Consider the following 144,179-nt stretch of genomic DNA (forward strand, 5'->3'; position numbering starts at 1 on the left):
AAGAACATCTATCATCTACAAAAGCCCAGTGAAGATCCAGTTGAAATTAAGGATGATGATAGCAGTGACAGTGATGATTTTGATAGCACTCCACCCATCACATTTATTCCAAGAGAGTTGCATGCACTAATGGAAGAAAAGGAGGAAGAAGACAAGGAGGAAAAAGGACATGAGGAAGATAAAGATGAAGAGGATCCAGTTAAAATTGCAACAGAAATGATTGCATCCCTTCCTCACTCTCCACCAAAAACTATTACATCCACTATGGAGACAACTTTTTCAAGTGAGATTGTGAGCACAACAATCACATCAATTTCTCAATCTTCACCAACCTCCTCCCAGCTCCAAGTATCTGAAACAGAGGTGCCAAGAACTTCATCTACTAAGTTATCTGTCACTTCTTCAACTACCGAGCCAGCCTCCTCAATTCCTTCACCATCAGAGAATGTATCAGTAAGTTCTACAATTTTGTTTTCATCAATTCTAGTAAGTTCTATAGTTTTGTTTCCGCTAGCATCATCTGTATCCACTTCCACTCCGATTAGTTCAGATACTAATATGGGTACTTTACCGAGTATGCTACCATTTTTGGGAATTTTTTTAGTTTTTGATCTGGTTAGTACTCCTATTGGCATTCCATCCTCAAGTCCTATCCCAGTTTTCACTGCTAGCCCTTCTATCTCCACTATTGTGTCTATTCCTAAAGTCAAACCATTCATTATAGAAGTCAAATAAATGCATCCATTAAAACTTCTAATCACTGGAAAGGAAATTGCAGAAGATATTGACTTAGAGATAGAAATAGTGATTCCTAAGATTGACTATGACAATGCTACCATTGAAGAGATGAGGTTAGCCAGTCAACTCATAGAGATGAAAGCTACACAAAAATAGTTAAGATTAGAAAGGGATAAGGAATATCGAATAATTGAAAATGCAAAAAATATAATTACAGATTCCATAGATGTTGAAGTAGATTGTACTCAACACATTTTGATTCAGTTAGAAGAGGTTGTACAAAAATTTAATGAGGATTCTTCCGGTCAAGAGAAACTTTTTGAGAAAGATAAAAAGAAATTTGATAATAAGATGCTAGAGCATATTGCTCAAAAGATAGCAATAAAGCTAGTTGAATTATCAACATTTTTGGGAAATTTTGAAAATTCTTTCAATAATGCAGTATCACTTTTAGCTAAACTTTGTGATGTTTCTAGCTTCACCAAAGAAATAAAGGATAAGTTAAATAAGATTGACATTGATATGAAATCAAGTGCATCCAAGTTGAAGGTGGACTCCTCCACAACCTCCCATCATACCAAGATTTGATATTTGGCAGATGTACAGGCAGAACTATTGAGAGAGGAAGTTAGGATCCGGTCTACACTCATAGACATCCAGAACATGTTCCTTCCTATCATGGAAACAATGCAGAAACATCTTGTTCATTGCAAAACATTGGTCCAAGATCAAAACTTCTCATTGGTTGATCACCTGATCCAATTATCAATAGAAGTTCAAATTTCTCTCTCCACCTATCAAATTTTGTAGTAGACATGGGATAGTACTTTTGCAACCATCCTTAAGGTTCATCAAGAATTTCTATCTCATTTTGGTGTAGCCATATAAATTGTATATATGCATTCCTTTGGCATTATTGTCAAAAAGGGGGAGAGATTCAGAGATTCAGTATAATAAATGAGGAGAGTTATCACTATAAATGATAGGGGGAGTTAGCACTCATTAGAGTTAGCATATGTACATAAGTATCTTTGTATATACATTATTAGTCATCAAGAAGGTATATAGAAATGTATATGCAGCAGTTCTACAAAGATCAATTTTGAAAAACCAAAATTTAGTGAAGTCAGGTTATGTACATATATTTTGGCTTATAAGTATTTTGTCACTAATGCCAAAGGGGGAGATTTTTGGCATTAAGTTATTATTGCCATTAGTGACAACACTTATCTATATCAGTATAGCTACCAAGCTAAACACTCAATTTTCTGCACTCACCGAGCTTTGCAGTTCACACCGAGCATTCCAGTGTTAACCAAGCTTCACAATTTACATCGAGCATTCTAGTGTTAACCGAGCTTCATAGTTCACACTAAGCATTCCAGTGTTAATCGAGCTTTGCAGTTCACACCGAGCATTCTAGTGTTTACCGAGTGATGGAAGCATAGTGTTTAGCAAGTGATGGAAGTGTAACATTTACTGAGTGATGGAAGAGTAACATTTACCGAGTGATGGAAGTGTAACATTTACCGAGTAATGGAAGTGTAGTGTTTATTGAGTGAAATCAAGGTAAACAAAGGATCCAATTTTTATTGAGTGACACTACATCTACCAATTCACCTATGGTTACCAAGTTTAGAACTACATCGAGTGATTAGTATGGGCCGAGCCTTCACTTCTACTGATTGCATGACGATGTTGAGTAATGCAGTGGATGCCAAGTATTTGAAGGTCACCAAGTTAGTTCAGTGAACCTGAGTTATTTACTATTGGGCTGACTCAGTAATATTTTGTTTACTTGTGTTTTGGCTGACCTTGCAATTGTAATTATTGGAATGGTATATATGTGATGTATTATATCATTTGCAAGATGTATGATGAATGAATGATCAAGATAGACATGTAATGTTTTGAGAAGAATGAAAGAAAATAAGTAGAAGAGTAGAGTATTCAGCTAGGTCTACAAGGAATAGTAAAAGATTCATCAGTCACAAGAGGTGATCTATACTTTAAGGATCTAATCAGAAAATCAAGTTTGTAAGTAGATCCACTATTTCATCCTAACAAGTGAATCAGTTTTGTAAATCTTTTAATAGGGTAGACTTAACAGTCTTTGTATAAATCTCCTAATAGAGTGCATACTTCAGTGTATGTTTGTAAATCCTCTAACAAGGTGGACTTGCAGTCCTTTTTGCTCCTAACAGGGCAGATCACTAGAAGTGGTCAATGTAAGCCTTAACAAGCCAACTTCATACTGCAATAATGAAGTTTTGTGGGTATCATCCCAACCCTAGTTTTACTTTCTATTTGGAAGGTTTTTGGGTTACCAAATCTCTGTGTTCATGTGTTATGGATGTTTAATTTCTCATATATGCAGTAGATTAGAAGAATAAATGGTGAATAGTATATATGGTTAAAGTGCTAAATTGTTTAAATTTTTGATGTTACTAATTCACCCCTCCCCTCTCAGTAACATATCATATCTTAAATATTTCCAACAAAAAGGGGTCATAGGATAACCAATGACCCCTTTCAATGCATTTCATGACAACATATGTCCTTAGGCATCTTAGGACCCCTAAGGACATATTTGGTTTGTTCGAATGGGTCAAAAGGGGTCATAGGATAACCTATGACCCTATCGAACTATTTCATGACAACATATGTCCCTAGAGGTCCTAAGACCCCTAGGGACCTATTTGGTTTGTTTGAATGGGTTGAAAGGGGTCATAGGATAAACTATGACCCCTTTCGATGCATTTCATGAGAACATATATCCCTGGGGGTCATAGGACCCCTATGGACCTATTTCATTTATTTGAATGGGTCTTGGGGACCTAATTCATTTTTTCAAATGGGTCAAAAGGGGTCACAGGATAACCTATGACCCCTTTTGATGCATTTTATGAGAAAAAATGTTTAGATTGTTTGATGCATTTCATGGGTACATATGTCCCTAGGAGTCCTAGAACCTCTAGGGACCTATATCATTTGTTCAAATGGCTCCAAAGAGATCCCTTTTGTTAGAAATCTAATTGAAAAGCTCATTATTGTTGAAGATCAAAGAGGGAGATTGTTGCAAAGAAAGAAGGTTTGGTATTTGCAATCATTGTTTTGTCATTGATGTCAAACCTGCTATTTGTAGGAATGACATTTTCTTATAAGATCCAAGTACTATCACTTAGTTGATTGATGAAGAAAATTTGATCAACAAGATTTAACAAGAGAACCTAAGGGAAAGATTGAGTTATGATATTGTAATGAAGTGCAGGGATCAATTAAGACAATGGTTAAATGATGTATTGATAGCATACTCAAAGATACAAAGGTTGGTCACAATTAGAAACATTAGAGGAAGAAGTTGTAACAAGGTTGAATGCAAAGCTTAAACTAAGATCTTTAGTGGATGCCAAGCAAGTTAGTTAAAGCTGAGCAAATTTTTAGTTGGAGCCAAGTAACAGAAATTCTAGTGTGTGCCAAGTGATTTTCAAGTGCTGAGTGAAGATCAGGTGCTGAGCATCATAAAATTCTTAGTTGGTGTTGAGTGATCTTCAGGTGTCGAGCATAAGGAAAAACTTAGTTGATGCCAAGTAACATAGTATGTGTCGAGCACCAGTATTTCAATAGTGTCGAGTTGCTGCATTGTTTCAAATGATAAAGATTCACCAAATCTGAGCCGACATAGTGGTTACGTTGAATTTTGTGAATGAGTTGGTAGATAAGGATGATGAGCTAGTGGCACAAAATCCTATGTAAACTATTTTTGGGTGAATTTTAAAGGATTATTCAAAAAGTTTCTAGAGGAAATAGAATATGAGTTAGATGCAAAGAATCCTACCTAATCCCTACTAATTGAAATTAAAGAATGGAAGAATTGAGTGGGAAAAGGAAATCCAAGACTTCTATTTAAGGAGTCATAGACCAAGAAGCAAAGAGTTGTTGATATTGTTGCTGCTAAAGAGCTAAATCTATGACGTACTTGGAAGGATGTCAAGGAGATGACATCTAGGAGAAGAAAGAGCACTAAGGCTCTACTTCTATGAGTCATCATGAAGAGATGATTGCACTGGTACATTGAGTATGGAGACTCAAGGAGACAAAGCTTGAAACGAGGGCAAGCTGTTAGAGTTGTAAAGATTAAAGGCCAAGCAAGGGTATGAGCTGAGAAGTTATCTAAGATCTACAAGATAAGTTGTATGTTGTAGTCAGGTCATGATTTTCTAATACTCTCTAGCAATTGTATTAGATGGAAAAATCCTATGGACTTAGGTTGGTTTAATAGCCATTTGTAAATCCTTTAACAGGGTGGCATTCCAAGTGAATTTTCTAAAGTCCTTTAACAAGGCCCACTTCTAATATGGTGGATAAATCCTCTAACAAGGTGACATTTAATAGTGCATTGTAAGCCTTTAATAGGGCAGGCCTTTTACAGGGCATCATTTCAGAAGAGTGAAAATTGAGTAGCATATTACTAGTAGATTTTTTCAAATTGGTTTTCCATGTAAATCACTATGTTATGTGTTGATTTCTTATGTGATATGCTTGCATGTTGATTTATAGTAACTTACTAATTAGATAAGTTAAAGCTTGGATGAATGAATGGTTGAATGGGTTCGCTATACTTAATGAAAAGTTTGAATACGACTTTTGGACCTTGAATAACTGACTCACCCCCCATCTCAATTATTCTAAATCATTTCTAACACCTTTCAATGCATTTCATGACAACATATGTATGTAGGGGCCCTAAGACCCCTAGGGATGTATTTTCTTTGTTCGAATGGGTCAAAAGGGGTTATAGGATAACCTATGACCTCTTTCGACGCATTTGATGATAACATATATTATTAGGTGTCCTCGGACCCCTAGGGACCTATTTGGTTTGTTTGAATACATCAAAAGGGGTCTTAGGATAGCCCCTGACCCTTTTCTATGCATTTCATGACAACATATATCCACCTATTTGGTTTTTTGAATGGGTCGAAAGGGGTCATAGAATAACCTATGATCCCTTTCGACACATTTCATGACAACATATGTCCCCTAGGGACCTATTTGATTTGTTTGAATGGGTCAAAAGTGGTCATAGGTTCATTCATGACAACATAGGTCCCTAGGGGTCCTAGGACCCCTAGGGACCTATTTGATTTGTTCAAATAGGTCAAAAGGGGTCATAGGTTATCCTATGACCCCTTTCAATGCATTTCATGAAAGCATATGTCCCTAGGGGTCCTAGGACCCCTAAGGACATATTTGGTTTATTCAAATGGGTTGAAAGATGTCATAGGATAACATATGACCCCTTTTGATGTAGTTCATGACAACATATTTCCTTAGGGGTCCTAGGACACCTAGGGACCTATTTGATTTGTTCGAATGGGTTGAAAGGGGTCATAGGATAAACTATGACCCCTTTTGATGCATTTCATGACAACATATTTCCCTAGGGGTCCTAGGACCCCTCGGGACCTATTCAATTTGTTCGAATGGGTTGAAAAGGGTCATAAGATAACCTATGACCCCTTTTGATTCATTTGATGACAACATATGTCCATAGGGGTAATAGGACCCATAGGGAACTATTTGGTTTTTTTGAATGGGTTGAAAGGTATCATAGGATAACCTATGACCCCTTTCAACAAATTTCACGAAAACATATGTCCCTAGGAACCTATTTAGTTTCTTCAAATGGATCGAAAGGGGTCATAGGATAACCCCTTTTGATACATTTTATGACAACATATTTCCCTAAGGGTCCTAGAACCCCTAGAACTTTTTGGTTTGTTCAAATGTATTGAAAGGGGTCATAGGATAACCTATAACCCATTTCGATGTATTTCAAGACAACATATGTCCCTAGGGGTCCTAAGACACCTAGGAACCTTTATTTTTTGTCGAATGGGTCAAAAGGGGTCACAGGATAACCTATGACCCCTTTTGATGCATTTTATGAAAAATCAAATAGGTTTGTAGGGGTCTTACAACCCCTAGGGACATATGATCTCATAAAATGCATTGAAAGGGGTTATAGGTTATGCTATGATCCATTTTGACCCATTCAAACAAACCAAATAGGTCCCTAGGAGGACCCTAGGGACATATGTTCTCATGAAATGCTTTCAAAGGAGTCATAGGTTATCCTATGACCCCATTCAACTATATTATATTTAATTATAATATATTACTAGATTATAATAGTAATAATATATTATTATATTATATTATAATAATATATTATTATATATTAAATATAATCATAATCATAATCATAATAATATATAATAATAATAATAATCAATAATGATGATAATTGATTGCCCACACTTGCAAATTTTGATTTCCTTCCAAAATTTGGGTGATAATTTTGGGTATTTGATCTTGAATTGGATACCTGATATCGGATTAAGTACCTGAAATATTGGCATACATTTTCCCAAAATATTATGTGTCACTACAGAATTAACAATCATAGTTTTGGGGGTCCATTTTCACGGGTTTGAAGAAAAAAGATTGTTTGGGGCCCATACGATTGAAAAAATTGCTAGAAGATTTTATTAGGTCTCTAGTATTGTTATCTGAATGGGGAGTAGTAGTTGTCAAAATGCTAAATGAAAAAGGAAGGTATTGAATGAAGACATTGCAGCATATAGGGAAAGGTATAAGGTAAATCACCAAAATAAGAAACAAGGTATGTTAAATGTGAATCAATTTGACAATGTATTGATCAAAGGTGAAATCATGGAGTTAGATAATGAATATGTTTAGTTGGGGAATGAAAATGTACCAATTGATAATGATAATGTTAGGATTAAAAATTTGGAGAATGAAAATTTACGAGTTCATAATGTAAAATCCATGATTGAGCATGTCGAAAATGAAAATGCACAAGAACGTTACATATATCCTAATTATAATCGACATGTAGGTCCTAGAACACAAAAATGGATAATTGAATTTGATGAAATGATTATTACCAATTTGGAAGGAAAAAAATCACAAAGAACCATTCAATTAGGGGCTCCAAGACTATATAAGATGTTTTTTGGCAACAAGACATTGGTGAAGCAATGTCAACATTTTATGCACTTATTAAATGTGAAAAAGATGAGACCTATGCTTTTCAAATTGAAGATTCATGTCAATTTAAAAATGGAAAGAAATGCCATTATTATGAAGAATCTTTTCAGTGCTCTCAATAGCATTGGAAAAAATAGAAGGGAGAAGGATAAGAGAATTGTTTGAAGGGTTATTACAACCTCTTTGGTAAGTCATCATTTGAAAAAGGGTATATATATGAGACAAACTTGTATTGACTTGAACCTAAATCATACTACTTTGAGAAGAGCACTTTGTATTTGAGAGAGGATTGATGATCGTCTTCAAAATGAAATATGGGCTTTTGGTTGGAGACTTCCACATTTTGATAAGAAGCCATCCAATGATGTGAAGCAAGAAATTACATAGTTTTGGCACTCTAGCTCAAGAGTATCACCCAATTCTAAAGACGTGTTGAAGTTGAGAATTTGCATCAAAGACCATACACCACATCCTAAACATTATTTGGAGCCAAGTCAAACTATGTTGTTCAAAGAATTTAGCAAGAGTCATCCAAGTTTGCATATATCACAAAGGGCTTTTAAATCGTAGAAGCCATTTTATTGTGTGTGACTTAAATTTTGAAATATGTGTTTTTCAAATATCATGCAAAGTTTTCTATGCACCATTAACTATTACACTCCACCAATTCTACTTTCTATAATAAAGAATTGTTGGAGAATTGTGGTACTCTTGGGCTTTCCAAATCATCAAGAGACTTTCTAGATCAATTTTTATGTCCTAGAGTTGATGGTTGTATCTTTTATAGAAATGCTTGCTTAAATGAGAAGTGTTCAGAATGTGGTGGCTTATCTAGGTTTGACACATGTTTCCATGAGGGGTGCAAACAAGATCTTGGGAGGAAAATAGTAAAAAAATGGTATATGAAAAAATGAAAGACATATTGAAGAGTGGAAGTGAGGGCTCTGGATGTGAATTGGTTGCAAAATAAATCAGTGTGGCTTTTTAATTTCAGATTTCAAGACAAATATTTTCTACAAATATGCAAGGCATAGTCATAGGTCTTGGTAGTTGGATTAGAAACTTAGAATGTATAAGGAGATTTTTCCCATTGACACTATTATATCAGTTGTTGACTTTGTAGAGAAATACACATGCAGCCCCAAAATGAGACACAATCTCAATATTACAACTTAATTTAGATTTCTATTTTTGTCAACATAGCATATAAACATGCCCCTAATAGTGTGGAAGATAATTGAAATATTATTAGAGTACCATTTCTACATGGGTGATGATAGATCTCACTCTCACAAGTTTTTGTAACATTATTTCAAGAATTTATTTTGATTTTTATAGGAGCATCACATTGCTATGGATATACATATTATTTGGTTAGATAATTTCATAGATCAATTCAAGAATGCTCACATATTCTATTGGTTATGTATGATGCACATAGAGAGGGGGTGCCTCATATTTGGAGTTTTTTTTAGTCTGTACATGGGAAAGGGGAACATGATGGAGCAGGGGCATGTGTGAAGAGAGCTCTAGCTAAGGATCAATTGGAGATTTCAGAAGCAGAGCTTCTTGATGCTCATAACATTTTCAATTGGTGTAGTTCAACATTATCATAGGGGGGGGGGGGGACTCTTGATTCAGCAGTATGTAGGTTCTTTTGGCTAGTTAATGAAGGGTCCATAGGTGATAGATCAAATTGTGCTACTGTTAGAGACTCATCAACAATGCATTCATTCTGGAGCTATGATTCTAGTACATAGACCATTTGGACATGACAGCTAGCTTTCTTTTTTACCAGTTGTTTTCAATGTAATTAGGATCACTATGAGTTGAGTGAGTGAGTGGAAACATGAGATCCACATTATCTTACTCCATTGTCTATCATACTCTCTATTAGAAATGATGACATGGAAAGTTCACTTGACCATAACCATCTATCAGATCAGCTTCAGCTAGACATGTATTTGCATTGGTTGCACCATAGGGGAATGATGAGAAATTAGATTATTGGTTAGAACATTGTGTGAGAGATTAAAAAATCGTGCACAACTAATCACAAATGATGATGGATTCACATATCCTACTAGTTTAGTTGTTGTTACTAGAACATGGTTGCAAACATACATGCTTATAAGAAATGGAATTCCTACATTCAAAGACTATCAGAAGCACAAAACAATTCTCAAATATTCACATCTTATTATAGCAACAAATGTGAACTTTTTGAAGCATCAAGGATGACCAAATGTAAGAGAACTTTTCATTATTACTAATGTTGACCATGAAGCCCTATTAAAGACCGTTTAATATAGAGAATGCCCTACAAGAACACTCAACTAGGTATATTTACTTCTTATATTCTTTTTTTCATAATGTTTCGGCAAACCTATGATTATCTTGTTTAATATGAGTATTCGATAATATTTTTTATGATATTGGAATGTAGGCACATCATGAAGAGTAGCCATACATGAAGATAAAAACTAAATAAGGAGAAGAATGAAGAAAAATCTATTCTTTTTTATACTACAATTTTTGGTAGTTGTGTATTGATATAATAATGATGAAAAACTTGAGATATTGTAAATGTAAATTTGTTGATTTAATGTAAGAATAAAAGATGTTTTTACTTAATGTAATTTATGTGGAGGGACCTAAAAAATGATGATCATGGAATCAAATCATCAATGCCATTAGCTCTGGATGGGTGAGTGAACCCTAGTGACACCCATTTTTTGGCTACCAAAGAGTCTCCAAGGTGTTCTAAGTGTGTTTGAAGGTTGATCTTTCGAGGCTCGTAACTCAAAACTCATGGGGGCTATTGATAAAATGTCAAATACTACAAGATTATCATGCCAAGGCCTATAATAATCTATCTCATTTCCAAGAGATCACATTTTGTTTGGATTCAGCACAATGATCTCACTCGATGCCAAAACTTGTAGTGTGCCTCAGTTGATAGGTGCATCACTATGTAACTTTGAAACCTCTTATCCTAGCATAGAATCATCAGTGTCATTAGCTCTAGATGGGTGTGTGAACCCTAGTGACACCCTTCGTTCAACCATGTAGAGCCTCCATCATTCACAGCCACATTGTACTGAAGAGTCTCCAAGGTGCTCTAAGTGTGTTTGGAGGTTGATCTTCTGAGGGTCATAACTTGGAGCTCATGGGGTCTATTGATGAAATGTCTAATGCTATAGGATGTTCATTCCAAGGCCTAAAATAACTTGTCTCATTTCTGAGAGATCACATTCTTCTTGAATTTGGCACAGGGATCGCACTTGATGCCAAAACTTGCAGTGTGCCTCAGTTCATAGGTGCATTACTGTGTAATTTCGAAACCATTGATCTTTGCATAGGGTCATCAGCACCATTAGCTCCAAGTGGGAAAGTGAACCATAGTGGCACCCTTGTTGCATCCATGGAAATCCTCCATCGTTCATGGGCACCTTGTATCAAAGAGTCTCCAAGGTGCTCTAAGTGCATTTGGAGGTCAATCTTCCAAGGGTCATAACTCAGAGCTTGAAAAGGATATCGGTGAAATTTCAAATGATACAAAATGGTCATCCTAAGGCCTACAATAACCTATCTCATTTCAGAGAGATCATATTTTTTTAAATTCGGCACAACAATCTTGCTCAATGCCAAAACTTGTAGTGTGCCTAATTTCATAGGTATATCACTACATAACTTTGAAACTGCTGATATTGGCATCAAATCATCAATTTAATTAGCTCTAGATGGGTAGGTAAACCCTATTGAAACTCTTTTTCTATCCACTGAGAGCCTCCATCATTCACTGTCACCCTGTACTAAAGAGTCTCAAAGGTTCTCTAAGTGCATTTAGAGGTCAATCTTTTGAGGGTCATAACCTAGAGCTCATGGGGGCTATTGATGAAATATAAAATATTATAGGATGGTTATGTTGAGGCCTACAATAACCTATCTCATTTTTAAGAGATCAAATTCTATTTGGATTCAGTATAGCAATCTTGCTTGATGTCAAAACCTATAGTGTGCCTCAGTTCATAGGTGCATCACTGCGAAACTTTGAAACTGTTGATCTTGGCATCAAATATCCAATGCCATTATCTCTAGAAGAGTGGGTGAACTATAGTGACACTCTTTTTTCTAGCCATTGAGAGCATCCAACATTTGCCGCCACCCTATATCGAAGAGTCTCCAAGGTGCTCTAAGTGCATTTAGAGGTCAATCTTCTAAGAGTCATAACTCTAAGCTTGTGGGGGCTATTAGTAAATGTTGAATGATACAATATGGTCATGCTAAGGCATACATTACATTTTTGAGATATTACATTCCATTTGGATTTGGCACAACAATCTTGCTCGATGCCAAAACTTGCAGTGTGCCTTAGTTCATAGGTGCATCACTACATAACTTTAAAACTATTGATCTTGGCATCAAATAGTCATCTTCATTAGCTTTCAATGGGTGGGTGAAACCTATTGACACTCTTATTCTAGCTACAAAGAGCCTTCAATGTTTGCAGCCACCCCATACCAAAGAGTTTCCAAGGTGTTCTAAGTGTGTTTGGAGGTCGATCTTTTGATAGTTGTAACTCAAAGATCATGGGAGCTATCGACGAAAAATCAAACCTAAAATATGGTCATGTTGAGGCCTAAAATAACCTATCTCATTTCTAAGATATCACATTCTCTTTCAATTCAGCGCAGTGATCTCACTCGATGCCAAAACTTGTAGTGTACCTCAGTTCATTGGTGCATCACTGCATTACTTTGAAACTATTGATCTCAGCATCAAATTTTCAGCACCATTAGCTCTATATGGGTGAGTGAACCATAGTGACACCATTTTTCCAACTATGGAGAGCCTCCAACATTCACAGCCACCCTCTACTACGGAGTCTCCAAGGTGTTCTAAGTGTGTTTGGGCGAGTCAACCATAGTGACATCTTAAGGGGTTGCAAAGATCATTTCAAATTAAACATATATGATATAATTTCAAATTAAACATTGCATCAAAATTTGATAATAAAGGTTGCTAAAATGTTCTTCACAAATTATTGCATTTGAATCAAATATAACAAACTTGATCAAAATGAGTGATATTCTATAAACATGAATAATACACATGATCCATAATAAATTGAACAATACTATACTAAATTAATATGTATATCATTGTGCACATAAATGAAAAAAATATATATCAAAATACATGTATCCATAGACAAATTACACAAATATATAAATATAAATATATATATATATATATATATATATATATATCAAAGTTCATGTATCTATAGACAAATTATGCAAATATATATCAAAGTACACAGATCCATATACAGAATGTGACTAATCATGCCATCAAAATGTGTATAATATCAATCTTTTTGTATGAAATGTGTCATAGTATCTCAAAATGTCTCATGATGCATTCTATGATAACTATACTATCCTATGCTACTGGTGGATTATCAAAATGTAGTCTCTTCATTGCATTAAGTGGATCGGATGCCTCCTACATAAACAAAAAAGGAAAACCCAAAGTTAGACTACTAAATTTATATGATTCTATGTATCTAACATTTAATTACTCAAATTCATAATGATCCTTTTTTTAATGAAGATTTATAGTATTAAACTTTCATCATAAATACCTCTCTCGTTGACCTCCTACACCAGTCAGGAGTCCTCTCATATCTCAAGATGCCTAGAACCTAGTTGGTTGTGGCCTATATATGTTCAAGTATGTTTGTTAGATAGATCTAAAACTTAAACTATAACATTATAATTTATAGCATACTAAATTTATAAAATATAATCAAGAATTCAAACTACAACTTACCTATGTCAATGACTCCTCTGGATATAATGACTATGTGAGCAAAGATACAAAACTCTGACGTCCAGCCTCCTATGCACTAGTTATTTCCTATGAGATAAAAAAATCCTAGTTGTTAATATTATGGAAATTAGTTTTGAATTTTTTAATTAAAATAAAGAAAATAAAAAATAAATGATACTTATATATATGATGGTGCTCTCACTATGAATGGAAATGCTAGAGGATCTACATCATTGAATCTACCTGGACTCATCACTAGTAGCCATGCCCTATACAATAAATAATATAATTATATTTTATTACCACAAAAAAATTATAAGAATGCATCGACATTTAATCACTTTAAATGCACCTAATTACCTTTCCCTTGATAAGTATGAGATAATTTCCATAGCAAGTCAATTTGTGATATTGCTATCAGGATTTAACTATGTGATTTTTATTCAAACTCTTTGAACCATGTTTCATGAGTAGTGATTCAACATGAATACATCTCTCATGAGAATAAATGGAACACTTAGCACTCATTGGAGCTAGGTGAGGCTCACAGGCGTGAAGCACCAGGACTTCCTGGGAGGTCACCCATTCTAGTACTACTCTAGCCTGAGTGTGCTTAACTATAGAGTTTCCTCCATTGTTAAACCCAAAGCTTTCAACCCCATTTACAAAACCTTCACCAATTTTTGTGCCTTATGAACCATTCATTAAAAATCCCCTTAATCTCATTAATTGATAAGTAAGAGATAATTTCCACAGCAAGTCAATTTCTGATATTGCTATTAGGATTTAATTATGTGATTTTGAGTCAAACTCTTTGAATCATGTTTCATGAGTAGTGATTCATCATGAATCCATCTCTCATTAGAATAAATGGAACAATTGAGAGATGGATTCATGTTGAATTACTACTCATGAGACATGGGTCAAAGAGTTTGACTCAAAATCACATAGCTAAATCCTGATAGCAATATCACAAATTGACTTGCTATGGAAATTATCTTGTACTTATCAATTGATGAGCTTAAGGTAATTTCTAATGAATGGTTCATAAGGCACAACACTTGGTGAAGGTTTTGCAAATGGGGTTGCAATCTTTTTTTTTAACGATGGAGGAAACTCCGTAGTTAAGCATGCTCGGGCTGGAGTAGTACTAGGATGGGTGACCTCCTAGGAAGTCCTGGTGCTTCACCCCTATGAGCATCACCTAGATCCAATGAGTGCTAAGTGTTCCATTTACTCTCATGAGATATGGATTGATATTGAATCATACTCATGAAACATGGGTCAAATAGTTTGACTCAAAATTACACAATCAAATCTAGATAGCAATATCACAAATTGACTTTATGTGGAAATTATCTCATACTTATCAATTGATGAGCTTAAAGGGCTTTCTAATGAATATTTAATAAGGCACAACACTTGGTGAAGGTTTTTCAAATGGGGTTGCAAGCTTTGGGTTTAACCATGGAGGAAACTCGGTAGTTAAGCATGCTCGAGCTAGAGTAGTACTAGGATGGGTGACCTTCTAGGAAGTCTCAGTGCTTCACCCCTATGAGCATCACCTAGATCCAATGAGAGCTAAGTGTTCCATTTATTCTCATGAGAGATGGATTAATTTTGAATCACTACTCATGAAACATGGGTCAAAGAGTTTGACTCAAAATCACACAGTTAAATCCTAATAGCAATATCACATACCTTTCCCTTGTCAATGGGTTGTGCCTCACCCCTCTACCCCCCATTGATAGGTGATACCTACAAGAGAAAAGAAATATTAGAAACCATATATGCTCCAATATCAAATAGAAAAAAAATGAGAACACAACATAATGTATTGTAGATGTGTCAAGGCCAAATGAAAAAGTTGAGTGTGACATCATTGACCAATATCATCTCCTCCTCGGTCATCAACTAAACATGAATGAAGATTACATACATGTATAAGTCAATATTGGTTTAAAATTACTCTATTATAAAGATTAACTTTATATTATACTGACATAGTAGAATCTCATGCCTTTGCATGCCCCTCCTCTCTAATGTCAGGGTGTGTAGTCTGTGTATGCATGTCTGGTATATCCTTCTCATCAAATAAAAAATAATACTAAAAAAGATCACCTATGGGACCCAAACAAATATTCTTGCACATTATGCAAGTATGGGGCACACAAACATGTGATGAGCTCATCGATGATTAACTTACACCAACATCATCAACATGGGGAAGCAACATTGACCTAGCCTAGGATATCAATAGGCTACTCAATCTATGGATGGCTCTAATATTCTAAGATCTAGCCTCTACAATGATATCAAGATGTTGCACTAGAGGAGGGGGGGAGACATCAGTAGGGGGGACAAAGGTGCCAGCTTTCTTCCACTAGGCAAAGGGTCTATCCTAAGGAGCTCATCTTCCTACACCCATGTTGGGCCTCATACTCTAATAGCTCACCTTGCGGTGCAACACAAATTTGGCATACAAGGGTCAAAGTACAAATTTTTTTCACCTTTTATGATGACTTATCAGAATGACTAAATTTGGGTATTTTTATCTAAAAATCAATTTTGTTCAAACATATGATCTAGATAAATTCATTTTGGATAAGTTGGATATGGTATCACACTTTTCCAATTGGAAATTTCTCTTAAATGTATGTTTTGTACTAGTTTGTATCCAATTACTAAAGAAAAAAATTATTTCAGAAAAATGATGTTTCGATAACTCTTACTATTTTTTTAATAACATATAAACACTATTTTATAGTGCTCAAAGTCAAGAATATTTTCATATAGAGTTTATAGTGTTTTAATTAGATATAGTATATTACAATTAAAAAATTCTATAGGAACTTATTTTAAGAATCAAAAAGATGTCAATTTTGAGAAAGAAAAAAATATTAAATCATATCAAAAAAAATTAAAAATTATATTACATTCTAGAGGAGAGAGTCCTCTTCTAGAATGTATAATTTTTCTTCTAGTTATAATAGATTTGTTTTTAAAAATGTGGTGGGAGATGAAAACTATGGATTTCAAGTGAGTTAAAATTTGAATCATTATAATAGAGAAAATATAGGTCTAAACCTAATTTTTATTTTTTATTGTTCTAGCTATATATGTTTTTAATTAAGGAAAACAAGTTTTACAAGGACCTAAAACCTGAAAGTTTTACAGCATAAAGGATAAGACAATGAAGTCTAGCAAAACATGAAACAGCAACCAACAGCCAAAAAGAAACAAAAGACTAGAGGCCAAGAGGCAAAAGCCAACCACTAGACCGACAAGGAAAACCAATCCTAATGGTTCTCCTTATCTAGATCCTACAGAGTTTCTACAGCTTCATTATCCTTCTGGTTGTCCGCTCCTTCCTGGTTGATGTTCTAGGCTTCCTCCTAGTCCAAATGATCCACCTGGTCCCTACCTACATTCAGATCAGCCTCTTCCTTACCAATGTTCTGGCTAGTCAGCTTCCCCATGTTCCCCTTGATGCCAATTCTCATAAGAGTATCCCCCAGGTTGACAATGTTCTCGTTCAAAGTGTATAGATTGTCCACAATTTGATTAGTTAGAATCTGGATGATGTTTTCTAACCTTTGGACTTTCTATTCAACCTAGGAAAATCTATCCTCCTGATCATTTTTGGAGTCTTGGCCATTGCAGTGCTTCTGGCCGTCATCCTAGTCATTCATCCTTCCAGTGTTCTCCTAGACTCTGCGGGGGCTCTGGCTACTATCCTGGATAATCTTTTCCTTTAGAGCCTCAATTTCTTGAAACAATCATTTGATAGATTAAAAGTTATCTAACAAGTTGTTCTTCATGTCATTCAGAAGGTCAAAGCCAGATTCCCATGTGTTATCAGACAAGACTAGAAGAGTGGGGTCGATGAGCTCATCATAATGGGTTGTGTTTTCGAGGTTCTCCATCACCTAGATGTTCATTGGCTCTCTAACAATTCCCAACCTAGCAGTATCCATGTCAAAATTCCTCCAAGCCCTCCTCCTATCCTTAGTTATCACCTCCCCACTTTTAACCATAGTATTCACCTCAAGCAGGGAAGAGGGCGAGATAAGACCAGGGGTCTCAAAGGTCAGGGTGATGGGGTCTTCCTAAAGTAGGGCTTGATCTGCTTTTCTTTTTTTGGGGTTATCCAAGGGAGAAATGAGGGCATCAAGGGCCTCCTTGTCTCTCTCCCACCCCTTTTCCTCATCCTTCATAGTGTCCTTCCCCTTCACCTTGTCCTCATCCTCAGACTCAATCTCAATCTCGTCTTCTTCTTCACTATCATCTTTCACCTCCTGGGGCTCAGGCTTGGGTTGAATGGGGGGGAGACCTCTAGGGCTCTTTCTATTAGGAAAGTAGGGGTTGAGCGTAGCAAAGATGGCTTTGGTGGAAAAATCCCCATCCTTCGATTTAACAACTTGAACATCCTCAAAGTCTAAACTGGTAGTGTAGGGTCACCAAGGGTTTTTCCCCTAGTTTGAGCTTTCAAAAACTCATAAACCAATAGGAGAAGGCCTTCATGGAGGGTAGGATTACTAATGGGTTTTCTCTTGAAACCCTCAATATTCTTAGACATGGAGGTGAAAATAAAAAAAGGAAAAGAAATTTTAATAGCATGCCTAAAGTGGTTAAGCAACACAAAATGGTGTATTCTTATCCTATCGAACCTAGAGTCAAGAATGATATACTCAATGAGAATCCTGAGAACATACCTCCATAATTTTTTGATGGATTCCATCTCATAGTAAGTGTCTATCTTGATAAGTTTGTTCCTATTAGCATTGTCCTTAACAAATTCACTAACAGCATTGGCCGACATCTTTTTATCCCTGAAGAAGTTTATGCCAACCTGAGGGATTTTCATCACCTCTTCTATCAATACCTCAGTGATTTTGTGGGTGAAACCATCTATTTTAACTTTCCCATTCTTACATGTTTCCACCATCCCCTTGGTAACCCCAGCATCAAAGCCATGAAGCTTCTCCATGAATCTGGTTATACCCCCTTTTTTGAGCTTGTGCCAAACCTTCCCTTTCCCCTTCCACTTCTCCATTTCCCCCCAAGGCTCTCTTCTAATCCTTTCCCCAACCATGGTAGACTTTGGCTCTATAAACCCTATTCCTCTAGCAGAAATGTTGAGCTCAATTTTCCTTGAGATGTTGAAAATAAAAATGTAATTACAATTTTTAGTGGTTATGTTCATGCCAACCCTCAAAGTGTGGCATCTGTATGCATGATTATGACTTGAAAATAGCTCTGCATGACTTGTAATTACTCCCCTTCTGACGTACAATTTGGCATATCTTTCCATAATTAAAAAGGGGTGATATTAGTACCCGAGATTTGATCCTACTGGATTAACTCAATTGCCACTGTTGGGATTTCATCTCCCTTGGTCCATGTCATCATCGAGTTTCTGGTAACAGCATCATTGGTGAACCAGTCAGCAATCGAGTTGGCTTCATGATAAGTGTGGTTGATGAAAGTCCTTTTGAACTTTCCCAAGTTAGATCTAAGGTTCTCAATGATGTTAGCAATCATCCAAGAGGGTGGGGCATGTCCTTTGATACAATTGATAATGTTTAGGGAGTCACCCTCAAGCCATAGGCTCTAAATCCCTAACGCCAGGGCCAGCTTAACAATCTGTCTGGCTGCACTGGCTTTAGCAAAGTGATTGGTCTAGTGACCAAGAGGGAAAGAAATAGCCGTAATTCCTCCTCCCAAATGATTTTTGATGATGCCACCGCTACCGGCCGGTCCAGGATTCCCCTTAGCTGCCCCATCAAAGTTGGCTTTGTGCCAGTCCTCAAGAGGGGAGGACCATCTTGCTTCCTATCTTCTCTTGTCCCTGTCTTTCTTCCTAGCTTTACTATTCCCTCCTTCCTTGATATTTCCTCCCTTTGTGATGCAAAAGTTCTCCATAGTTAGACCTATATATGTTATCTATATGTTATCTATATATGGCAAAGTTCTAGCTACATATGTTATATATAACACAATTTGAGATCAAAGGGAAATAAATTTATTTTCATATAGTTTTGTTGTGGGAACTAGACCCCTAATTTTTATATTTTTCAGCAATTAATAAATTATCTATAAAAATTAGAAAATACATCAATTCTTATTCAAAATAATTATTAAAAAAATTAATCCTAAACTTCTTCCAATACTACACATTTCATTAGTTTACTTCATTTTCAAATTCTAAATAATAATACCAGTTTTATGTTATTAAAGTTGAATAGTTACACTTTTGTTAGCCTTTTCCTTTACAAAAGGGTGACACAAGTTTGTGCTTTTAACCACAATTTTTTAATGAAACAGAATGGCACCTCTAAATTGTTGTGTAGAGGTCTATAAAAAACCATCAACCAACAATCTCAAAAGTTTGCATGCATAGCCTCATTTGTGCACCATTTAATTGATAATTTGGGCTTTGTGCATTCTACTAGTTTATTAGTTTTTGGGTCCACAAAAAGGTTAACTATATCATCTTTATTTATATTAAGGCCACAACCTCATCATAGTCCAACCCATCATCAAACATGGCATGCTTTTGCTTACACTAGTGAAGAGCAGCATTTTGTTCATTGGTAAGTGTTTGAATATTATCCACTATGGTGTTTAACATGGATAATATGGGAGCCAATGCAAGTATATTTTTATATGTGGTTTGCAAAACCCTCAATTCGGTGAGATTTTCAAATATCAAATCTTTAATTTGACATTAGTACATTTCCTGCTAATTTTTTACCTTAATTTTTGACCAAAGGCATTTGAGGTAGTGGTTTGCTTCTTCTTATTTTTTCCCAATTTGGTTTGACCAAATTAGGGTTTCCTAATTTGGTAAAAAAATTGACCAAATTGTGTTTAATAACAAAGAAAGCAAACATCAAAACATTATTCTTTTCACGGGTCATGTTTATTCAATGAGCTTTGTGTGCACACAGGACTAGGGGGCAAACATCAAAAAATTATGCCTTTTCGTCAATCATGTTTGTAAGAGCCAACCATTTTTTGTTTATTGCATATGATGTAGTGTCATTTGCATTTTCCATTGGAGATTTTTCCATTTGAGATAGTATTTCTCATATGGTTGAAGTAAAACATTTTAATAGAATTGTTTTAACCTTGGAAATGAATTGGTAAAATGATTTTCTTGCAACAAGAATCCCATTTTTACACCGCGTAGGAGAGTCACATAATTTTTTCTTTCTCTTTTCATTTTATTGCTTTCTCTTTGATGGGTAGCTTCTATAAATATTTTTACATACACATTGCAACTATGTAGTCATCGTTTGAACAGCTACCAGTTATAGCATGTGATGCATTTTTCTGATGGTGGTGCAAGATATCACTAGAAAAATATTTGTATATTACATCATTCACAAGTTCTTATATTTATTTAGCTAATTTTTCCTAAGCTTTTTTGGACATTCCTTTTAATCAAACGTAACCATTATAGAAAAGCTCTTTTTACCGTATTTTAATGATGTATAAATTTCTTTTGCAGCACTGTCTTGAACATAAAGAAGCTCCACCAAAGCACAGTTGTGGCACTTGATGACCATGATTTATCTATATCTTGCACAAATAATCTCCCCACATGAATTTTTAACTCAGGCGGTAATCTCTGAAATCATGATAATCTCTATAAATAGTTTATGTGGACTAGAATCACTTTATGACAAGCTACACCTATTCTCATTCACATTCACTCATCTCTAATCACAAACTAAAAATATTGATTACATGTTCATTATAGGACTCAATATCCATAAGACCCCATCAATGAGTCTTTACCTTGAACCAATCCTTTAGCCATTTGGATTTATACACCCAATCAGTGATTATATGTTTCAATGTACTTCCATGTTCTTATCTGATTAATTTAAGATTGCTTTGAATCAACTAATTTTAAGAAAATTGTATTAAGATAATACATTCACCCTTCTTTCATTTATCAAAACCATTCAACACATGAATCTTCCAAGAAAGATATGACTTCCATTTGAAAAGAACAAGAATTATGATTGCCCCCTAGTTATGTATGTTGTTAAACAATCGGGTTTGATTTTATTGTGTAACATTGAGCATGCTTTAAGATATTGGTCATGTGTTGATGCTATGAAAGTTCAAAGGATAAAATACAAATAATATTTAACATTTTGAAATAGTCAATGAAGACTGTCATAAGCAATAGTAGTTTTGAGGGTGCATGGTCATGGAAATTATGATTAGAGAGATCTATATTGTAGAGTATTTTGTGAAGGGTGGTGTAAATAGAATTAAGGATCAAGAGATGTCATTTCAAACCATGAGCAATCAAATTATAAAAGATGGACATCATTGTTGATGCAAGGAATAAGGTACAGTAGGAAATTTAGTGCAGTGAGTGTTAACATATAAAAGATAGTCATCTAAATGATATTGCAAGTGAGCATAAAATATGTTCATTTAAGGCTTTGTTATATTTTCTCACTATCATAAGAGCCATTGCTTGTATTGGAGAACTATTGTTATTATTCTTTTTCCTTATTATTATAAAATAATTTTTTTGTTGATTATGAATATATGAGAAAATGGAAAGAATCAATACCAGAGGGACTAGATTTCTAACCAAAACAATAAGTCATTCCAAGCTAAAGGGGAACCATAAGGCACACGCAAAAATTTCATACTAACCATTATGTTAATCCCATAAGTTTTTTGTGCACACTAATAGGCTATGAAAAGATGCCTTAGTTGACTGTACTATCTTCAAGATGTATTGTTCTGTTTTCTTATAGTTGTTTCAAGTGTGTACTACTTGGTTACATTTTCTATCTTTGATATTAAATGTGTATGCAAATAGGAAAAATGATTATGTTTTTGTGTTTATGTGAGCTTGAGTTTTACCAAAAATACCAAGAATTTTTTATACTTTATATCAATTGTCATTATTAGAGAACTATTGCTATGATTCTATTTTCTTTAGCAAGAATTCTTTCTAACTCTTGGTTAAAAGTGAAGTTGGTAAACTAGTGATTCAACTATTTATTTTATTGATCTTGTCTGCTATTTATTATTGTTCTTATCTATTCCTTACAACTCTTAGTGGTTGGAGTGAATCACAATTTTAATGAATTATCTTTGGTGTTTTCTAGGTTATGATTCTATTTTCTTTAGCAACAATTCTTTCTAACTCTTGGTTAAAAGTGAAGTTGGTAAACTAGTGATTCAACTATTTCTTTTATTGATCTTGTCTGGTATTTATTATTGTTCTTATCTATTCCTTACAACTCTTAGTGGTTGGAGTGAATCACAATTTTAATGAATTATCTTTGGTGTTTTCTAGGTTATTGCATATATATATATATATATATATATATATATATATATATATATATATATATATATATATATAACACCTAAATTTTGTTTAGTCATTGACCTCTACATATTAGTAGTATTTTTTTAATATAACTGATTATTGTGAGTTTATTTTAGTGTTTACCACTTTGTTCGGGTAGGAATTTTTAGCAGCTACTATTGTTTTGGAAAGGCTCTTACTTATTGATTCTTTTTTGTTCTTGAAGCTAATAAATAGTTGATCATCAGGATGGATTGATCAGTGAACTAACATGTGACAAGGAATGATTGTATCGAGCATGGGTGCCATTTTAGGTAAGAAGCAACCATTTTCCATCGAGTTGCCTTTCATGCCTTTTTTGTTTATTGTATTTTGAGTTGCCTTAGGTGCCTTTGTTGTTTATGTTTGCATTTCTCATATGGTTTGCAGGTTGATCGAGTTGTCATTGTAGATGTTTGACAAGTTTTAGTTTCCATTATAGACATTTGATAGGTTTCAAGTTGCCATTGCAGACAATTGAAAGGTTTCAAGTTTCCATCGCTAAGTGGTAGAAATCTAAAACTTTTTTTATCACATAATGTATTTGGCAAGGGTTTCATCAAATTGATAAGTATTTTTTTTCAAAGTGTGTTTTTGGTAAGGGTTTCATCAAAATGATATTATGTCATTTATAATTAGTTGTCTTGTTAATAATTGCACAAAATCCAACTAAGTGTAATGTATGAAGCCTTTGTCATATCACTATCCACTCACTTCAAAGATATTCAAGTTACACATTATTGAATGTACTCATTATTGGATGTTCTTTCATCGGTAGTAATATAGTCATGATCAGTTATATATTGTGTATATTCTCTATATAGATAGAGAATACATTTTGGTAGTTGTATAATGTTCTCTTTTTTGTAGTTATTAAAATAATGATCATGATAGAGAATATAGTTTGGTAGTTATATAATGTTCTTTCATCAGTAGTAATATAAATTCATTCAGTTATATATTTGTTTTTGGTGCATATCAGGACATGTGGCATCTATTGTATAGGTGTTCTTAAAGACAGTTTTTTCTAGTTGCCTAGAATAGAGTGTTAGCTCTTCCTGACCTTGACGAGAATCATCCACTAATGCTAGTTTCAAAACATGGATCAACCTTCCATTGTGTCTGTATACACTAACCATAGGGACCTAATAGAGATGCATCTATCTTGAGCAGGGTTAACATTGCACTTGCCTCAGACAACTAATTTATTCCAAGGTGCTAGACTTAGATTTAATACTCAAGTCTAACAAGAGCTCATCATGAGGCATTAAATCTTCATTTCTATCTTTATCTGACATCAAACTAATTCATTCCATGGTTTTAGTCTTAGATTAAACACTCAAGTTTGACAAGAGCTCATCACAAGGCATTAAATCTTCAATTCTATCTTTATCTAACATCTTTCTAAGTGCAAAAAATTCTTTTTCATCTTGATAGTGGACCTTTTCAATTGACTTTGCTTCCTCATAATCAGTATGGTTTTCAACATAGCAACTCATAATTCTTGAGTCCTTATGATCATCTTATATGGGTTTGACCTATTTGTTAAGACAACCATATAAACTATCATCGCAGTCTTAGAAGTTTATATTAAACTTTTCATTTTCTTAGATCATTGGTCACTTTCCTTACTTTACTATCACATGCTATTGAACTAGCCTATTAATAAAATATTGTCATTCTCACTAGTAATTACCTAAGCTTGTGAATCCCTTCTCTACACAAGTTACCAATTTCAAATATCAGAATCACTACCATTGGCTACACACTCTTTATCTTGTTAATCCCTTCTTTTCTATTTGATTCTCATCCTTTAGACTTGCAACCGAGCTCTTTTGTAGAAATAGAAACATTTATTTTCCTAAATATGCCTTTTAAAATTGGTTCCTTCAATTGTTTTTCATCCTTTAGACTAGTAGATAAGCTCTCTTGTAGCAATTGAAACATGTATTTAGGAGCCCAGATGGATATAGTTGGTTGGATGGGTACAACCAATAACATTCTTATCTTTCTTGAAAGATGATAGGTGTGGGTTCTGGTATTTTCTCTATTGTATTCTATATCCATCTAGGCTCCTAAATTTGGTCTACACTATTCTTCGCATCTCTCAGTATTCCTCCTATCCTACTCCATAAGTTCATCCAACTTCCTCATGTTTGCCTCAAGCACTTGTCTTACGCTTCTCAATTCCTCATGCCTCATTTTCTCATCTCTTTACTCTTCATGTTTCCTTCTCTCTTCTTCCTCTCTTTTCTTCTTCCCATTATTCAAGAAGTCTAGCATTTCCCTCTCTGACCTTGTCAAATCCATCTTCACCTTGAAAGGATCTAATCCCTTGCTTTGGTACCACTATGATGCAAAAGATAATGGGGCCAATCAAAAGTCCTATTCATTTAGGACAAATTCTTTAGAGTCTTAGTATGATACAACTTCTCACATTAGTAGTCTTCATCAAAGACATTATCCTAATTCTTGGATCAATGTAACAATTCTCTCAACTGATCACACACTCTCAAGAACTATTAATGGGCAAAGCCTAATCATTGGTTATCTCTCCCTTCCACTATACTCCACATACTAATCACACCCAATCTCTTATCACACACATTTTCTGATCACATCTTATTCACTAAATATATCCTCAACACTTGTTGATTGCCCTCACAACAATTAATGTCTCCATTCATTGTCTTCATGACCATTGATTTCATAACACTTTCCTTGTACCCTATTACTACATCCCATCCTCTTCAACACAACCTAGGATCATATTGCATTCCCAGTGATCCCTTAATAATATCCCACTCGTTTAAAGACTCTTTTCATACCCAAACTCTATTAAAATAGCATTGCCACTATCATATTCCATTAGCCACTACAAATAAGACTTAACTCTGAACCAAATCCCTTAATCCCTTAGGACTCTAGCACTTACAACACATTGGACTTTGCTCACTCTATCCTCAATGTCTACTATCACACTCAATCTCAAATCCCAATCAATAACATTGTTTACATCTTTTATTGTTATTACAGGACAATCACCCATTCCACTAATTTATCATTGAACAGATCATTCCCGAGGTACACAACCACTCTCAACCACTCAAAGATCAATTAGACTCCGCAATCTTCTTACTGCATGGGCATTGTATCCATGGAACATCTTTTTGTATCTGCTATGCTACACTCAATATATTATTCAGTTTGCACACTTATATTTATTGAATATAATTAAAAATTCAAACAAGAGTTTTTCCCAATATTATGAATGGATAGACATTTCTAGTGATTTTTATTGCACCTCAAAATGCACAAACCTACACTTCTAAATACAATTATTAATAGGAAAAAATTAGTTTGTATCAGTTCCCACTTTGTAGGTTTCCATTACCTTGATTGTAACACAAATTTCCACCTTTGTATGCCAAATTATCCCAATATTCACCAATAGAAAAAGCAAGATTTGATACCTCAATGTATTCTTTCAGATAGCCACCCCAAAAACCTCTGTGAAAAATGTGATTTTGTTTTTCATAAGAACTATCTTAGAGACCACTTTATTTTGTTAAAGTACATATAGTAGTATTTAATAAAGAAAATCTTGAAATAAGGACTTGGAAACCAAAAGAATTAGCAATGAAAGGGATTTGACATTTGTGCAATTCTAAGAAAATCTTTAGCTTTAGAAAATATTTCATTTGTAGTGGATGCATCTATTGTAGATAAGTGCACTAAGGTATGTTCTTTGCAAAAAGTATGGTTCCAAGTCAACTATAGTAGAAGGGGAGTAAATCACATCCAGTGATATTCTCTGGGTTCCAGGTAAAATATGTGAAACTTCAAATGAGAAATACCTTGCAAAATCAAGACACCAATCATCAAAACCAATATTAGTGTACAGCCAATTTAACCATTTTTTGACATCTTTTCGTACAAAATCCTAAGAGTGGTCAATATTCAATGTTGCAGGAAAGAAATCACCTATAATAGACATTTAAGACTTTAATTATAGACACTTGATAGACAACTGACAAAAAATTTAAAGGACATGAATTAACAATATGTCATGAAATTTGCCAAGAAGCTACTTAGAACATAAGCTTTTTACTAGTCCATTGAACTAATGCTTTTTGTGGCATCCACAACACATGCCCCATTCCTTAATAGGAATAGGGACCCCCTACTTTTTTTTGACTCCCAGACTCACAGTTTGAGAGTCGGGAGAAGAAATTTTTGTTAGAGTTAGAATTTTAGAGTCAAAATTCAAAAAAATAAAAATAAAAAAATTTGAGAAAACACAAAAAAATAAAAAAAATAAAAAATTTTAAATTTTAAAAAAAAACTAACTCTAGAAAATTCTAAAGTTGCAAAAAAAATCTAACTCTGGAAAATTTTGAAGTTGAAAAAAAACTAAATCTGGAAAATTCTGAAGTTGGAAAAAAATCTAACTCTGGGAAATTCTAAAGTTGGAAAAAAAATCTAACTCTGGAAAATTCTAAAGTTGGAAAAAAATCTAACTCTGGAAAATTCTAAAGTTGGAAAAAAATCTAACTTCGAAAAATTCTAACTCTAGAAAGTTCTGAAGTTGAAAAAAAAAAAAAATCTAACTTTGGAAAATTTTTAAGTTGGGAAAAAAATCTAACTCTGGAAAATTCTGAAGTTGAAAAAAAAAACTAACTCTAGAAGATTCTAAAGTTGAAAAAAAATTCTAACTCTGGAAAATTGTTACTTAGAAGAATTTTTAGATTTTTGGGTGTTGTCACCAAGGTGAAAAAAAGGCATCTTCAACTTGTCGGGGTCATAACTTTTGACCTAGAGCTCGGAATGCAAAATCGGTTACACCGTTGGAAAGAAGAATTGAAGAACTAATTTCAATCCCTTAAATAGAGAGCCTCTGACTACCCAATTTTAGGGATTGACGAAGGTTTCAACTCAAAATTTTGAGCAAAAGACCTCGAAAAAAGCCATTTAGAAATGCCTAGAAAAACTTGTGAAAAAAATATGAAAAAGTTTCAAACATTTGAACATTTAGATCACTTGGTTTCTTGCCAAGAAGGATAGGGCAGTTGGAGAGAAGACAAAGGTTGAAGATACAAAGGTTGGACACATGAAGTGGAACAAGTTCCTGATCTTATGTAGCTATTAATGACAAGATTCAACACAGGTGCCTTGAGATTTTAGATTGAAGAAGCAGAAAGAGTTCAAGTTTATGAAAATGATTGGATATAAAGAGGGTATAAATCATCAAAAAAAGGCAAAGTGTGTACACAAAAAGTGATCTAAAACCACATTTGAGCAAAACCCAGAAATTGTTTTCAAAATTGAGAAGTTTGATTTTTTGGTGAATTGAACTTTTGAGGTGCTCAGGTGCACAGCCCTGTAGGTACGCAAGTCCGCAGGTCTGTAGATTCGTAGCTTTGCAATTTAGAGGTGCATCGGCAGTTAATTGGCAGTTCCAAAAATATCACTTTCCATGCATCGGGAGCACATTTTGACGGCAGTTTAACTCCAACACACACCTAGTGAAGGACCATCTTCTATTTTTTGTGTCTCCATGCACTTTCACTTTGACTGATGCTTGCCTCCTACTTTCTCTCTCATGTTTTTATTTTTTTTGACATGTAAAGGGCTCACACATCCAATTAATGAATAAAATATGGATGGAGTCCCTCTAAGCACCAGTTAGATTTTTAGTTTGTATATATTTAGTTTGTTTTAATGTTTTAAAAGCATTTTATTACATCAAGATATCTCTCACTCTCAACACAAATTGAGGAGATGATTTCTTATAAATACCCCATTGTAAAATGTAACAAAGGCCGTTGTTATTATACAATAAAATTATGCTTTTGGTGCTAGCATTCAGAGTGTAGTTATTCTTGCCTAAATGTGTCATTGTTTTGTGGATTTTATTCATGAGATTGTGATTGAGCCAAAGGTTTATTGCATTGTTTCTAGATGAATGATCTTTTAGTTCTAGTGTTTGATATAGATATATGAATTTCATCAACGTAACAAGCTTGAGAAGAGATCACCCGATTGTGTCTACATAATTTTTTGTCTCGCATGAGCACACTTTTCATGGCCTTGTAATTTGATGAAGAGTGAAATATCATTCGATTTGTTAAATATTTTCATCAATAATTGCATCAGTGGATTCTAGGAAGCATTGCTTTTGTTTTCATTGGTTCCCTACCGATTTTTTTGACGGTTTAACTCGCAACGTGTTGTGTCCTGTAGCTTATGTCCATTTAGGAATTTCAATTTCAAGTCATTTGATTTCATGTTATTTGCTTTTAGTTTCGTTATTTTCTTTGCTAACCCCTTGTTAGAGTAGGACCTCATAGTAGCTACATTGTTAGAGTTGCATGCATTGAAAAACAAAAAAAAATAAAAATATTGTTCTTTTGGTGTGATATTTTGAGACAGCGAATAGATTTTACTTCAATTCCAAGATAAAAGAGTTTTTAGAACCGGCAAAGGCCTCCTTGTGAACACTCACATTTATCTTCTACTGAGCATATTTTGGTACGTCGCAAGACAAATATTGAACCTTGGAGTGGATCCTTACAAAGATTTTCTTTTCAAGAGAGGAATTATGCAATGGATTCATGTCATTAACCTCGTGCAAAATGAATTCCCAACAATGCTTTTGCATTTGTATAACAAATTATTAGAAATTGGGATAAACAGTGATCACAAAAGGAAATTTATATGCTTGACACCTGTCCAACCAGAATTGTTACTATTTGAAGTGGAAAAAAGTGAAAATTGCATTACAACATGTCTTGCAAAATTTGTATATTAGATGATGAAAAGTGAAAATATGTAAATAGAATTCTTTTAATGGAAAGTAATGTTGATATCTACAAAGAAAATGCACCTTTGGGTCAGTAAGACAATGCTAGTCAATCTTAGCCAAAACCTAAAACTAGGAAAATGAAAGATACCTCATAGATTTAGGTTATCCTCTCCACTATTTTCTTGAAGTTAATGCCCTGATCTAGCCAGGTAGGTGCAAATTTAAATTAACAAGCATATCATCTTAAATGACTTCTCCATAGAAGTATAGAATTAAAAGATAACACACAAATGATCTTGACAGATAGTAGGCCTTGTCAAGAGCATTATATATATAAATCAACAAGATGAGCAATGATCTATCCCATCTCTTATACTTGTTCAATGTTTCTATAGTAGACAAGAGATTGTTCAGTAGTGATCTCTCAAGACAATAAATGTTCCAACTATTTCCTTTACATGATGCAACAAGGAGCCATCTCTTTTATTCATTTGTGTCATCAAAACTATGATGGCCTTATTATTTTAGGGTAATGGAGTAAACCCAAAAATAATGGAATAGGAGGAATGTCTTGTAAAGATTTTGGTATGTTCAAGCAAGTTCTAAAGCATTTTTGTTACAGACTACATTCCTTACACCTAGAACACATATTATGGAAAACAACACAAATATAGAAATACACACTTGCATGGACTTAATGTGCAATACATTCTACTCAAGCATTTTCTTAAAGATACACAAAAGGTCCTATACAACACTAGATACAAGGGTTATAGCTTGACCATTGTCATAAAGTGTGTGCCAATTAACACTCATTGACATTATTATCTTGTTGATTAGGATCACTACTTTATGCTTTTAACAAATATCATCATGTCACTACTATCCATAATAATAATAATCTATTTTATAGTTAAGAATGTTCTTTTTTAGAATTAGATATGGGATATCATAACAAACAGTAAGACTAAGAGTTCTCAGTGGATACCAAAAGATAATCACAATTGGAGGCTATAAAGATATTCAAGGCCTAAAAGTAAAAAAAATAGTATTATCTAATCTATATAAGTTCCATTTTTATAGGACTCAGAAAGTCTCAAACCATATAAATCCAAATGAGGCTCGTGGACTCATGACCAAGGTAACTTACAAGTTTGATTGCAATCATCAAATCTGGCAATTTTCATTTATGAAACTTAGCCATCAATTGCATTAAGCTATAAAAATCCAAATTACACCACTTGGCCTTGTACAAGTTTTCTTTTGTACGAAGAAAATTTTGAAGACGAAAAGTAAGTTTTTCTTATGCAATATAGCTATAGATTTGCACTTCCAAACATTTTCAGGATGCATTGAGATTCCATCTTGTAATGTCAACAAAAATTAATTTAGTCTTCATTTTTTGTCAACTTAGGCTTACTTTTACCCTTATTTTATAATAGATGTAAGAAATGTTGCATGGATTTTCACTCCAAATTCAAAAGTTGCACTAGCAGGCCTAAAAGGGGCTCATTCCTAATAGCCCTTTTTTTGCCAAATTTACTCTAAACTTCACAAACTTTCACACAAAAATAAAAAAATTATAAAAAATCTCTTAGTAGGTGTAAAATCATATCTAAATCTCTAACTTTGTTTTAAGATCACAAGTTTTCATCTCTTTTCTACCAAGCCCTAGTTCCTAGGCCTTTTAGGCTTAAAAATGTTGTTTGGCCTTATAGGCTCATTCCCATGAAACCCATGAAGAAAAATCTTCCACAAAAATAATTGGCATGGTATTTCCATCCTTTCCACCAAATATTTTTCCTTCACCAGTCCTAGAGCACCTTATGGGCTATGATTCTTAGCAATCAACATGTTAAACTTGCAGTCATAGTCATGAAATTTAGTGTTGAATCTTCATCTGATGAAAACTCCCAATATCCTCACCCTGCATACAATTGCCACCTTCCAATAAAACTATCCACTAGGTACCAAGAAATTTGGGGTGCAAGAATGAAAGAAAACAAAAATTTACCTCTAAACCCTCAATCTAGACTTAGGGTAAATAGAAAGTATGAACAAATCTTAAACTTAAAAAAGAATATTCCTTATTTGGACCAACATCATATTCCCTCTTGCACTATATATATATATATTCAACTTTCTAAAACATGAAAGAAATTACTTACTAACACAACCCTCCATGTTTAGAAATAATATTGCTGACTATGCACAAAGTTGCTGTAAAAAACATTCCATTTTCCATTCCCAAATCTGTATAGGGTGTCATTAATGTTTTAAGGTGGGAGATAAACAATATTTAAATGCTTCCCCTATCTTTTCAACTTCAGCTACCACAAATCTCTTCAAATAAAGCTTTGACTATTGAGCTTCCATATTTTGCAAGAAAAGTTGCATAACATCTTTTTTTGCAATTTTTTGCAAAAATACATTTTTTCCAAAAACATAACACAAGAACTTTACCAAGTTCATATAACTATACCCAAAATATTAAAAAAGTTTATGCAACATAAAATTGATGATTTTTGGTCAACTCCCATGCTTGACCACCTCTTGACTTTGCTAGAAACCTTAGAAATCATGCAATCCAGATGTCAAAAATGCACAAAAAAAAAAATCTAAACTAACTTGTGTCAACTTGGACACTTATTGACCTTCACACTCTTCTCCTCTGTGTTTAACAACCTTAATTAGGACCAAGGGCCCCTGCACCACACTCCCCTCATTTGAGAAACTTAAGTCCTTTGAGTTGCTAACTACTGAAGATTTGTGCCATGCTTGATGATTTCTTCTTTAGTTATCCATTTTGCTTCTACCTCAGGAAAACCCTTCCATTTCACCAAATACTTTTTGTATGTCTTGTTCCTAGTCTTCTTGACTGTCTTGGTATCTAAAATGCATTCCAACTTTAATAGTTTTTCGGTGGAAGATCCTTTATCCAATCAACCACAGTATCTGCCTTACTATTGTCACAAGAATCTATGTTTTTGTTGTCCCCTTTGTAAATTTCAGATCAGCAACATTGAAAGTGGGTGATATGCCAATCCCTTGTGGTGGATTATCAAATAAAGAGTAACAAAGAAAAGTATGATGTATTGTCTTTATTTGAATCACATGTTTTCTAAACACACATCACTTTATACAAACAACTATTGTGTGAGGAATAGAAGGTAAATCAATCTTCTAGGAATTGCAACAAGGAAAGAGTCCTTTAGGGTGATTAGACCTAACTTCACATTTTGAACCATGTCTTGATAATATATCAAATTTTGAAACATGTAGTGGATTACAAGGAGTTGGGGGAAGATCAGCAAAATTGAGATGCCTTTATCAATAAGGATCTCAATATGGACAATTCATATTTCGAACCAGTTGCATTATCTTTTGTATGATTGGAAATCTAGTCTATTTGTTGTTATAAATTTTTATTTCTCTTGAATAATAGTGGGAAGATAAAGGAAGAATCATAATAATTTTCCATTAGAATTTCTTGCTGAAAATATAGAAAAGACTAACAATGCAGGCACGACCAATATAAATAGGTGGTATAAGAGCACCTAGGTAGGCTATTATGAAACCTTCTTTAGTAGAGGTAAACTTTAATTATTTTAATTGTTCAAATTATATATATATAAATGTCATATTATTATGTTCTTTTCTTTATGGCTTTGGAGTTATTTTGATGTAATTTTACTGATATTGAATTTTGCAAATATACACATTAGTTACACCAAATTTTTCTTTGAAAACCATATGTGCAGATATAAATATTAAGTAAAAAATGTAAAATACTTTTATTTTGCTGCTGATTTCCAAGAATTACTAATCTTTTTCATAGGGTGACATGGGTAGACCACCATGCATAGGTAGGGATGCACCATCTCATACACCTTCAGCAAAGGTAAACCTTAATTATTGTAATTGTTCAAATTATATAGAAAAAAATGTTATGTTATTATGTTCTTTTCTTTATGGATTTGGAGTTATTTTGATGGAATTTTTCTGATATTGATGTCACAAATGATAGGAAAAAGTTAGAATGACAGCATATCAAATGCAATCTAAAATATGGGCATGATTTCTGCATGACATCACCCTTAGTGTTGACCCATACAATGATGAAATTGTTAACATTATCATGGAGTGTGACACAAGTGACAAGAAAGAGGTACTAAAAAAAGAATTGGGTTCTAGGGTCGAATCTTTGAAGTTAACAATAATTAATCTAAAGCAATAATAGAAGTTCTATAGATGTTTATATTTTATAGTATCTTATGGACCACGATCTAAAATATTATGTGTTCTTCTATAGAAATATGTGACAGCTGTGACACCATGTGGTGAACATGGTGAGGGTTGTAGTGCACAACCTTCGTGTAATTAACACTTTCTTTGTTTGTTTTCATCAACATTATAACACTTAACTTTTATTTTTGGATGCTTCTACCTAATATCCAATTTGATCTTTATCCATTGCAAATGTCTTTGCTAACAATATTGTATTCTTTAGCTCATGATGAAGTGCAGACACCTCCTTCAGTTAGTGGTCTGATATTTCCAAGTGCATTGTCGGCAACAAGGAGCATGCAAACATCCTCGTCTATGCCCACTACAACTGGTAAAACATTGCTCTGCTATATTTTGTAATGTGCTAATCATGTTTTTTTTTTTTGGGTGGATTTTGTACTCATGTACCTATTTTGTGCACTAATAGATAGACCTTCAATTGATAGACCAACAGAGACCGGTACTACTGAAGCTGATCCATTTCCTGGAGTAGTCTGTGTGACTAGTACTGGTTCATTTGCAAGGACATTGTTGCTGAACAAGAAAACTATTTTTCTATTAAAATTACAAAAGCTTCTAGGTGCTTTATAATTTTAATTATTTAAAGTGTAATTTTAGTTTACTTATACATAACTCATTTTGGACTTATAATCCCTTTATGTTCTTGTAGGAAATAATGTTTTCTTTGATCATCTTTTTTATATGACATTGAGGCTATTTGGACCCACCCTACATAAAAGGTACATAGTTTCATATCGTTTCTACAAAAAAATTATTTTCTTCCATTTATTATACTATATTAAAGTTATTGATCTGACAATTTAAATTTTTTTTAAAGGTGGAATGAATAGGGTTCTAAATTAAAATATTAGTTGATTACATCTTTTGAGGACCTATTTAGAAAAAAACATTTTTGACACCACCCTACTTTCGAAAACAACATCAAGGCATATAAAGACTATGAGGGATCAATATAGAAGGGGTCTAAAGGAGAACCCAAAGTGCGATCATCCTCCTATGATTCCCTTGATGGAGTGGAATGAAATAATAAAAGATAGAAAGGAGAAAAGGATACATGAAAATAGAGGAAATGAACCAACACAGGGAAAAAGAAGGTATGTCATGATAGTATTAAGTACAATATAATCATGCACTAATTAGTGATCTTTGTAAATATATAATCTATCATGTTTGAAATTTTTTCATAGACTGCAGGACACATCTGTAGCTAGAAAAGCGAGACCAGAAAAGGTTGGCTAACACAAACTTGGCTCTGGTGGCTATATGAATCTTCAGTTTTGACTTGTAAGTAGAAGAAATGAAATTTCATATTATTATTTTTATATAATGTTGCAAATAATTTTGTTTAATGAAACCATACATGCAAAACTCATGATATTAAGCAAAAAATACAAGGCATAGAATTTAATGAGGAGTTCACAGATGAAGATAAAACAATTGCCTTGAAGGAAGGCTATAAAGTCATGGTTGCACACCTACGCCAAGAATCTAAAAGCCTTGCCCAAGAATCTAGTGCACCTAATGAGACATAGCTAAATTGGTCTGATGAAAAGTAAATCAAATTGAATAGTTGAGAAATTCCTTTTTTGGTGTTAGTTTTGAACATAAATTGACTGCATAACAATGCGCATAACATTTCACTACAGCCTTCATATCCTATTATAGAACCTACACATGATGAAGGCAATGATGTGCATTATGGTGGTGGAGGTATTAATTTGCTATTGGAAATTAACTATGTAATTATGAATACAATTTAACATCTTCAATTTCAATTTGACGTGTATCCTTTTTTAAAATATTTTAGAGCATGTTGAACATCATGGTGAAGGAGTGGAGCATGTTCCAAGTGTTCAGCATGTTGATGTAGTGGTGGATCAAAATGTTAATGTACATGATATGACATTGTTAGGTAAGAAAAATGCATGTTATATTGTACTACTTCATTAAATACTTGTAACAGTTAAAAAAAGAAAAAGAGTATGCCAATTTAACCCATTTACTTATTCTTGCAACAGAGCCCCCTTTAGTGCAGCAACCTCTCGCTCCTCCAAATAGGAGGAGGCATCATAATGTGAAATTACATGTGCCACAAGAGGAGGAGAATGAGGAAGATATTAATGCTCCTATCAGCCTTTTTCTTAATAGAGCTAAGAAAAACAAAATGAAGGAATGATGTTTTAAAAATGGTCTTTGATAAACCTTGTTTGACAAACTTTGTTGGACAATGAAAGAACTTTGTTTTAAGTAATTATCTATGAATGTTGTGTATTAATATTTATTTTATTTTATGTTAATGAATATTTTTATGTGTTAACAAAGTCTTTATTAGTATTGTGTATATTAATGAATTCTATATCATATTAATGAATGTTATGTGATTGAATTTATTAAATGTTATAGTTCATAAATGGATGAATGAATGAATGAAGTATGTAATTAGATGATTTTATTTATGTTGAAACCTTGCTATCATGGAAGATCTTCATGTGCATCCTTGCAGTAGTTGATTCTTTGAAGGGCCTCCCTGAGAATATCAAACTTGACGCCCTTAATGGTCCATGGATTTAGACTCTGCTCTTAAGGATTCATCTGTGGTTGATGATGGTGTCAATAGCTCTACTCTATCTAACTAGGCTTGCACAATAAAAGCTCTCCTACTCGCTTGCACAAACATCCCAAGTGCTAGATGCAAGCTTCACCCTTAGCGTCGCTTTCTAGATCACCACAATGACACACTGGAACAACAGCCATTGTCAAACCACACTCCTAAATTTGTGCTAATGGAGTGAGAAAGAAAAGCATCTTTAGGGAATCGTGCATAGCAAACAGGCTACTACTTCATTCCACTCTTATAGATCCAATGTGATTAATTTCATTTGGAATTTGTTACTGCATTCATCCTTTTCTCACTCTTGGAAATGGTTCTATTCAATGGTCACAGGGAGCTTCTAATAAAAAAAGCTCTATCATCACTCATGATAAGCAACCCAACTGCTAGACAACAACTTTCCTTTCAGATCACTTTCCAGGTAACCACAATGACACGTTCGAATAACAATAGCTGCTAAACCATTCATCAAATTGTGCCAATGAAGTTTCATAGAGATGACTTTGGGGAGCCTTTGCATAGCAATCGAGATGCTTTTTTGAACACTAGCACTGATTCTATTGCAAGGTCACTAGGAGCTTTTGTTATCAAATCTTCCATTAGCCACGATAGGTTCATAACAAATTGCTAGAATGCCAAGCAGCCACCTAATGCTAGACGAGGGCTCACCATTAGATCAACTTAAAAATCGTTGAACAGAAACACTATAGAATGGAAACTGCTGCCAAGCCTCTTTGAAAATTGCATTGGTTGAGTGATCGAAGAAGATGATCTAAGAGAGAGTCCACAAGTAGGCATTCATTGGGGGATTCAACCACTGTATTTTTTTTTTTTAACAATTTGGTTTGGTAAAAATTTCAACCAACTCCTCAAATTTTTCCACCAAGAATTGGTTGAAATTTTGACCAACCCTTTGGTCGTGACCATGGCATCCTGGTCATGGGATGGGCCACATTTGGTCAAATTTTTGACCAATTCTTGAAAGTTTTCCACCAAGAATTGGTCAAAATTTTAACCAACCCTTTGGTGGTAACCATGGCATCTTGGTCATGGGATGGACCACATTTGGTCAAAAAATTTACCAATTCTTGAAAGTTTTCCACCAAGAATTGAACAAAATTTTCACCAACTCTTGGAAAGTTTCCACAAATATTTGCTCAAAATTTTGACCAATAATGACAAATTTTGGTCAGTAAAAATATGATATTTTTGAAAAATGTGTTCATCAAACTTTTGACAAACCTACAATTTGGTCAATTTTTTGATGAGAAAAATTGCGACGAACTGCTTGGTCAAAATTTCAACCAACATGGGTCAAAATTTTAACCAAAATTCATCAAAAATTGGGTCCAAATTTACAAGTGTGAGGAGGGTTTTGCAGGGGTAGGGGATCATTTAGTGGATGGTTTTGAGGGGTTACTGGATCATTTGGTGGAGGGTTATGAGGAACATTGTTACCTGGCTCAGTATCATCATTTGGGTCAACCATACCTATTAAATTGCAAAACATAATTTCTATTAAAAAAACCTAGATTTCAACAATTTCTACTAAAAAAACCTAATTTTTAACAAATTCTATTTAAAATAACTACTTTATACTAAAATTCATTCAAATAATTAAATAATACAAAAAAAAGCATTACCTATATATAATATCCATTCCTATATCCAATACCCAAAATGGAGCAGCTCAAACAAACAAACAAACCAAAAATTGAAATGCCAAAAATTGCTCTCGAGTTTTTTTTCTAAATTTTATGTCGCAGGTTTTGGGTATCCGATTTCATATTAGATACCAAATATGATATCAGACACCAGATATGATATCAGACACTAGATATGATATTGGGTACTTGATAACGGATTGGATATCTAAAAAGGCTTGGCCCAAACTTTTTAGCCTTGATATCAGGATGGGTGGAAAAAAGTCAAAGCAAATTTTGAAATGCTTTTAGACATTTTCAAACTCCACTTTTTTCACATTGCTACTTTTTGGCACACCATGATCCTGCACATACCCTAGAGGCTTGTTGAGAAATGTGTTATCTTCTATAGTAACCAATTTTGGTATAGATTCTAACATCTTATTTTGAGCAGATCCATTATTAAAGCAGTCACAATTGTTTAAGATGTTTTTGAAATAATCTACAAATACTTCTGCTATATTTGTGGGATTTTCGATAATGTTACCTTCTGCATTTTTAATCTTTGTGATTTTGTTTCTAGCTCTATTTATAATAGTGGTGTTATGGAAAAATTTTGTATTACGATCCCCTTCTGCTAACCACGTTTCTCTTGATTTTTGTCTCCAAAAGATCTCTTCTTTTGCCAATATTTCCTCCAGTTTTAAAAGTAATTCTTTTTTTTTAAGGTATTTCTCAATATCCATTCCCTTTTTTATCACTTCATTATTTAGTATTTTTAGGTTTTCTTCATTATCTAATTTTTCTTTAAATATATTATTAAAGTGTGTTTTGTTCCATTTGAGTATATGTTCTTTGATCATTTTTATTTTTGACACAAAGCAATACAATTTTAACCCTTTGAAGTTTCCTTGGGACCACTATAGTTTAATGAGTTCCATGAAATTTTTGTCAAGAAACTACATTTTTTCTCATTTAAAAGGATTTCTTAAGTGTTTTTTTGGTTCAATTAATTGCAACCTTACTGGATAATGATTTGATCCTATTATTGGTAAGATTGTTGATTGTAGTTCCATATCTATGTCTCTTAATTCCCCTCTAAAGAAAAATCTATCCAATTTTTCTGCTATGTAGGTAAAAAAATTAGTTCTATTATTCCATGTATAAATTATTCCATTATTAGTTGGGATATCTAATAAGTTATTTTGTTATTTCCACCTCTTGAAGTTTATAGAAGCTTGTGAGATGTGTTACATCCCAACATATTTTTCTTCTAGATTTAAAATAATATTAAATTCCCCTCCTATTAGTATGTATTCATTATGATGATTTCTAATGAACATGCTTATTTCTTCCCATTAGTGCTTCTTTTTTGCAATCTGTGTTGGTCCATATATATTTATTAGGGTAATTTGGTTATTCCTGATACTCTTGATTTTACAGCCCATCTAGTTATGGTTCGAAGTTATCATATCTAAGGTTATCTTCCTAGGATTCCATATCATGCCTAGCCCTCTTGAGGCTCCTCTTGATTCCTGCAGTATTATATTCCAGCTACACATTTTCCTTTCTAATTTAATTCCTTCTTTTTTATTTAGTTTAGTTTCTTGTATTAATATGATATCAGTTTTAAATAGAGATATATTTTAGTTTAATAAGAGTTGTTTGCTAGGTGCATTAAGGCCCCTAGCATTCCAAGTTGTTATCCTCATATTGTTCTAGGAAGGCTCTTCCCCTTCCCTTCTTTTAGGATTTGAACTATCTTTTGCTACTCTTTAGCCTAACCATATGCCTTTCTTAATTCTTTTAATGATTTCCTCCCTCATTTTGACTTTTACTTTCCACATTTTGGCATCTTTGTTCCATCCTAATTTATTGAGATGCCCAGGTTTTCTAGATTCTCCTAAGCATTTTTATGCTTGTTGTTTGGTTTTATCCTTCCTCGTTGTCTTTTTCTCTTTCTAATTCTTTGATAATTTGTTTTGCTAGATCAATCTGTGTTTCATATCGTTTAGTATATTCCTCAATTTGTGTGCTCTCTTCATCTTCTTTTTCACATATATTCCTTTGTTTTATATCCATCAGAATTCCATATTCTTCCCAAATTTTCCATATACCTTTCTCATTGTCTTCTGCTAAATTTTGACAAATGCTCTTCTCTGGAGTTCTTCATATTATAGCTTTTCTTTCAGAGATAATATCTATTGTACTTTTTATGTGTTCTTCTGACTCCCTTGTTTCTATGTTGGTTTGAAATCCAAAAGGGTCTGATACATTTGTTGGAGTTTTCAAGAATTTACAAGTCTCTTTTTTGGCTTTTTTCCTTATGGTGATATTGCTCCATTATGTTGAAGATGCTAGAGGAACTAATCCTTCTGTATTTTTTTCTTCACTAACTGCTATATTTGATTCCCCATTATTATTATTTGTTTTCTTCTGAAGTTTTTATTGTTCTAGATATCCCTTTTTGTTGTATTGGGGTGCTCATGTCTGTATGTTTCAAGTCCTCTTTTTTGAAAAGCCAGGACTTTTCTTTGTCCTCAATATCTTGTATCTTTGTCTGCTCTTGTTCAAGATTCTCTTTATTTTTATTATGAACTGTCTTGATATCATCTTCCTGATTCTGATCCTTTTTCAGCTATTGCTTTTCCTTTTCTATGCTTTTTGTGAAGGCTTTTTTTGATCCTTTGTAATCTCTAAGATTTTTCTTTGCTTCTCTTTTTTTTATCCTCTTTTAGTTTTAGGATCTCTATATGATCTATGGCATCATTGGTTTTGAGTGTGATTTCTTCATTGAGTTGCTTAATACTTCTAATATTCTCCTTCTATTTTTGTCATTTCTAATTTTGGTCGTTTTGAATCTTCTTTTAACCTTGCTACTTTTCCATTTAATGAATTGAGGAGTATGATTCCTTCCCTTTATCTCCTTTGTATTATTTGATTGATGTCTTCTTCTTCTAAATTTTTTGATTTCTTCTCAATGCTTTTGAGTACACTCTATATGATCTTAGGTTCTGTTATCTCACCTTCTTCAAACTCCTTGTTGTTAGTTACTATTAAACTATTTATTTTGTTTTCTTTACTAATATCTCGTCTATTGTTGTCCTTTCTTTTGTGGTCAACTCTGGTTGTTTTTTTTCTCTATTATTATCCAATCTAATTTCTTCAAAGTCTAAGCCATTTGTTTCCCTCCTTCTCCCTTCCTTAAGGTATTTTAGAGATCTGATTTTCGTTAGGTATTTGGTAAAGTTGATATAATATAATGACCTATTTGTGATAACTTTAATTTGATCTTGATTGTGGAGTTCAGGTTCTAGGTTTACTAAGAGTTTTATTGTCATGGATTTAGAGTGATGTTGTTCATAACCTTGGATTCCACCTAGTATCTCTCCTATTTGGATAAAGATATTGATGTCGAATAATTCAGATGGAATATTATTTAAAGATACCCATATAGGTAGATTAAGTGAATTCATTGTTATTTAATTAAAGTTGGGTTTCCATTTCAAAAAAATTAGACTATAACCGTTTATGAGTTTAAGGGCACAAAAAAGACCTAAAATTTAAATCTATGCAATGTTGATACACTAAAGAATTGGAAAGAAAAGAGATACTTACCTATTTAGGATCCATAGATTTGAACCCTTTCACCATTTTGGATCTTTCTAATTTTAGTCATGTCCATACAGCGTACAAACCATTTCTTTCACTCTTGAACCATTTATCGTCACTATTTTTGTTGCTAATAATGATTGTGGTGTCCACCTTTGTTTCTATTTTTTGGTTTGAGTGTGGTTGTAGTAAGTATGGTTTATAATAAAAATTTTCCAAATTGAAAGTGGGGTTGATAAGATGAAGTCGATTTATCTGCAGGGATAAATTTTGATAAGGTTTTTGTATGGATACCCAGGTGAGGATTGATAGGAACACTATTAGCTTCTAAAACTTTAAATGGTTTAGGGTATGTCAATGTGTCAGAGAAATTTAGGGTTTTTTTATCCTTAGATGCGATGTTGGATTTTATGTTGTTCACTTTCTCGGAGGGTGATTTTTTTGTTGAAGTACACTTTGATTGAGAAATCCTTGCATAGTTGGTCTTCTTAAAGAAGATAACTTATTTTCTCTGTCTATCTCCTTCGCCATTATTCTATAAAATTCTTCCTTGATTGCCCTTGTTTGATTTGTTTGTTGAAGTACACTCTAATTGAGAAATCCTTGCGTACCTAGTCTTCTCAAAGAAGATAACTTATTTTCTCTGTTGAAGTACACTTCGATTGAGAATTCTTCCTTGATTGCCCTTGTTTGTATTTTTCTTTAGATTTTTCTTTTTTGAAACTCCCTCCATGGACGAACTTGCTTCCATCCTTCATCTTCAAGAATGTTTCTTTCATTATTTGCAGATTCGAGCATTTGAGGATTAGGGTTCTAAGTTGTTTCCTTGCAAGTCTTTTAGCAGTGTTCTTCTATTTCTCTGATTTGTTCTTCATGTCGCTGGACTAAAATATCAAACTAATTTTTTAGGGGGAGTTGTTCCAGCTTAAATTTCTTTGTAATGTTCGCCGGATTTGCATCATGGCCTGATTTTTTTTGCGCACACGATCTTCAATATTTTAGGATAATATTATTACGATTTCCTAAGAACTTCCTGCTATTCGCTATTTTCGCTTTGTCTATCATATTCACTATCTTCAATAACTCTATATTAAACATCATTATTGTATAACTTTTATTATTAAAAAAAAAAATTATCTCTAACCCTCTAGTGGTAAGTTGAAATCATACATGTAAAACAAAACAAAATGAATTTCTTAAAATCAAATCCAAAACACTTTTCAAACATGTTACAAACTACCTTAAAAAGGTCGATAATTATATAAATATTAGAATCCAATAGCTTAATGACACATTGTAGTTTTCATGCGGAAAGTACAGATAATAGTACCAATTTTGTAAGTGAAAAATCAGGGTTGGTTGCTTTATTAAAATTCTAATCAGAGGAAACACTATTGCATTGCTGTGAAAACCATATATTTGTGCATGGACCACGTGATTTCTCACCGTCCATGTATTAGCTTTATTCTGAGTACAAATTTAAGCTTTTGAAGTTGATTTATAACCGCTCCCAAGGCATGCCTTCAATACAAACAAAAATTTAAAACCTGCTACCAAAAGTGAAAGCTTTTCTTAAATTTAAGCAAATATTTTCTACCAGTGATGTTTCCTTTTGCTTGGATCCAAAAGCTTCATTCTCCAATATAGAAATGAATAGAATAATATCCTTTGGTTTGTTCGTCGCCTTAGGTTATAATATGTATTTCCCGTATCCTAAAATACTATCAAGTATATTGGATAACTCCATTATAATAGTTCCTCAGCTTTTGCTATGCAGAACCAATTTGTTTCCTAGAATCACAAACTTATTTGTACTACTGCATTGTTTTGTAGAGTTTTCTGCATTCTATTGAAGAGTCTTTGTTGCATTGTCAAGCGTAGAGTTTTAAGCATCTTCACTGTAGTGTCAAAAGTTGAAATGTCCAACAGGCTTCAGCCAATTGTTCAAGAAAGCAATGAAACCTCCCATTGCTGTAGAAAACATGCATTTAAGTTCTTGTGGGGCTGTTTTGGATGTTGCAAGAAGAAAAATTTAGTGGGTCGAAGAGAAAATTGGTATCCAAGAAATGCATGGAAGAATGTTGTGAGATTGAAGAATAATTGTCAAAAGAGGAAGAATAATTGTCAAAATAATAGCTTTCAGTATGACCCACTTAGTTATTATCTAAATTTTGATGAAAGTTATAATTATTATCATTCTTATCAAGAGTCTTGCAAAGAGTCTTAAAGCAATGCATGCTTCTGTTGCAACAAAATGCTGCCTGCTTCTGTTGCGATTCGCATGGCATGGAGTTGTATATATATGTTTTTCGTAAGGTGATAAGTGTGCAAGGATATCATCTTCTTTGTTACAATGAGGAGAACTATCAGCTTTCTTCAAGTTGAAAATATGGTTTTAGTAGTGTTCCACAATGTAGTGAATTCTACCTTTAGAGTTGTGATCTCTGACTTATCTTAGATGTAAGAGTTCATAAGGATAATGGTACTTCGTGGTTGATCCTGGGAATAATGGATTTGGTAAGAGAATGTTGTATTTCCAATAGTTTATCTTTCTCTTTGAGATGATCACTAGAATATTAGACGATCATCTTGTGTCTGTATAAATTTTTAAGTTTGAGGATAATCTCAAAACAGCTATGTGAAGCAAGATTTCGGTATTTAATTTTTCTCTTTATCTTCTATGTTAATCTTTATAAGTGCAAAATAATGGTGTCGATAGGAAAAAAATAAAGGTGACAAATTATGTAATGGGTGTCTTGTGAAAATCAAAAATAGAATGGGGCATGTTAAGTATTATATGTACCAGCAGCTTTAAAAATGTAAATTAGTTTTACATTTTGTGGGAAGGATATTATTTCAATTTTTTTTTTATATGTTTGGTATATACAGTGAGAAAGTAAGAAGAAATATGGATGTAAAATTAAAAAATGAAGGCAAAAAGTTTAAGAACATATTGAATGGAAGATAAAATGGTGTGGAAGGAAAGTCCAGAAAATAATTTGGAAGAAAATAAAATATTTAGTTGGTAATCAAAAAAAATTAGTAATGATTATTTTATTTCAATTCTTTACATCTATAGTTAAGATTCTCTATTCTAAATAATTTTACAAGCTCTAAGATTTTAAGACAAGTGTTGATATGTCAAGTGTTTTCCCAAACTCCCTTACTTTTTCATTTCAAAGTAAACTTTATAAGGTCCCTAACTTTACTCACCACTTAATTTCAAAACCTTTGTAGTTGGTAAGTTGAGAAGAAGTTCAAAATTGTTTAAATGTATGTCAAGCTTTGGGTTGATCATCAACTCCCTAAGTATGAATATGCATCACTTCAAAAAAGTTATCTTGACATAAAAGTGATACATGTGGAGAACTTAATGTTTATTGAGATACAAAAAGAACCTAATCAAATCAATGTGAATTTAAATGTGTTCATGATAATTGCTAACTTGAACCAAACTAAGATGCATGTTTTAAAAAGGTGATGTAGGAAGAGAAATCATTCATTATGTGTAACTTGGATGAAACTCATAGCATCTGAGAGTTGGGAGAATAAAAAGGTGCATGCATGGAAGCTATCTAAGTCATATAAAGAAGTCTTTCTCTTTGTTGTAATAGTTTGAGGTGTAATTATAAATTTTCCCAATTTTCTATTTAAGGTAAAAATAGTGAATCCTCCCCCCTATATTTCATCTAGTATTTTTTACGCTCATATCTTCCATTCCTATACATGGCCAAACCAAATATTGGAAAACCACATTATCAATTCCATGTACTTCTTATTTAATGATCTTGCACCCATCATACATATAGTTGTAGATAATGGTTGAGGTAGGATTTTTTATACAAAGGTAAGCCATGAACAGATTCGAGAAATTATTAATAGATTTAGAGAAAGTTTTAGATAACTAATTGAAAAGAAAAAATTTGATAATAAACTTTTATAATCCCCTGGTTTCCCCAAAATATATCCACTATCAAGAATTATTTTCACCCATGTTAGTCATTATCATTTTGAATCACATGTTCAATATGATCTTTTACGCTATGATGTTTATCAAAATTTATTCTAAAATCATAGCTTATCCCCTAAGCTTTCCAAAACAAGAGGTATTTGTGAATGTAACCATTGATAGAGCATTGGAAAATTTCCAAGGAAAAGAAGACTCGTGTTTAATATAATTGTTATGTCCTTGTTCAAAGTTAAGTGCAAGGGATAGTCCAAACTTCCTAAATTATTAAGGATTTTTTTTAATATATTAAGAATTTCATTATTATTTTTGTACGAGATTGTTAGTAAACAAAGAGTTAAAGAATTATGGGGGTGGATGTAAAAATTTATCATAATTATCTAGATAGTGATAATCAATATATTGACTAGGAAAAGATTATCAACCTGTATTGCCTTAAAATGGAAGAACCCATTATTTAAGACCAGTTATCTCCCACTCTTTAGTGACTTTATGGACCATGGGTGATTCATGAACAATCAATTATTTCTACTATTCTAATCTGCTTCTTACATTTTCATTGATGTAATTTTTGAGACCTCAAGGTTAGGTCCTTTTGGGCCAATCCTAGAATAGGTCGACCCAAGTAAACCTATTCCCCAAGGACTTTAGGTCCTATGGTTTTTTTAGTCTTGGGGTTACAAATTCAAAATTTGGTTGACCCGGTACTAGTATAAAAGGAATCCTAGGTACCTCATTTTTCACATCCATATATAGTCCATCATTCATTGCTACAATCCACTATGCATCCAAGCATTTTGAGGCATTGACAAGTACTCAAGAAAGAATATTTTCATCAAGCATTCAAGACATTCAAGATTTAAGGATCCTTTGTGAGAATTTCCTCTTTAAGATATCTATCATTTTTTTGCCATCAAAGGAGGAGATCTAAATTGAGTCTTTCATCATCTTCTTCATTGATGCACATTTACATCCATAGCTCCATGATGTGGTTTTGGTAGATTCATTACATTTGTGGAGATATCATACATGTCCTTAATTAAAAATTTAACATTAACAACACACAAGCATTGCAAAATCATTTTTGGAGAGGATTGTTGAAATTATAATAAGAAAGGTAAACTTCTAGGAGGGGGGTGAATCAGTAGTTTAAACTCCAACCCATAAAACTTTCACCACACCTTCATCTCATGCATTCAATGAATATACTAAAATGACATGTAAAGCATGTACATCTAAAATATATAAAAATATAAGCAATTATACACATATTACACCATATATGATTGCTGAGAAACCCTCCAATGAGAAGGTAAAACTGAGGTGGGGATGACACCCACAAATCTTCACTACTATAGTAATAAAGTGTATCCAATAAAGGTTACAATATTTTGACCATGAAACATGATCTACTCTATGAAAGGTTTGCCTTGTTAAAGGCTTACAAAAACTGTTAGGTCTCACCTTGTTAGAGGATTTCAACACCCTATTAGAAGTGTGCCTTGCTAAAGATCTTTAACTCACAATTAAGTAAGCACCTTGTTAGAGAATTTCATATAGCCTGTTAGGACTACTATGTTAATAGATTTTGACTAAAATCACCTGTTAGAATGGCTTATCTTTAATCCTATGGTTAGCACTTGATTGCTTGATAATAGATCACCTCTAAATTGATGTCTTCTTGATCCTTCTTTATTAGATGTCTCTTTGTTGTATCCTTTTCCTTTCCTCTATTCTACTCTAATTGATTCTGCAATGTAATCTCACTTCATAACTCCTTAGCCACTATGAATACATTGTTTGTGCATGCAAACTTCTCTCTTAGCTCCTTCAATACCTTACTCACTTGCTAGAGAGTTTAGGACTTTTCCTCCTTAAGAAGACTTAGGTGACTTAGGGTTAGGTATGAATCTACAGTTAAGATTCATCCTTTTGCCACTTAATCCTTCCCATTTTCTAATTAGTTGCATGTAATTGCATAGGGAATCCAACTTGAGATTCTTCCTTATCTCCAAAATAAAAAAATATAATCTTAAGTCAGCTGAAAAATGGTTTACATAGTTGTTTGTGCCTTCACAAACAAATATGTCAAAACTATGTCACTCAGCATCTAAAGTCTCTGATGCTTGGCATATATTGTTCTCTATGATGTGACTCAACATCTGTGTTACTCAACATACACTATCTATTTGACACTTGAGTGACTTGACACATGAGTGACTCGACACTCACTATGACATGACATGCTCTATAATATACACGTTGTGCTCGGCATGTACTACTTGTTCAGCATGGGCTAAGTAAATAACTTAAGTGTGTTGATACTCACTTTTCAAAACCAATCTGAGATCAACAATCTCCCCCTTTGACATGAGTGTCAAAAACACTTGAGTATACATTAATATCCTTAATCTCACAAGCATAATATATCTTTAACTCGGCTTATATATATAACTTCAAAATTTCAAAATTTTGTGACAACTTAGATACCTCATAATCTGATATCTCCCCCTAAGTTGATACGTCTATTTTGTATCCAAAATTTTGTACTCCTACTGATTAAATGTGTCTTATCTTACTCTTTGACTTCATGCATTGTTTTGCTAAAACTCTTTCATCTTATACTTCTTGTATGTTGATGCTTCTCCTTCTTTTCTTACTCTCCTTATATCTCCCCAAAATTCTTATTCTTTATCACTCCCAAAAGTAGTATCTCCCCATTTTCTCTATCTCTCCCCCAAAAATATGTCTCCCCCTTTTTGACACTTATGTCAATGGGCTATACACTTAGCGTGTGTTTTTCCAAAAAGGATTAATGGACATCTAATATTATCTTGAGAGTTGCATCCTAGTTCTCACATGCCACATCCAAAGACTTTATTTGGATAGCCAGTACAGTAATAAGGTGAACTAGACCATCTAAGCTTGAAAGATTTGGGTCTTTCTTCATTAGGGTTTTAGCATAGCCTAGCTCCTTGTGCAAAATCTCCATATGAGGGGTTAGAGTGGGTTGGATGCTAATCAGTTTGGCCCTTATGTTGGCCCCATCTATTGATAATATAGCTAGCTGACTATGAGTTTGAAGCAATGTCCTAGAATGCTTATCACTCTGAGCTGGATTCATAGGTAGTTTGGCGCCTGATGAACTTATCTGACTTTCCAAGCTCAAGATGTGACTTTTGGTTTCTTGGGTGAAGAGTGTTGGATTACACAATTTAGTGTACAATGAGAAGATATTCTCAAGTACCTTCTTCACATCCTCAACCTTAGTTGCCAATGCAACTTGTGTCAATGCTATGTCACCTGATATTTTCTCATTGACATTGCTTTGAAACTTCTTTTCTGACCATTCTAATAATTTTGAATTTGTGTCTAGGTCAGCATCACTCATCTTCTCTACTATATTTATCAGTTTTTCTATTAGTGGCTTGGTCTCATCTAGAGCTGACAGATTGAATGCATCTAAAAGATGTCTTTGATGTCCTGCAGTGCATGCTTCTGCCTATGCTCCCTTCAAAGCATTTCTTAATGCTTCTTCCTTGCTAGAGCTTGTTCCAATATGCCCATTTGTTCTATGGTCATTATATCATAGTCATACTTGGGAAAAATGATTCCTTCATCAGGGCTCACATCTCCATATTGGATCACTTCTTCTTCCTTTGATGAACTCGGGCTTGGTACTGAGATCTACAAAGGGGTTGCATCTATGCTCAACTTCTAAGGAGTATGACTTGATGGAGTTCCAAATACTAGTAAGGTTACTAGGGCTTGGATGGTTTTTTTCTCCTTTAATTGAGGTGTCATCTCAGTCTCTTCAGGCTTGTTGTGTTCTACCACAATGACTTGACTTGCACCTTGATCTTGTGTTGTAGGTGCAGATAAGACTATCTAACCTATTCAACTCTGATCTTTTGTAGTGGCGTGTGTTTCCATTGTACTCTTCTCAACTTTATCACCCTTATCTAATGTAGCTTTAGGTTCTTTGACCAAAGGTTGTATGGTAGTAACTTGAGGGATAATAGAAGGTGGTTCTTGTGGATTCACCTTTTCCTTTTTAGTATTAGTCACTAATTTTTGCAATACATCTATACTAACCAAAATTGGATTTTCACAAAGTTTGGCCTACAACATAGACTGATCTAATATCTTCTTCAAATCATCCTCTGTAAGTGTCATGCCCAAACTACAAGGCAAAAACACACTAATTTTTTTTTTAAAATTAATAATTAAAATGCCCTAAGTTTGATAAGGTTGAGATCACATTTCAAGGAAATATTCTCTTCATTACATCATACATTTATAAACTCTTGTGGAGGAAAACATCGTTAAACTGAAGCTCTTGTTATTAAAATAGTATCGGCATTTATTTCGTTTCATATTAATCTTAAAACAATAGATTTAAATTTCCTCTATAACAATATAATTAAAGATAGATTTAACAATTATTACATAGTATGTTTCATCTCATACAAGATTAATATTATAAAAAAATAATTTTAATCAAGTTCAACTAGATCAAGTTCAACTATAAATCTCTTAGACAATTATCGATTGACAATTTAATCGATATTGAAAAGTCACTTTAAGAAAAACAATTAACTAGAATTAAAACCAAATATATATATATATAATTTATTAACTTTAAACATTTTGACTATTTTAACATAATAATTAACTATCAAAATCTTACTAAATTTAAATTTAATCAACTAACGACTAACTAAATTCTAACTAATTGTGGAATTAAAGCTTTCTAAATTAATTAAACAACTAAATTAATTTAAAACTAAACTAACTAATCTAATACCTACTAACTGAAAAAAAAAAAATTTATTAATTTAAAATAACATTACATAATTTTAGCATAAATCTAAACTTATTTAAATTTAGACTAACTAACTAAATCATATTAATAACTAATACCACTAATATATATTAAAAAAATTTAAACAAAAACTTTTATCAAACAACAATAAACCAATCAAAATTAACACTAACTAAAAGATAAACTACCCTACTAACCTAATCATCCAAAAACTAACTTTCCTATATTAAACTAAAATAATTAACAAGAAACTATGCTAACACCCACCTAAAACTAACTACCCCTAATACTAACTCCCCCCCTACATCCTACCTATACCATGGGCAGCACTTCACAAGGAGTGCTTCCCAAGCGCTATCCTTGGGACAACACTTTGCCCCACATAATCCCAAGCGCAGACAAGGACTTGGGTGAGAAACAAGCGACCCAAGGAAGTTAAGAAGTGGGGAGGAAAGCAATAAAATTTGCTTGCTAAACTTTGATAAAGTAAACCACTTAAATGCCTTTCCCTCCAAGCTGAGTGCCCAATTTGGTGAGGGAGATGGGGATGGGACATGATGGCAGGGTGATGTCACCCCCCCATGATGAAAATCTTGACTTGTGAAAACAACTTTTCATAATACCATTTTTTAATGCATTTTCAAAAGTGATGCCCAAGGAAAAGATGGAAAGGAATTTAAGACAAAAAGTTTATTAGGTAACAATATAGATATTTAGGATTTTTTTTAAAATATTAAAAGTCTATTTTGGAATTTTTACACCTATTTATAAATTGATTAAATTATATTAATATTTTTCAAACAAAATATAAAAGGAATCTTTAAAATATTTTCTATTGTAATGAGGGGAATTAAATTGCCTCCTCATACAAAAACCAGAGAGTTTTTTTTATTACTCTCTTGGAATACATTTTTTTTGTCAAAATATTTCTAAGTATAGATTTCAAATAAATGTATATTTATTTTTTAAGGTGTATTTATTTTTATGGATTTAAAACATAGATTTAGTCATTGTGACACAATAACACAAGATTAATTGATATCTTAAACAACTTGAATTGAACTATCAACCATAACCATTTTTCTTTCCTCAACATAGTTTTCATATTTAACATATCAGGAAAACTTAAAAATTTTGCTTAATTAAACCATCATCATATCATCTTATTTTTTATGTGCATCCATCTAATTTAAAATTACGATTGAATCACATGATAAACAATTATACTTAATCACCAAATTTATTGGCAAACCTGATTCAAAGGCTCAACCGAGAAAGAACCAGGAAGAAAACCTAGCTTTTTTGCCATTACAACAAGGTTTTGAAATACAAATTACATAGTATTTCAATCCCAAATTATAACAATTTAATTGAATTTTCTTCATGACCCTCATCAGGGGTTCCATAACAATTTCTACAACACATTTCTAAGAACCGTGGAGGGAACAGAAACTAATCAGGTGACAACAAGCATGACCAAGAAACAATTCAAACATGCATATTCATACAAGGTTATCACAATAGGATTCACAATGAATCAAAACTAGGGAAAGGTGGATTCTTCCAACAAAAGAAGTCAAGCACAACACCAAAATAGATGCCCAATCAGGGCTATAAACCAAGAACTTTTGTTCTTCCATTTTAACATGCCATACTCATACGAGGTTTGTGCTGACAGGTAAGGGCCCATCACACCCTACCCTCTCTCCCTCTTCTCATCCTGAGAAGAGACTCTACACTGGTTGGAGTCCAACTAAAAAGACCTTTCCCAAAATTGGTCACTTCTGCCCTATCCAAGGGTGAGTAATACCAAAACATCCATACAAGAAAGCTTCAAAATGCAAACATAAACATGAAAGGAAATCATTCAAAATAACATGGTTTTCAAATCTTCCCAACATACCCACAAACATACAAACATTCAACAACAACAAGGTAGCATAAGCATGAAACAAACATGAAATCTCAACAAGGGAGATGGAAATTCCTACCTTCACAAAGAGGTAATGGCAAATGAACAAGTTTGAGTAGAGCTTTTCCCTTCCTTGCTTCAATCTTCCATGACTCCTCTCTAAATGTAGAGATTGGGTAAAAACCTAAATTACTCCAAGAAGGGCCTCTAAATAAGCCTCCAACTCAACCACCACAAAGGCAATAACTTCTCCCACCCACCTACAAATCTAGAAGCTCCTAACTCAACCCACACTATGGTTAATCACTAAGTGGAGGTGAGGTGAGGCAACTCATGGTAACCACTCGCAATTTTCGCACAAAGGTAAAATGAGACTTTTTGAGTGATCTCAAAAGTCAGAAAAAGGGGCTTAGGGGTTGGAAAAGACCCCCAACCCATACCCATACCCCTTGGGTATAAATATTTCATGATTTAAAGACTTAGGAATATGTTTAGAGCCAAACAAAAGCTAGGAAATAATTAGGACCAACTAACAACTCTAAAATGCAGATTAAGCACTAATTCGGATTAAGGATGACTAAACTTGATTAAGAACCAAATTAGCAAAAGATACTAACTTAATCTAACTTAGGTCCATGGGTTACACAGCTAACCCTAACTAGCACGTTGAAAATCACAAACAATTCACGAGTGTCAAGCGACACTAAAAGAACATAGTTACGAACATTAACATTTACTAATCACAGAAAGATACATACATACATCTCATAATAAATTTAATTTCGAACAAAAAGGTTTCCACAATAGCACATAGGGATCAGTTATGTTCCTCCATCGGGTTTCTTGGCAAAAATATCTTGCACACTCATTGCACACATCAGTAGTCCCAAAAAAAATTACATGCACATATGTATATACGTATCAGGAAGTCACATAAGTTAAAACATAAATCTTCCAAATCAATTAGGGTTTCTCTCTTCCTACTCATATTCTTAATCATTAAAATCTCTTAATCAAAGTGTTAATCCTGCATTTACTTATTCATCAACATACATGTTCATAAAGAATTAATTGACAAACATTAAATATTTGAAAATAACATCACACAGCATGAAATAATATAATATGCTCTAAGAATCATATAATGTCTTGACATCTCGAGTCATGAGTATCAAAATGATAAAGTAACAACTAAGGCTATGAAGGGGCGAGGTGAGGCCTCACAGTAAGGGGATTGATGTTCTGAGCTGATAGGTCAGAAACATCCTTAACTATTAGTAGTCTCACTTATGACATGTTGAGGACTGACACTCATAAATTGTGTGTCTTGCACACTATGTTCTTCATGTTGCTCTGGCTTAGTTTTGCCTTGTCATCTATTTGCATTGTTGTTCCTTCCTCAACAGTGTTATCTTTTCCATCATCCTCTTCATCGTCCTTTACTTCAATGGGTTTTGATTATCCTTCTTTCACTATAGTTAACCCATAAGTAAGTTTCCACATCTGTGTGGACTTTTTCACTATATCCTCAATGTTGTTTTGTAATATGCTAAAGGCTCTATATTTAGGTGTGAATCTAACTGCATATTTCTTCACAGCCTTAGCAATTTTTTGTTAGTTAGTTCAAGCATCACTTGTGCCATTGAGGTCTCCCTAATTTATCTCTTCAAGTTCAAACAATAGTGCCATTTCTACTCAACTCAATCATATAAACTTTTGGGCATAGAGTTGGCAATCTCTAATGGATTAGTCTTGAATTTTTCCATCATGGCATATATGGCCTCCTCCACTTGGTTCGTCTCTACTTTACCAAGATTTTCAAAATCTACATGTGTAAATCCTAATAAATTTGCACTATTCTTAACATTTTCACATAAATTTTCTAAGTCTAAAAGAGGATTGTGACTCGCCATCTTAAATTGGTTGTTGTCATCTAACTCAATTTTGTCTTCATAAAACTCGGCTTGTGCTACATACTTCCTCCTTGGCCTTTTCTACAATTGATCTCCTTGCTTAGCTTGTTTGGTCTTTTCTTTAGCCTTTAGTGTATTTGCATGTGTACTAGCTCTTATAGTAGGTGCAATAGGTTTAGCTTAGCTTGGTTTTATAGTTTTCTTAGCCCTTGCCACTGGTTGTGCCTTGGCCTTCCTCTTCTTTGTATCAATGGGTGTAGATGGTTCCTCAAATTCTTCTTGCTCAGCACCTTCAGCTACTTCAATCCCCTCCTCTTCTAATTGATCTTCACCCATACCCTAAGTTAATGCAATAGGTGCTTGTGCTTGAATTTCTTCTTCCTCTTCATCCTCTTCTTCCTCTTCTTCCTCTTATTCCTCCTGCTTGGCACCCTTTCAAAACTTAGCTTTCAATTTCTTCACTATCTTCTCCTTTTTCTTCATGGTAGAGGTAGTCTTGAGTTCCATTTTGATTTTGGATTTAGCCATTTCATAATTTCCAAATACCTTTGCACTTTTATCTACCTCTTCTGCAAGTAATGTAGTAATAGCTACAAAGGCTTCATCCACATTGATTTCATAACCTAAGGGTCTCAACCATGTCATCCTTGGTGTAACAACTTGTAAAAAATTGTAGTCAGCATCCACTAGAAAATATAGATCATCATAGTGTTTCTCTACTAGTGACACTAGTATTCTCAACCTCTTCTTCATTGACTATTTGAAATCCTCAAAGTAGCTAGTCATCACAGATTCAAAGTTCTCTCCTAACTGCTCAATGTATTCACCAATCTAAACTGCTACTAACCTATTGGTTTTCTAAGATACTATTCAAATGTTGGAAAGGTCTTTTGCACATAAAAGAATATGCATATCAATATAGAACCAAATTTTCATTATGCACACTTTGTTTTTCTAATGGCTCCAAGGTTCTCAACTAGCTATTGTAGTTGGAGTTCTGCTAGATCATATGTATTATCTTTCTTGACAATTTTGTATCCCACATCCATAGCTATGTAGGGTACATTGTTTAATCTGCTGGATTGGTAAAAAAAAATTGAAATAACCCTGAAAACAAACTCAATCAATGGATCAGTAATTGTATCAATTATCATGCCTCTTTTGTTCTAGATAGCTCTAATGTTCTTCTCAATCACCTCCTTTGAGTCACTTCTTAGTGTCTTAGGCTGATCTAGGTTTGGGTAACTAGTAAACCTATGGATTATCCTCTTGGTAATTTTGATAGGTGGGTAGAAGCAAGGAGTTGGGTCTCAATTTCACAGAAGCTCGCAGATTGAGATCATGCTCTTTAAGAAACGAGTACCCGTTTTTAAAAATTGGGTACCTGTTTTAGGCTCGGGCGCCTAATCTGAAATTTAAAAAATGGGCACCCATTTTTTTTAAATCAGGTACTCGTTTTTAATTTTCAAAAAATGGGTACCCATTTTTGAAAACATAAAAAAAATTGTATTTTTTAGAAACGGGTACCCATTTCTAAAAATTGTATTTTTTAGAAACGAGTACCCATTTCTAAAAATTTAAAATTTTGGTTTTTTTTTTTGGGGGGGGGGGGATTTGGTATGCCGATTTGACTTTTTCAAAATAGGTACCCATTTTTTGAATTTAAATAACAGGTACTTGTTTCTTAAAACATTGGGTGGGATTTTTTTCTCCTACCTCAGATTTTGGTTTGGGATAGGCTTGGTGAGACCAAGCCTATGCCTTGACCTCTCAAGATTTGGCCAAGGCATTGAACTAACAAATTTATGCCTTGCCATAATTTTTAGAGGGTCTTCCCGATCAAATTTTTTTATGAAAAAAAAACTCATTAGAGCTCTCATTGTCCTGATTTCAAAAATATAAATTTTATAGTGCTATGATTTTATTTCCTATTTTTGCATTTTTTTTTAATGAAAGGTGGTACCTAAATGTAAAATAGTGAAGTTAACTAAAACTTTAATAACTTTTTTATTTTATAATTTTTCTTAAATTAATTTATATGTCATCAATCTATATACAATTCTTTTGAGGTTAAAAAAAAGAATTCTTGAAAAAAGTGATATTTTGATCAAATTATGTGGTCCATGCACGAGAGGTTTTAAAATTTACCTTTATAGACAATTAATAATTAATAGAAAAAATTATTCAATAAAAAATTAAGGAAAAATATTATCATCAATCTTAGGTGTATTAGATAACTCCCTTTAAAAAGATTTGTAAAAATTCATTTATTAGTGTCAAATTATGGTGTTCGTACACGAGCATGGTATGGTCTTGAAACAACGATTTTGAAAAAGTGGTTTTTAAAGATCCATACCAAAAAAATAATCTATCATATGGGTACACAAATAAATTACATATTCAAAAACTAGATTTCGAACACTAAAATTTTTATTTTTGAAGTTTTTTTATATTCAATCTCTAAATGCCTCAAATTTTGACATCAATTGACAAAAAATTTCAAATATAGGAAAAACACTTCCACTTTTTGGCCAAAACTACGACCCAACTTCTTGCACTGACCCAAGTCCATTGTCCAATCACAATGAACTATCATGTATTTAGCTAAGCACTATCCTTATCCACTCAGTCTTAAACACATTTCAAAAATCTAGGGCTTGTGTCAATCCCTTTTTCTCTACGATTTTGAATTCTTCCTTCAATACACCATTATCACATTTGGTGGAATCATCGAAAATGCACTAGAAGGGTCTTGCTTGTACGCAATATCAAGAATAGCTCTGAAAATGGATCGCTTAACTTCATTACTCACTAATTCAACATTCAAAACTTCCTTTCCTTTTATATTCTTTGAACTTGATGCCATTCTATGAAACTAGAGTTTACGAGAATGTAAAGTGTGTAGCTCGACTCTTGATAAATACCTTATGAAATCTAAAAAAATATTGTAGAATCATTGCTCAAACCTTTTGCAATCACTTTGAATGGTTTTCTAGATTGCCTTTTGCTCTACTCACTCTTTCCCAAATTTGAAATAATAAGAAATGAGTCAAGAATCAATAAAATACCCTTTGAAACTCTACAATTAATGTTGAGTGCTTAGACAACTATAAGCTTGGCATAAACCAATTTCGGGCTCACTCAGCATCCATTGACATTTTCATGACTCGAAAACCACTACAAGCTCAACATCAACTAGCCAGTTTGTTAGCTCAGCATCTTCTAGCATTCCACTTGGCACATATAAGAAACTTTTCATACTCGGTAGTGACATGAAAAACTTAAAGATTAATCTTGGATTTCTAACAACATCTTGCATCTTTATTCATGCTAATGTAATCTTTTCAGTACTAAAAAAATTTTGGAACTGATGTATGATATAACATTTTTAAATATCAATCCCACATACCTCTTGATTGGCTAGTTTGATGGGGTGTGATCACCTGACCCATTAGGTGAAGTGATCCCTTCTCCATTTGATGTACTGCAATCATCATTTTTCTTCCATGTCTTATTCATTTCATCTTTGATGTGTTTAACATCTACCATGCTTTTTCCTTTATCAAATTCACAACTTGGTGTCGTTGACCTTGTTGGACAATATCTACTAATGTGACCAGTCGTCAAATAGTTGAAATGTGTGGTTTAACTCAACCACCTTTGGTAGTTACCTTCAAAGTGTGTCCTAATACAATTCTCAAGAGCATGTCCATATTCTTGACAATGATGATAGCTATATCTTGTATTATAATCCCAATTATGAGTTGTCATTGTTCCTTACCTATGTTTTCTTGTTTTATGATCACATGGGTTTGGATCTACATTCAAAATCTCTATGTCCATACTTTTGACAATTGTAGTAATATCCTACAAATCTTTGTGCATTCAGGGTCTTGGTTTTACATTCATGTGCCTAATGAATTTTTTTTTTACACTTATGGTAGTGAACCATGTGCTTAGGCTTGATATTCTATTTGTAGTCTTTTTCCTACACATATTAGTAGTATGTCCTTTCTTACCACAATTATGACAAGTAGGTTTGGATTTCTTAGCTTTTTTGTTCCTTTCTTTAGCTCTTTTGGATGACTCTCCTTCTTCAATGCTTGTATATCCCAGTCCAAATGTATCATTATTAGATCTAGGGGATCTCAATAATTGCTCAAAGTATTTGATGGCTTCATTTGGCTTGTTGAAACTTTAAGAAAATTCATTTTCCCTCTTTAGATCACTCTACAGTTGCCCATTCAACAATTTCAATGTAATTATCTCAATGTCCTTGACATTCAGTTCATAGTTGGCATTTATCATTTGACTTAGAGTATCCAATTGCATGTTGAAAATCGTGGTTAGCTCTATTTAATTCTCTTCTAGTCTATTGGCCAAAATCCTTTTATCATCTTCAATCTTGGCTTTGTCTTCTATGGCTTTCTTCTTTTGTTTAGTCACCTCACATAGCAGTATGGCTTGTGATTCTTGCTCTAACTTGAGATTTCTAATTTTCTCAGCTTGGGCTCTATTCTTTTCTATTAGATCTATAACTATTTTGTCAAATTCATTAGATTCACCATTAGCAAATAGCTTAGTAGTGTCTATCTCTTTGTATTGTGTGGCATTCTCTGCAATAGTAATTTCTTCTCTTCTCTTCAAATATTTCTTTAGTTCTTCTCTTACTTCATCCAATTGATATAGAATGAGTTGTATTTCAATTCCCTGGTTTTCAATAATCTTTCCCAATTTGTAGACTTCCATTTGAGGATCTTTCCTCAAAGCTGCAAAGCTTCTCTTTCAGAGAACAAGGCTCTGATACCAATTGTTGGAATTACAATAGGAAAGGAAAACTTCGGTGGGGGGGGGTGAATTAGTAGTTTAAACTTGGACCCATAAAAATTTCACCACACCTTCATCTTATGTATTCAATAAATAAACTAAAATAACATGTAAGGTATGTACATCTAAAATATGTAAAAATATATGCAATTATACACATATGACACTAGATATGATTACATAGAAACCTCCAATGAGAAGGTAAAACTAGGGTGGGGATGACACCCACAAATCTTCACTTCTGCAATAATAAAGTGTATCCAATGAAGGTTACAATGTTTTAACCATAAAAAATAATCTACCCTATGAAAGGTCTACCATGTTAAAGGCTTACAAAGACTGTTAGGTCTCACCTTGTTAGAGGATTTCAACACCCTGTTAGAAGTGTGCCTTGCTAAAGAACTTTAACTCACAATTTAGTAAGCACCTTGTTAGAGGATTTCATACAACCTATTAGGACTACTCTATTAAGAGATTCTGACTGAAATCACCTGTTAAAATGTCACAACTTTGATCCTTCAATTACCAATTGATTGCTTGATAATAAATCACCTCTAAACTAATGTCTTCTTGATCCTCCTTGATCATATGTCTCTTTTTTGTATCCTTTTCTTTTTCTTTGTTCTGCTCTAACTAATTATATAATGTAATCTCACTTCATAACTCCTTAGCCACTATGAATTTACTGTTTGTGCATGCAAACTTCTATCTTAGCTCCTTCAATACCTTACTCACTCACTATAGAGTTTAGGGTTTTTCCTCCTTAAGAAGACTTAAGTGACTTAGGGTTAGGTATGAATCTATGGCTGAGATTCATCTATTTTGCTACTTAATCCTTCCCATTTTCTGATTGGTTGCATGTAATTGCATAGGAAATCTAACTTGAGATTTTTCCTTATCTCCAAAATATCAAAATATAATCTTAATTTGGCTGAAAAATGGTTTAAATAGTTGTTTATCCCTTTACAAATAAATATGTCAAAACTGTGCCACTCGACATTTGAAGTCTCTGATGCTTGTCATATACTATTCTCTATGTTGTGACTCGGCATCTATGTTACTTAGCATACACTATTGGTTTGGCACTTGAGTGACTCAACACTCATTGTGACTCACCATATATATGTTGTGCTCGACATGTACTACTTGTTCCAGATGAACTAAGTAAATAACTTAAGTGTGTTGATACTCACTTGTGAAAACCAATCTAAGATCAACAAGGGTTTCTTTAAGAAAGGTGAATATTTACATTAGTCTTTTTTCTTTCATGTTTTACATCTCAATTACAAGATTGATTCCTAAATTTAGGTCTTGAATAAGGAAAACCCCCATCAAACCTAAATAAAAACCAAGTTTTATTGTGTGTATGATTAGGATGTCCAAATTGTGTTGCAAATCTTAAAACTACTCACTAAGACCAATACAAAGAAGTTATGTTGACTTTACTATTGTTTCTTGAGAACATGTCCATCTTCCCATAAAGTATTCAGATACTTTCCACCAAGTCAACTTATTCCTAATAGTTTGAGAAAAATAGTGGGTATGTGCAAGATCACGGTGTGCCAAAAAGTAGTGATGTGAAAAATATGTAGTTTTGAAACATCTAAAAGCATTTCAAAATCCACTTTGGCATTTTTCCTACCCATCATGATACCAAACCAAACATGTAATACCTTGCCTTATCGGGAACTCAATTTGAGAGTGAGTATCCAATTTGAGAATGGGTACCCAATTTGAGAACAAATATCTGATTTGAAAATGGGTACCTAATTTATGTTCCCAAATCATGGCACCAAATTCAAATATAAAAGGAGTGGGGACCAATTTTTAAGACAAATATTGATTTTTATTTGCCAAACTCAAAAGGGGGGACCAATTTTTAAGTTATATTGTCCTAGTATAATATAGTTATAACATAATTTTGGTTTGGGGGGGGGTCACAATTATTATAAATAGTTACTAAAACTTATTATATAGTATTAAATAATTTTAATTATTATTTATTATATAATTATTTATATATAGTTAGTACTTATTATATTATTCTATTATTATATATCATATATATTATAATTATATATTTTATATATTAGTAACCAAAGTTAATAAACTATATGACAATGTATATTCCTAGGGGTCCCCCTAAGGACATACATGTTGTGTTCCAATGATTTCAAAGCAGTCATGGGATACCCTATGACCCTTTTCAGCCTATTATATGAGAGCATATGTTCCTAGAGATCATAGGATGCCTAGGGACATACATCTTGTGTTTCAATGGGTAGAAAGGGGTTATAGAGTATTATATGAACCCTTTTAACCTATTACAAGATAACATATGTCCCTAGGGGTCCTAGGAGCCCTATAGAAATACATGTTGTCTTCCAATGGGTTGAAAGGGGTCATAGAGTATCTTATGACCCTTTCGACCCATTACATGATAACATATGTTCTTAGGGTCATAGGACCCTAGGAACATATGTTGTCATGTAATGGGCCAAAAGGGATCATAAGTATCTGATGACCCCGTTTGACCCATTGGACAACAACATATATGGCCCTAGGGGTCACAAGTCCTAAGACCCCTAGGAACATATGTTATCATGTAATGGGTTGAAAGGGTTCATAGAATTTTGACCCATTGGAACACAATATACATGATGATAATGGTCTTAGGACCCCTAGGAACATATGTTCTCATGTAATGGATCAAAAGGGGTGATAGGGTAACCTATGACCCCTTTCTACCTATTGGAATATAAGAGATGTGTCCCAAGGGATCCTAGGAACCCTAGGAACATATGTTTTCATGTAATAGGTCCAAAGGGGTCATAAGATACCTTATGACCCCTTTCTACCATTGGAACATGACATGTATGTCCCTAGGGATCCTAGGACCCCTAGGAACATATGTTGTCATGTTTTGATTGAAATGGGTCATAGGTTATGCTATGACCCCTTTCAACCCATTTGAACACAACATATTTGTCCCTAGTGGTCCTAGAAACCACAAGAACATATTCTATCATGTAATGGATCGAAAGGGGTCATAAGATATCCTTTAACCCCATTCAACTGATTAGAACACAACATCTATGTCCCTAGAGGTCCTATGAACCCTATGAACATATTTGGTTATGTAATGGGTCAAAATGTGTCATGGCATTCCCTATGACCCTCTTCTACCAATTCGAACACAATATGTATGTCCCCTAGGAACATATGTTGTCATGTAATGGGTTGAAAGGGGTCATAGAGTATCCTATGACCCCTTTTGACCCATTACAACACATCATGTATGTCCCTAAGGGTCCTAGTACATCATGTGTTTGAATGGGTTGAAAGGGGTCATAGGGTTCCTTATGACCCCTTTTGACCCATTTTGACCCATTAAATGATTAAATATGTTCATATGGAACCTAGGACCCCTAGTAAAATATATCATGTTTTCGAATGAGTCGAAAGGGGTCATATAGTACCCCATGACTCCTTTCAACAGATTATATGACAACATATGTTCCTAGGGGTCATAGGACCCCTAGAGACATAAATCATGTGTTTGAATGGGTCAAAAGGAGTCATAGGGTGACCTATGACCACTTTTGACTCATTTAATCATAACATGTGTTCTAAGGGTCCAAGGACCCCTAGGAACATATATCATGTATTCAAATGAGTCGAAAGGGGTCATAGAGTACCTTATGACCCTTTTCAACATATTTCATGAGAACATATGTTTTTAGGGGTCCTAGGACCCATAGGGACCTATTTTCTTTGTTGAAATGGGTCAAAAGGGGTCATAAGATAATCTATGATCCCTTTCGATGTATTTCATGATAACATATCTCCATAGGGGTCTTAGGATCGCTAGAGTGATTTTCATTTGTTTGAATGGGTCGAAAGGGGTAATAGGATAACTTATGAACCCTTTTAATGCATTTCATTACAACATATATTCCTAAAGGTCCTAGGTCCCCTAGGGACCTATTTCATTTGTTCCAATGGGTCAAAAGGGGTCATTGGATAACCTATGATCACTTCCAACATATTTAATGACAACATATGTCCCCAGGTAAGTGCAAGAAGTTGGGTCTCACTTTTGGGCAAAAAGTGGAAGTGTTTTTCCTATTTTTGAAATTTTTTGTTACTTGATGTCAAAATTTTAGGCATTTAGATATTGAATATAAAAAAATTTCTAAAATAAAAATTATAGTGTTCAAAATCTAGTTTTTGAATATGTAATTTGTTTGTGTACCCATATGATAGATTTTGTTTTTGGTATGGATCTTTAAAAAATACTTTTTCAAAATGCCTATTTCAGGATCATACCACACTTGTGTACGGACACCATAATTTGACACCAAGAAATGAATTTTTGTAAATCCTTTTAAAGGGAATTACCTAATACACCTAAGATTGATTACAATATTTTTTCTTAATTTTTTATTGAATAATTTATTTTTTATTAATTTATAATTTGGATATAGAGGTAAATTTTTAAACCTCTCATGTATGGACACCATAATTTTATCAAAATTTCACTTTTTTCAAAAATTATTTTTTTAACCTCAAAAGAATTGTATGTAGATTGATGATATATAAATTAATTTAAGAAAAAATTAAAAATTAAAAAGTTATTAAAGTTTTAGTGAACTTCACTATTTTACATTTAGGTACCACCTTTCATTAAAAAATAATGCAAAAATTGTGAATAAAATCAGAGCACTATAAAAAAATTATATTTCTGAAATCAAGACAGTGAGAGCTCTAATGGGTTTTTGTTTCATAAAAAAAAATTATTGGGAAGACCCTCTAAAAATAATGGCAAGGCAAGAATTTTCCAATTTAATGCCTTAGCCAAATCTTGAGAGGTCAAGGCATAGGCTTGGTCTCGTCAAGCCTATCTCGAACCAAAATCTAAGGTGGGAGAAAAAAATCCACACCCAATGTTGTAAGAAACGGGCACCCATTATTTAAAATTCAAAAAATGGGTATTCGTTTTGAAAATGTCAAATCGGCATACAAAATCCCCCAAAAAAAACAAAATTTTAAATTTTTAGAAATGGGTACCCATTTTTTACTTTTTAAAAAATGGGTACCCATTTATAAAAAATATAATTTTTTTATGTTTTCAAAAATAGGTACCCATTTTTTGAAAATAAAAAGCAAGTACTCGATTTTTTTTTAAAAACGGGTGCCCGTTTTTTAAATTTAGAATCGAGTACCCAAGCCTAAAATGGGTACCCATTTTTCAAAAATAGGTACCTATTTCTAAAGGAATGCAATCTCAATCCATGAACTTCTACAAAATTGAGACCCAACTCCTTGCTTCTACCCCCCTAGGGGTCCTAGGACCCCTTAGGTCCTAATTCATTTGTTCAAATGGGTTGAAAGGGGTGATAGGATAACCTATGATCCCTTTCGACACATTTCATGATAAAATATGTCCCTAGGGGTCTATTTTATTTGTTCTAGTGGGTTGAAAGGGGTTATAGGATAACATATGATCCTTTTTGACACATTTCATGATAACATATGATGGGCATAATCTAATTCGTCATATGACTTGAAAGGGTTCCTAGGATAACCTATGACCCCTTTCAACACATTTCATGACAAAATATGTCCCTAAGGGTACTAGGACCCCTAGAAACTTTTTTAATTTGTATGAATGGTTTGAAAGGGGTCATAGGATAACCTATGATTCTTTGCAACTTATTTCATTACAACATATGTACCTAAAGGTCCTAGGACATATATCATGTGTTCAAATGAGTTGAAAGGGGTCATAGAGTACTCTAGGACCCCTTTCAATCCATCATATGACAAAATATGTTCTTAGGGGTCCTAGGACCCATAGGGACATACATCATGTGTTTGAATGGGTCAAATGGGGTAAGATTTTAATATTACTATCTTATGAACATAGTATGACAAGATGCCTCATAAACTTGAAGTCTCATGGATGCATATGTAGAAAATATTCATATATGAATGGATGATATTTTTTAATATTAGTTTCCAAAATCTTTGCAATTTTTATTCCATTGTTAATTGATTTACATAACAAAATTAGTTTTTATATACTTACAATTATATTCAAGAGACTATCATTACAAATTTGAGAACTAGGTGAATATTTTTATATCATATTTAACAGTTTTTTATTATTTGTCATTATTATTAAATTACTTATTGTAATATGTAGATTTTTTATTTGTAATCTATTACTATTAGACAAAATATATGAACAAGTCAGAACATGTTATAGAATATTCTTTGAACCCTTTTGACTCATTCAAATAGATGATATATGTTCCAAGGGGTCCCAGGACCCCTAGGAACACATGTTCTCATTTAATGGGTCAAATAAAGGGTTCAAAGAGTATTGTATAACATGTTCTGATCGATTATATGATAACATATGTTCCTAGGACTCCTAGGACCCCTAGGGACATACATCTTATGCTTGAATGGGTTGAATCAAGTTATAGGTACCCTATGACCCCTTTTGACTCATTAAATGAGAACATATGTTCCTAAGGGTCCTAGGAACATATATATCATGTGTTCAAATGAGTTGAAAAGGGTCACAGAATACCCTAGGACCCCTTTCGACCCATTATATGACAACACATGTTCCTAGGGGTCCTAGAACCCCTAGGGACATACATCATGTGTTTGAATGGATCCAAAGGGGTCATATGGTATGCTTTGACCCCTCTCGACTCATTATATGACAACGGATCTTCCTAGGGGTCATAGGGACCCTAGGAACATATATCATGTGTTTGAATGGGTAAAATGGGATCATAGCATGCCTTATGACCTCTTTTGACCCATTAAATAAAACATATATCCCCTAGGGACATACATTATGTGTTTTAATGGGTCAAAATGGGTCATATGGTACCCTATGACCCCTTTTGACCCATTAAATGATACATATGTTTCTTGGGGTCCTTAGACATCGAGGAACATATATCATGTGTTCAAATGAGTCAAAAGGGGTCAAAGAGTACCCTATGACCCCTTTCAACCCATTAAATGAAAAATTATGATCATAGGTGTACTAGGACCCCTAGGGACATACATCGTGTGTTTGAATGAATTAAAAAGGGTCATAAGGTACCCCATGATCCCTTTCGACCCATTATTTGACAATGTATGCTCCTATGGGTACTAGGACCCCTAGGGATATACATTATGTGTTTGAAAGGATCAAAAAGGTCCATAGGGTACATCGTAACCTCTCTCAATCTATTATATGACAACGTGTGCTTCTAGGGATCGTAGGATCCCTACAGAGATATATCATGTGTTTGAATGGGTTGAATGCAGTCATAGGGTGCCCTATGACCCCTTTTGACCCATGCATTAAATGATATCATATGTTTCTAAGGGTCCTAGGACCCCTAGGAACATATATCATGTGTTTGAATGAGTCAAAAGGGGGCATAGAATACCCTATGACCCTTTTTGATGCATTAGGTGTCAACATATATTCTTAGGGGTACTAAGACCTCTAGTGACATATATTATGTGTTTGAATTGGTTGAATGGGATCATTGGATGCCCTATGACCCCTTCTAACCCATTAAATGAGAATATATGCTACTAGGGGTCCTTGAACCCCTCTGAACATATATCATGTGTTTTAATGACTCAAAAGGGGTTACAGAGTACCCTACAATCCCTTTCAACACATTATATGACAACATATGTTCCTAGGGGTCCTAAGACCCCTAAGGACATACATTTTGTGTTTGAATAGTTCAAATGGGGTCATAAAGTTTTCTATGACCCCTTCTGACCCATTAAACAAGAAAATACATACCTAGGGATCCTAGAAACATATATCATGTATTCAAATGAGTCAAAAAGGGTAATAAAGTACCCTATGACCCCTAAGCACACTTAATGTCATCAAATGGGTCAAAAGGGGTCATAGGGTATTCTAGTACCTCCTTTGAGCCATTTGATCACAAATTTATGTGGTTATGGGTCATAGGACCCATAAGCACACATATTATGACCAAATGGGTCAAAAAAGTGTCAAAGAGTACCTTATGACCCCTTTTGATCCTTTAGAACCATTATATGTATGGTTAAGGGTCGTAAAGCCTTTAAAAAACATACTAAGGATCCTAAAAAGAGGTCATACTATTATAATATAAATTGAAAACAATTAATTTTATTTTTTATATTTATTTATTTATTTAAAATTTAAAAAATTTAGTAAAAAAATTTTAATTTTAATTTTTTTTAAATGGAAATCAAGTATCTAATTTGGGAAAACCTAATATTATCTTGTACCTGATTAGGCTTGGTTTTTCTTTGGATACCAATCCTCCATGGTCCACCAAAAATTATTTTTTGGCTTGTTACTGTGTGTTTCTGACTTCAACCATGTAGCTTATGACTTTTTTTCATCCAAATTTGATGAAGCAAAAAGGGTTTCTTGAGAATGTTCTCAGTTTTCCATCGATATAATGTATGTTAAATTATGAGTTTAGTAAGTAATTATTAATTATTTTCTAATAGAGTTAGCTACAAAGTAATGATGGACATTCAAATTGAAAAATAGCTATAACTTTCAAATAGTATAAGATTTTTCAAATCCAAAAGATGTGTCACATTCTATGCTTTGACCAATATAAGGAACAAAAAAAACTATTGAATTTTTTTGAATTAGTTAAGGTGGTTAGACATAGGATTTTTTTTAATTCTAAAAATATATAGTAGAAAATACATAATTATTTATTTATTTGGAATAAAAATTCCCAAAATTATGTGTCACATCTGGACATGAGTTTACTTTTTATTCCTATAATCTTATTAAAAAATATTATCATTTTAATTTGATTAAGGTGGTCAGACATGCACCTACTTCTTATTTTTATCTTGAAACTTTTGTACCACTGCATTAAAATCCAAATTTTTGACCAATGAATTTTTTTTTCTTCATATAAGGTTTTGTAGTTTATAAACTACATTAAATTTCCTATAGATTCTTTTCTTACAAAATTTTGATATAAAGTCCTTAACTACTTTAAAATTATGAGTCAAGTTGACATAACCCTGATTTGTTGGTTTTTCACTGCCACATAAGGACATAGTTTGGTTAACCATGATCATGCACTTACCCTAATATATTCTAGGTTTCTTGTCATTATCAAAGATTCATAGTCAACCATTCAGTCACAAGTTTAGAGCCACCAGTTTTAGAGAGAAAAGGCATATTCCAAGATAAGTAGTTTTCATTTATTAAACCTTTTAACATAGACCTATTTTCATATCTTAATTTGGTTGTTTCATATATTTGGCATCTAGATCTAGCTTACACTTTTCATTAAATCAATTTGTTTAATTTTACATATACATTTTATATACTTGATCAATTTTCATTGCATGAAAAAGGACTTACTTGCATACTTCCTTGATAATTTGGGTTTAGCATTAGCATCCCTTCATCTATTTGGCTTGTTCTAATCTAACTTGGGTTATATTGAGAGTTATTTTTGGAAGCCCATGTTTCTCTTGTATTTAGTATTTAATGCATGAAAAGTGTTTGGATAATGAATTTACCTCTTATAGCTCATATTATTAACATTAACCACCATTAACATTTTTCACCAAAATACAACCATAAATTTTGAATGACCAATTTTCATTTTTAAGGAAAACGTCTTCAACATGCTCTCTTTGTTGGAATATGTAATGCTAGTGACTCACTTTCTACCTGACCCTAAGGTCTAAAAACCTATAATATCTAGCTCAAAACTTGTCATTCTTCATGGATTTTCCTTAGCTACAAAAACATACTAGAATGGTAAAGTCATATGATGTTAATGATTCCTTCATGTTTATTGGAGTTATTTTTGACAAGGAACACACTAGGCCAATCTAGGCATAATACTAGGAAGCATAAGATAGGGACAAGCCTAAGGATCAGCTAAATCCTATACTCAATAGGGTTAAATCTCAATTCTAGGCCAACTTCAACATAGTTATTAGGACTCCCTTCACTTTAGGCTCTACAGGGCCAAGGTGGCCAAATCACAGGGATTGATATGACTACTTCTATGATATTCTTCTCTTCAAAGCTATCCCTTATAGAAAAAGTGGTCAATGTTCTTCTATGATTCACCAATAACTTCCTTACCACAATAGCTAACTATAACTAAGAAGATATTGCATACAAGTACTGACCAAAAATTTTAGTTCTCATTACATAAAAAGGTAAATTGATTGTTTGTTTTTTATATGTGCTCTGCAACTATATGAATCATCATCTTGCAACTAAAATTAAGTGGCCAGTGTCTTATCCATTGTTATATAGAGTCAAAATCAGCAACTCGGACCTATTTAATCAACTTGTAATTAAATTTTTTAGTAGTGAGCTCTGAATTTCATTCTTAACATATCCTTCTCATAAACCCTAAACCCTATCAAATACATAAAGTAATTACTTAATTCTTTGAATTAACAGCAATCAGTAAGAGATACACAATTCATCTGAATTGAATTAAATTAAAAGAAAATTGTTCATTTTAATCTCAAGATCACAAATATATAAGGAAAGAGACAAAACTCAAAGACATGGATATGCAAGATTTCCCTTTTGTATTGATTTCCTCTTTAAATGAATACAATGCTAATAAAACTCAAAGTATAGCTCAAAACTTGACAACTGATACTTGGTATTCATTTTATTCTCAAGTATACAAGATTGGTTACATTCATATCATTACAAAAACTTGGACAAATTGTAAAAAGGACATAAAATAGGAAAATTCTACAGACTACTAACCTCTACTCCTCATCATGAAAATCCTTATATAGGATTGCAACAAGCTACAGATGGGAGGATGACACATGTCAACACCTTAATGGAAGAGAAAAAAAACTAGACATAAACAAAAAAAGATATGCAAAACATTATCCTAGGCTAGATCCAAAATCAAGAAGGTACTTGAAAATTCACTAGGTGGAACTATATTGCAGCAACTTTAATTTTAATCCACTTTGTCTTCTTCTGCTCTCTGTTTCCTCAAAAGTATCAAAAATTGAAAGGAGTATTTATGAGAGATTTATCCTTATGATGAATTGTTCAATGTATCTAGTCCTATCCTTAATCTCTTGTTTCCTTTAATCTCAATTATTTCTCAGTTGTTTCTTGTTGGTGAAGCCTTTATTTCTCCCACCCTTTCCCAAACATAGATCTCTCACTTGGTGGTCCATTCTATGGTTTTAACCTCTTCTAGGTCCTTCATGGCTTTTTTCCACCTGACATTCATAATGGCTTTAGACTTCACTATGAATTTATTCAAGTCTCTTTCAGCTCTAAACATGGAGTCAATCAAACTATTGAAATGGGCATCATTGTTGTCTTCAAAGATTACCATTGTCATCTCTTGAGTCAATATCACAATAAATGCATTAGACCATTCTTGTCATTCCTTCAATATGTTGCTATTATCCAAAATTGGTGTTATACAGGGTCAATTTTATAAGATGGTACTTTAATCTTTCCTTGTATAATTTGCAATTTTTTAGTGAAGAAACCAATTAAATCCTTAACTATCTCCAAGCTCTCCTTAATTGTGATTATCTTATTAGGAAAATCAAGCTTCTTAGCCATCAACATATAAGTCTTTCTAAGAACTGAATATATGGCCCCCATAGATTGAATGTGGGTGATAGCCATGAAAGTGTTGAGATAATGAGTGTAGCACACATTGCATAATATTGCTTGTATTTTATTATTTTATTTTATTATGTAATGTTGCACCTAGATAGATGTGCAACATGTAAAGCTTTCTATGAGATATACTTGATGAGTTGTATTGTAGCATTTTAATAATATTTGATGTAATTATTTAATATTGGGGAAAAGAATTAAATGCTCAATATTAAATGTGGGGTCAATGGGATAGGTAGCACATGGTTTATGTAATACCACTTGGTGGTTTTGTGAGACTTGCTACTATATAAGCAACCACAAGGGTAGTTGTTGGTGACTGAAGAAGAAGGGAAAAAATCAAGAGGCGAGCAGGACAAGGCTTGATATGTTAGCCAAGGGAACATTTGTGAAGGTTGGAAGCATGGCATGTGATGTGTGGATTCATGCTTGTTCACATGGATTGCTTGGTTGTGGGTATGGCTTTGAAGGATTCCATGGTTGTATTGCAATGGTATTTTTTCTGAATAATACATGGTGATGGATGCTTTTGGAAGCTGGGTTTTTTTCCCTTAATGAGGTTTTTCTAGGGTATATCTTGTGTCACATTTTTTGTGGGTATGTTATTTTTTTCTTGCATGCGGACTTTGATTACATATATATTTCAGATCTATTATGAGTTATGTGGAAATGATTATATATTCTTTGTTGCAAGTTTCCTTACAAATGGTATCAGAGTTGTGGTTTTATTATTGTAACCGTAGATTGAATCCATGGGAATGCATGAGAGGATAAAAGAGAGGGAAAGATATATGAGTTTTTTATTATAGATCTATAATGGGATATTGGTAGATTTTGGACATGTGAAATTGTTGGACAAAAGGTTTTTTGGATGTTTCATTTAAATAAGGGTTTTAGGGGGAGCTTGTAGAAATGACCTCTTAGGTTAAAAAAAACCTCACCATTGGATCTCGGTCAATGTTTCCATAAATTTTGATATATAATATGCCCTAGTTTGGCCATTTTCGTAAGAAATGAAAGAGTTTCTAGTTTCAGCCCATAATGGCCATCAAATTTAATCTCATCAAAATTTTCATCACAAAAAAAAAAAAATGGCAATGAAAATGGTACAAAGATTGTCTTAGTACAATGGCCATAACGTTCTCTAATGATATAGGATTTCAGACTTCTCATAGGTGTTGGAAAGCTAATTTAAAGCACTACAACTTGGTGTAGGTTTGGTTTTGTGATTTTGAATTTTTTCAAGTTTTAAGAGCCCAAAAGTTAGATGTTTTTTATTTTGAGCACAAATTTGGGAATAACTTGGGTATACAAAGTCAGATTTTGGACTTCAAGTAGTCAATGAAAAGCTCTTAGAGAGCTCAACACATTGGTTCAGATTTGGTATAGGTTTGGCATGATTTATTTTGTGATATATTGATTTGAATAGTTTAAGATATATATTGACTATGGTAGCATTGTGAGTTTATGACATTGTATGCTTAGAGATTTGGATTTGATGTCATTGTATACTCAGTTCATATTTTAGATTGGTCTCATGATGATATGGTTATCATTATTTGGATTTGGATATGTATGATGACTTGTTGGGTCTACAAGTTATGTAGTGTTGTAAGCGGTCTATATTTACATATTGCATTTATAGCTTGGTTATGGGTTGTCTTTTCCCACTAATCTTTCATTATTGATGCATATTTAGATTGGTGTCTTGGATTTGGGTTGTTTATGCCCTAAGTCACATGATTTGCTAATTTTTTTCTTCATGTAGAAGGGATGAGATGTTGTTACCAGGTATAGTCATGGTGGAGGAATATGGTTGATTATTTTATGTTGGTAGGTTGGACATATTGAGAGTCAGATGCTCGGTTCATGGATGTGATCATGGTGTCATTGAATTTGGCATGACATGATTGGATATATAGGAACATCCTTGATGTTCATTGGTTTGGATTCTTGATTTGGTTATGGTGGTATATCTTCATGGTTGAGGGTCATGGTTATTTGGTTTCTTTTGAGGAGCTCATGATGTGCACTTTGAGTTATTTGATGGTTATATGCCTTGGTTGATTCTCATGGTTAGAGAATGGTTTTTTCATCATGATGTCATGAATAGCTTGGATACATAGTTTAGTGGGAGCTTATGATAGTGATGAGGTGACAGTGCAGGATTTGTTCCTAGTTTTGTTTATATCTTCTTGGTTTGGAGATCTTGGTTTCACTTGGTATTGACACTTTGGTTGTGTGAGTGTAGACTTGGAGGATCTTCATATAGGATATGGATTTTATGATGCCATGGGTGACTCAGTACCACAATTGAGTGGGAGTTCTTGGCATTGATATATTTATTGAGTCAAAGCAAACAGATTTCCACAATCCATGAATATTGAATTAATCTCTGGGGAAGATTGTGTGAGAGTTTTTTCATCAACATTTCGGATCATACTGTATGATCCATCATCAGGATGCCACTGAGTCACTGAGAGCAAAAAATGGAGTGCAGATCTAAGAGAGGGGATAAAAAGAGGATGGAGAGGAGGGAAGGGGCACAGAGACTGAGGAGGCATGGAGGACAGAGAGGGAGAGAAGTCAAAAGAAGAAAATGCGAGGAAGAAAGGATAAGAAATGAAAATGATAAGGAAAACAAGAATAAAATAAAAAAGTATAAAAACAAGAACAAACAATCAATAAAGTAATAAATAACAAAAAATAAATACCTAAGCCAGCAATCAGGCAAAAACCAAGAAACAAAAAATTACATATAAATCTAAGGGGATAAATGAACATCTATACGAATATATATATCTATGAGAATATATGTATAAATATATATAAATAGGAAAGAAAATCTAAATGAAAGAATAAATCAATGTGAATAAATTCGTATAGATATATATACAAATATATATCTATATGAATGTAAATATCAATAAGAATATATATATATAATGCCAAAAATACCAGAAGCGATAGAACACGATATATATATTTTTGATTTTATATATATATATACTTATTCTCATTTTTATACTTTTTTATTTTATTCTTGTTTTCCTTATCATTTTCATTTCTTATCCTTTCTTCCTCGCATTTTCTTCTTTTGACTTCTCTCCCTCTCCGTCCTCCGTGCCTCCTCAGTCTCCGTGCCCCTTCCCTCCTCTCCATCCTCTTTTTATCCCCTCTCTTAGATCTGCACTCCATTTTTTGCTCTCAGTGACTCAGTGGCATCCTAATGATGGATCATACAGTATGATCCGAAACGTTGATGAAAAAACTCTCACACAATCTTCCCCAGAAATTAATTCAATATTTATTGAGTGTTTTCATATGTTGGAGGTTTGTCTTAGATCTGGTTGCTGCATAAGTGTCTTTGACATTTGCATGGTGCACTTATTATCTTCATGGTGTGTGAAGATGGTTAGATCTTGAGGACTAATGGGGTTCTTGGTTATCTTCATGGTGTGTGAAGATGGTTAGATCTTGAGGAATCATGGGGTTCTTGGTTATCTTCATGGTGGTGGAGATGGTTTTTCTTCATGGTATGTGGAGACATAGAAGCAGACCATAGGGATGTTTTTCTAGTCGACTCCTTAGGATTTTTGTCTAGTCGGCTAATAAAGAGGTTTTTAAAATAAAAAAAATTTGTATATAAATATGAGTTTCATTTTTTACAATTTTCATTTATGTGAAATCAAGTTATTGGCTTTTGAATTGGGTAGAAAGAAATATTTGACAAACTTCAACCTATTTTCAAATTTTGGAGGAAGAATTTACGACATGGGCAATAAAGATAAAAGAGAAAGTAAATATGCACGAAGAAGAACTAAGGAACAAGAAGATGAAAATCGTCAAAAAATGCTAGCAAGATACTATCTTAGATCAGGTACACATGCACAATCTTTTTTCCAATGTATTTATTAGTTTATTTAGTTAGGATTAGGGTTTAAATCCAATTAGGAATATCATGTTTATCTTAAATTAGCATTACTAGATTAACTTAATATTAAGAGTTTATTTGAAATTATGTTCATATTTAGGCCATTAGGGTTTATCCAATTATGTCCATATTAGTCCTTAGGGTGAATATTACATTATGAATAAATTTAAATTATGAATTTATTTAGCATGGGAATTACCTTGTTTATTCAAATATGTTAATAATTTATAGTCCATTAAGGTTTATTAGATTATGATTAAAATTAAATAAATGAATTTATTTAGGACGTAGTCAACCAGGACAACCTATCAACATTGGAGAAGGTTCATCCCAAGTTCAAATAGGTACATGTGCATCTCTTGCAAGTATATAATATAGATCTTTCTAGAATTCTAGGTCTCTATCAAACTTTATATCTTTAATTTTTAAATTTAGTGATCGATATTTCCCCTTATAAACTTACTTGATTTTATTTGTTATATCGTGTGCGTGCAATTCTAGTAGATGATGAAAATGTTGGACATGAGGAAATTGAAGATGAAGCAATGGATATTGAAGAAGGACCATCTGAAGGTTAGATAATTTAATCAAGTACATAATATTTCACTCTTGAGTTAAACATGTATATATGTATACATATATGTCCCCTAAATCTAGATTGTATCTTAAGACTTTGTTTCATTTTTTCTTGTGCAGCCCGAGATCAAACAACAAATGAGAATGTTAATTTAACTCAAAGATTGAAGAGAAAAATTAATCATAGAAACATAGATCATTTAATTGAAATGGATGTGGAAACATTGAGAGAATATGCTAATCAACCTACACATACTACGAAGAGGAAATTGAATAAAAAGTCTAAAGACATAATTGCACAATTTGAGAATCTATCAACAGTGGAGAAAACTCAACTATTATCAATTTCACTTCTCAAAGATGAATTAAAAGAGCCACTGAGACTATTGGGTATAGATACAAGTATAAAAAGATGAGGACTTCTAAACTAGAAAAAGATATTGTTGAAAGTGTTAAGGAAGGGTTACATTCCATTGGGAAAAAAACTAGATCTGCAAATAAATCCATTGCACGAAGAGTGATACTAACATCTATTTTAAATAAGAAAACATCCCAAAATAGACAGATCTCTTCATTATCATCTCATTTTGGGTATAGTCGGAAGACAGTACTACATTATCTAAAAAGGAGAAACAATTTGAATGATAGTGCATTAGAAGGCAATTGGGCACTAATGTGTAGAGCTCCTCGATCTGACATGATTGGGGAAATAGTTAAGAACTTAGTTATTTAATTTTGGATTGATAATACTCGTCCTTCACCAAATAGAAGAGATATCATCAAGCAGAGGATTGGGCCCAAGGAATATATTCAACACGCAAAACATTGGTTGGATGTCACTCAACATGAATTGTATCTCTCATTTTGTAATTTAAATCCTAACATAAAGATTGGACAAACAATGTTTGAAAGATTGAAGCCCTATTTTGTGAAGATAAATAAATCTTTTGAAACATGTTGTTGTCGATATCATGTTGAATTTGATCTGTACTATGAAGGGTTTCGAAAGATGATAGAAAAAAGTGGTGAAACTTCTCAAAATACTTTTCCTAAATGACCGATTCAATTCATAACATCAATCTTATGTGACAAACCAAATGATTGTGTCCGTGAAATAGATTGCATAAGAGGAACTTGTGAAACATGTGGTAACTTGACTAAATTTCCTTTGAGAGAAGAAGATACTAATACGACAAGGATGGTAAAATGTAAGAGATATAAGTACATAAAGTCAGAAACAAAAGCTGCAAAAGAATCAACAAGGTTAGAATATGTAGAGGATGAGATATCGGCTGGAGAATTTATGTCAAATTTTCGTAAATTGATTCAACCATATATACGCCATGCATTTTTTGCTAAGTGGCAAGCAGAACAATTTCAAACACTAAGAGAAACTTTCCCACTTTGAACAATTCTATCTGTTGTTGACTTTGCAGAGAATTACTCTTTCATATCTCAAAAACAACTTCAAGTAGAATACTACTATACAGAGCAGGTTACTATTATGGTTCAAGTGTCTTATCGACATGCACAAATTGATCTGGATGGTGTGGAAAGTACAAATCAAGCACGAGTCATTAAAAAAGAGTATCACTTTTATATTAGTGATGACAAAGAACATGACACACATTTTGTGGAACATTGTTTTAAGACATTTTTTGAATATTTGAAAAACAAAAACATTAAAATAGAAAAACATTTGGTATGGTCAGATGATTGTGCAGCACAATTTAAATCAGCTAGACCATTTTATGCATATGTAGATATCATCGATACCTTAATATACCACACATTTGGAGTTTTTTTTAGAGTGGACATGGAAAGGGTGAGCATGATGGTGCAAGAGCTTGTATCAAACATGCTTTAAGAAAGTATCAAATGGACTATAAAGGATATCACATTAATAATTCTCATGATGTGGTTGAGTGGTGCAAAACACATTTTTCGGTGCCAACAAATATAGATAACACATCATTAGAAGCGGATCGAGTCATACCATTTAGAGTGTTTTGGGAGGTATCAGGTATATATAAATTAATTTGTTTATATTTTTAAATTGAATCTTAAATTTATATTTAATATGTTACCTTAGATGATATCTAACTAAATTATGGACCTTGTGTACACATTCAGGTGTTGATAGAAGATCAATGCATGCATGCAAGAGGGTAGAGAAGACACGATCTTTGCATTCAGTCATGAGTACAAATAGTAATGTGTGGTCATTGTATACAAGAGAATACTCATGTTTTTGTCCTAATTGTATTGATGAAGACTATGGTGGTTGCATTAATCAAGAACGTAGATATGTGGGTGAATGGACTTTGGTGCCACTAGATGTTATTAATACGAATCAGTTTGAGGATGAAAACTATGATGATATTCCATTGATTTCTAGTGATTATAACCATATTTCAGGATTGATCAAAGTTGGTATGTATGAACTATATATATACCTAGATCATGTACATGTATACATTTTTCATAATTTTGGTTAATTTTTATTATATATATGTACTTATGTAAATGACGTGTATCCAGAATTTTGACATATATAAGTTTGTGTAGGAAATGTTTTTGTAGTCATAGCAGAATTGGAAAATGTAGAAGGTGCTAGCTATTATTTATTACGTTGCACCATGGAAAGAGAGAAGCTAACAAAGACTAAAATAAGTGATGAAATTGTTTTTCCCACAGGTTAGTATATAGTTGAATTATGTATATATGTATGTCAAGTATCTATATTTTTAATGAATTCAAATTCTTTGACTTAAATTCAAGATTGATGTATTTTTTAAATGTGTACATGTGCAGGTTCTGTTGTTGTACAAGGAACATATTTGAAGCAAATAAAATTACTTAAAAGTGAGATTCATTTCACCGATTATCAACCTAACAATAAGGTATATCAATATAGTAACCATGTTATTGCCACTGGTCTAACTCTTCATCCAGTCAAAGGACCTGGAATACGTAAGTGGAGGCTCCATATTGATGATCATGAGAAAATATTAAATGTTATCCAAGAATGAGCTGATCCACTTGATATGAGATAGAAACAACTCCTAATTTGATTTGTAACTCAAGAACAATTTAAAATTTGGTTCAAACTATTTGAAATTTGGTTGAACAATCATTTGATCAATTTGAAATTTTGTGGAATAACTAATTTTCTAAATTGAACTTTTACTCTTTCATTTTGAATTTTCTAAAGTAACTAATTATAGAAATTATGAACTTATATGTACATGTGTGTACACTAATTACCTGACATGTGCACCTTGAGGGAAAGAAATTCGAACACCACTTATCTTAAGAGGATGATATTAGGAGTTTGTAAAATTAATTATGTTAAACTTTCTATTTCACTTAACTTGTCAATTTTTGGACACATGTACGCTTTCAATTTAACTAATTAGGACATGTGCTTTCAATTTCAGGACATGTGAGCTTTCAATTTAACTAATTACCTAACATGTGAGCTTTCAATTTTAGGACATGTGAGCTTTCAAGTTCAAATTGCGATTTGTTTAACTAAATTTTGAACATGTACATGTTTTAAGTTGGACTTGAATTAGAACATTGGGCTTAAGGGGATAAAATCCTAGGATACATGTGTGCACTTGAATTAAAATTTCACTATGATTAAAATTTGAAATGTAACTCAAGAACAATTTGAAATTTGGTTCAAACTATTTCAAATTGTGTTGAACAATTTGAAATTTGGTGTCCAATAACTAATTTTCTAAATTGAACGTTTACTCTTTCATTTTTAACTCAATGCAAGAATTCATTTAACTTTCTATTATATTGAACTTTCTATTTCATTTAACTTGTCAATTTTAGAACACATGTACACTTTCAATTTAACTAATTAGGACATGTGCTTTCAATTTTAGGACATGTGAGCTTTCGATTTAACTAATTACTTGACATGTGAGCTTTCAAGTTCAAATTGCAATTTGTTTAAACTAAATTTTGAACATGTACATGTTTTAAGTTGGACTTGAATTTTACAACATTGGGCTTAAGGGGATAAAATTCTAGGATATGTGTACAAATAAAAGGGATGAGTTCTATAGATTTACTCAAGTTAGGAATTATGTACAACTAATTACCTGATACTTTAACATTTAATACATGTTCAATATATTACCAAACATTTAAATTACATGAACTATATATATCTAAATTTAATCAATATATTAAACATGCACGTACATATCTAAATAAATTATTTACATATCTTAGATAGAAACAATTTATAATATACTAGATCTAGATCTAATATGTACATTAGATTCCACAACATAATGCAACATGTATCAATCATCTCGAGAACAAGTAACAAAAACATGTATCTATCTAGAGATATATCAGAAGATAATATCAAATATAAATATAGTGTGCACACATGTAGACATGTAAATCCAGGTACATCTATATCAAATCAAATATAAATATAACATGCATCATGGGTGTATATAAAGTGTCTATCTAACATATATGAATGTCTCTCTGGATGAAAGTCTACAACAAATCATTTAGATAAAAAAAACTATAGATCATCACATGCAGGACTATCATCGCCACGCCTCCTCACAACGCACTCTGAAGACTGACTAGTATCAAGGTGCTCACTAGGATGTGTTGAGCCCTATATATAAATTCAAGAGAAAGTGATATCAATACATGCATACATTGAATCAAGAGAAAGTGATATTGAAATACATGTACATGTATTTAATCAAAACATAAATAAACATTACTTGTCCACTACTAACATCATCCAATGAGTCTCGACGACATACATGATCTGGCATCAAAGCTGGAGTAAAAATAGGCACGTCCCCCTACATTGTACACGTGCACAGGTAACACATCAAATTAAAATTTCTCTACATGATTACATTTGAATCTACGTGCATGATATACATGTACATGTGCACACATGCACATGTCTAAATTAAATTAGTTTGAAATGATTAAAATTTTAACATGAACTTGAAATTTTTTTTACCTGTGTAGATGGTGGCATTTGATAATACTCGGACTGCCTAGCATCGATCATGTCCACTAATGCATCCAGATTTCATTGCATCGCATCAAGCTCAATCTTTGCATCTACGCGGGCCCCATGGCTGGTGACTGGCACATGTCCTAATAATGACGAGCCAAGTGGACTATGTACATGAGATGGCATAGAAGTAGAACCATCATGTGTCAACAATTCCATCCACCCTATGGTCGACAAGCTCAAATCAACATCATCAAGGCCCACATCTGAACTCTGAGCCTGCACTGTAACACTGGCTGAAGGGTCTGTGGTATGTATATGTCTCTGTGGAGCAAAAGAGTGGTCAGTAGATGGATCATCATGTGCACTACCACCATGACCACTACCTAATCGATGAGGGGAATATGGCTGAGGATGTGTCCTAGTACTACCATGGACACGACCTCGAACATCTGATATGGGTATGCCAAGATGCTCTGATACAAATCTATATGTATCTAATAAATCCTCAGCCAAACCAATCATAGTATCTCATGCCAACACTCTAGTGAGACCCTCTAAGCTAGCCACTGAAGGGATGTCTGCTGCACTATATAAGTCTCCTGAAGATGAAGCATAGGATGATGATCTAGAACGCCGACGAGACATCAAATACTGACCAACCTCATCACTCAAAATAGATCGGACAGCTGCTGCAATCTCTCCAACTCCTTGAAGGACCCCATGTAACTGAGTGGTATGCATGGCCTCATCAGCTGATGGACCTAACACAGGGGAAATAGCAGGTGCCCTCTCTCCGACAATCGATCTATGTGCCAGTGGGGGATGACCTGGCTGCCTATCAGCCAATCTACCACGCCCCTGTCCTAAATGTCCTGGTAAATCTGTTTAGTTCACCGCCCTGCATAAGCGAACCTCTGCATAAAGCTGTCAGGCAAAATAGAGTGGAATTTGGTCATTATTTGGATAACGACCATGGGCAGCAAGGAAGTGTGGGTATATCAATGCAGCCATCTATGGATCTATACACTTAAGGGGAGAATACCCCTTCACATACTTTTGTGAAAGATAATGAGGGAAACATTCCCTCTTCAGGACATCTTTGGGCACCAAGCCCTACACCTCCTGGAGTGAAAGACCAGAGGAGACCTCTCATCTCTTATTGTCAAGGACAGCCTGTATAGTATGTGCAAAATATGGGGCAGCGCCATGAATCTCATCTCGAATAAATGTCAGGCTGCGTAAGATAGTCTGGCATGTACCACTATAAACACTGGAGCATGTGCCACTAGTCAGGGATTCCTGGAGTCTATGAATCTCCTGGTTAGTGCGATCATAGAGCTCCTGAGGTGGGATAGGTAGCTGATCAAGGGGGACATGTGCTTAGGGGGGATAGGTTGCTCGAGCTCGGGTATAGGTTGTTGCTCAGGGCCCAGGACAGGCTACTCGGGCTCGGGTATAGGCTACTCGAGGGGGACAGGCTGCTCGAGGGGGATAGGCTGCTCGGGGGGGATAGAAGGTTGTTGATCAGCCATGTCAATGTATGTAGGTGCGTGTATAATGTGTAAACCTAAAAATTAAAATTAAAATGTATGACATTTAATAAACTTGAAATTTATATTAACATATATGTATGTACAATTTGACAAAATTAAAAAACTTGTATCTAAATTGTTTTAATAAAATTAAACATGCACGTACATGTCTACATATATATAAAAGTCCTAAAACTTAAATGAACATATACCTTAAAAGAAAACTAAATTTTAAAACACATATGTTGTTATATATATAATGTTTGTAACTCAGGGACCTTTTAAGAACTACATGTGTGCAAGTTATATATCTATCTAAGTTAGATTGAATTTTCAAAGGTTTTAGACATATGTGTGCACATAAACTTGTCAGATGTAATTTAGGTCCACGAAGTTTAAATATGTGCATATATATGTATATATAGATATATGTGTATATACATGTACATGATATGTATATTTGCACATATAGATCTATCATGCACATGTGTATATATACATGCATACATGTGCATATATATATACACGTGCACATGATATGTGCAAATATATATATATCATGACACATGTGCATATATAGATCTATTTGTGTACATATATATAACATTGATGTATCATTTTGAGACCTTGATATCAATGTTTAATTAGTTTTAGGATTAGGGTTCAATTTGGTTTGTACTATTTGATTAGGTTTACATGCTTAGGTTTCAATTAGGACAAGAGTTAATAAATTGAATTAATGTTTCAATTCAATCTTAGGGTAACGGTTCAATTTTGTTAATGGTTGGGGAAAGGATTTAAGGTTAAATTCAAGGTTTCTACTATTAACTTGGGATATATAATTACCTGTTTATGATCATGGTTTAATTCAATTTGGTTTATAAGTATAATATTAATTAGTTAAGGGCTAGGGTTACCTTTCAATCTAGTTTGATATATTCAATTTGGTTTAAGGTCAAGACCCAGGGGTTAGTTTATTTTAGTGTTAAATATTAAGATATAATGCTAAATTATGATATCACTCATTTTTTGATATTTTGATATGATGGACATGTCATAAATGACATTTCTATATGATTCTTTTGATATGATATGCATAGATTATATATATATATATATATATATATATATATATATATATATATATATATATATATATATATATATATATATATATATATATATATATATATATATATATATATATATATATATATATATATATATATATATATATATATAATCTTATGATTTAGCCCGTAAATTATCATTTATAATATAAGGGTTTAGAAATTAAATTTTAAGATCTTGAGGTTAGGGTTAGGGTTTGGATAATTAACTTTTAGTTTTAGGTTTAGGGTTAGAGTTAGAATTATGGTTAGGGCTATGATTTAGGATTGAGACCACGATTAAAGGGTTAGGATCATGTGGTCGGAGGTCCCAAGTACCTGAGTAGAAATTATAGTCTAGATCAATTAGGGTTAGTAAAGTAGGCAAGTTAGCATTTAGGATTTAGGGTTATAGTTATGATTCTAGGGTTAGGGTACATTGGTTTTACATTTCTATTAGTACTATTTATAGGGTTAGGATATGGGTTGACATTGGTATTAGTATTATTTTTAGGGTTATGGTTCGTACATCAGGGTTTAAATTTATGGATCTAAGATTATGATTAGGGCTTATAATTTAGGATAAGGGTTGGGGCTTATCATCTAGTATAAGGGAACTTACCATTATAATTTATGATTAGGGTTAGAATAATGGTTTAGTACTTAAATTAGTTTATATCTAGCTAGCTTTTAAAATTAGAGTTTAGCATTTAAATTTAACAAATTTTAGGATCTTAGTGTACATACATCTTGATTCTAGGGTTTAGTATAATTTAGGGTCATGGTTTAACATTTATTCAATTATAGCTTATAGGTTTGTACATGATCATTTCTAGAAGTATGGTTAGAGGGTTAGGGTATGGGTTTACATCATGTTGAACTAGAAGTATGATTCTGAGGGTTAGGATTTGTATTAGCAATAAAAATTTTGATTATGGTTTTAACACATAGTTTAAATAAATTTATATAATTAAAGTTAGGATCAAGTATTAATATGATTTAATATTTAATGTTGGGGTTTATCATTTAGACCTCTACGGTTCAAATTGAGATTTAGAAAAGTTTTATGGTTTCAAGTGTGCATCTAAGATTAGGTGTTATAATTTATGATTAAAGGGTTTTACAGTTAGGATTATGACCAGGTTTAGTATAATTTAGGGCTACTGTTTAGCATTAAGGAACTTAAGACTTAAAATTTAAGTTAAATATATTTAATCTTTACATGAACATTAGATTATATGATGTACATTTTTTTATGTAACTTGTATATTATTTAATCAAGTTATGTTCTTATAATTAACTTTTATTAATTAAAGGTTGTAACATGTATTCTTTAGGTCATACACATTCTAAGTTATATATGTTTCAAGTATGTATATATATGTATGTTATATTCTTACCTAGATGCAAATTAATCTCTGACATTCTTATATATGTATTTAATTTAGGATATGGACCCAAGTTAAGACATGTGATTGAATTATAATATAGTTAATTATATACTTAGATTATTTTTAAATTCAATTTACAAACTGACATTATAGTTAATTCTAAATGGGACCTAGCCAAGGGATCCAAAGAACTAATAAAAAGTTTTACTAAGAAAACAATAACATACATACAATAATTTACAATTATAAAAAACATAAGAGATTGCAAATTCCTTAATGAGCACATTTACATTTCATTTTTAAATAATTATAAGTACTAAAAGTAAAATAAATAACACATCCACATGAAATAATATTAACTAGACTTCAGTTCAATCCATTTAAATAATTTATATACATTTGTTCTGAATGCCACTTGGCAAATTAATTCAGAATGCACAATCATCCACTGTACATGTCACAGGGTATGAAAGGCTGAAAGAATATACATTTATAAAATAGTTTACATCATCCATTTTTGATCCATGAAACAAAGTACAATACAATTTAAGTAAAATTATTTTAAATAGTATTAGAAGTTTTTTGTTTGGATCCCTTGGCGAATTGTTATGTGATTAAGTATTTACTTATATATGTTTAGGGTTTTATTGTACATAACTATATGGTTAGGTCATGATAATAGTTTAAATAATAAATTTAGGTCGAGGTTATATGGTTTTAGGTCAAGGTTATATGGTTCTAGGTCAAGGTTATATGGTTCTAAGTCAAAATTATATTTATTTGTAAAATTACATGTAACTTAAGCAATACATTTCAAAACATCTAAAATAATAAATTTTTAAATAAACTTTAAATTAAAAGACAATATTATATACTTAGATCTAATATAGATGAAAATTATCTTTAAAAAAATCTTATTTGTGCATTTAGAGATTCATAATAACATTAGAGGCTTAAGCATGAATAGTAAAATAAAATATACAAAGAAACATATATAAAAAATAATAAAATATATAAATTTTAACTAAAACAATAGAAAAAAGGAAAAAACAAATGTTTCATACCTTTTTCAGATGGTCGATAAAGCGGATGTCAGTCTCTCTCCAACTTTCGATCAAAATAATGAGGAGAGAATCCGACTGCGCCGCTATTTATGCTAGCGAGTTTCATAGTTTTGATCAAAACTTAAGTAAAGTTTCGATCGAAACTTTAAAACCGCGGGGAAACTCGCATTCCAAGTTTCAATCGAAACTAGTTGGCGCGGTTAGTTTCGATTGACAGTTACTTTCTATCGAAAGTAATTAGTTTCGATCGAAACTTTGAAAAAGAGCTTCTATCGAAACTATATGGGTAATTTTTTGGACTGCGCTTGTTTGGAGGAATTTCTTCCTCCGAAAAAGTGTAACCCACTATTGTGGGTTCACCCGATGGTTTTTCTTCATGGTGTGTGGAGATGGTTTTCTTCACAGTGTGTAGAGATGATTGCCTCTTAAGGACTAATGAGGTTCTTGGTAAAGGTATAGTTTATGCTTTCATTTGAAATGTTATCCTTGGAGTTAAGATGGTTTCATCATGGTATACTCTTGATACACATTTAGAGTTTTTCCATGTTATAGTATGTTCATATGGAGCATGTTATCTCTTTTGGTTGAGATGGTTTAGATCATGTTGTCATGTTTATGTTCTCAAGGCCATGGTTGGAACTTTGACATTGATCTTGGATTAGTTTCTTGGTATTGAGTACATTGATCATAAGTTGGATACTTCATGATATTGCTATGTTGTATTTGGATTTGGCATGGATTGATTGGTTATAGGTGCTCATGGATACTTAGAGATGGTGGTGATGCTAATTTCTCTTTGATTAGAGAAGTATCTATTGGGATAGTTATTTGGTTTTAGTAGGAGAGTTTGAGGGGCATTCATTTGATATAGACTTGAGAGGATATTGTTCTTAGATGATTCTTGGTTGGAGACTTGGATATCTTGATGAACATTCTCATTCCCCACTCTTGGTCTACTTGATAGTTTTCTACTTGAGAAGTATAGCCCATTGTTTCTCTCAGGTGCATTATATTTATGCTTGTCTTTCATAAATATGGATCTTGAGCTATGATACATGAGTTAGTTATGGAGGGTTCATTTGAGAGATGGTTTAGTATTGGTTATCTCCATTTGCATATGTTGTTATTATGTTGGTTTAGTTTGGGAGATGGTTTTATATTGGGCATATTCCTTGGATTAGGAATGGATTATGAGTTTGATCTTCTTATGAGAGGCTTACAACCATGATTATTTATATGATATAGTTTGGATGTTGTTGAGGCTTCTCGGTTGGGGTTTTATGGAGGAGATCATACTTATACAATTTATATCTAGAGGTGTGTGTAGAAGGACATGATATGGGTTATGTTTTGCATGGTTTCTCTTTGGTCTTGGTTATCTTCCTAGATGTTCATTTTTCTTACATTGGATTTGAGATTGTTTGGAGATTATAATCATTGGTTTGTGCTCATGTATGTCATGTGAGAGATGACATGGTTATTTCTTTATCTCTTTCCTCTATTAATTATGGAGAGCTTTGGAGACTATTTGAGATTTTTTATAAGAGTTGTTCTTATAGGTTATTGTTTAATGTGTTGTGGATGTCCTTGAGACTACATGGATTCACTTCTTTGAGATGTTGTGAGTGGATTGATTATAGATTTGATATTATATTCTATAGTGGGAGCTTCTTGATATATGTGGTAGGTATTGCTCTTAAGATTTGTGATTGTAGGTTACAAATTAGATATGTTGATGATATGAGATTCACTTGGTATACCTTTGGAGGTATGGATAGTTGGATGGATTTGGCACTTTTTGTGGTTATTATTTCAGCTATGAATATTTTGATAATTACAGTGACATTTGATTACCTTTCGATCAAGCTTTTGTGCTTGGCATTTTAGTTGGTACAAGATTTTATGATCTTCTAATGTGACAGGTTGGGTGGCTTTCTCTTTGGATGGCTTATATGTATGTCTAGTGGTAATGGAATAATAGAAGGTGAGATCATTCATGTTTGAGATGTTGCATACTTTCATTTTGTTGCAGGGACCAAGATGGAGCAGTTTGTGTGCTTTGATCCATGATGGTGGATGTGCTAGGAGGGATTGTTCCCTTGTTTATTTATGTGGCTACAAATTGACCCTATGCAATGTATACAAGTGGGAGATTGTTGAGATAATGGGTGTTGTACACATTACATAATATTGCTTAAATTTAATTATTTCATTTTATTATGTAATATTGCACCTAGATAGATGTGCAACATGTAAAGATTCCCATGAGATATACTTGATGAGTTGTATTGTAGAATTGTAATAATATTTGATGTAGTTATTTAATATTGGTAAAAGAATTAAATTCTCAATATTAAATATGGGGTTAGTGGGTTAGGTATCACATGGTTTATGTAATACCACTTGGTGGTTTTGTGGGACTTACTACTATATAAGTAGCCACAAGGATAGTTGTTGGTGAGTGAAGAAGAAGGGAAAAATCAAGAGTCAAGTGGGACAAGGCTTGATAGGTTCACCAAGGGAGAATTTATAAAGGTTGGAAGCATGGCATGGGACGTGTGGATTCATGCTTGTTTAGATGGATTTCTTGGTTGTGGCTATGGCTTTGAAGGTTTCCATGGTTGTATTGCAATGGCATTTTTACTAAATAATACATGGTGATGGATGCTTTTAGAGGCTAAGTTTTTTTGTGTCACATTTTTTGTGGGTATGTTGTCTTTTCTCTTATATTTTGAATTTAATTACATATATATTTCAGATCTATTATGGGTTATGTGGAAATGATTATATATTCTTTGTTACAATTTTCCTTACAAAAAGTGCTTCATTACAAAATTGGTTAGCATCTTATATAGAAACATAGTGTATGAGTCTATTGTGATATATTCTTTAGAATTTCAACACTATGGCTAATCAATCACCTAAGGATAGATGTCCTTACCTCATCTCCTTTCTAACTTGGTGGAGCATCAATGCTCATTCTCCTAGGATTTTTTGTATCCTTTGCCTCTAGCTCTCTTATCTGTGTTGAGGCCTCAGTCATGACCTTAGCTAGATTCTCTTGATTATCATATTCTTGCTAAAGTAGCCACTTGCTCTGCATTGGATAGTTTCTCTTTGAGAGATGCAACCTTAGCCAATTTCTCTCTAAGAAATGCAACTTATGCTCCTAAACTAGGGACCTTAGCCTCAAGTTCTTCAATCTTCTCTTTGTAAACATGGCTCTTCCAGATCTCATCCTCATCAAGCTTCCTTACATCAATGTAATCATGCATAGACTTGGAAAGTCTTGTTTCTATCTCCTCTATCCTTGCCTCATTCATGAATGAGAAATGCTTCAAGGCCTTTGAGATTTATGCACCTGAAGCACCTTACAAAGTCCATACAACTGTGTTACCATGTTCAGTGCTCTACACATCCATTAGCTTAGGTTTGTTTGATGAAGGATTCATTCTCCATACTATGAGAGATTTGGTGTCAATGTTGAATCTTGATCCTCTCTATAGTCTGTTAGCACCATATGTCTCATATGAGATGGCACTTTCCTACTTTCTAATCTGATTGAGCATAAATGCTTGCTCTAAATCCCACCTAGGTACCAACAACATTCCACTCCTCTACACAAGATCTCTTGCTTCATCCAAAGTCATTACTTCACTCTCATGATCATAGGTTTACAATTTCTCAACTAGTTCTAGCTTTTGTTCATCTGATTCTCTTGGTTTCATCTTGAGCACCAACACACTTCATTTCATCTTGTAAAAAAAAAATTGAACTCTGTTGGCTTGATGATTCATCATCCTCTATAAACTATAGAGCTTGGATTATACTATCATGCAACCTTACTATAGCTAGTTCTAATTTAGTGAGTGTGTTCTCAGCTACAATGACACTATCTTGTATATAGCTCTATCTGAAGTCATCGAACTATTGACTCTTACCAAGTAGTATTTGCAAAGTCCTTTGTTTAATTTCAATAGGGATATGGATAAATTTTTTCCTCTTAATCCCCATGGTGACCCATGATGCCTTAGCAGGCACTTCTTCTTCTTCTTCTTCTTCTTCTTCTTCTTCTTCTTCTTCTTCTTCTTCTTCTTTTGGAGTCACATCAGGTTCAGGGTTGTCAGGACATACCCTCTCTTCTTCTCCTATGCATACCTTTGGAATTTGGGCCATAATTTTAGCATGGTCAATGACCATATTCCTATGCATATGAGGATAGGGGACATCCATATAAAATCCCTTGAAAATGGGATCTACTCTCTTTGTCTTGCTCTCTACCCTCAACACATCATCAAGTTTGCCCAGTTTCTCTATTGCCTCCCCCTCTGCAACAATATTGGGGATAACATCTTCATGGAGTAGTCCCTTGGTATTAGGTAACACATAGTTCCTTATTTATTTAAGGGTTCTCTTCATCCAATTATCAGGATCATACATCTTATAAGGACCAGTTGAAAAGTTGTAGTGGTGGAGGAAAGAATGACTCTTATCTAGGGCCTCTTTTCTAATTGAAAAGTCCCCCACCCTAAAACATTAATATATGAATTTCTCTCTATGTACCTTGGACCCTAGATACTCTCTATTAACCAAAACCAACTACCACATAAATTGAATAATAGCTAATTTTGGAGGGATGAATTTTGGTAATATGTGGGGTGGTTGGGGGCAACCATAAACTCTCATTAAAGAAAAGGTTAGAAATAGGAAGATATCCCCCTAATTATTGTCTAATATTTTTCTTTCTAGGAGTAGAGGTGGTCTTAAAAGACTCTTCAAGATCTTAGGTGCCCTAAAGTAACTTGGGTCTTGCATTTTCATTATGACAAAACTAAAATTATTGAAAAAAGATACAGAATCAGAAAAGTGATATGAACTATCTCATACCCATGTCCACAACTAAACTAGTAGCTCTTCATTAGCATCAAAGGTATGATCAATAAAATCATGACTTATGTTCCCCATGTTCTTGTATAGGATCAAGTGCATCAACAGTGAATAGTGATGGAATTTGAAATCTTTCATCTCTCCACTCTGAGCTAGTGCAATATTTTCCTTCATCATCTCCAAAATATACTCAACATAATCATATTCCCTTCCATGGTATGAGTCTTACATGTCCTTGGCTATGATAAACTCTACTCCATACACCATATATGTTCCATCCTTATCAATCACCTTGTGAACACCATACACTATTTTTACGAAATAATTCTTAAATTTATCCAAAGGCATCACTTTTTTCACCTTCTTAGGGTAATCACCCACACTCTTTAAGTTGATAAGAATATGTTGTAGCATAGAGTTCCTTGTATAGGATTTTTTGCTTCTCTCAAACTTCCTTTGTAGGCACTGTCTAATCCAAATGCTTCAATGAATGAGGCTTGGTCTAGTGTACATAGAATAGTTCCATCTCTTCTATGGAATGATTTGGTAACCAAATTGTACAACTTGATTAGGGTCTTCACCAAATTAACATCAATAAAAACCTCTAGAAAGATTAATTTTTCCAAGTTCCTCCATGGATTACACACAGGGGTCTTATTCTCTCTATTGTGGTAAAAGTATCTAAAAAATTCATAACCTATAACTCCAGGACATGTAGCATCTTTGCATGGAAAATATGGGTTCAAAAAGGCACAATCATCTATAGCATTAGAATTTTACAATCATGGGAAAATCTTAATCCTCTCTTAGAAGTGGAGGTCTCTATAATTTCCATATCCATTGCCTAAATCTCTTCAACCTCTTTGTCAAACATTCTAACTATTTGCTGGAAAACACTAGGAAAAACTATACTTAGGCACTAAATGTAATAATCTATAAACATTCTAAATTCTATAATTAGTTAAATTTTCTTCTCTTTTTGAATGGTAAACTATAACTGACCAAAAAAATGTCTTTATAGCTCAATGTACATCATTAACATCCCTTTGCATTGATTTCAAGCATGCTTGAGCCTTAAAATTAATTTATTCAATCACCTCAAGGGAGAATCGCCATTACTATCCAACATTATATTTTCTATACGTTGCTCAAATCTTATTGGTCAAGAGTGGCTTGTTTTTGATAAGATAAACAAGTTTTAAGGGATCCTAAAACCCATAAGTTTTATAGAAACAAGGCTAATAATAAGCCATAAAAGCCCAGCCAAAATAGAGGTCTAACAGCTGAAAAAAGCCTCGAAGGCCCAGCCCATAACAAAGGCCCACAGAAAGGCTAGAAAATAAACAAACTAAAATAGACTACAGAAAGCCTGTTGAAAAGCCAAAAGCCAGGAAGACAAAAAGACAAAAGACAAGAAAACTAGTCTTCAATTATCTTCTCCATTTCCTGCATAGTCTGAGCTGCCTCGACTATCTTTTGCTGCTCCTTAGCCATTTGATCCTGGACCTTTTCCATGCCCTGATCCATGCTAGTGAGAGTACTGATTGTGGCCTTGTCATCATCTAGTCTAGCCTTATCCTTATTCTATCCTCTCTCCTCCACCAGCAAGCCCCTGTCCTTAAGTTTTCCAGCAAGGGATTGGATGTTGTCATTAATCAAACTCAAGAGAGAAATCATCTGACTTGCCAGGTTGTGGTTGTAGTTTTCAAGATTTCTTAATCTCCTTTCATTTAAGCTTTCTCTATTATCCTAGTCCTCCTGGCTGTCATTACCTGTCTTATTCTTTATACTTTCCATCTGGGATACCCTTTCTCTAACTTCCTCCAACTCATGGAAGAGCCATTTGATTGATTTGAAGTTGTCAATCATACTACTACAGGCATTATTTAGAAGGTTCATTCTAGTCTCCCTTGTGTTGTCTAAGATGGCTAGAAAAGCTGGGTCTATGAGCTCATTAAACCTAGGCTGCTCCAGGTTGTCCACCAGGATCTGAGGGTTCATAGCTTCCCTAAATATCCCCATAGTAGCAGTCCTCACATTGAATTTTTTCTAGACCTTTATCCTATTTTTGACCTGCACTTCCCCCTCATTCTCACCAGTGATGACATTCACTTTTTTCTCCGAAGGAGGCTGAGATTGGATAGGGGAGAGGGGAAGAGGAATAGCATCTATCCTCTAATTTCTAGTCTCCTCAACTCTCACAACCTCCCTCTTTCATTTTTTCCCAGGTTTCTCCTCTTCCAACTCCTCCTCTGACACTTTGTCAGAATCTTTGGTATCCATTTACTCCTCCTCCTCAACATAACCCTCTTTTCCTTGAGCTTGGCTGTGATCCCTAGGGCTTTTCCTGCTGGGAGTTGTAGCAGTGGACAGTTTCTTGGCTTGACCTTTTTTCTTCTTTCATAAGGAAACATTCTCCTCCTCTGAGTTAATGTTCTCAATGTCATCAGAGTCAGAGGAAAAGTTGGAGCTGCCTTCATCAACATCCTCAACTTGAGGAGGGTTCTTGCATATAGACTGAGCTTTGAAATTCTCATGGATGAGGAGCAATAATCCCTCATGCAAAGTAGGGTTAGCAATGGCTTTCTTCTTGAAATGAGAAATTTCCTTGTTCATAGAAGTGAGAAGGTAAAAGGGAATGGAAATTCTTTTCTTATGGAAAAAATGATTTAAAATCACAAAATGGTGAGTTCTGACCCGATCAAACCTAGGGTCCAGGGTAACATAATGGATGAGGGCATATAAAACATACCTCCAAAACTTTTTTATAGTCTCCGTCACATAGAAGGACCCTTTCTTTTCCAGCTTGTTCATCTCTACAGAATTTTTCACAAACTCCTTGACTACATTGGATGAAAGTTTCTTGTCCCTGTAGAATTTGAAACCCTCCATAGGGATACCAGTGACCTCCGCAACCACCTCCTATGTGATTTGGAAAGAGACCCCGTTCACCTTGATCTTGCCATTATTCTATGAGTTTACCATGTTGTTGGTGACCTCAGGGTCAAATCCATGGAGTTTCTCGAAAAAATTTGCAACCCCGCCCTTTTCCAATTTTTTCCAGACTTTGCCCATATTCTTCAACTTCTCCACTTCACCCTCCGACTCCTTTCTGCTCCTTTCTCCAGTCATGACATCCATTTTTTCTTCAACAATTCTCATGAGCCCCAATCTCTGCAACTTTTTTCCAGCCAAGATTTTGGCTCTGTTACTATTATTGGGTTCATGATCATTTGTCTCTCTGATGCAATAGTAGGTAAAAATAATAACAATCCTCCAAACATGTCAAAAGGATGGAGAAAATCCCTTGAGATTACGAAAACCAAGAAACATATTATTGCTCGTACCAACCTCCATTCTTTCTTTATTAAACATGATTATAGTTAGATTGACCCGTACTTCCATGGATTTTCTCTAGCTCGATAATTGACTTAGCTTCCATCGAAATATCTTTTTCGGAATGCCAGATCATCTCTTTGTTTGCTCCCACCCCTTTGTTATGAACCAGTCAGCAACTGGGTTTGCCTCTCTAAATGCATGAGTGACGTGGACCTTCTCAAATTTTGTGAGGGTAGCATGTGTCTCATCGATTATATTTGCAATCAACCATGAAGGAGGGGAGATACTATTAATATTGTTAATTATATTTTTGGAGTCCCCTTCAAGCCAAAGTTTGGAAACTCCAGCTTCTAAAGCCAGCTTTACCACACTACACGCTGCTCTGGCTTCGGCCAAATGGTTTGTCTGGTTTCCAAGTGGGAGAGAAAAGGCCACAATCCCCTCCCCAAAACTATTTCTAATAATTCCACCACTTCCAGAGGGGCCAGGATTGCCCTTAGAAGCACCATCGAAGTTGGCTTTTCAACATCCTTCTGAGGGTAGAATCCATCTGGCATCCTGTCTTTTGGGATCCCTATCTTTTTCTTTAACTGTCTTCCTGTTCCCTATATCAACTTCCCCCTCCTTCATCACTTGAAGGTTTTCTTTTATGTTTTTCAAAATCTTCCTTCCCAGAATTATAGCCGGCTCCTCTCTGTCCTTGAAAATTTTGTTGTTCCTTTCCTTCTAGATACTCCAACAGAAGTGAGGCAAAAACCAGGCTTAGTTATCCTATCGGCCTACAATTTTACAGAGGCTTTTCCAATGACTAAAAAAGTTGATAAGGTTATCCGGCCAGCACCAAAGAATCTCTATTTTCTGATTAAGAGAATTCCACACCTCCCTAGCAAAATCACATTGAATGAAGATATGATTTCCTGACTCGGACTGGTTTTTACAGAGCAGACATCTGCTAGGCATAACATGGCCTCTCTTCATGAGATTATCTTGCGTTAGGATTTTTTTCTGAAGGGCCAACCAATAAAATATGTTGATCTTAGGAGTGAGGCCCATGAGCTAGGCATCCGCCCAAGGGGGTTTCTCCTTTAAACCCCAGAGAGAGTTGTAGCCAGAAGCAACAGAATAACTCCCATTGGGGTTATCCCTCTAGACCAGCTCATCCTTATTATTACAAGGGATCAAAGCAATAAGCATAGTCATTATTGGTTTCAAGTCCTCGGTAATGAGGGAAAGGTCTCTCCATTCCTGACCAACCCAATAATTGTTTACTTTAAGCCCATATAATTTCATGCATTCTTGCACCCATCTCTCAAAAATTGGGTTGCTAGAAAGTGGGCTTTGACATAACCACCCATCAAACCAAAATTGAATATCCTCCCCATTGCCTAGTTTCCAAGAGACCCTTGCCTTAGCCAGGTCCCTGGCCTTTAGGATACCATTCCAAATAGTCGACCCTTTAGGGATGTCCTCATTGAATAAAGTAAAATGAAGAGAGGGTCTTCTGAGGTATTTATTTTCCAGAATGTCTCTCCATTCACCAGTGTTATTGAAGATATGCCAGATTTGTTTTGCAAGAAGCGCCTTATTGAGATGGGTAAGCTTTTTGATACCCAAACCTCCATACCTCTTGGGGAGGCAGATCTTCTCCCAGGAAATAAGAGGGTACCTTTTCTTTCCTTCAAGTCTGATCCATAGAAAGTCTCTTTGGATTTTCTCCATTTTCTCTGCAAATTTCACAGGGATTCCAAAAAGGCTCAGAGCATAAATGGGAAGGTTCTAAAGAGTGGATTTGACTAGTAGACATTTCCTAGCCTGACTGAGAGAGGCACCTTTCCATCCTACCATCTTCATGTTGAATCTGTCCAGAATACCATTCCAGAAAGAGTCAAGGGGAGAAGAGCCCAAGGGGAGACCTAGATAGGATGAAGGGAGAGAACCCACCCCACAACCAAGGATTCTAGCAATTTTCCTTTGTCTTACTTTAGGGGTGTTAACAAAGAAGGTCAAGCTTTTTTTCCAGTTAATTAGTTGTCCAATCCCTCTGGAGTAAGTATCAAGAACCTCTTTCAAAGTCTTAGCTTCTTTCATAGAAGCTTCCCCCCCCCCCATTATAGTGTCATCCACAAATTTCCGGTGAGTGAAGGGGTCATTTCTCAAAGAAGGCTTAATCCCAATAAGACTTCCATCAAACTTTTTATGTTCAATAAGCCTCCCAATGCAGTCAGCTAAAATAATGAAGAGGATAGGTGATAGGGGGTCTCCCTGCTTGAGACCTCTAGAAGGTTTAAAGAACTTAGAGGGGGCTCCATTAATCAGAACAGCAAGAGAGGAGATAGACACCAATTGAGAAATGAGTTTACACACTTTATCATCAAAACCAAAGGCTTGAAGGACCTTTCCAAGAAAGGACCAATCCACCCGATCATAGGCTTTTGAAAGATCCAGTTTGAGCAACATACCTTCCCACTTGGAAGCTTCTATAGAATGAATAACCTCATGAACCATCAGCACCAAGTCCAAGATTTGTCACCTAGGGACAAAGCCCGATTGGTGCTGTGAAATGATCAGATGCAAGATTTTAAGCATTCTTGAAGTGAGAACTTTAGGGATGATCTTGTAGAAAGAGTTGCACAAACTGATGGGCCTGAACTGGTCTAAAGAGTTAGCCCCTGGGGATTTAGGGATGAGAACCAAGAAGGTTGAATTAATCTTTTTAAGAATACTTCTAGCTCTAAAGAACTCCTGAACTGCCTTAACCACATCCCCCATGACCACCGGCTAGTACATTTGGAAGAAAAAGGTGGGAAACTCGTCTGGACCAGGTGATTTGTCACCAGGATGGGAGAAAAGGGCCTCTCTAACTTTTAGAGCATTAGGAATAGTATAGAGAAGTTTATTATGGTGGTGTTGAATAATCTGAGGAATACAAGAGATGATATCCTCTTGATCCACCTTGGAAAGCTGGGGGTCCACAGAGAGAAGAGAAGAGAAGAAGGAGACCGCTTCAGCTAAGATAACTAGATCTTCAGACAACAACACCTACCCCTTCTTGATTCCAGAGATCTTGTTGTTAGCCTTATGTTTTAGGGTGGAGAGATGAAAGAACTTCGTGTTCCAGTCTCCATCCTTAAGCCAAGAGATTCAAGATTTTTTCCTTCAGAACTTTTCCTCCCTGTTGATGATGTTATGAAGATCAAACAGGATCAACAACTCAGCCTCCTTATTACTCTCATTATATCCTTCCTTCTGTATACTATCTTGGATGATAGATAGATTGTCTGACAACTCCTCCTTGTCATGGAAAATATGGCCAAAGTTAGACTTGTTCCAAATTTTTACCATCCTCTTCACATTTCTAAGCTTTTTGGTGACTCTAAACATGGCAGAGCCATCAACACCAATCCCCCACCATCTTTTGACATTATCCAATAGGTCAGGGTGAGTGGTCCACATTTTCTCGAACCTAAAAGGGCAATTTCTCCTAGGCTCAAGAGGGGATACTGAAAGAGAAATGGGAGAGTGGTCAGAACCAACTCTAGGAAGTAGAGATAATCTATAACTAAAAGAGAGTAACCAATCTGGGGAGATTAAAGCTCTATCCAATCTGACCTGAATGCAGTCTTGACCAGCTCTCTTGTTAGACTAGGTAAAGGTACCCCCCAAGAGCTCCAAATCCATTAGGGCCAGGTCATTGATGAAATTGGACAGATCTTGCTTGCTTTCCCAATTCGGGGGAAATCCTCCCATGTTCTCCTTTTCCTCCAGCAGAGAGTTGAAATCTCCCAGGATAATGCCTTTTTTAATGTTACTAGCTTGCACCAACTTACCAACTTTGATCTAGTAATTTTTTCTATCTCTCTTGTTGTTGGGAGCATAAATGTTCACTAAAAACCAGCATTCATTAGTTTACAAATGTTGTACTCTATAGAAAATGATGTTATCCTCATCATACTCGGGCACAATATTGAAATGTATGTTATTGAATAATAGCAGCAGGCCTCCAGATGCTCCTTCTAAGTTTGAGGCAATTCCATTCATGTTACTGTTGAATCTAATATTTTCTAGATTTTCTTTCTTCATTTGTGTTTCCTGAATGAGAAATATATCAGGCCTATGATCCCTTATCATATTCCTTACAACTTCTTGCTTGTGGATTCCATTGAGTCCACAAATATTCCATGAGAGGATCTTCATGCTTTAATTGATGAGCAGGCTTCTAGGATGGTGTGCTACGTTCCATCCATGATGTTTCTTCTTGCTTCCTCCTTCCTAATTTCATATTTATTTTTCCTTCCCACCAAGTTGGTTTTATGACCAAGATCTTCCTTGGCCTTGCTTCTTGTTGAAGCAAGAGAGGCAGGAGAGGGCTCCCGGCTATTCTTCTTCTTTTTTCTTCTGACTTCAGTCTAGGGTGGCTCTTCTTCTTCTTTACATAAATCAAACAAAGCATCTAGCTTGGCCATTTGATCTGATGTTGAAGCAGAAAGCCTTTCTAAGATTCTATTCACTATTATAGGGGTTTCCCTACTAATTGGGTTTGTCGAGTTTTGAGACAATGGTTCCCCTTCCTTTTGTTCGTCCGTAGAGTTTGAGACAGAGGAAAGGTTCGGATCAACCTCCTCAGAACTCTCAGGGATTTGAGACTCCAAAATACTTGCCTCTTCAAGATTATCCTTGGATCCCTTCATTAGGGAAGGGTTGGTTTTGTCCTTAGTTGTCTCATTCCCTTCTCCTTTCGATGCTACCACTACAACCTGGAGGTCCCGGGGCTCAGCTTGGAGGTCAGGAATAGAAACATTAGCTTTTTCTTCAACCTCTCCATTTTTCTTGACTTGTGTTTCTTTCTTCTTCCAAGTCTTTTTGGGTACATGAGCAACTTTATTTCCACCATGAGGGTAGGCCTTTCCCCCCATTCCCTTTCCTTTGAATAGTGGGCAGAATCCAACCTTGTGGTCTACCTTCTTACAATGGAAGCATGCAAAAGGCACACTTTCATAGTCAATCTTTTGGATTCTTCTTCCCAATCAAGATTGGAATTCAATAACTTGAGGCATATCCTATCCTTCGGTCACTCCTACACATATCCTTGCATAGGTAAGTCTCTTCTTTGTTGTCATAATAGGATCTATGGAAAGAAGCTCTCCAAAAGACCTAGCAATGCCATCGAAGACGTCCTCATGCCAGTATTCCATGGGTAGTTCTAGGAGTCTAATCCATACTGGAGCCTGGGATAGGAAATCATTATTCAAGTCTAGATTGGAAGACCATTTTTGCAAGATTAAAGTAGATCTCCCCAGAGACCAGTTCCCTGGGCACAGGATTCTAGAAAAGTCTTTCGAGCAAGAAAACTCAAAATTCATGAAACCTTTTGCCATTGTTGTCACCTCTACATGCCCATTTAAATCCCATTTGTTTCTGGTAAAAGCCCTCACAACATCAATGTTGGGCCTTGGCCCTACAAATTTTCCCACCAAGGTATTCGCCATACTAAGGATATTGTGGTCTATAATTTCTTGAGGAACTTCCAGAGAAAAGATACCCTTCTCCTTGTCTAATTTATCAATGACTTTCAGGAATGTTGACTTACCTGATGGTTTGACTCCAAAAAGGTTCGACCAGCATCCCCAAGCCCCAAGTGGCCCACCACCCAAGTGAAGGGGAAGAATCTTCTCACCTGGGTGAGGCAACAACTCCCGTGGGTCCCCATCCTTTGAGGTGTCTGCATCATTCACCTCTGATTCTTGCCTTGCACTTGCAGATTGCCCCCCAACGCCCATGTTCTCTCGATTCCCACCTTACTACCGATTCCAACTCAGAGTGGCTTGTTGTTTCCAACTCAAAAAATTGAAAAATATATTTTCAAGTCAAAACTAGGGTTTACAATCTTACGATCAACTTAGAAGTCAAACCCTTCATAATGTCTTAGGTAGAGAAGAAATACTCTACAGTTTGATGATCCTTTCAAATCAAACCCTTATCACACTATTGTAAACCTTGAGAAAAGATTTTATGATTTTATGATACACTAGTTACTGTGACATTAGAGCTTCACTTTAAATCCTTTATGATCTTATGAGAGGTGGCTTATATTCACTAGCATAGCATCTAATGTTGCTTTCCTCCACCTTATGATCCTATGATCATGGTTTAGTTGACTATTTCATAACTTTAAAAATCATCCTTACCACCCCTATGAAGTTACAAGAAATTGTTACCCTTCTTCATCGTAGCATTGTCAGCATTAACTTTCACCTTTACAATCTCCTGATACACTACCTGTCGTAGCATCGTAACACTTTATCACCGCCCTTGAGATCTTATGAAACACTATTTATCATAAAATTGGAGAATGGGATCTGTCATATTACCATAAAACTTATGCAAAGACATTTTTGGTCGGCTTGATGTGGCATCCACCTTTTATGCACTATAGTTTTGACCAATCAAGATAGAACACATGTCATTTCTCTAACACTAAACTACCACCTTGATTTTTCATTTTTTACCTTACAATCTTACAATCATTATCCCCATACCATCATGAGCTTCAAATTCTTCTCCCCCAATCTTATGACTAGGGCCTTAGCATAACATTAGAAAATTTCACAAAGACTGTTACGATGCCTTGATCACTCCTTTATTGCATGATCAGCACTCCTTAGCTTCTTCCTTTTATTTTCACATTTCTATGATCTTATGATAATCTACTTATCATATGGTCATGATCCTTCTCTTATGCTTCTATGATCCCATGATCAATTGTTTATCATAACATCACACACCATGGTCTAAAAAACCTTTTCATCAAACTTACGATGGCACGACACAAAGGAATCATAAGATTACGGATCTAATCCTTTACACTTGTGATATTACGACCATAACATATCATATAATTAGGAGATTTAAATTTTAATCCTATGATCACTTGCCAACCCCTTTGATTATAAGATCGTAAGAGATAATTCAAAAATACAAAAAATCTCCTACTTAGAAAATAAGACCTAGGGTAAGGACCAGATTGTGAATTTTTATGAAATTTTTTGTGAGAGAGTAAATGAAAATAGAATCCTAGGGTATTACTTCATTAGACTAGGGAAAAAATACCATGTTAGGGGCATCCTTTGAAAATAACACTAAATAAAACATGAACCGTAATCAACACAACACTCTTTCTAAAACATTCTCACCATAAAATTTGAAAATTTAGCTTAGTGAAAATAAGGGCTACTAGTGACTTCATTTGGGGATGATGGATAACCTATATCCATGTAAGAATTTAGATTCTCTAGACCACATTCTTGACAACCTGAGACAACTTCCTTAGACTATACAAAAATATATACATATATGCAGGGACTATAGACATATGCACATATATTTAAATAAATGTACAAAGGTATATAAACCCTAACTACTATTCATAGCACATAAAATACCTTCAAAAAAAGTATTTCTCCAAGAATTGTCCATGAACTAGTAATTCAAAAAAATTCCCTAATAATTCTTTGATGAAATATGAATCTTTACCCCAAGTAGAATCAACTAGATAGGGACCAAGCCAGATAGGATCAAATTTTCCATGTTTACCTTTATCTTCTAGCCTTTCTTTCTACGTCAAAATAAGATCATATGGTTGAAACTTTCTCTACACTACCTTTCTGTCATATAGATGTTTTTTTTTACAACTATAATTTTACATTCCTTGCAGAGGCTTCTTTCCTTGCTTCAATCAATCCAACCAATTCATCCACCTTTCTTGCATATCATCAAAGATATCTTCATCATACATTTGGATGTAATTATACAATCCTATGAGGTTTTTTTGAGGCATTCTAGCCTAGATTCCATACACAAGATCAAAAGGTGAAACACCTATTGCCTTCTTTACTATCACTCTATCAACCCAAACTACCAAATGCAACTTAGAGTCCCATGCCTTCCTATTATCATCCAAAGTTCTCTTTATGACTTTCAATAGACTCTTGTTTATGGATTCAGCCTATTCATTCCCTTGTGGATGATAAGGTGATGAAATAGGCCTAGTAATTCCATATTTGTCACAAAAATTGGTAGGTTCATCAGACCTAAAACACATAGAATTATCAGTTACTATTCTCTTAGGACACCCAAACCTTGTAATGATATTATTTAGAAGGAAATCATTCACTGCCTTACTAGTATCTTTTCTTGTAGGGATAGCTTCTACCCATTTGGTAAAGTAATCAATTGCAACTAATATCCATGAGTAGCCACTACTGGACTTGGGTGATATTTCACTTGTAAAATTCATTCCCCATTGTTGAAAGGGTGCCTAGACCTCGACTAATTTCAAAGGAGTGTTCCTAGAAAACTTTAAGCAAATCTTTGGTAGGGGTCACAATTTCTAACTAGGATTTAGGTATCCTTAAATAGGCTAGGCCACCAAAATCCTTCCCTCATGATCTTTTGGGCAGTAATCTTTGCCATGCAATGCCCACCACATACCCCTCAATGCATCTCATTTAATACTCTTTCTAATTCTTCTTGATTTATGCACTTCAAAAGTATGCCTTCAAAATTTCTCCACCATAAACTTCCACTGAGAATAATGTATCTGACTAAGTCTGACATTATAGTTCTCTTTTCATTGTCAATTATATGGGGTGGAGCTTGCATATGCTATAGATAGTAGATCACATCTTTGTACCAGTCACATTGATCCATATCACATGAATCAAAACCAAGGTCTTCATCTACAGCATTTATTTTATTAGCATCTAGATTTCATTGGGCCATTAATTTAGCTAATCATTGACCTCTTTCTAACTTTGTGATCTAGATATCTATATTGAATTATTTTATTCTATTGATCCATTTGCACCATCTACTAGACACATCGTGTTGAGAGAAAATGTCCTTAACTAATGCACTATGTACAAAGGCGATAATATTGGCACCAACTAGGTAGCACCTAAAATCCTTGATAGCTTTAACAAGTGCATATTATTGTTTCTCATTGATTTCATACTTAAGTTCTATAAGCTGAAGAGATTTGCTAAAAATGGAATAGGTTGTTCATGTCCATCTTGATTTTTTTGTAATAGGATTGTAGCTATAGTGTGAAAGGATGCAAAAGAAAAAATATGCATAGGCTTTCCATAATTAGACATCCTAAGATCTGGTGCATTTTAATTTCATTCTTTATTTCTTGGAAAGCAACAATAGATTCACCTTCCCATTTTATAGTTGCTCCCTTCTTGAGCATTTTTGAGATTGGTTTTCTAATCTCAGCAAAGTTTGTCACAATTCTCCTTAAGAAATTTACTTGTCTAAAGAAAGATTCTATACCTTTGGCATTCTTGGGCCTTGGTACCTTATCAATTGTTGCTACTCTCTTAGGTTCAATCTTAACCCCCTCTTTGGACACTATATGACCCAACAACTTCCCTTTTGTCACCCCAAAAGTGTCTTTGGGTTTAAAGAGACTCCATATTCTAAGGCTTTGATAAAAATCTTTTCTAAATGTTTGCAATGATCTATAGCCCTCTCTAAATATGCAGTTAATCCATCTTGACATACAACCATAAACTTACCAATATACTCATCAAAAGCTACATCCATGGCCCTCTGAAATGTTTCCCCTGCATTGATTAAACCAAAAGCCATTCTTACATACACATATGTTCCCCAAGGAGTAGTAAAATTTGTCTTGAATTGTTCCTTCTCATCAATAAGGACTTTTTTGTATCCTGAGAAATAACTTTCTGCAACATAGGATCCATATTAGGAAATCCATAATTATTCTTCAAAGATGTGATATTCAAATTTCTAAAATCAATGCAAAACCTAATATCACCATTCTTTTTTCTAACTGGCACCAAGTTGAACACCCATGAAGAATGCCTAATTGGAATTATTATCCCCCCATCCCTAAGCTTCATAAGTTCCTCTTGCATCTACAGGGCTAAGGTGGGATTCATGAGTCTCTACTTTTGTCTAAAAGGTTTAACATCTCCCTTGAGAGGTATTACATGTTGGAAAAAATATTTCCTATAAGCTTTAAGGTTATCATATGACCATGCAAAAACATGTCTAAATCTTCTTAATAGATTTATCAAAGTTTTTCTAATGTTAGGGTCCAGGGTTTTTCCAATGTATACCTTTTTGAGAGCTTCATCAATGCCTAGAATAACTTCTTCGAGCTCCTGTGGCTTCTGATTTCTGACCTCTAACTGCACTCTATCTTTATTATCAAAGACATTCTCCAAGACAACCAATCCCTTAGGTATCTTATTTTTCTTTAACTGTAAGATCTCTTGACCAAATATTTTCTCCTTTCCATATGTTGTTTCAATCCAAGCATGGCAGTCCATTTCTTGGCCATGATACTTGTCTTCATTTAGGAGGAAATTCAAAATGTCCTTATCATCTCCAAAAACTTGCCAAATTTCCACATTGTTAGGAATAGATGGCCTATTTTTTATTTCAATTTCAAACACACCAACAAATGATATGTTTTCTACCTTAATGGCTATATTAGCCAATAGATCATCCATCTAGTTATTATTTCTATCCCTCTAGGAAATGCCAAAGGCATCAAATGATTCTATCTGATCCCAAACAACATTCCTATACTATTTTAGCCTTTTGTTCTTGGAGGCATACATCTTCTTGACCTGAGACAGTATTAGTTCAGAGTCACCAATAACATGCAGCCTTTTGATTTCATGTCCAGCTGCAACTTTTAATCCTAGTAGTAGTGCCTCATATTTTGCAATATTTTTTGTGCATGAGAAGTTTAAAGTAAATGAATAACTGAATGTATTCTTTTCTTGAGATATAAACACAACTCTAGCACCTGATCCCTCTTTAGAATTGGCACCATTAAAAAACATGGTCCAAAAACCTTGGAATTATGCACAATTGGTTACCTCTTGGTTTTTATGTGGGGTAATTTTCTCAATTTCATGAATAACAAGTTCAGATCTAAAAGAATTTACCCCAATATCCAAAAAATGTGTAACATCTTTATATATATTCTCTTCAAATATATATGTAACCCTTATTTCTTTTTCAACTTTGATAGCCCTTTCCCTTATATGGAACATAGCATATGATAAGTTGCACTGCAAGCTACCTCCCATTGTAGCACTTCACTTCCTAGAGAGAAACATTCCATAATGGGGAGGAATATCAACCACAAGGACAATCATAAATAGCTCTACATTAGGGTAAGTAGCATATTTAAAAGGTAAGGCATTAATAGTACATATGACAGGTACTTCTCTAGAATCCATTGCTCTATATCTACCCTATTTGGTATCTACCTCTAAACCAAGGGCCTACATAACCTTAAAAGGCATAATATTGTTAGATGTATTAGAGTCAATCATACAATTCCTCAGAGTTCTACCATTTATAACCAGATTGAGGAAAAAAGGAACAATATCTTGTAGATAGGATATAGATGAATTGTCTAAATACATATGTGGTACTTGGGATATAATTCCCTTTTCCTCTTTATATTTTACTATAATTGATGTGTTGGATGATAAGCCTATTGGTTCTCGTGTGACAACATTATTATTTCCTATCCCCTCCAACCAAGATAAAGCCTTATTTTTGTGTTCCTCTATCCTAAACATTTTTGATAAAGGGACTTTGACATTAATTTTTTATAACATTGAAATCATGTCATTAGGATCATAATTGGTAGGCCTAATAGAAATACCTATGGTTGCAAGCATTTGAATAGTAGGAATCTTCTTTGGCTTGAAGATATTAGAATCTGATTTCTTTTCTTGTACACTTGCTTTGATAGTTTCAATTCCTTGAAACTACACCTTTTTCTTTGGCTCTTACTTCTTGCTTTTATTATCCTTGAGCTTGGAAGTCTTAGGACTGTCCTTGTTTTCATTTTTGATCTTTTTAGATGTGTCTTTGATAAAGATACCAACTGGCTTAGTTGGAACACTGTTAATAGTCCTACTTCTTAGATTATAGGTAGTTTATGAAATCTCTTCATTGGAAGGCTTTCTAAAATTTATATGATCTACCTCTGTCAATGTGTTGCATATTATGCTTTTGTCCTAGTCTTCACTATCAAATAAAACCTATTGATGATGCATTTGATATACATTTCTCTGGTCTACAACATCAATCTTAGATTCCTCTATGCCAAACTCCTCATTATTGTCACAAAGGTTAATCATATTTCATGTCACATCCTCATGATTTTCTTCTTCCTCTCCCTCTTCATTTTGTGTCTGTTGATTTGCAGAAAAAGTTCAAGTCACTACACAATAATCAAGGGAATGAGGGGATTGACAAACAATACACCAAAGCATCTCTTTTGCCATTTTTACAAAATTCCTTTGCAAAGGATTTGGTATTACCTTTTCTCTATTTCCCTAAGTGGGATTATGGATTGGTTTACCATCCTTCCATTGGGTGGTATAAGGATAGTTTTGCATCCTAGGTTGCCTATTAAAATTATTGTTGAAAGGGGTTTTCTTAGCAATATTTGGCTTGTTTTCTTGGTAAGTTGGTGGATTCACTTTTTTTAATAGATTTAAAACTTGCCCCATTATATCTTTCTCAGGCTTCTTACCTATAGTAGGCTTTCCACATTCTTTCTTATTTCTAGGATTGAAAAATTTAGGGTAATCTCTTCTTCCCATCTTACCAAAGGCCTTTATATTATTTTCTATGTTTACAGCTATCTTATAAGCCTCCCTTAGTTTCAAGATCCTTATCCCTAAGACTGTAAGCCATTTTACAATCAAAAGCATTAAAATAGGTTGTGACTCAGTTGCACCCTACTTTATGTTGTTGAACTCATTCAACACAAAGCTGGCATTGGTGTTGTCACCATATTGCTCTTTGAAAAAAATTCTAAGTCACTCCAAGAGGCTACATTGTCATCTAATAATCTTCTAAACCAATCTCTGGCATCCTTTGTTAGTGAATGAACAAAAAGCTTCATCACCACATCTTCATGTTCCACCTCATAGTCATTGAGCATATCAATGAACTTCTTGGGGTGTTCCTCACCAGTGATGGCATTATTTCTAGAGAATTTTATGAATTTGTCTCTAAGGTCATTGGAGATGGGATTTGGAAAACTAGGAATGCCTATGAAGGATATTTGTTTGTATTTTTTCATATAAATCAATTTCCTTTGGAAACCTACAAAACTTGAGGTACTTGCTTTAGTAGCTTACTTTTGGATAGGAATTTGAGTCTACTAGATTTATTGAATAATAGGGAACTAGCTAGTAGCAACAAAAGTTGAGCCAAGGGCTGATTGTGAAGAGCTTTGGCCTATTATCAAAGGTCCAGTAGTAGGGATAAAAGGGGTGACTTGTGAGTATTAGTCTGGTTGAAAAGCTAGGGTAGAGTTAGATTTGATAAATTGGATCTTTCTCTTAGTCTTAGCTACCTGAGCTTCATTTTCTATTTTCTCAAGTTCCTTTGTCAAATCTTCCTTTTCCTTTCTAGGCTTTTCCAAGTCTAGATCAAGCTTTGACATGACAAGGCTAGTTGGCTTATTAGAAAGAACTTGGGGCTCATTGATTTTTACTCCCACAATCTTTTGATTTATTTTGTTAGGGTCTTTCATAGTCAAATCTATAATTTTAGGTTCAATGGGTTTATAAGGTTGAACTTGTGAAATAACAGGACCCTCCTTCTCTTTAAGAAGGAACTCCTCCTCTTGGATTTTAGATTTTAAGCCCTCCATATCTTTAAATATATCAGAATGTAGCTTAGAATATTTCTCCTCTAATCTCTTATTTTGCTCTTGTAGGGAAGTCATTCTTCTAAGAAGGTTGTCTCTCTCAATGAGAGTTATCAAAGTGATTTGTTCTTTCTCCTTTTCCAAATGAATGTATTTGGCTTCCTCCTCTACAACTCTCATACTAAGAAGGATTGGTTTAGGAAATAAATCCTCATGGTTTGAAGTAGTGGCTTTTGAATCCATTGGGTCATCTAGATCTATAGGGTTAACCACATATGGTCTTTGTCTAGGACTGAAACTTTGATGCAAGAGCATCCTGGGTTGCCTTATTATCCTGCTCATCTTTGTTCATTTTGCATATTGGAGCTGAGTGCCAATGGTTTCCATTTTTCTATTGCTCCCAAGTTGTTTAGTGGATATTGAGTTACTATAGCTCTAGTGGATGTTGAGTTACTATAGCTCTAATGGATGTTGAGTTATTGTAGCTATAATGGATGACAAGTTATTGTAGCTCTAGTAGATGTTGAGTTACTACAGCTCTAATGGATGTCAAGTTATTATAGCTTTAGTGGATGTCAAGTTACTATAGCTCTAGTGGATGCCAAGTTATTGTAGCTCTAGTGGATGTCGAGTTACTATAGCAATCTAGTATTGACAAAGTGTTCCTTCATGTATCGAGTGAATCTATTAGTATCGAGTGCCAATAGTTGTCTTGGTCCTTCTTTGACTGAGTTGTCTGTGTCTAGTTCCAATTTAGGCTGACCTTGCATGTACTTAATTTTAATATTGGTAGCTAATATTTGGTGTGAGTCAACTTGTGGTTGTACATGCATTTAATGTAAGGTTTAATTTTTTGATAGGTCACTTTTTTGTCATACAAGTATTTAAGGAGGTCTAGGATTGAATTTTAGATAAGGAAGAGGATTTTGAAAGTGGGGAGCATATGTGTTTAGAAATCTAAATTGAAGTTGGATCATGGATTTGAATATATTTTGTATCTAACTGTAACCCAGAAGGCCTCACAGCTGGGCATGTATGATGATTATTTGATGAATCAATAAAAGTGTTTTACTCTTCTTTCTCCTTTGGTTGTTGATCTTTTTGTTGTGTTTCTGTTATCTTAACTCTTGCCTAGTAGTTTGGATAGCTGGGTGTGCCTTTGGCCCTAGTTATTCATCCCAAAAGTTTTTTTCTCTTCTTCCCCCTTTGGTTGTTTCTCTTTGTGTTATGTTTCTGATGTGTTAACTCTTGCATAGTGGTTTGGATAGCTGGGTGTGCCTTTGGCCCTAGTTCTTCATCCCTCCCTATGTTAAACTTACCCCCATATTTTCCCTAAATACCCAAATGTGGTTCATTTCATTCACCAAATTTAGTCTACCAGGCACATCCCCTATAGAAGACACTTTTTTATCCTAATAAGCTCTCTCTTATTGAAAAGGGGTGGTGAAAGTCTCTCCTAGTAACATAGTATCTTCTAATTCAAAAAATTTGGAGGATGATTCCCTTTCTACCAAAGGGTGGTATTGTGATTGGACTAACATCCTACCTTTGGGGATCCACATAGGATTAGAATCATCTTTCTTTATTTTTTGGTTCTTTCTACCCCCAAGAGGTAATTTGGTGTATAATGGTATTTTTGAGTGGTCCTTTGTAAAAGCACATGTATTTTTCTTGCTATCATCCATTGGTTAGGATTTCTTCTAATATTTATAGCACTAGCTACAAAACTTTAGACATGAGTCACCACCCTACAAAAGGAAAGTATTTTAAATAATTACTTTTGAGACTAAAAAATAACATGGGAAAGTTGTTTACAATGGATCTGAGATAGAGCCAAAATAAGAAACCTTTAACTTTACACACCAAGTAATTCTCTAGAGATTGTAGTACTTATGACAATATTTCTTATACACTCCCCAGTAGAGTCACCATTTTGTTAGAGTTATTTTTGACAAGAAATGCACTAGGCCAATATGGGCCTAATACCTAGAAGCATAAGACAAGGACAAGCCTAAATATTAGCTAAATCCTATACTCAATAGGTTTAAATCTTAGTTATGGACCAATTTCAACAGAGTCATTAGGAATCCCTTCACTTTAGGCTCTATAGTGCCAAGGTGGGAAAACCTTAGGGATTGATATGACTACTTCTAAGATATTATACTCTTCAAAACTATCCCTTATAGCAAAAAGTGGTCAATGTTCTTCTATGATTCACCAATAACTTCCTTATCATAGTAGCTAACTATAACTAAGAAGATATTGCAACCAAGTAATGACTAGAAGTTTTAGTTCTCATTACATAAAAAGGTAAATTGATTGTTTGATTTTTATATGTTCTTTGCAACTATATGAATCATCAACTTTTGACTAAAATTAAGTGACCATTGCCTTATCCATTGTTATATAGAGTCAAAATCAGCAACTTAAACCTATTTAATTAACTTGTATTTAAATTTTTTAGTAGTGAGCTCTAAATTTCATTATTAACATATCCTTCTCATAAACCCTAAACCCTATCACTTACAAAAATCAATTACTTAATTCTTTGAATTAATAGTGATTAGTAAGAGACACACAATTCATCTAAATTGAACTAAACAAAAAGAAACTTGTTTATTTTAATCTCAAGATCATTGGATATATAAGGAAGGAAAAAAAACTCAAAGACACAGATATGCAGGATTTCCCTTTTGTATTTATTTCCTCTTAACATGAATACAATGCTGATAAAACTCAAAGTACAACATAGAAATTGACAACTAATATTTGGTATTCACTATATTCTCAAAAGTCAAGACATAAACAAAAAAGATACACAAAATATTCTCATATGCTAGATCCAAAATCAAGAAGGTAGTTGAAAAGTCAGTAGGTTGTACTTTATTGTAGCAACTTTAACTTTAATCCACTTTGTCTTCTTCTTCTCTTTGTTTCCTCAAAAGTCTTAAAATTTGAAAGAACTATTTAAGATAGATTTATCCTTCTAATGAACTATTTATTGTATCTGATATTATCCCTAATCTCTCATTGCCTTTAATCTCAATTATTTCTCAGTTGCTTCCTAATGGTAAAGCCTTTATTTCTCCCATCACTTCCCAAACATAGTTCTCTTGCTTGGTGGGCCACTTTGTGGTTTTAACCTCTTCTAGGTCCTTCATAGATTTTTTTCACCTGGCATCTGGTATGGATTTAGTCTCCACTATGAATTTATTCTAGTCTATTTCAGCTCTAAACAAGGAGTCAATCAAAATATTGGAAGGGGCATCATTGTTGTCTTCAAAAATTACCACTGTGGTCTCTTGAGTCAATATTGCACTAAATGAATGAGACAATTCTTTCCATTCCTTCAATGTGTTGCTATTATCCAAAATTGGTGGTATGCAAGGCTCAATTCCTTGAGATAGTACTTTCATATTCCCTTGTATAATTTTTAATTTTCTAGTGAAGAAACCAATGAAGTCTTTTACTAGTCTCCAGACTCTCCTTCACTATGATTATCTTATCAAGAAAATTAGGCTTGTTAGCCATCAACATAATAAGGCTTTCTAAGAACTGAGTATATGGACCTTGTAGATTAAATGTGGGTGATAGCCATGAAAGTGCTTCATCTCAAAATTGCTTAGCATCTTGTAAAGAAACATAGAATGTATGAGCTTGTTGTGATATATTCTTTAGAGTTTCAACCCTATGGTCAATCATACACCTAAGGATAGATGTCTTTACCTCATCTCCTTGTAAACTTAATGGAGCAACAATACTCATTCTCCTAGGCTTTGTTGTATCCTCTACCTCTAGCTCTTCTATTTGTGTTGGGGTCTCTGTTGTGACCTTAGGTGGTTTCTCTTGATTTTCTTTTTCTTTTCTCTATTTTGCAGTAGTCACTTTCATTGCATTGGATAGTTTCTCTCTCAAAGATGCAACCTCATTTAGTTTCTCTCTAGGAGATGCAAATTCTACTTCCAAACTATTGACCTTGGCCTCAAGTTCTTCAATCTTCTCTTTGTAAACATGGCTCTTCCTAAGCTCATCCTAATAGAGCTTCCTTAAATCAATGTAATCATGTGTAGACTTTGTAATTCTTGTTTATATCTCCTCTACCTTGGCCTCATTCATGAATGACAAATGCTTCAAGACCTTTGAGATTTATGTACCTAAAGTACCTTGCATATTCCATACAACCATGTTACCCTATTTGGTGCTCTGCACATCCATTAGCTTAGGTTTGTTTGATGAAGGAGACATGCTACCATAGTTTTGGTGTCAATGTTGAATCTTGATCCTCTCTACAGTCCATCAACACCATATGCCTCATATGAGATGGCATTTTCTTGCCTTCTAATCTGATCAAGCATAAATTCTTGCTCTAAATCCTACCTAGTTATGAACAAAATTCCACTCCCTTGCACAAAATATCTCACCTCCTCCAAAGTCGTGACTTCACTCTCAATATCATAGGCTTGTAATTTCTCAATGAGTTCCAAGTTTTATTTAGTTGATTCTCCTAGTTTCATCTTGAGCACAAACTCACTTTGTTTTACTTTGTACAAAAAGCTTTTTAACTCTCTTGACTTGATGAACTCATCATCCTTTATAAAATTTTGGGCTTGGATGATCCTATCATCCAACCTTGTTGCAGATAGTTCTCAATTAGTGAGTGTGTTCTCAACTGCCATGTCCTGATCTTGTATATAGCTCTATCTCAAGTCAGCAAAGTATTGAGTTTTACCAGGTAGTATTTACAATGTCCTCTATTTAACTTCTATAGGGATATGGACAAATTTTTGCCTCTTATTCCCCTTGATGACCCATGATACCTTAGTGAACTTTTCTTCTTCTTCTTCTAGAGTTACATCATGTTCAAGTCTATCAGGATATACCCTCTCTTCTTCCCCTACAAGTCCCTCTGGCATTTGGGCCATAATTTCAGTATGGTCTGTGACCATCTTCCTAATCCTATGAGGATAGGGGACATCCATATAAATTCTCTTGAAAATTGGATCTACTCTCTTCATCTTCCTCTCTACCCTCAAAACATCATCAAGTTTGGCCAGTTTTTCTACTACCTCCTCCTCTACAACAATATTGTGGAAAGCATCCTCCCAATTATGGTCTAATCTTTTGCTTTCTAGGAGTAGAGCTGGCCTCAAAAGACACTTTAAGATCTTAGGTACCCTAAAGTAACCTAGGACTAGTATTTTCATTATGACAGCACTAAAATTGTTGGAAAAAAATACAAAATTAGAAAAGTGATATGAACTATCATACCTGTGTCCACAGTTGAATTGGAAACTCTCCATTAGTATAAGAGATGTGATCAATAAAATTAGGTCTTATGTAACCCATGTTCTTGTATAGGATCAGGTGCATCAATAGTGAGCAATGATGGAATTTGAAATCATTCATCTCTCCACTCTGAGCTAGTGCAATGTTTTCCTTCATCATCTCCAGAATATACTCAACATAATCATATTCCCCTTCATGGTATGTGTCGTGTACATCCCTGGCTATGATAAACTTTTCTCCATACACCATATCTATTCCATCCTTTCTAACCACCTTATGGATGCCATACACCATTTTTACAAAATAATTCTTAAATTTATCCAAAGGCATCATTTTTTTCCACTTTCTTAGGGTAATCACCCATAGTCTTTAAGTCCATAAGAATATGTTGTCACGTAGACTTCCCTATATAGGCTTTTTCATTTCTCTCAAACTTCCTCTATAGATCCTCCAAGTCTATAGGTTATCCCATGGTACCATCCAGTCCAAATGCTTCAATGAATAAGGCACAGTCTAGTGTACATAGAATAGTTCCATCTCTCCTAAGGAATTATTTTTAGCCAAATTTTATGACTTGATTAGGGCATTCACCAAATCAACATCAATGAAAACCTTTAGAATGATTAATTTTTCCAAGTTCTTCTTCCATGGATTGCACATAGGGATCTTCTTCTCTCTGTTGTGGTTAAAGTATTTAAAAAGTTCATAGCCCATAACTCTAGGACATGTAACATCTCTATATAGAACATATGGATCCACAAAAGCATGATCATCTACAACATTAGCATTTGAGGATCACAGGAAAATTTTAATCCATTCCTCAACAAACCTATTATGTTTCTTTTGTCTTGGTTTTCCTCCCTTAGAAGTGGAGGTCTTTGTAATTTCAATGTTTGTCGCCTAAATCTCTTCAACCTCTTTGTTAGACATTCTAACTATATGCTGGAAAACACTAGGAAAAACTATACTTAGGCACTGAAAGTAATAATCTATACGCATTGGAAATTCTGCAACTTCTTGAATTTTCTTCTATTTGTGAACAATAAACTGTAACTGATCAACAGAATGTCTTTATAGTTAAATGTACATCAATAATGTTCCTTTGCATTAATTTCTAGCATGCTTGAACCTTAAATTCAATTTCTTTTTTCACCTCAGGGGAGCGTCACCATTACTATCCAGCATTACATTTTATGTACATTGCTCAAATATTATTGGTTGAGAGTGGCTTTTCATTTCCAGTTAGAAAAGTGAAAAACATATTTTCATGTCAAAACTAGGGTTTATGATCTTATGATCAACTTAGAAGTCAAACCCTTAGTAACATCCTAGGCAAGGAAGAAATTTTCTATGATCTTATGATCCTTTGAAATCAAACCCTTATCGCACTATCATAAACCTTGAGAAAATCTCTTATGATCTTATGATACACTAGTTATCATGACATTGGAGCTTCACTTTATGATCTTAAGAGAGGTGTCTTACACTCACTGGCATAGCATCTTATGTTACTTTCCTTTGCCTTATGATCCTACAATTGTAGTTTAGTTGACCATTTCATAATTTTGGCAATCATCCTTATCACCCCTACATCATTATGAGAAACCATTACCCTTTTTCTTTATAGCATCATAGGCATTAACTTTCACCTTTATGATCTCCTGATAGATTGCATTTTGTAGCATTATAACACTTTATCACTACCATTGAGATCTTTAAAAATACATTTTTTCTTAAAATTAGAGAATGAGATCTATCATATTACAATAAAACTTATGCAAAGACATTTTTGGCCCCAATGGTTCGACAAGGCATCCTCCTTTTATGTATTGTATTTCAGACCAATTAAGATAGAACATATGTCATTTCTTTGACACTGAACAACCACCTTACTTTGTCATTTGTTAGCTTATGTTCTTATGATTGTCATCCCTATAGCATCATGAGCTTCAAATTCTTTTATCCCAATCTTCTGACTAGGGCCTTAGTGTAATATTGAAAAACTTCACAAAGACTATTATGATGCCTCAATCACTCCTTTATCATAGGATTAGCACTCTATAGCTTCTTCCTTGTATTTTGCATTTCTACAATCCTATAATAAGCCAGTTATTGTATGGTTGTGATCCTTCTTTTCTGCCTCTATGATCCCATGATCACATGTTTATCGTAACATTGCACACCATGGTCTAAGAAACCTTTTCATCAAACTTATGATGGCACAACACAAAGGAATTGTAAGATCAGGGATCTCATCATTTATACTTGTGATATTACTACCACAACATATTACAAAATTAGGAGATTCAAATTTTAATCCTACGATCACCTACTAACCCCTTTGATCGTAAGATTGTAAGAGATAATTAAAAAATATAAACAATCTCCTACTTAGAAAATAAGACCTAGGGTAAGGGCCAGATTGTGAATGTTTATGAATTTTTTTGTGAGAGAGAAAATGAAAACACAATCCTAGGGCATTACTTCATTAGACTAGGGGGAAAATACCCTATTAGGGCCATGCTTTGAAAATGATAGTAAATAAAACATGAACCCTAATCAACACAAGACTCTTTCTAAAACATTCTCACCATAAAATTTGAAAATTTAGCATAGTGAAAATAAGGGCTATCAATGTACATAATGCCAAACAAAATTGAAGGGTCATGGAAAATAACCATTTCTACTATCTTTCTAGGCCTAGTCATGTGTTATAATGGCTTCTTCAATTAATTTTTTAGTTTCTCCTATTTCAAGATTGGAGGGTTTAAACTAAGTCACTATAAGATAGCCAAGTATGTATTAGATGGTTTTATTCTCTTTCAAATATGTATGCAAATGAAAATGTTCAATGTCAAATATGTCATAAGAATAAAGAAGAAATGATATTATTTCCTTATATATCTATCTTTGTTTACTTCTAAAACTCTTGATATTTCCACCACCATAGAAAGGCTTATATTTACATAGATAATTCAGTCAATACCCCTAAAAGGTCCCTTTTATAGAAAGATTTTAGTAAATAATAATTTTCATGGGGTTAATCTTACTTACATCTTGATACCATGTTGAAGATTATTGAGAAAAATGTGTTGATAGAAGAGAAGTGTGGAATAGGGACCTTGTGAGTATGATCATGGAGAAATTATGGAAAATCCCTCCCTATACCATATGATTTAGTTGATGATATCTCAAAATATATTGATGGGGCATGTTATAATATTTCTCTATCCACCATTAAATTGCTAACCTAGCATTTAGGAAAGATATATGTGTGGAAAAAAGGACCACCTATATGGTGGAGAGAATAAGAATAGGTATTGACAAAAACACATTAGAATGTGTCATTTATTCCTTCCCTAAAGGCTCTACAAATTCAAAATATACTACATCATAAAATTTCAAACCTACTAAGACTCATGCAACTTCACTACCTGAGCCATTGGAAGGATTCACCCAATTATGAGGTAATGGTAATGAACATGAGAGGCAAGAAAATTTAAAACCTAAATATCAGGTAAGTATTCTTCTTTCTCTCCATAGAAGAGTAGTGGTGATAAATCTCATGTTTTGTCTTCCCTTATTGTTCCTAAGCTACCCTATACTAACAGCAATACCAAGGTAAATGATACCCTCATCTTCTACTAAGTTGGTTGATATTATATTACTACTATTTTTTATAATTTTGAATTTGATGTACTCAATGGCCCTTGTCTAACCCAATTTTATGCTTCCCCACTGGTCAAGGTCATTATCAATTCTCTTGACTCCACAATAGATCTACAACTTCTCCCAAGGCTAAAGAAGCTATTGAGAATAAAAATAGATTTATGTCTATGGTTGACCTATAAGTATACTCTCTTACTAAATTATTGCAAGGGAACTACAAACCCAAGAGATTTGAAATTATGTTGAAGACGATACTAAAGTATGTCACCAATAAGGTATTCTTATAATTTCATATGATATTGGCAATTAGGATGATAATGAAGTCACAAATAGAGACTTTGCCTTAAGAAAAGTTGACATGGGTCCTCATACTTTTGAAGGAGATATTTATCATGTCACTACCACTTTCAAAGCTTTATCTTAGGGAGTTAAATTAAGGGTATAGAAGGGTCTCATTTTTTTGAGATAGGTAAATTCTCTAGAGACTTTCATTTGGTCTTATTCTACATGAGAGAGATGCAATCTTTGATTAGAGCATGTTGGTTCATATTGATGGGTTGGATTTTAATAAATCAAATAAAATAAAAATAACTCAAAATATTATTATTTTTTATTATGATAAAAGAAGGTGCTCAAGGGGTTTTAAACCCTTTACCAAAAAGAGAGAATATAGGAATATCAATATGAAATAAATAGAGTATAGAGGTAAAATATAGCCTACAAAAAATGTTTCCCTTAATAGAAAAAGAGAAAAAGGTAGTCTAAAACAAAAACAAAAAGATAATAATAGACTAAACAATTTTAAAAATAGGAAAATGGAGAGAGAACTAAGCCAAGTCCTTTAGAGCTTTGGATGCCTCGAACTTGAACTTGGTCATTTCCATTCATGTCTTCCTTGGGTCCTTGTTATCTGAGGATAAGTTCTCAACCTTCCTCTTCAATTTTCACCCCATCCTTTTGTTGAGTGGCGAGGGCTCCATGCCCTTATCCTACTCTAGAAGAATGATTTATTTTTTCCAATGAACCTTGTCAAGGTTATCCTCTAGTTTATTCATAGAGTCTATACAAAGTTCATTTTGTTTGTGGCTCTAAGTAATTACTATTTCAAGTAAATATTTTCCTCTTAATTTTTTTCTCTATCTACGCAATCTTATTCTTGTTATCCTTTTTCAATTGCTCCATCTCTCTAGTTGTCTTCTTGAGACCTTCAACAATTAAAATTTTCTATTGTAGAGACTAAAATATCTAACCTAGAATAACACCAATGTCAATATTAATCCTGGTAGTTCCATGTGCAGTGTGTCCTACAACCATATTTTCAAAAACTTTGATTTTCTTACCCATGTCTCTTTGTTTCATTTTCATTTCCTTAATTTCATGTCATAGCCACTTAAAAAGAGAGAAATAATCAATTGCATTTTCCTTGGCCATAACAAGAACATAAAAATTGTCTTCACATCCTAGTAATAGATTCTATAATCTATTCAAGAGCACATGTAGATGTATTATTTGATCACTAAGAAACTAGAAAAATCAAGGAATGACTTGTAAACTCTAAAAAGGGAATATGGAAAATAATTATTTTTGTGTTTTAACTCCAAAAAAGTGTTCATATGTCCCTTGTAGTTGTAATAGGGAAAGGAATTCTATGTAGACATGTTCATTCTAAGTGTTTGACTTTGATAGATGCATTTAAATGGAAAGTGATTATTTATGAAGAAGTGCAACACATAATGGAAATCTTGTCCAATTTGAAAATGATTCTCATAACATAGTATCTTGTTTAATAAAACTTGAAATTAAGATTTTCAAAGAGGGGAATGAGAAATTAAAGAGAAAGGTATAGGGGGGTATTAGAAGGAAATACAAGTTAAGATGCAATTAATCATTTTTTACTTGGTAGATCATATCCCTATCTTTAAAGAAAAAATGCAAGAGCATCACCCCATGATTGTTTAAGAAGAATAAAAAAAGGAAAAGTATAGGGTGAAAATAAGCATAACAAGTAAGCCCAATCTAAGATATTGACCAAAGTTATTACTAAGTATAGGATTTACTAGGCAAAGATACAACCTAACAAGAAGTTCAAGCTCATGTAAAGATGTGATAGGACATGTCACACTAGGAACTAAAGGATTAATGATATCATCTTATAATGTTAAATGATAATCATGATAGTGTACCTAATACATAATAAAAAAAATTCATGAGATAAAAATATGAACTTATGATATATTCTAATCTAATTATATGTATTTGTGTAAGTGATCTATGCATGCACTAATGATATGCAAATATGGAATTGTGAGCCCAAGCTCTTGATGAGACCCTGTCAGTCCCAAATACCATGACAAAGGAAGAACCTTCATGTGTTACTATATAAATCCTCATTTTCAAACATGTTCCCACCATTCTAAATCCTATAAGCCAATTTGATGCAGGCATTTTGTGGTCAATTTTTAGATCTTGCCCATTACTTATGTTCAAATAATATGCTTAAAATTTACTAAAAGTCATGATTACGAGAATGCATGTGGAAAAGGAAGTTGGTAGCAAAAAACATGTTATCTATTAATAATTATATTCATCATGAAACATCACAACACAGTGATGTGTTTTATAGAACATGTTTGACAAAAGGACTATTCATATTACATTATTCCTTAGACTAGTCGTTACCAAAAAAAATACAAGTATGCTTATTTTTATGGGATAGAAATCTAACACAACATAATAAGGAGAATAGACAAAGACATTTTATGTGTCACTTCTATCCATTCATGAGTGATTAAAAATAATAATAGAAGTATAGATTTCGATCAGGGATATAATCAGATATGTTTGCACATATATCTATAAATCTAGTTATGTTTTTTATATTAAAAAGTAGCCAAGATGGAGGCTAGCCCAATTATAGAAAAATAAAGCTGAAAATTAGTCAGAAGTCATTATCATAAGATTAATCAACCCCCTTCCTTAGTATCAAAAATTCCCAAACTAACATATTTATATAACTAAACCTACTACAGTTAACACTTATTAGATTGTCACCATTATATAAAAGTCTAGCCTAATTAACATTTTTGGGCATAAACTAAGTCCATAAATTAATTAAAAAATAATTGCCATGGCCCACATATAAACTAGTAAACATAAATAGCATAAAAGAAAATACATAGGACTAGAATTTAATTCTCCTTCTTTAAAGTGTTTGGGTTCTCCACTAGGAAGCCGTAGAGCAAGTGAGCGGTCTTCATGTCCTTAGCATCCTTGATCTTCTCCTTCCTAGTTTGGAACAGATGGAGGGTGGTAGCAACAAAATGTATGACATAAACAAAAAAATTGGCCACCCTATCAAAGTTATCCAAAGCCATCTATGTTCAAAAAAAATCAAAATCTAATATACCATACCTCCCGAAGGTGAAAGAATACATGTATGATTAAAAAATATGTTGTCACTTATGCATTTTGAACTATTAGGTCATCAAAATCAAATGTATGTGGTGAAATGTTTGACAAAGATGATAGGATTTTCTCTAGCATTACGAACATATGTAAGATTGTTTAATTGGAGACAAAATATATACACGTGCAGTTATGTCAAAGGTAGAAGACAAAAAATTTATGACAGCACAAAGACATATTCATATAATGTAAGTAGTTGCATTGAAGAATTTGTCTTTCCATACATTCATTGGTCGTTCTGAAAGAAGCACTAAGCTAAGGCTATCTACCATAGGGGGAAAAAATTCGTTTTCATTTCCTTTCATCTCTAATAGGAAAATTTACAAATGAATCATTCATGGAAAAAAATATTAATGATAGACATCTATGCCACCTAGGCAAATAGAACAAGTGAAGAATTTGATAAAATGAAGAAAATTTTTAACTACTTACTTGACAGAGCATTAGACTCTAATGAAGTGGTTGAAATATTAAGGATGTGCCAATATGATACAAAGATGATCAATGACATCACCTTGCATTTATCGTAAAAATATTAAACATGCCACAAGAGAGCTCTCTGCAATATATTGTGGCATCAAAACTATAGTACTAAGGAAGAAATTAAGCTTGAAAAGAATAAGTCAACTTTCACTATTTAACACTTTTAGCCTAATAATGAAGACTTAGTGTGTGATGTTTAAGTCATCTGAAACTATAGATGGAAAAAGTCTTATGGCAACATGTATAAGATGCATCCATGACAAAGACACAAACCACAATATTTGTCATGATATAAATATACATAGTAGCATAATACAAATATAGAATCATACGTCGAGGCCATATCATCATTGGAAATCACCACACTCGGACAATTTTGAAGAAACATAATGTAGGCACACAAAATAGAATAGGAAAAATAAACTATTTTTTATTGGTACAATTCAAATGTGTTTACATATATATATAACCTCTCTCATGGAATGAGATGAGAAAATAATTTTCTAGGCTACATTTGTGATCTATGATTAAACTACAACCTGACTATCAATCATGCTCCATTGATTGCAAATTCAATTCTCCAAAATAGAGTATTGATTATAATGAGGATTGGTTATAACAAAGTATGAATTTGTATCATCTATGGTGAACAAGGAGTTTTGAATAAATAAGTCCTTAATATAGGGAAACTATAAGTAAACTAGGCATGAATTGATCAAATCAAATGAAAACTACATGCAAACTGGAAAAATGGTGGATCTAGAGATTTGAACAATGGTGGAACTAGAGTGAGTATAGCATTTTTATCAACACTCCCCCTTGATGTTGAGTCTCTCAATTTTTTTTACAAGTCTCAACCTGATCCATGCACCACATAGTGCAATTTCTTATTATGAATCTCACATAGCACTTATACTAGTATAAGTCAACTATCTCTTTATTAATTTCTCTCTTTCATGAGAGATTACAAGGTTTAACCTTCCCTTCCTCTCTCAAATATAGAGAGTACTTGTGATGCTTCCATGTGTCAATCAAAACAAATAGTCATCAACTACTTCACTCAAACTTTGAAACCTTGATCCATGATTGTCTCTTTGGACATGAGATATTTCTTAATACCATAATATACTATTGAAATTGATGAAATATCAACTCTACATATCCTAAGAATCACCTACATGAAACACCTATCACAGAAAGAGAGAAACAAAATCTATGGAGGCTAAAATTCCTAGATCCAGAGATGAGACATTCTTGATGAGAAAAAAAGAGAAATTTCTATAATCAAAAGTGAATGGATGTTATTAAAAAGAGAGATCATCCTTATAAAGGAGATCAAAACCCTAACAAGTAACTAACCTTAGTTGCATGATAATAATTAATAAAAGAATTAATTATTATATGCCCAAAGTTTAGCTTAAGTAAACTAGAGATAATAAGTGACTTAATAATTAAATCAATATTATTTAATTAATAAGATAAAAAATTATTACTTTGACCCTCCCCCCCCCCCCCTAAGATAAACTTAGGGAGTAACTAAAAACCTAGAAACTATACTAAAAGTAAATTTAGGTCCCAGCAACAAGGCCTGGTGAGGTATCGAAGCACAACTAAATCTCTAAAAATAGGAGAAATAGAGAAACCACATGGGAAAAATCCTACTCCAAAAAGAGATGGAAATAATGCTAAAAAGAACTAGTGAAAGACTAAAGAAGCGTTCAAACTAAGGAATGTCTCAAAAGATAGGAACAAAATATGATCATGAAGAACACCACTAAAGCATGTAGAAGTTGTTAAACTTTGTCAAAAGTAACTACTGATCTAGAGAACCTCCACTAAAATAGAATTTGGCCATGTAGAGAAGACTATAATCTCCATCAAATCAGGAGGCACACAAAGGAAAACAACTAAACTCAGAGATACAAATGGAATAAAACACCAAAGCCTAAAGAGTTGATCATTCAAACATGGAAAGTTTCAACCCAAGTAGGAACAAAAATAAGAATATTTATATGGTAAATGATCCATCTTACTGAAATGCATAGGTACTGAGTCATTGCATCTACCTTGTACATAGGAATAAATACTAATTAGATAGCTCACTCCATCAAACCAAGGAAGCATTAGAAACAATAGAAGAACCCCCCCCCTCCCCAATACAAACAAGGGTGAGGTGATAGGTAACTAAAAAAGTGGGCCAAAAGAACTGCATGTCAAGGAATTGTGATCAAGATGCATAAAAGATTACATATGTGTTAACTGAGGTGGTCAATCTTAGACACATCATGTGGCTAATGTCATAGAAGAGAAACTTATTGGACAAAGGAAAATAGAAAAAAAAAATGCAAAGTATCAACCCCCCATGGCATTTTAATCAAAGTAGTACATGTACAATAAGGCACAAGATATGGTGAATCTCAAGAATACAATAATCTTGTATGAGTGTCCTCAGATGACACTACTTGAATCAGAAGGAAAAACAAGGAAAACTACTAGAACAAAAATACAAATGCAATATGGCACTTTATCTCAATGTGTTTGCAAGAATGCATACAAATGATGCCTAAATAGACCAAAAGATACATAAGGTTGATACATAGATAGTACAACCCATCAAAAATCATCTAAAGAAACAAAATTGATATCCAAACCTAAAACAACCAAGATATCCACTAGAATGCAAAAAAGAAAAAAATTGAATGGGATGTGCCTAGAGAAATATCTAGAAAATAGAATTTCTCAAGATATGTCTCTTGGAGTGCAAAATAGAACCTCTAAATTTGACTGCATAAACTAGAAAACAAATAGCATCAAAATTCCAAATAAACTACATAATCATGATGGGATCAAAACCATCTTTCTCATGATATCTTGTTTGTGAAAAATAGAGTCTGGATGAGTAAGTTCTGGCCAAAAAACCATAGGTAGTTCAAAAAGAGTTGGAAGAGAAAAATAAAAAATCACTACCTCAGGACCCATATGAAAATGCATTGGGAAGTGCATCAATTCTATACCAAAATTATATCAAGAAGCTATTGATTCCATACCAAAAACCATCTTAATTTCTATGCCAAAAAATCTCAATTTTGTACCAAAAAACCTCAATTTTCATGCCAAAAATCCCAATTTTTGTGACAAATAATCATACAATTCTTCCCTTAGGAAATGTGTCCAACCTAGGAGTATTGCTTTTTGCCTCAAATTCCCACTGTGTCCAAATTGGGAAAATTTTATATGAAAAATAAGGGTTTTTGTGTGCTCTAAGCTTAATGGTGAGATCTGTTTGGGCTCAAAGTGCACCAAAAAAAAGTGACCCCCAAATCCAATATAAAAAATTCTAAAAATTAAACTCTCTGAAAGAAAAGGCATAGATCTAAAATTCAAGGCAAACCTCTCATAAAATGAATAGGGGCATGAAGATCTAGAGCTCTAATACCATGTTGAACTTGATGAAAGATCAACCCCATAGCTCCCAAGAATCACCCACATGCAAACACCTGACACAGAAAGAGAGAAGGAAAAGCTATGGAGGTTGGAATTCTCTAATCCATAGATGAGATATTCTTGATGAGAAAAATGAGAAATTTCTATTACCAAAAGTGCATGAATGTTATTATAAAGAGAGATCATCCTTATAAAGGAGATCAAAACCCTAATAGGTAACTAACCTAGGTTTCAAGATAATAATTAATAAAATAATTCATTATTATATGCCCAAAGTTTAGCTTAAGTAAACTAGAGATAATAAATGACTTGATAATTGAATCAAGATTATTTAATTAATAAGAAAAAACTTTATTACTCTAACATATACCTTTTCCTTTTCATAGAATTATTACTTCAAACTTCTTTTCATTGAATAATCTACAGTTCTTAATGAAATGCTTCCTTTCAATTTCATTTCAAAGCTTTAGATTTCTACAATAGTTCCTCTAGAAGATCTACCAAAATTCTCTCCCCAGTAGTGGTAAATTTCTCTTAGGCCTTACTAGACTTGAGGCTAAAGGCACTGATCTCCTCACAACAATTTATATATCTACACAAACAACAATAAATAAACAATAGTGATCTCCTTCAACTATAGCTTTGAACCCTCTTTTGCATGACTTCAATTTGTTTTCTTCTCCTTTGGATTATGGTACTTTATTCAACCACTTATCATTCTTGTAGCTACATTCTATTTTATACAATGTCCTTCATACTTTTTAATTTTGGCTACTTTGACATTTCTCTTGTAGATTGCAACTTGTCCAATGTGCTTCTTATTCCTTATGACTACTATAATAGTTCAAACATAGCTATTTGTCAGTAACCTAAGCTAGGATATTGAGACCTTTCCTAAGGGAGTGGGTATAACCCTTCTCTGATACCAAATGAAGAAATAGAATGCAAACATAAAAAAGAAAATAGGAAAAACAAAGTAATTTTTATTGATATAATTCAAATGTATTTACTTCAATATATATGATCTTTCTAAAGGTTTGAGATGATTAAACTATAACCTAACTAGCAATCATGCTCAATTGATTGCAGATTTAATTCTCCAAAATAGAGTATTGACTATAATGAGGATTGCTAATAAAAAAGCATGAATTTGTCTCATCTATAGTAAAAAAGGAATTCTAAAGAAATCAAACCTTAATTTAGCTAAACTATAAGTAAACTAGGCATGATTTGATCAAATCAAATGCAAGCTACATGCAAACTAGGAAAATGGTGGAGTGGGAGCTTTGAACAATGGTGGAACTGGAGTGATTCAACGACACTTTTCTCAACACATTTGGCAAAAAAGATTATAAATTCCATGGTTTTGAAGGTAGGGGTGTGTGTGTGTGTGTGTGTGTGTGTGTGTGTGTGTGTGTGTGTGTGTGTGTGTGTGCGCGTGTGTGTGTGTGAGAGAGAGAGAGAGAGAGAGAGAGAGAATTTTATAATAAGCCTTGATGAAATATCCAAAGACATGTCAAAAATTAAGATATCGCATCTAGCCATGTCTCTATGTCTTGAAAAGTATAGTGTAATGAAGATAAATTGATAATCATTGTTGATTCCAATTAAACTAAAGTTCACCCAATCATTGTTGATTCCAATTAAACTAAAGTTCACCCAATCACAAGATAATTAAATTATCTTCCCCAAATTAATTAGTGTGATGCATGTTTAAGAAAGAGTATAAATTTTTCTTAATGAAGAGGTATGATAATAATTTGAGAGAAAAATCTATTTAGAAAAGAGACGACTTTTTGAAAAGTCATATCTTCAAAGTATAGATATGAGAAATAATGAATGTTATTTTTGCAATAAAGTACAAGTAAAAAAAATGTATTATAAAAGGAACAGTGAAGGAGATATTATAGAAAATGGAGAAATAAAATATTTTTATGAAATTTGGATTTGTTAATTATTGTAAATAAGTAAAGATCGTTTGTACTCATTTTACAAATTTAATGCAAGTGCCTTGTTTTGCTTATTCATCTTGAAAATTGAAGTTTGAAATATTCTTTTAGATCTATTCCTAGTGATTATTATTTTTTAAATTTATTTTTTTTAAAGTTGAAAAATTGATTCCAACACAAGTTTTTGATCATTAGGAGTTGCATATGAAATATTGTCTATGTAAGTTTTCTTTAGCCAATGCAAGTTTTTTCTAGTTGGTTTTCCCCGAGAAATTAAATTCAACTAGACTATATTTTGTATTTCTAATTGATTTTTTAGTCTCTAAAGTAGTGGATGGTGCAAGTACTATCATCTCGATGTTGTATATAAGGATTTGAATAAGTTACTTTAGTCACTGAAGGTTAAATAAGGGACCAGGCTGCATTTTATGTTGAGAAAATGGGTTAATCTCTAAAGTCTTGAAGTTTGATATTCCATCATATCCATAATTCATAAACACTATTCCTTCCATTCAAATAACATTCATTTCCTAAACAAATATTAAAGAACTCATATAACTTTATTGTAAACAAGTTTTGAAGATTTTTCCAACTTATAACTCATAAATCATAAATTTCCTATAAAAAAATTCTTGACCTAAATAATTAGAGTTTAAGGTAAAGTTTCACCTAGTTAGGTTTAGAGAAGCTTGAAGTGTAGGGGAGTTCAAGTCATTCCCATCTATTGGCCAGAACTGATGAGGAATCCTATAGGAGAAATGGAAAATCTCTTGGATTTCCAATCTATGGTTTTGGGAACCAACAACTTTAACAACATTTTTTAACTCTCCATGCATTTGATGTGATTGCATTTAAAAAAATAGAATTATATCTAAAGATAAAGATGGTATGCTACTAATAGATGTGGGATCTACCATTCCAGGAAATGATGGATCTTTTTTCCTTTTTCACAATCAATATTTTCATTCATAAATTAATTTTGTTAATTCATCTAATTTTAGAGTTATCCCCATAGCTTGTGTGGCTATGTGCTTTCTTTTGATAAATAAAATAACTTTTAATGCGAAATCATGTTTATAATTATTTGATGAAATACATTTGCATAAAAATGATATAATGTTATTTGATCAACATTTATCCTTTCAATTAAAATACCTAATTTGGAATCAAATGTTTACCTTAGATGTTAATTTTGAAAACACATAACTAGCTCTACCTTATTGAGTTGATAACATAAATTAGGTAACATGTGGTAAAAAGGAATGTCATTGTAGCCATGGTATTGGAAACACATTAATCCAAAGAATTAAAATGATAACCAAGACAAAGAAGGAATGGAAACCATGACAAAACTCTGAGCCAAAAAAGAATACACTACACAAGTATCATGTATAGGCTAAAAAAATTAACTTGTATTAATTCCAAGGTATCATGTGCTAGATTAGATCTCCCAAGAAAAATGTACCAAGGGAGAGAAAAATTATACTAGCTTTAATGCATATTTTAAATGCCTTAAAAGATAGGAACATGCTCAAAAAACATAGGTTTGAGAAGATACATGGAAAACATGATGTAAGTGTATGGCTTGATAAGGGCATACCTATAATACAACTACATAGACTTGCACATCTACAAAAGGGAAACACATATGAATAAGTGTAAATTACACCAAGGGAAATGACTATAAAAATTAAACATGAAATCAACTTAAACATGAAATCAACTTCATAAATCAATTATTCATACATAGCCTAAAGAAAGAAGACATGAAAAAGGTTTTAAAAAATTTCAACAAAATGAATAACAAGGGGAATACATTGTCTTAAAATAATTCTCAAGAAAACATTTAAAAGAAAATGTGTTGCATAAATCCAAACTTTCATTTGGAATAAAATGTGTATAAAAGAATGATACCAAAATGTATGTTGAAATAGTCAACTTACCACTTAAGATCTTACCTCCAAATGTGAAGGAAACACCACAATTAAACAATTTATTTCCCCAATTTTCCCACAGTATTTTTCTCTTCACATTTGCAAACTATCCCCTAACCAAGACTCAAAATCTCCATAAAAATGGATGAAGATCTCTTCACCTCTAGTAAAGTTAGCAAAGAGTCATAAAAGAGAATTATTCAATTCTAACCAAGAATAATGAAGTGTCTATTCAAATATATATTTATTAAAATTATAAACTTCATATTTATAGTCATATATTCATATCCTTTAATATTGTTAATCAATCAAAAGGAAACATTGAATATTATGATTAAATCATATTGTTAATAATTCTCATTATATTAAGAAAAATTAATAATTATAATTAATTAGATATTACTAAATAAAGATGATTCATCTATTGGCATAATGATGAAAATGTCTAATTCAAAGAGCATGATGTAACGAAGTAGTGTTGTCATATATACATACATACATACATACATACATATATATACGTATATATACATACATACACATACATACATACATACATACATACATACATACATACATACATACATACATACATACATACATACATATATATATATATGCTAGAGGTGATGGATCAGCTATTTGAATTGAATCAAACAGATAAAATTACTAGGTGTTTAGTGTACTAGTGAGGGGATAGAAAACTATGGAAAAAGTGGTAAGTGATGAAGTTTTGGATGTTTTAGGTTGTGAGAATCATATGGAAGCATCATGAATGTCATATCAATGCATGTCATGAATTGCATCATCTAGTATGAAGTATAGGAAGAGATTTGAGGAAGACAACCAATGATAGCAATTAGAACAAAGTTCTGACAGAGTAAGTTGGCTTGAATTGGTAATCTAGTAGAGAAATATGGTTTAATTTATCTGTGAATATTTTGGGCATGACATCAAAGAACTTGAATTAATGGCTTGGTATGCTCTCTCACAAAATTAAACTACTTTACAATATGACTTTGATAACACATTTAGGGTTTTCCATCAACATGAAAAAAAATTATAAAAGGAGATATTAGTTGTAGTGAATTGTAATGAATATAGATGATTTGAAAAGATAGGGAAGAAGTGATGAAGTTTTTTAGAAACAATTCATAGCACATTAATTGAGTAGAACAACATTGGATCTCAAGTAGCAAGTGCTAGTTTTAGATCACTACCACTTATTGAGTCATAACATAGTGGAAAGTTAAATCCCTTAGCCAAGTCACTCCTGAAAGGGTGAGCATGATCCTAATAGATCTAAAGATTAAATCCTCTATCAAGTGAATCTCAAAAGGATTTTCAAATCCCTTAATCATGTAACTCCTAACAAGGATTTTGTAATAGTTTTTAACCAGGTGATAGATACTCTTAGTTAGTTATGCCCTTGATAAGGTGATATAATACTCCTAATAGGGAAATTATAAATGCTACAATAGTGAGACTTATGGATTCTAACTTCCACCATGGTTTTTCCCTATGGACAAGGGTTTTCAAGATAAAAATCTTGGTGTTCTTGTGTTTCATGTTGTGGATTGTTCATTTACTTTTCTTATACATTATAGTTTTCATTGTATTTTGGTTTATTTTGAAGATAACTTATCCTTTTTTGAACCTTATTTTCCCTTCCTAACAACTGTATTTTTTAGTGAGGGACATTTACTATTGGAAATATATATGGCAATGTAAGTTCTAAGAGGGGGGGAGGATGAATCAGCACTTAAAACTTCTACCATAAAATATTTCACCATTCATCCATCTCATAACTTAGCATATAAACCAAAATATGTAACATGGATCACATCCATAGCATAATGTAAATGAACACATAACACAAAATATTTTGGTTACTCAGAAACCCTCCAAGGAGAAGGTAAAATTGGGGTGGGGATGACACCCACAAATCTTCACTACTACAGCAATAAAGTGTGGCCAATTATGACTACAATTTTTTTATCATAATCTATGATCTACCCTGTGAGAGTTATGCCTTGTTAAAGGCTTACAAAGACGGTTAGGTCTCACCTTAACTAAAGTATTTAAACTCAGCATTAAGTAAGCACTCTTTTAGGAGATTTACAAAAGTCTATTAGGACCACTCTATTAAGATATTTACCCTATATCACTTGTCAAAATGATTTAGTACTTGATCCTTCAATTAATACCCTTCTACTAGATTTCATATCTCCTCTTTACAATTTGTTTCTTGATCCTTCTAATTGAATGTATCTTCTCTAAACTTTCATTGCTTTTCTTCTCAACTAGTTCTGCTCTCATGAACAATTCTTAACCTTCACTTAAGCATCTTCTCTATGCATGTTTTGCACATGATACTCTCCTTAGTATCTCTCTTTGCATTCTTACTATCCCTTAGGGTCTGCCTCTTTAAATAGGCATCATGAAGATGATCTTAGGTAATAATCATGGCTCTGGTTGATTTTTTTTGTCACCTAAGGCTTCCCTTTTTTTGATTGGTTGCATGGGTTGCATAGGTATGTGTGCTATGAATCTATCCTTATCTCTTGATATCAAAAATTTGAGATTATGTCAAACAAAAATGGTTTACATAGAAGTTTGTGTCATTACAAACATCTATACCATTGACTAGTTACTCAAAATTAGTAGGCTCTTGATGCTCAACCTTAACTACATTCTTGTGTTGTTTGCTTGTCTCCTAAATCACTCAACACATACTATCTATTTGGCATTAACTATCTACTCAGCACCAGAGTGGCTTGGCACATACTAACTACTTGGCACCTACTAGTGCTCAACACTAATTGTCATATCACTTGACATGTATTTTATGGATACTTATGCACGGCATGCTCTTATCACATGGCTCACACTGATCACTTGGCTCTCTTTTTTCACTCAACATGCACTATGCACTCAGCCTAAGTAGTGGCTCGATCGCAGTGATGACCAACCAACTATGCTAGATGATGACTAAGTGCTTTGTCACTACTTTGTCAAAACCATAATGAGATTAAAAATCTCCCCCTTTGACATGAGTGACAAAAACACTTTTTCATGGCATATATAATCTTACTTCATGCATAAGTCAGATAATGTATAACTTTTGCTCAGTCTCTATACAAAATTCCAAAATCTCAAAATTTACAAAAATGTTGTCATACCTTGTTTCTCCCCCTAAGTAATTACTCCCCTTGAGTAAATACTTCATTATGTTTTGTAACTCCTTCTAAGTAGATATTTTCCTTCACAATTTCTCAAAATCTTCAAAATCCCCCTTTTTTGACACTTATGTCACTTAAGATTGTATATTTATCTAAAAATGGCTTGTGTACTTGCATGTTGATTCCCAGTGCAAAATCCCAATTATCTTTGGCTGCATCTAGAGATTGAATCTAAATTTCTAAATTTATTGTCATGTCAACTAGGCCTTCTTGTGTAAAAATTTGAGAATCTTTCTTCATCAATGGTTATGCAAAGGCTAGTTATTTCTACAAAACTCCCATGTGTGGGGACAACATGGACTAAATGTTGATCAAAGTTGATCATATTTTTGTGTCTTTTTCTTTCGACTCAAAAAGCCTACTCTGTGTCAGCTATAATCTCTTAAAAATGTAACTAATTCATGCCAAGAGATGTCTTTAATGAAGATCTAGTAGACTTAAGATCTCCTTGCAACCTATCAATTTTTTGTTGAGTATCTTGAGTAAAGATATCAACATTGCATAATTTACTATACAAAGAATATATATTATCCAACACTTTCTTCACACTATCCATCTTAGTTGACATATCAACTTGTCTTAGTTCAATGGTACTGGATATCTTATCCATGACCTTAGTGTAAAATTTCTTCTCAGACCATTCCAATAACTTTATATTGGCCTCTATATCCTCAGATTTTATCCTATCAATTATATGTACAATTTTTTTCTATGATAGGCTTATTGGATAATGAATTTGAAATATCTAAAGCATCAATAAAAATGTCTTTGATCTCATGCAAAATGTTTTTTTTCTTGTACTCTCTCTTGAGCTTCTCTTTCCTCTATTTTCTTTGTAGGGCCTGTTAGAGTATCTCCATTTCTTCTAATGTGACTATTTTTGGATTGAACTTTGGTAAAACAATCACTTTATCTAAACTAACATCCTCCAATGATGTAGTTTCAACACTCTTTTTTGGGCTAGTACTTAGTACTGATATCTGCAATGGTGTGTCTTGAGTACTTGGTACTTGAAGAGTCTAGCTACTAAGTGGTGGTGTATTCACTGGCAATATAACCAATTTATATATTTCTACTTGTTCCTCTATCTCAGTAGTCATATTATCATCTTCTACTTGTTCATCCTCCTTATGATCTTCAATATGTTTTTGTGAGGTGGGTACAGGACTAGCTTCCTTACCCTCATTCTCTTCATTTCTATCCTTATCAATTACCATAGTTACTGGTATACTTGAGCTTTGTAGATTAGATAGTGATATAGCCAGTGTATCTACCTCTTTCTCCTTCATTTCAATGATAGATTTTGGCATTGTAGATGGTACATTAGTAAGCCCATCTTTCTTCTCCAAAAATTTATCCTATGACTAATCATGTGATTCTTTCTCCTTGACTTCTGCAATAAGCAGGGGCACAATAGATATATCTTGTTATTTTTCCTTTATGGATGAAAACTTGACCACTTGAGATTCATCAATCCTTACCAATATATGATTTTTGCATGGAATATTTTTATTGGTGGATTCTTGTTTTAATTTCTTAATATCATCATCACTAAGTGGATTTACATTCTATTTGTTATTATCAGTGAGATCCTCAATAGTGACAGAGTCATGTTTACTCTCTTTCTCTTCCTATGGAAGACTAGTGTCTGGCATATTAACATCTTTAGCCTCTTGTGTGTCATCTATTTATGTGTCTTCCTTCTCTTCTACTATATCTTCCTTCTCTTCTACTATATCTTCCTTCTCTCCTACTATCTTTTCTTTCTCTTCCACTATCTTTTATGTCTCTTCCACTATCTTTGTGGACAACCCATAAATTGTTTTCCAAAGTAATGTACTTTGGGTTACCACCTATTGAACTAGTTTCCTCATAATATGAAAATCTCTATGTTTAGAAACAAATATCCCTTTATACTTCTCTAAAACCTTCTTAATCATATGCTTATCTAGAGCAGGCACAACTTGAGCTAAAGTAGCATCTCTAATCTATTTTTTAGTTTGCATGTTGTATTTCCATTTTTCCTCGACTCTCTCATATAAACTTTTAGGTAATTAGTTAGAAATCTCTAAAGGAGTAGTCTTAAAAGTAGTGATTATATCATAAATAGCTTCTTTAATTTTATTCTTATCTCCTTTATCTAACGTATCAAAATCAATATGTGGAAATCTAGATAAATCTACATTATTATTTACATTCTCACATAGATTATCTATATTAGATGAGGGCTTGTGTCTTACCACTTTGAATTGACTAATGTCATCTAATTTTTTCCTCTCTTCATCTGATTCATCTTGAGGTTTATAATGTCTCCTTAGTTTCTTTACAAGTTGGCTCAACTCTACAATATCATCATTTCTTTTGCCTTTAGCTGAGTGTATTTATTTTGCTTGTGTAGTGGAAACCCTTGTGCTTGACCTTGTCAAAGGTGCAACTGGCTTCTTTACTTTCTTCTTAATTATCTTCTTTGGTTTCTATACCTTCTTTTTTTGTTCCTTCCTCTTCTTTCTTTTATCTTTAGGTTCGTTCTTGGCTTCCTCTTCATCCTTTGAAGCTTGATCTTCACCTTGTCCTTGTGTTATTTGTAGAGGTCCTTAACCTTCCTCTTCTAATTCTTCTTCTCCTTATCCTTCTTCTTCACCTTCACCAAACTTCTCTTTCATTTTCTTCACCACTTTATTTTTCTTTATGATGACGGTGGCAATTTGCAAGTTTATAATAATCATTGACTTGTCTTCTTCATAGTTGTCAAATGATGTGGCATCCTTGCCAAATTATTCTTCCAATATTGAAATGATGGTTTTTTATGCTTCACCAACATTTATCTCATAACATAATGGTCACAACCATCTAACCTTGGAATAGCTTCCTAAACATATGTATAGTTGGCATCTACTAGCAAACAAACATCATTATAATATTACTCCACTAGAGATACAAGAATTATTGATCTCTGGTTCATTATTTTCTTAAAATCTTCAAAGTAACTAGTCATAATTGAATCAAAATTATCTACTAGTTGACTAATGAATTATCATATATGTTGTGTAACTGACTAACTAGTCTTCCAAACTACTTTGCCAAATGTAGGAAATGTGCTTTTCACATAGAAAAACATAAAAACAATAAGTGAAACAAAATTGCATGAAGAGTTCTTTGCTTTCCTAATAGCTTCTAGGTTTTATGATAGTTTTTGAAGTTGTAGCTTAGCTAGGTCAAATTTGTGATCTCTCTTGACAATTTTATAACCTAGATCAACTACACAAAATGGAACATTGTTGATTTGGCTAGACTGGTAAAACTCGTGTGCTATCACATACACTATAAATGTAATTATGGGGTCTATAATTATTTCAATTGACACTCCCCTCTTATTCCTACTCCTATAGATTTATCAATTATTTCCTTGGCATCACTCCTTATGGTCTTGGTTTTGTCTAGGGTAGGATACCGTATTACCCTATGAATGATTTGCTTTGAGATCTTGACAAGACCATCTTCCAACCACAACTAGTTATCATGAGTTTGGCTCAACACTATCTTAATCTAGTTCATCTTGAAATTCTATGGAAAATCTAGGGCACACATTTTACCTTTTCATTCTACGATTTTGTTCTCTTTCTTCAAAAAAAATTCACATAACTTTGCAATATGTCTCTTTGATCTCTAGGTCTCGAACCTCTCCTACCTTACACATATAGCTACACCTTACATCATGAATCATTAGAACTTTCACTAGAATCACTACTACATTTGAGGTCAAATTGCAACAGTAGGCCATTGCAATTGCTATGGCCACCTATCACCCAAGCAACACCAACATGAATTGGCTACTGTCATATGGGTGCCATACTTTTGTCATCACAACTTGCAATAGCAAGGGCTTCCATCACAATGGTGACACATAAAGTTGTCATGAATTGAAGCTAGATGGGTAAATACACCATCACAATTGTGACTATTATACATTGGAGACACCATTGCATGCGCAACATTTATGTGACAACTATGTTGTGGGTCTAATGACTAACTATTGAACCTATCTATCATAATAGAGATAGATTTGTGGCAATGATGTTGTGGAATAGATGAGTAGCCGTTAGAATTTTAATGGTAAAATAATAGAAAAAATAATAGAATGTGTGATATTGGAGAGAGTGTTTTTCTAACAATTCTATTTCTAAAATTCAACTTTAGTTATGAACATTGTCAAGAGATTGCAATGCTCTTACCCCTATAACTAGTTTTCATGTTATTTTTATCTTTTGGGAGAGACTGGATGATTCTTGTGACTATCAAACAAGAATCATCTAGACTCATAGGAAAACTAGTTATAGGTGTAAGAGTGTTGCAGTCTACTAACAATGATCATAACCAAAGTTGAATTTTAGAAGTAGATATGTTAGGAAAGCACTCTCTTCAATGTCACATATTCCATATTTTTTTCCTATTATGATTGCAAAATTTAAAGTTACTAGATTGATCCTACTAGCTGGGAGTAGCTAATTGTTTGTTTTATCGTACCTAATCTAATGATAGCTCTATAGGAATTTGTAATCAACCTAGTTAATCAACAACTCAACCAATGAATCAAAATGAAAAAGGCATAAAATATGTTACTGAAGTCCCTAAGAAAATACATTTAGACAATGAATCATTTGAGAGGGTACCAAAAAAAAGGGAGAAAAGGAGAAGATATGATCATAACTATGATAGTGAAAATAATAACTATGGAAAAATGGAATGAATTCAGAGAACTATAATAGAAAGTCTATGAAAGGTTCTGATCAGAGGAATGAGATTTATGGAGGTACCAAACACAATGATATTATATATGATGTAGAGGGAAAATACAAGAATAGAGATATGGAAAAGAATTTTTTTGATTGTAGAACTGGTAAGCATCATAGCTTTGTAAAAATTCATGATGATACAAAGCCTAGGGTTGAGACAGTGGGAGAAAGAATTAATTGGCTTAAAGATGCTGAGGGTGATAGGTAAAAGTAAGAGGAAGACAGTAATAAGAAAATTTTGCTAGTTGGGAACAACTGATTGTTCATTTTATCATACCTAATCTGATGATAGTTCTACAAGAATTTGTAATCAACCCACCTAATCAACAACTAGACCAATGAATCATAGTGACAAAGGCATAAAATATATGGCTAAATTCCCTAAGAAAATATATTCATATAATGAATCATTTAAGAGGGTACCAAAAAAAAGGGACAAAAGGAGAAGATATGATCAGGACCATGATAGTGAAAATAAAAACTATGGACATACTAGAATGAATTTACAGAAATATAATAGAAAGTCTACAAAAGGTTTTGATCAGAGGAATGAGCTTTATGGAGGTATCGAACATGATGATATTATATATGATGCAAAGGGAAAATACAAGAACATAGATATGGAAAAGAATATTTTTTATCATAGAACTAGTAAGCACCATACCTTTGTAAAAGTCAAGATGATGCAAACCCTAGAAGGGTTGAGAGAATGGGAGAAAGAAGTAATTGGAGTAGAGATGTTGAGGGTGATAGGTAAAAATCACAAGGAAGATAGTAATAAATATGATTGTTAAGTCAACAATATAAAAACATAATAGTTAGAGAATGTTTGCACGAGCCTGCAAGCTCCTTGAGATATTATTTTGGACAATTTAGTATGTACATGGTATGAGATTTATTTTCTCCTTTTGTAGACATGTTACTAAGAAGTAAAAGGTTTATATTTTAGTTTTCCATTGACTCATAATCTGTTATGGTGGGTTATATATTAGAATTTGGTAATTGCAAGATTTGTTTTTTGTTATATTTCAAAATTGATTTCTATTTGTAAATTGGCCAAACAATATTTTTGGGCTTGCCATTTTCAAAATACTTAGAAGGTTGTTTGATTAATATCAACAATTTACTTCACTTGAAACTTCATTTTTACATTAAATGCATCATGCAGATAGAATTTTTGTTTGAAAATTGAATGGGCCACTCATTTTTTGGTGGTACTATTTCTTAAGTTATTCAAAGTTAACTTCTTGTCGATTCATGGTGGATTAGAATGTATCTAAAAGGAAACAATGAATTTTTCAAGCTTTCATTTCAAACTACATGTTACTTATTACATATAATGTCTTAAAATAGTTAAGTGCTACCTAACTATGTCCAAGGCATCTACAAACTGGAGGCATACTTCCTACCAAGTTGCCTACATATCCATATCCACAAGATCAAGACCCTTGAACAACTCACTTTAATGAATATGTAGTTCTGGTTTCTAATTGTTTTGATGTAGTTGTATCCCTATAACCACTGGTGAGCTTTACCCACCTAATACAACTCTTCACCATCATATACCCACTCTATTGAATTAGGTAGTTTTCTATAATTACAATAATGTAATGCCCTATTGCAACCTTTGTGTTGTAGTTTACAATTAATGTAAGATTAACCTATATACATCCTAAATTACTCCTTATATAGTTATTTTTAAAAGCTTGTGGCAATAATCAATGTGACAAAAGCTTTTTTAAAAGCACATATTCTTTTTATTAAATGTAAGGTTGATTACCTAAACATCCATATGTTTTTATGAAATTTCACTTTTCTGATTTTATATGATATTTCAAGCCTCTAATCAGATCTTTAAGATCAAAAAACCGATATTTCAAAGATCCACCAATTTCTCAATAAACCCCAAATCAGGTATGCCGAAAATAGTGCCAAAAACTTCACAGCTTCATATATTATTAGTAAATTTGAAAGTGGAAATTTTTATAGAAATTTCAGCAGCATAAAATCCTACAAAATTAAATTTTTAGATCTGTATAACATTCACACAAAAGCTCCCAAACAGAGGATAAAAAACAATGCTCATCGGGCTCCCGAAAACAACATAGAATAGCCTAAAAACACCACAAAAACACTAATGATATATCACATAAGTATAATCACGACCAAATAAATATATTCAGATCTATTTTAACATCTAAAAATATGAAATACAGCAGCAACCCAAACTGATATGAAATACTCAACCAGAAACACCAAACTCTTACAAAAACACACCCGAAAAACCACAAATCTGCACTGTTCAACATAAAGGCAAACTCTGCATCAGCATGCACATGGAATGGCCTCAAAATCCCATCCTTAGCCTTCCTAGAAACCTAAAAACTCCCATTCTTGGGTCTCCTTCTCCACAGGTTTGGCAGCCTCTGAAGAATAACAAAGAAATGAGCAAAAATCAAGTTCTGGAATCAGCCCAAAATGCCTCCAAACTCCTTAAAAGAGGGCATAACCCTAACTCACATCCAGGAGGGGTTAATAAAATATATTTTAATAATAATTTTCATTTATTAGCCCATTAGCTTCCAAATATTATCCCCTTTTTCTGAAACTTCACCTTTTTGGGCCTGCCTGCCTTAGAAAAGATTATTATTTTTAATTATTTGAAAAGGGGACATGACAAGTTCTCCCTTTCCAAATATTTCTTGTCCTCAAGCAATGGTTAAACAATAAACCAATCAATCCACCTGGATCCCAAATGTATTCATGAACTATACTATTGTCAATTAACACAGGCTCCTGCAATATCCTCTGCAATATAACCAAGAGGAATTTATAATCAAACTGACAATTACTGCTCAACCAAACTCCAAAGTCACAACTTCCACAGTCAAAAACCCATGAGACACAAACTCTTAGAACATCAAAACTCAAGTAAAGTGGACAAATCAAACTACCAACATAGTAAATACCATCAACGCATCCCACTGGCCTATACAAAATATATAATCCAACTCTGCAACAATGGTGAATGCTCCTGAATAAAGTTGTACCAAGTATGGAGAATCCACACACTGTACAACTTTGTAGTCAACACAACTCTGCAGATCACCAGCCACTGTCTTATAACCATAACTCCCATGCACCCCTGATAGTGAAAAGCCATCACAAGATAAATAGTAAGAAATGGAACCCAAACCAAATTTGCCTGCCATCAACTCCTCAACACAAGGATCAAATGCTAACTGATGTACATACCTTGCAATATAATGTTGATAAAAAACCCAACCTCAGTCAACAGCTAACCATGAACAAGTGATACAACTCACTGTGATTGATCACCAGCTAAGTCAGGAGATGTCATAGCCAAAGGAGTAGAATCAATAACAACACCCGCTGAAGCATCACTCTGAAACTCCTGCTCTAAGTCATGTATTATCAAGCTGTCAACTGCAGAACCTATTGCCATGTCGTGCCCATCACAACTCTCATCCTGAGGTGTTAAACTATCCCATAACTGATGATAAGCACTAGGAACCAAAGTACATCTCTATATCATCATCTCATCAACATGGTCATCAAAGGTAAATTGATGAGCATACCTCACAATGTAATGCTGATAGAATGTGCCAATCTCGGTCAGTGGCTCAGACTACAATCCAGATGTAACTAACTGCAATCGATCACTAACCAAGTTGGAACTAACTACTACCTCTAAATACATCGCCAAGGGAGTAGTATTACTAGCAGGAACCATGCCAACTATCGGCTCACCAACATCACACATGGTCTTTGATACAGCATCTCTAGTCTTCGTACCATTAGTGCTAGAGGTCACCACTATGTTAGGCATACCACAACAATCTGCTGCAGCACCCAACTCAATTGAACCTAACTCTAATGGGGACGACCCCGATATGCCAATGTTAGTATCAAGGATGAATGCATCCCCATCTCCACTATCTTTGACAATCTCGACCATGGACATCCTCGGATCACCAGACACCACAACTTGTGACTATACAGAATCTAGTAAAGACTGTAGCTGCTCTAACTCCATGGTCACCTTAGCCAAATGAAACTGTGACTCCTTGAAAGCCAACTGTGTACTCTCAAGAATCTCAGAAATCACCTCAAGCTGCTGAGTAAGCTCACTCACCTCATCTTCCTTGGCCAACAATGCATCGTATGGTGTATTTCCCCACTCCATAAGATAATCTCTATCGGCTACCAACTACATATAATCATGTCTCAAAATCCAGATAGCCTCCCATAAAGAGTGGAACTCTGTCAAGGAAAGATAACTGCCTCCCTGCTCATCACTAGTAGGAGAACCCCATCCATAAACTGCTAACAATTGACAAGCAGCATCAAAATTTTGGCAAGCGATAGCAATGTCTCACTCACTAACTCTCAACTAACTAGACACATGATGGCACTAGCTAGACTGTATCCTACAAACCTCCTCTGACGCACTGTCTAAAGGAGCATCCTCAAGGTTACTGGTCTCTAGAGTATTACCATCCATATCATGTGAATCAACTCCAAAACTCATATCAACATACGAAGTATCAAAAATTGTAGCACTAATATCCAACTCCTCTATACCAAAAGAAACCACCAAGGAAACTAAGTCTTCAAAACTGCCCACTGCATCCTCCTGGATGTCATCAATGCCAATATGATCCTGGGACTCATCTGTACACACTGCCAAATATGAAAGATCGTCAACACATTCCAGCAAGTATGGTCAACTAGATATATGAACAAAGCCCAACACTAGTGTATAAAAACTAATACCAGCATCAGACAAGTTGCTGGCACAAGAAAAGACAACATCGTGCAATCTGCTAATCAAATCCATGATAGCACCCAAACAATCACTGCTACCAAAAAGTGTTAAAGATTTCCAATCAACCGAATCCCAAACACCAATATAACAATCTCGAGTCCATATTCATAAACTATAATCAGCTGGTAACTCAAGCAAACACCTCACCTGAGTAATATGACCAATACCAACTAACTCCACATACCTGTCTGACATTGTCCCTATATCCTGGATGTGAATGCAAGATGAACTCGCAACATTATCCAAGACCAGATATGATCTACCATTCGCAGAAAGCTAAGTATCAAGAGTGCAAGATGAAACTAAACTCAACTCCATGCCATGCTTATCCCAATGTCTCTCCCAGTCTTGTAACGCCAATGGAGTATTCACCAAAGAAACTCGAGTGTCCTCAAGCTCATGAGAAAGCCTATCAACTTCCTCCTCCTTCCTCCTCAAGGCACCTGAATAGTCTCTGACAAGGCTAAGAAGATGGGCATGATCTGATAGAAGATGTAAATAACTAACCTTCATCGTTCCCATTCCTTCCCTAATCGCTTGTAAGTCAACACAAGAAGACTTTCCTTGAACTCCCTTATGTCTACCCTGTAACTGAATCATTCAAATGTGATCCTCTATCATATCCTGCATCCTGTCATGATGAGATAATGAAGTCACAACACTATCTTTGTTCACCTTCAGCTGGCTCGAAAAATCATGTGAAGTACTACCTGCCTCAACCTCATGTGATGAAGCATCTAACTGTGCCTGGTACTCTTTCTCAGCAAAGTCATGAATGCTCAATGTCTGCTCATCTCTACTAGGTATCTCACCATCATGCACAACAACATCCTCATAATCATTATCTAAACCCACTACCGCCTGTGGCAGAGTAGAATCTGAGACCTCTGCCTAGCTATAAGCTAGTTTCTCAAACTCCTCGTGCAAGTTCTTGGTAATTATGTCATCTGCCCTGTGAGAAAATCTGCCAAATAGAAATCCAATCAACTTATCCACCTTAGCTAGGTCAAACAACATTTCATTCATCATACGATGGTGCTCAAATAACTGTTCAAACATGTCGTGGCTTATTTTTCTAAGTTTATCTTGAATGTCTAAATAACCATCCTTTCTACTATTCTGACTCTGGATATCAATTGTCCAAGATCATGTCCCCTGAGACTCTGTACTATAGTTGTCCATTCTAGATAAAGTAGAGTGTAACCCCAATAGGTTATAACTTCTTCAAACACCAAGAACTAACATGCAATTGATTAGAAGTAGCATGCAACCATAGATTTTGACATGCAGCTGATTAGAAGCAACATGCAACCACCAAATTCACCAAGAACTAACATGCAAATGATTAGAAGTAGCATGCAACCATAGATTTTGACATGCATCTGATTAGAAGCAACATGAAACCACCAAATTTACCAAGAACTAACATGCAAATGATTAGAAGTAGCATGCAACCATAAATTTTGACATGCAAGATTTGGGTAGTTGTCAAAACTGACATGCAAACTTCTACAAACCCTCAGGCTGGCAAGATCATAGCTTTGATACCACTGAAATGTCCTTTTTCTAATTTTATATGATATTTCAAGCCTCTAATCAGATCTTTAAGATCAAACAACCAATATTTCAAAGATCCACCAATTTCTCAATAAACCCCAAATCGAGTATGCCGAAAATAGTGCCAAAAACTTCACAGCTTCACATATTATTAGTAAATCTGAAAGTGGACATTTTTATAGAAATTTCAGCAGCATAACAGCCTAAAAAATGAAATTTTAAAATCTGTATAACATTTACACAACAGCTCCCAAACAGAGGATAAAAAACAATGCTCATCGGGCTCCCGAAAACAACATAGAATAGCCCGGAAACACCACAAAAACACTAATAATCTATCACAGAAGTATAATCATGACCAAATAAAAATATTCATCTCTATTTTAACATATAAAAGTCTTAAATACAACAGCAACCCAAACTGATATGAAATACTCAACCAAAAACACCAAACTCTTACAAAAACACACCTGAAAAACCACAAATCTGCATTGTTCAGCACAAAGGCAAAATCTGCATGAGCATGCACATGTAATGGCTTCAAAATCCCATCCTTAGACTTCCTAGAAACCTAAAAACTCCTTCTCCACAGGTTTGGCAGCCTCTGAAGAATAACAAAGAAATGAGCAAAAATCAAGTTCTGGAATCAGCCCAAAATGCCTCCAAACTCCTTAAAAGAGGGCATAACCCTAACTCACGTGCAAGAGGGGTTAATAAAACATATTTTAATAATAATTTTCATTTATTAGTCCATTAGCTTCCAAAGATTATCCCCTTTTTTGGAAACTTCACCTTTTTGGGCCTGCCTGCCTTAGAAAAGATTATTATTTTTAATTATTTGAAAAGGGGACATGATAGTTTAAGCATGGTAAGTTACTTGGAATTTCATGAGATCAATCTCTAAAGTACCTGGAATTTCCTCATCACCTCTTTCTACTCTCAAGGGAAGTCCATCTTCATTTCTCACAAACAATTCATCACACGAGTACATCTAGGAATGTCCTCATTGGCTCCTGCATAAAATGAATCCAATACTACAAAATGTCCCCTAAGAAATAATAGTTATAGTGAAATCAACACATGAAAAATGAGAGAGAAAAAGAGGAATCTACTTACCAATAGGTGGTTTCATTGCATCTATGGTCGTGCTACCTATTGAGTGAGTTTTTTTATTGTATCAAGATCTCTCTATTTATATACATATGTATATATATGTACATACATGCATGCATGCATATAAAGAGATCACAAGGGCATAGAAACAAAATCCTAGATCTCCACTGATCTTCAACAACATTCAGAGCTCTCCACCCTTGTTTGGAGCTCTCCACCATCTTTCATGCGCAACTCTCCATAATCAATCAAAACAAATGGGGAACGATTAATGTCATGTTATCTTTTCTTTTCTTTTATAATTCATAATCCACAATTCACAAGATCTCTTTGTATATATACATACATACATACATAGACACACAAATATGTGTATGCATGTATGTATGTATGTATGTATGTATACACATATATATACATATATACATACATACATGTATACATATACATATACATACAAACATACATATACATACATACATATATACATACATAAATACATATATACACATTAACATACATACATATATATACATGTACATACATACATACATACATACATGAAAAAAATAATGTACTTTCTTAAAGTTTACAATTGTTCAACAAAATTAATGTTTTAAAAGAAAATGTTGTTGAAATAGTGCAGAAA

This window comes from Cupressus sempervirens, chromosome 5 (genome assembly GCF_028749045.1).
Source record: "Cupressus sempervirens isolate cs-2001-9-10 chromosome 5, ASM2874904v1, whole genome shotgun sequence".
NCBI classification, from domain to species: Eukaryota; Viridiplantae; Streptophyta; class Pinopsida; order Cupressales; family Cupressaceae; genus Cupressus; species Cupressus sempervirens.